Source organism: Oryctolagus cuniculus, chromosome 6 (genome assembly GCF_051225735.1).
Source record: "Oryctolagus cuniculus isolate XC-2025 breed Fujian yellow rabbit chromosome 6, ASM5122573v1, whole genome shotgun sequence".
NCBI classification, from domain to species: Eukaryota; Metazoa; Chordata; class Mammalia; order Lagomorpha; family Leporidae; genus Oryctolagus; species Oryctolagus cuniculus.
In genome coordinates, this window is record NC_142872.1 from 79,641,654 (window position 1) to 79,785,832 (window position 144,179).

A 144,179-nucleotide genomic window follows, 5' to 3' on the forward strand; every position below is an offset into this window, starting at 1 on the left:
TCTCACTCGCAAAGATCTTTCATTTAGGTCTTCTTTTTTTTTTTTTTTTTTCAGAGTGTCTTGGCTTTCCATGCCTAAAATACTCTTATGGGCTCTTCAGCCATATCCAAATGCCTTAAGGGCTGATTCTGAGGCCAGAGTGCTATTTAGGACATCTGCCATTCTATGAGTCTGCTGTGTATCCCGCTTCCCATGATGGATTGGAGAAACATTTCTTTCATACAATTAGTTGAACTCCAGGGCTGGTGCTGTGGTGCAGCAGGTTAACGCCTTGGCCTGAAGCGCCGGCATTCCCATATGGGCGCCAGTACAAGTCTTGGCTGCTCCACTTCAAATCTAGCTCTCTGCTATGGCTTGGGAAAGCAGTAGAAGATGGCCTAAGTGTTTGGACCCCAGCACCCACATGGGAGACCCAGAAGAAGCTTCTGGCTCCTGGTTTCAGATTGGAGCAGCTCCAGGACCTTGGTCAAAGAACTCTGGTGCTCACTCTCATGCTGAAGTTTCCCCTGGCACCACAGCAGGTCCTAGCTCTGCTAGAAGTGCTAGAATTGTCTCTGGAGACAGCATTTGGAAGGACTGAGACTCTGCAAATAGAGGAGGAGGTAGGAGAAGAGTAAGGGTCAGCAGCAGTAATCACATTCCAATGACCTCTCCAAACCCAGGAGGGATCTTACTGCCTTGAAGGGGAGTCCAGCCCCCAGAAACCACCCCACAAAAGCCTCCCAACTGCAGTGCTCCTCACTTTCTGCTTCTGCCTCAGTGGGCGTTTGGTGGCACAGGTTGACATACTCAAAATGCACATAGCTCTTCAGATCACCTCTGCGCAGGTGAGCCTGCTGATAACACACCATTATTTTCAGCAATAGGAGGTCTGAGCCACCATAGAGCTGCAACATGAACTGGGCTTGTCAGATTTCCATAAACGAAGACATGGTGCAGGAGAAAGAGAGAGGGAAGCACAGTCAGTCCCTCCACACTGCCTGCCCAGGACGCTATGTGTATGTCTGGATCTCTGCGGCTCCCACCTCCTGTTTTGAGGATGACCACACATTCCCAAGCTCACCTTGCCTGCCCTGGCAGAGGCTGACCTGGTTCAGCAGGGCAGGTCCAGATACTGTGGGCTGCATCTCCTGCTGGAAATCTTTCCTGAGGGGAAGCACGCCTGGGTACTTAGCACTGAGGCTGCACATAGATTTAGGAGCAGTTGTTCCTGATAACTCTAGTCCTGGGTCTCCTGGTGGGGACACTGATGGGTGAGTGGGAATGTGGGCAGAGTTGGTACCCAGCTGTGCTGGGCATGGATCCCTGAGGGCTGTTGCTAAGCTGCAGTCACCCCTCTCCTTCTTAGGATGTCTCCAATCCCATCCCCAGCTCTATTCTACTCTGTTCCTCTAGGGCTTGGGAGTCCCCAGTACTCAGTGCTCTCAGAGGAGTCACAGAAAGTGTAAGACCCATGTCTTGTTTTCCCCCCAGCCACAGTGCATAGCTCTGAGAGCTGTCAAGACACAGATATTGACTGGGAGATTCTCCTGTGTGCCCTGGAAGGGTCAGATGCTCACCTGTTATATCTTCTCCCAAAAATATGGTGTGTGTGAAAAGCCATTGTAATTGCACAGGAAGGTAGAGAAGTATGCTATGGGTCTGCCTGGGGAGGCAGGGTCCAGGGCATCCCCCAGCTTCTCCCTTTTGCCTGGCTGCAGAGTCTGTATGGTGCAGACCTCTGTTCTGTACAGCATGGATGCAGATCCATACTAGGGAGGGCCAGGAGGAACATGAGTCAGTGGCAGCACAGGGATCACAGAGGATCCTTGACCCAGGCTGGGACAAAACCCCTTCATGTTCACGAGCCTGAGCAAAGGCTTAGGGGTGAGGGAGTCCTACAGGTAACTGAAACCAAGACTTAGGGATTTCCTATTTCCAGGATTTGGTCTGGGGCCACCCTGGTCCTCTTGAATCCCCACTTGTTGATACCCCTATGTATACCTCTAGTACCCTCCATCACTTCAGACCAGCATTAGCCGTGTTGGCAAGATGCACTTGTCCATCGACTAAGTATCTGGTTTCATCATATTAATCATCAGTGGTCCCCTGTGTGGAGTTCTGCAAAGAAAGTGCCAGGCAGCCGGGTAAAGGCATCATTGTCATCCATGGCTATCCCACACAGAACACCCCCTTGTGAGGCAAATAAATCTGTATACACCTCCAAGCAGGAAAGACGCCACAAGAAGAGGTCTTAGGAATAACATTACAGTAGACAAAATGGCCCCCAAAGCCATTTTCCCAACCAGCCATTCATGAAAGGGGTGTGAACATGATAGAATGATAGACACAGCTGACTTAAACCACCTAAAGTTGCTGTGCATGAAGAGCCTCTCCTCTTATACTCTGCTCATGGTGAAAGGAAGGTGTGAAGGAAAGGCCAGATGGGTTCCCCAGTGATGCCAGGCCTGGATGGGACTTTCCTGGACTGTTAAGTTGCCTGTGGGTGCCTCCCAGTAAATGGCCGCAGAAATCCAGAAGAACCGAGCCAACATGTGAAGTGCTGGAGGAGACACTCACTCTGGGTACTCCCAAGGTAAGAACCGGTAACAATGGACAGCAACAGGAGAACATACTGTTCCCTTGAGCTTCTGCCATCAAGTGAGCTGATAACAGCGGTCACTAGAATATGGATACCTGGTTACCAGAATTCTAGGTTCTGCTGTGTTCTGTCACAGAGGAGGTGAGTTCACTTTTTCAGTGTTCCATGACATGGACCCCTTCCTTCAAGGTGATCTACCAAGGCCCTTCGGGGCTGCTGTCTGCTTTTCTCTGACTCAGTGACATCTTCTTAACTGTACACAATTATGCAGCCACAGCCCAATCCCTCAGAGCCCTGGAGAGACTTGAATGTGGATAGGGTTCCTTTTGAGAACACACACATAGCTGGGTTCAAAATGTACCTTTCCTAACATTTAAAAAATACTACAGCATGTTCTTTTGTGAAAAACCCTAAAATAGAAGCAAAGTATGAAAAAAAAGGCCACAGGAGGCTAGTGCTGTGGTTCAGTGGGTTATGCTGCCACCATCAATGCCAGCATCCCCATAGGAGTGCCAGTTCAAGTTCTACCGACTCCACTTCCAATCCAGCTTCCTGCTATGTGCCTGGAAATCCAGCAGAGTGAATAAAGTACTTGGGTCTGTACCTACGGGGAAGACCCGGAAGAATATCCTGGCTCTTGACTTCAGCCTGGTCCAATCCCTGGTCCAAGTGAGAGAATTAAGAACTCTCTCTCTCTTTCTCTCTCTTTTCACCCTCTCTCTCCCTTTCTCCTTCCCTCTCTCCCTCCCCCTGTCATCCTGCCTTTAAAAATACATATAAACTAAAACTATTTCTCTTTTAAAGACACTTAAGAAAATGACATGTCCAGCCACCAGTAAGGAGAAATTTTTTTCCAAAATTTGTATCTACAAATGTACTGGGACCTAGAATACTTACAGAGTTCTTCTAACTCCATAAGAAGACAATCCAATTAAACATTCGAAAAAATTTGATCAGATATATATGGTAATGATTTTGAAGAATATTTGGGCTGGTCTTTAAAAAGTTAAGATTTCATACTAACTGATAGAATAAAAAAGGGAGAGAATGATCCAACATGGAAAGCAGGATACACAGCAGACTCATAGAATGGCAAATGTCCTAAACAGCACTCTGGCCTCAAAATCAGCTCTTAAGGCATTCGGATATGGATGAAAAGCCCATGAGAGTATTTCAGGCATGGAAAGCCATGCCTGAAAGACATTGTGGCAAAAAAAATGACCTAAATGAAAGATCTCTGTGAGTGAGATCCCAGTGGAAAGATCAGGTCATCGAAGGAGGTACCTTTCTCTGAAGGGAGGAGAGAACTTCTACTTTGACTATGACCTTGTCTAAATAGGATTGGAGTTGGCAAACTCAAAAGGCTTCCATAGCCTTGGCAACTCACAATAAGAGCCTAGGGTGATTACTGACGCCATAAACAAGGGTGTCAATTTGTTAAGTCAACAACAGGAGTCACTGTGCACTTACTCCTCATGTAGGATCTCTGTCCTTAATGTGCTGTACATTGTGATTTAATGCTATAACTAGTACTCAAACAGTATTTTACACTGTGTTTCTGTGTGGGTGCAAACTGTTGAAAGCTTTACTTAATATATGCTAAATTGACCTGTATATAAAGATAATTGAAAAAGAATCTTGATGTGAATTGAGGGGCAGAGGGAGCGGGAGAGGGGAGGGTTGTGGGTGGGAGGGGAAAAAGCCATTGTAATCCTTAAGCTGTAATTTGGAAATTTATATTAATTAAATAAAAGTTAAAAAAAGAAAATTAGTAATTTTGATATATTTTATAGCTTGCTACTTTACTAAGTACTGGCAATAAAATAATTATATGCAAATACTTAAAAAAAGTTAAGATTTCAAATTCCAAATGACACAGCAGTCTCATTCATAGAGAAATGGAAGCACATATCCACCTGAAAATTTGTATGGGATTGTTGACAGCAGCTGTATTTGTAATAGTCCCAAACTATAAAAAAATCAATATTCTGCTAATTGGGTGAATAAACAAATTGTGATAAACCTATATGGGAAGAATATTACTTGCAATAAAAAGAAATGAACAACTGATCGAAGAACATGATTGACTCACAAAACAATGATGCCAAATGGAAGAACTGCTGGAAATGCCAACAAATTTATTGTGACAAAATAATCAGTGGTTCTCTGGAGGTGTGGCCAAGCTGGGAATAAAGAGACTAGATTACAAAAGAACTCAAGGAATTGTTGTGTGTGATAGATGGTCAGCCTTTGGAGTCACATACCATAGAAGAAAACCATAAAATTTTATACTTTCAATATGTATAGTTCATTGTGCATTAGTTGTATGCCATAAAATTACTGAAAGAAACAAAATGTATTTTATGAGTTTCTAAAACACTTATTAAAATAGTTTTTATAGTTTGCTTTTAATGCTATAACTAGTACTCAAACAGTATATTTCACTTTGTGTTTCTATGGGGGTGCAAACTGTTGAAATCTTTACTTAATGTATACTAAACTGATCTTCTGTTAAAAAAAAAAGAAGAAGAAATTATCAATTCCCAACTTGACTCTCGCTGGGATTAAACATGACAATAGGTCTAATCTGATTTCATCATCATTTAAAAAATCATCTATTATTTTTCACTTTATGTTTCTGTGTGGGAGCAAACTGTTGAAATCTTTACTTAATGTATGCTAAACTGATCTTCTGTATATAAAGAGAATTGAAAATGAAAAAAAAAACAATTTGGAAGTTTTTCTTTTTTGATCCAAAACAGTTTTGTACCATCTAAGTATTAGGTCTTTGGGAATTTAGAAGAATTTCCTTGTGAAACCATTTGGGCCTGCGTCCTTTTTGTGTGAATGGCTATTTATTTTTTCTGAAAAAAAATTTTTTTTCTAGGCTTTCTATCTCTGCTGGGATTAATTTTGTCATATTGCAATTTCTGCTAAGTCTAGGCTCCCACAGGTACTTTTTAAATGCTATGTAATTTTCTGTTTAAAAACTATATCCCTCTTTTATTTCTTATTTCCAACATTTACCCTTTCTCCCTTGTTTTCTGGGTTAGGTTAATTAGTGGTCTGTCAATTTTTCCCAAATAATTGGCATACTGCCTTATTTATGGGTACTCTGAGTTGGACACCTTTGATTTCTGCTTCAGCCTTATTTTCTGCCTTCTGCTTTTCTTTGGTTTAGATTTTTGAGTTAGAAATCTAAGTCATTGGCTGGCACCGTGGCTCACTTGGCTAATCCTCTGCCTGCGGCACCGGCACTCCGGGTTCTAGTTATGGTTGGGGTGCCGGATTCTGTCCTGGTTGCTCCTCTTCCAGTCCAACTCTCTGCTGTGGCCCAGGAGGGCAGCAGAGGATGGCCCAAGTGCTTGGGTCCCTGTACCCGCATGGGAGACCAGGAAGAAGCACCCAGCTCCTGGCTTCAGATTGGCGCAGCGTCGGCCGTACTGGCCATTAGGGGAGTGAACCAATGGAAGGAAGACCTCTGTCTCTGTGTCTCTCTCTCACTGTCTATAACTCTCTCTCTCTCTCTGTCCCTCTCTCTCACTAACTCTGCCTGGCAAAATAAATAAATAAATAAATAAAAATAAAAAAAGAAAAAATATTCAACAGAAGTTTTGAAATTTGTTGATTATTTATACATCATTTAAACTTTTGGATAGTATCTCATTCTATGACTATAAAACAGTGTATTTATCCATTGTCCTGTTGATAAGCATCCAATTGTTTATTTTTCAAAGAGCACTGCTATTAATATTCTGGTATGGGGCCTTCACTGTGGCACAGTGGGTTAAGCTGCCACTTGAGACAAGCAGCCCTTATTGGAGTGCTGGTTCAGTCCCAGCTGCTCCACTTCCCATCCAGCCCCTTGCTACTGTGTCTGGGAAGATGACTGAAGTAATTGGACTCCCAGCTCCTTGTTTCATTTTTTTGTACTTGGCCTTAAATAAAGAGCTAACTAAAAATCTTTTTAAAATATTCCTGTATATCTCATCGTGCACCTATATGTGAAGCAATATTAGTGTTCTATAGAGAAACACAAAATAAGATACATACAGGAAGAGATTTGTTACAAGGAATTGACAAAAACAATGGAGATCACGACGTACCTCAATCTGCCTGCAGAAGCTGGAGACTGAAGACAGGTGATGATGTAATTCCAACCTGAACCCAAAGCCCTGAGAACCAGAGCACAGTAGTGCCAATCCCAGCCCAGAGGCAGGAGGAAACTAAGTCTCAGCTCAGACAAGCAGGCAGGAAGCAAAAGGGGAGAATTCCTCATTCCTCTGCTTTTTGTTCTATTCAGAACCTCCGTGGATTGAATGATGCCCAGCCACTTGGAGGATACAATGTGCTTTGAATTCTGCTGATGCAAAGTCTAATCTCATTCAAAAACAGCCTCACAATGTTTTACATGGATGCTCTGTGATCCACGAAGTAGACATGTATGATTTCACCCAACGGTAGAGTTGTTGGCTCTTAGGTGAGCACATCAGCAACATTATTAGATATTCCCAAGTTGTTCACTGGGGTTTATAAGCTTTAAACTCTCATCTGCACTATATACAATTTCACCATGTTCCAAACTTTCTAATATCATGAATCAAAATTGCTAACATTTTAATGTTCATTTCCTTAATTATTACAAATTCCAGGTACTTCCTTATGTTAGTTATATAGATTTTCCCTTTGGGAAATTGCCTAAAATTTGGTGGGAGGAATCCTGGAGGAACCAGCCTAATTTTTTCTCAAACATAACCAGTTAATATCTTTTATGGAAAAAATGATTGTTAACTGATATGAAACATCATGTTACTCTTTGTATATATTTGTTTTTCTTTTGTAGGTGTGGGGATTTTTTTTCTCCACTATAGTGTAATTATGTTCCAGAAATAAATCCAATAACTAAGGGTGTTTATTACTCCACTTTTCATTACTTTAACTACAATACCACAGAGGATCTCCTTTGGGAAACCAAAGTTATGTTTCAGCTCACAGTTGCAGGTAACAGTATCCGTTGGCCCCATAAATGGAGGTTGCTCAAGGGTGTGGAAGCATGATCATGCGGTGTTCTAGGAAGTGGAGACAAACAGGCAGAATCTGAACTCAAATGATCAAACCTCCAGTGATCCAAAGGGCTCCCACTGGCCCCATCTCCCAATGACCAAAATTTGATCAATCTCCACTTTTTTGGTCATCTTTTTTATATTAAGACATCACTGCAAATAGCTAGATGAGTTTTCAGAAAATAATTCTGCTGTACCCATAAGAGGATATTCAGAAAATGATTTGATTTGCCTGTCCTTTCCTAGACTGGCAATTAATCGTTACAACTATGTCAAACTACCTACTGTCATATATTTAGTAGAGGTGGTTATGATTCAGTACTCAGTTTAACTTTTAAAAGTCACTAATACATATGCATGTTTATTCTACTTGGTTCAAGAATTTCATGATTTCAAATTTTTTTCACTTATTTTTTTAAGAAATACAAATTTCATAATTACAACTTTATGATAGGAATGTATTTAGGAATATAGTTACTCTTCCCACCACACTCATCTTTGTATAAACACTATCACCCCTATTCCTCCTCCCTCTCCCCTTCCCAGATCCATTCTCCATTAAGATTCATTTTCAATTAATGTTATACACAGAAGACCAACTCTATATTAGTAAAGAGTTCAACAATTTGCACACACACACACACACACACAAACTGTTTGAGAATGAGTTTTACAGTTAACTCTCATAATACAACTCACTGGGGACAGAGGCCCTGCATGGGGGTTAGTGCACAGTGACGCCTGTTAATTTAGCAGTTAACATGCTTATGTATGGTGTCAGTGACTAGCCAAAGCTCTTGACATGAGCTGCCTAGGCTATGAGCCTTTCGAGGCCACAAACTCCATCAGTATTTAGACAAGGCCATAAGCAAAGTAAAAGTTCTCACCTCCCTTTAGAGAAAAGTATGTCCTTCTTTGATGGCCACTTCTTTCCATTGGGGTCTCACTCACAGAGATCCTTCATGTAGAACAATTTTTGCCACAGTGTCTTGGTTTTACATGCCTGAAATGCTCTCACGATCTCATGTTTTAAAATTTTAAAGTATTATTAGGATATTTAAACATTTTTAATAAAGTAAAATTTATTGGGATTTAAAATCAGGACCACATTCCATTAATAAACTAATTCTGGGAAAATTGATAATCTTACAATTTTTGGTACACCTGTCCAATTATTTGTCCTTCCTCCACCTTGGTGGTTTTATATTTTCCTGATACAGCTCATGTAACTTTTCCATATGTAAAGTAAAATTGGCACTGTGTAGCTGATATCAGAAATTCCTAAGGACTCTATGAAAAATATATTAGAACATATAAACAATTTCAGTAAAGTTGCAGGATATCAAAATCAACACCCCAAAATCATTTGTATTATTATACACTAATAACAAACTAAAATGTACATTAAGAAAATAATCCCATTTACAATGGAATAAAAAGAAATAAAATAGGGGTCAATCCTGTGGCACAGCAGGTAAAGCCACCAATTGCAATGCCATCATCACATTAAGAAATTCCTGGATGGAGTTCTAGCTGCTCTGCTTCTGTTTTTTTTTTTTTTTTTTTTTTTTTTTTAATTTATTTTTTAAAAGGCAGAATTACAGAGAGAAAAAGAGAGAGACAGACAGAGATGTTCCATCTGCTGGTTCACTCCCCAAATAACTGCAATAATGAAGCCTGCTCCAGACTGAAGAAAGAACCCAGGAGTTTCTTCTGGGTCTCCCACATGGGTGTAGGGGCCCACGAACTTAGGCCATCTTCCACTGCTTTCCCAGGCCCATCAACAGGGAGCTAGACTGGAAGTGGAGTAACCACGACTCAAACCTGCGTTCTTATGGGATGCCAACATTGCAGGCTGTGGCTTAACCCGTGGTGCCACAATGCTCTGCCTCTGATCCAGCCTCCTGCTAATATGACTGGAAGGCAGCCAAGGCGATAACATATTTCCATAAAAGTAGATACAATGGAGCACTGGAACAGAATAAGAGTCTCAGAAATAAATTGATGTATTTACAGTCAACTGATTTTAGACAAGAGCACCAGGATAACACAATGGAGAGATGATAATCTATTACATAAATGGTATTGGAAAAACATGTATTCAATTTAAAAAGAAAGAAAATGAACTTTTGCCTTCCATCACACACAAAAATAAACTTAAAATGGATCCAAGAGTTAATCAAGAGTCCCAAAACCACGGCAACAATAGAAAAATAAAGCAAGTGGCATTACATCAAACCAAAATGCATCTGAGCAGCAAAGGATTCAATCAACTAAATGAAAACAAAACTTACAGAATTAGAGAAAATATTTGTAATTATGTATCTGATAAGAGATTAATATCCAAGCAAAACAAATAACTCTTACTATTTATGATCTACAAAATAGCACAGTGCCTATGATTGAAATACTGTCATAATCATACTTCCATTACTGTAACAAAATACCTGTTACAAGCTACTTATGAAGCTAGGAGGTTTTTTGGACTCATGGTTTCAGATATTCACAGTCCAAGTTTGGACAGGCCCCATTTGTTCAGCCATCTCAGGATGCTAGAGGATGGTGCAGTGTACAAGAAGTATCAAGTGGTAAGCCAGGATGCAGTGAAAAAATGGCTAGGTCAGATTCAGGTTTTATACCAACCCTCTTGTGAGAACTACCCTTTCAGAGCATGCCTCCAAAGATCTATCTACTTCCCATTTAGGCCCACTTGCTAAATACCATGATAGGCACTTTCTAAACACCATAACAGGATCAAGTTTTTAATGATAAAACACAAACCATGAATATTAACTCATCAGCCATTAACATAAGGGCTTAGGGACCAAGCCTTTATTTTTATTTATTTTTTTGAGAGGCAGAGTGGACAGTGAGAGAGAGAGACAGAGAGAAAGGTCTTCCTTTGCCGTTGGTTCACCCTCCAATGGCCGCCATGGCTGGCACGCTGCGGCCGGCACACCGCGCTGATCCGAAGGCAGGAGCCAGGTGCTTCTCCTGGTCTCCCATGGGGTGCAGGGCCCAAGCACTTGGGCCATCCTCCACTGCACTCCTGGGCCACAGCAGAGAGCTGGCTTGGAAGAGGGGCAACAGGGACAGAATCTGGTGCCCCGACTGGGACTAGAACCTGGTGTGCCGGCACAGCAAGGTGGAGGATTAGCCTAGTGAGCCGCGGCGCCGGCCCAGACCAAGTCTTTAACACATGGCTCTTTAGGAGACACACAAATCAACATGCAAAACATTGCAAATCATGTATAAACTAAAGCTGAGTCAAGTTTATATATTCTTACAAAAAAAAAAAACAAGCAACAAAACAATTATAAACATGTAGAGAATGGGAGGAAACTCTGAGAGATGATGGATATGATTATGGCCTTGAGAGGAGTAACAATGTCACAGGTGCATACTTATCAAAATACAGCAAAATATGTATATGAATTATACACACCTATTTTTAACATATAATTTATATACACTATATAATTTAAATTATGTTAATCTACATTAAATTTTATATTTCTATATTTTTATATCATACATCAATAAATTGTTTTTTCAAGCGTTTTGTGTAAGTAAATATATATATATAGTATCAAAAGTTTTATTTATTTATTTGAAAAGTGGAAAGAAAGAAAGAAGACAGAGAAAGAGAGATTTTATATGAACTGATTTACTCACCAAATGGCCTCACTGGCCAGGTCTTATCTAGGCCAAAGCCAAGGGCCTGCAATGCCGTTTGAGTCTCACACAGGAGTGGCAGGGGCCCAAGCATCTGGGCCATCTTCTGACACATTCCCAGGTGCATCCTCAGCAAGCTGGATTGGAAGTGTACCAGACTGCGCCTTAACTGTCTCTCTGATATACAATGCCAGTGTTGCAAGTGGCAGTTAGACCTGCTATTTCATAATGTATGTATGTTTTAAATTTCTGTTATGGATCAGAGTTGCAGTGTAGCAACGACAGCATCCCATGCCAAAAGTGCTGTTTGAGTCCTGTTTGCCAACTTCTGACCATATTCCCTGCTAATGCACCTAGAAAGGTAGTGGATGATAGTGCAATTAGTTGGGTTCCTGCCACTCACATCAGAAACCAGGATGGAGTGCCTGGCTCCTGACTTTAGCATGGCCCAGCCAGTTGTGGGTGTATATGGGGAAGTGAGCCAGTGGACAAAGGATCTCAGTGTCTCTCCTTCTGTCACTCTGCCTTCAAGTAAATAAGTAAATGAATACACTTTTTAAAAACACTCCCTTAAATAATTTCTATTGAATTTTTCATCAGATATTCATTGTTTTTGTATACTGTTTTACTAATTGACAAGATTGCAAAATTTTTTATTTTTTCTTTCTTTCTTTTTTTTTTTTTTTTTTTTGACAGGCAGAGTGGATAGTGAGAGAGAGAGACAGAGAGAAAGGTCTTCCTTTTGCCATTGGTTCACCCTCCAATGGCCGCCACAGCTGGCACGCTGCGGCCAGCACACCGCGCTGATCCGAAGGCAGGAGCCAGGTGCTTCTCCTGGTCTCCCATGGGGTGCAGGGCCCCAGGACTTGGGTCATCCTCCACTGCTTTCCGAGGCCACAGCAGAGAGCTGGCCTGGAAGAGGGGCAACCCGGAAAGAATCCGGCGCCCCAACCGGGACTAGAACCCAGTGTGCCGGCGCTGCAAGGTGGAGGATTAGCCTAGTGAGCCGCGGCGCCGGCCAGGAGAATTTTTTTATTAGTACTTTGTTTACTTATTATTTAACTGGTAGATGGACAGAGAGTAAGTTCCCATCATTTCACGTACTCCCCATGTGCCTGCAATGACCAGGGCAGCTTTCAGGAGCTGGGAAATCAATCCAGATCTCTCATGTGAATGGAAGGTATTCAATTACTTTCTACCTCACAAGGTGCACATTTGCAGGAAGATGAAATGAGTATCTGAGCTGGGAGCTAAGATGGAACTTGAACATGTCACAGAATAAATTCTGGTTGCTTTTTGGTTTGCATCTCTTAAATCACTGTGGCACTGAGAAATAAACAAGTGACATCTACATACATTCAGAGACGCCACAAAACACATATATCCAATTCAACCAAATCTACCAATACAATCATGCACAAACACCAATGCTTAAACATACCACCCTTTTGCTTAATGGATTTATAGACAATAGTAACCTAGTTCCAAGCACTTATGTAACCAGTTTTGAAGGCAGTAGGCAGAGCATGTGGGCCTGTTGGTTACCAGGATAATGGCTGCCATGGAGAAATGAAGGCAAGGGCATAAAAGCATGGGAACTGGATACCTTCATCTTCCCAAATTCATCTTCTCAACACTCTGCCAATTCAGTATCCTTGCTGTACAACTTATGTGTGCTTCCTCTTCTGGAGAGATCTGAGGCTGGGGTGAGGAGTACACATGGGGTGTGGAACATTACAGCCAAAGGCCATAACAACAATGCAAGTTACAATGAGAAAGTATAAGACACAACACAGAATACCCCAACCCACAGTGACTTTCATTATATTGCTCCTGGACTAAAGTCTCTAGATGAGTCCAAGTGAAGTTTGCTAACCAAGTGCAGTGTGGTTTAGTCAGTGGCTGTGGCCACCTTCCAAGATAGCTGAGCTGCAGAGTTGGCAAGCAACTTGCTGCAAATCCAGTTGGTCATGATTGCTAAGCTCTTCAGTCCATCACGGTATTTGGCACCATCAGATTGTGTGCCATAAGTTTTTTTTTTTTTTAAAGATTTATTTATTTGAAAGTCAGAGTTACTCAGAGAGAGAAGCAGCAGAGATAGGTCTTCTTCTTTTATTTATTTATTTATTTTTTGACAGGCAGAGTGGACAGTGAGAGAGAGAGACAGAGAGAAAGGTCTTCCTTTGCCGTTGGTTCACCCTCCAATGGCTGCTCCGGCTGGTGCGCACGGTGCTGATCCGAAGCCAGGCGCCAGGTGCTTATCCTGGTCTCCCATGGGGTGCAGGGCCCAAGCACTTGAGCCATCCTCCACTGCACTCCTGGGCCACAGCAGAGAGCTGGCCTGGAAGAGGGGCAACCGGGACAGAATCCGGCACCCCGACCGGGACTAGAACCCGGTGTGCCGGTGCTGCAAGGCGGAGGATTAGCCTATTGAGCCACGGCGCCGGCCCGGCACCATCAGATTGTAAACATCTTAATTGTGCAAAAGTCCAGCAGTCTATCTTCCATCTCCCATGGCAAGTCACAGGCTATCATCCCATTGTTTACAGAATGGAGCTAATATATTGTTAGAAATATTGGATATCACATTAAACCACGTATTTCCAAATCAAAACATAATCAGGGCCCCAAGCCGAGTGCACACTTAGAAACTTTCATTATTTTGGATTTAGCCCTACGAACAGGACCCCATCCAAATCTAAACTCAATAATCAGGTGTAATCAGACCTCAAATAACACTGAAGGATTTGAATTTTCCCAACAACTAGAAAACACAACCATTACACTTCTTGGGTGATCTTTTGGTACTCTGTGTAACCTGGAGTGTGATGACATGGATGGCATTTTCTTTGTCCCCAGCTGCCACTGGCTGAGCTGTCTTCTCTGACTCTTGTCAGAAGTGGCTGCATTGCTGTTTCTCCATGTCCTGAGATCCTTTCTGAGACTCTAGCAGCTACAACATCCACGTCTGCTTCAGCTGTACATCTCCTGAGCACTGCATCTTGGCTCTCAAGGGGTCCCAGCCACCTGACACTACTCATAGTGGAGGTGAAAAATATACACCAAGAACTGCCACTAGACCCAGACAACACTGGAGGTATCTGCATTTGTGTCCATGTCAGCAGGTGGCCACACACAAATATTCAGACACACACAGACAACCACACACAGCTACACAGCCACATATGGCCACATCCACAAACAGGTACACCTAGCCATGCTGAGTTGTTTATATGTGTTTATAGACAGTAATAGCCCAGAGCAACACAACTGCATTAATCGGTTTTCAGCAGTGAGCCAAGAAGGTGGGCCAGGTAGAGGCGCACAGATAGAGGGGTAGGACACAAAAAAATGGCAACATGAAATGGTCCTGAGTTGTGCATGTCCACACCCTCCCTGTAGGTCCACAATGTCCTCTAATTTGCATGGTGTTCCCTCTCCCTAACGCTTCCGTGAGATTTTACTCTCTGCCCCCCCCCCCTTTTTAAACAATATTTCCCTAGACTAGAGCAGTAAGCCCCCTCCCAATTCTACCATCTTGAAAAACCAATCCCAAGCTGCATTTAAACTATCAAACTTACCTGTTATCCTTGCCAAAGAAAACAGTATAGCCAAGTTATAAAATATTTCCCATGGGTACTGTTAACATTTTATGTATGCTGTGTCAGTTTCTTTTTCTATATCTAAGTTAATCATTTGTGTATTCTGTATTTTAATAATTGTGTTAATGACTTCAGGGACAATTAAAGAAGCTGTATACATCAGGGTTTTTTTTAATTAGCAACTTGTAGCTTGGGAATGCATAGTTACTAAAAGCCATGTTTGCTGGTGCTGCAGCTCACTTGGCTAATCCTCCTCCTATGGCGACCGGCACCCCGGGTTCTAGTCCCAGTTGGGGCGCCGGATTCTGTCCTGGTTGCTCCTCTTCCAGTCCAGTTCTCTGCTGTGGCTGGGGAAGGCAGTGGAGGATGGCCCAAGTGCTTGGGCCCTGCATCTGCTTGGGAGACCAGGAGGGTGCACCTGGCTCCTGGCTTCCGATCAGCACAGTGCGCCGGCCCCAGTGCGCTGGCCCCAGTGCGCTGGCCATAGTGCGCCAGCCATATGGTGGCCATTTTGGGGGTGAACCAATGGAAAAGGAAGACCTTTCTCTCTGTCTCTCTCTCTCTCTCACTAACTCTGCCTGTCAAAAAACAAAAAAAGAAGCCATGTTTACAAAATCATCTTCCATCTACCTACTAGAGCCCTGAATGGAATACAGGTTCAACAATTTTAATCAGAATATTACTGCATCTAAAAAATCTTGAATTAACATGGCTGGCATACATGAATGAAAACGTTATTCCCGTACACTTTACATAGTAAAATCATTATATAAGTTCATTGAGAAGGAAAGTCTTACACTTCTGTTAACTAGAGAAACAGAATAAAATTTAATGTTATCTTATAATTGTCCTTAAAGTATAAAACCTTGGCTATTTTCTCCTCTCATAGCTCTTTTATATATATTTGGATAAAGATATGAAAGCTGAAACTCACTGTGAAAAAGTACCAGGCCTTTAGGATATAGATGCTTGGTAGTTCAAAGGCTTTTCCAGTTACTCACGTAGGGGGCGAGAGGCTGTTAAAGTGTTGCCTTTCAAATAGTCAATCCAATTATATAGGCAATGCATAGTATTTTATGCTAAATCTCTACTTTTCATAAGTTATCTTTATTTGTGCCCCAAAGTATTTTTCCAAAGTTATTATTATTCATTTCTTTTTGTTTTTTTTTCCCACGATATTCTGCTACTCTTAATTTTATTTTACAATCACATAAACCAGTGTTAGCCTTAAATATACAGCTGTAACCCAATGCAGCAGCCACTCTAAATGCTTAAAAAAAAAAAAACAGCTATTTTTAAGGCAACAGAAGTAACACGTTAGGAAAATTGGAATGCAAGTTCTTAAAACCCAAGACACCATTACAGAACCTTTCTTGGGATGATTCAGTTAATCTTTGCAGTATTTTCTTTTTTTACGATTTTAATTTATGACAGTCTTTATTTACAACTTTATTGGCAAAAAAGAAAAGGGAGAAGTTTTAACAGTTTAATGCAGGACACTATTCTGATCTTGTCAGATGAAAGAAGTCCCATTTTAAATTTGCATCTACTTGTCAAAGATATACAATACTGAATCTGCATATGCAGGTTCCTTCAGGAAGTACTAAATAGCACAAGTAAGAATGAACTTCTCCCCCTTCAGTGCCTGGGAGAGTGCAAGTGAGGTTTCAGCACTCACAGGTCGCCGGTCAGCATTCTCAGCAGCAGATTACCACGTCCTAAGAGAAGTGGTCTGTCTCAACCAGACCATCAAAGCCTCACATACACTGAAATTTTTTCCATCAGAAATAGGAGCTTCCGGGGGCAGAAAATAAATTTGAGATTCTCATACACAGCTTTCCTGAAAGGAAACAAAACAAAACAAAACAACACAACCAAAACCCTAGCAGCTTTGATGCGATGAAGACCCAACATGGTCAAACTTCTTTCATTTAGGACAAGAGTGGAAGGCGAGACAATAAATCGATTTCCTCGTGTATTTACGCTTCTCTCATCCCCAAACCCGGCAGAACCAGGCGGTTTAGGCACAGAAGCATGGCCCCTTCGAGGGGCGCTGAGGGTCCTGGGTCGCACCCCCTTCGCAACGCTGAGGGACGCGCAGGGCGCAGGCCCGGCCGCTCCGACCACTGGCACCTCACCATGGCCTGCGACTTCCAGCTAGTAAGGGGCGGTTACCGGTGGCGGGCCAAACGGTTGTGGTGGGCGGCGGGAACGATGGCGGGCAGCGGAGCGGACACTGTATTACCGCGCATGCACCGACTCGGCCGACAGCGCACCTGAAGCGGAAGGGAGAAGAGCGCCAGACTCGCGCTGAAAGGCCAGCAAGACCCCATCTCAGCCGGCCTTCCACGCCTCCCTCTCTGCGCGTGCCGCTCACCTCCCGGCGTAACGCCCCGCCCCCGTCTCCGGACGTCACAATACAGGAGTTTCTCCCTCCTCGGGATTGGCTGCGGCCCCAGCGCACCACCCCTTCCCCCCACACCTCTCCTTGGCACAGGGAGACGTTGCATCCCGCTGGCCATCGCGGCCGACCGGGGTGACAGCGCTCTCCATCCCGGCCTGGCAGCTGCTGCCTGAAGCCCGGCTCCGTCTCAGCTCCGCAGGCTCTGCAGTGAGAGGAGCGCTCCCAAGGCCAGTGCCAGGTGCTCCTCTTGTGCGAGTCCTGAGCGCTGGACTCGGGGAGGCGGGTGGGGCTGGGGCTGTGTCCGCCTTTGGGTCCACACCAGGGTGCAGGTTTGGGGTCAGCTCCCCGCCTCCTGTAGACAGTTGGAAAGGGGAACACGGACTCCTGCCCAAAGTCCCCACTTTCCCCGCCTGAGCGATGTCAATGGCACTGATTTCAGTATTGGGCTCGGTGAACCCTCTGTTGCCCAAGTGGCTAAAACGATTAAAATTTATTCCGCAGATCCATTGCCGGTCTAATACGTGGTACAGTGCCAGAGCAGACAGGAGACAGAAACACAGCCCTAATGCCTGACCTTGAGAATGTAGGACTCAGTGCAGGCACCTAAAGGAGTTGATCTTGGGGAAGACCTGTGTCAGATGGGGAGGGGCTGGGGAGCGGAAATCGCTGTTTTCATTCAGGGTGCATAGGGGATCTGGGGACCCGTGCTGAGCTGTTTGGGGTCTTATTTGTAGTTTTTTTTTTTTTTTAATCATTGTTTGGGTTTAAATGGTGAGAATTTTAAGGACTCAAAACTGTTACATTGATTTATTGAAAGTGATCATGGTATGACCCACGTGCCAGCTTCTCTTATACATTTATGTCAGCATTTTTAATAATTTCGTTTTGATATTAATGGAGAAAACTATTTTTAGTTCTTACTATGAATAACAATTGTGAATTTTCCTGTGGTATACTATAGGTAATTCCAGGGATAAGCAGTTATTCCATCAGTTTACTTCAGTAGTGGCAAGTAAGTGCAATTGATAGTGCTGAATAATAATAATAATAATAATAATAGTAATGTCATAGAAAGCATGTCTCTTTAGGGTGTCAGCTAAAGGCTCTGAAATTCAGGTGTTATTTTTGTTGCGTGAAAAAATATTCACCTCCTTTTCTGGGATTATAGTTATGACATAAAGTATGAAACTACCTTTTCCCCTGCTGTTTCTAGCTGTTATGAATGTGATAATTTTAAACTGCTTATCATGTTTTTGACTAAAAATAGTGTTTAATTAAAGTATCTAAGAGTAAGAGATAATTCTAATTGATTAATGTTAATAAAAGACGAAAGGAAAAGTTTTTTTTTTTAAAGCTCTTCCAGGGGGGCTGGCACTTTGGTGTAGAGGGGAAATAGCCACTGAATTTCAGAGCCTTTAATTGGTGCTCTAAGAGAAACACTTTCTATGGCATTATTCTTATGATTATTCTTATTACTCCCCACTGTCAATTGCACCAGGGACTTCTGTGGCAACTTCCAACTGGCTTTATGAGAACAAGGGAGGGTCTGGTGCTGTGGCATGGCAGGCTAAGCCTCTATGTGAGATGTCAGCATCTCTTATAGGGGCAGGTTCCTGTCCCTGCTGTTCCTTGTCCAATCCAGCTCTCTGCTATGGCCTGGGAAAGCAGCGGAAGATGGCGCTTGGGCCCCTGCACCTGTGTGGGAGACCTGAAAGAAGCTCCTGGCTCCTGGCTTAGAACTGGCCCAGCTGTGACCATCGCAGCCATTTGGGGAGTGTACCAGCAGATGGAAGCCTTCTCTCTTCATCTACCTCTCTGTAACTCTGCATTTCAAATAATTGAAAAAGCTGTTATAGAGCCTCTTGTGTTTTTTTCTTGTGATATATGTTCTAAATGTGTTAATAAGCCATCTACTTTTAGTTCATGGGACTTCTATAAATCCTTGATAAATAGTTAAAGTTTGTTGGTGAAATAAAGATGTCTTTATGTTTGTTAACATATGTTTGTGCCTGGGTTTACTGGCCAATCTGGATCATATTTGTTTATGTTAGATGTTTAAGATCATGAAAATAGAAATCCAAACTAAGCTCATGTCAGAGTACAATATAGTGTTCTTCTGTGTTTCAGGATAACAGTTTAACTTCACCATGCTTGCCTGATATTTCAGTTTTCATAGCTAATGTAACTATACTTGTTAAATTTAAATTAGATGAATATAAATGTGATAAATATTTTATATCAATTTAAAACTCTTGGTTTCTTAAATTCTATAAAAACAGCATATTTGGTTCTTTTAATAAGCATGCTTGTATAAATTGTTGATATACAGAATATAAAGAAATCATCTGTAGCCCTTGTTTACAACAGCTTATTTCACAATAGCCGAGATATGTACTCAACCCCAATATCCATCAATGTAGGACTGCAGAAGGAAATTGTGGTATAGATACCTGATGAAACACTACTCAGCCATTAAAAAGAATGAAATCCTGATTTCAAAACCAAATGGATGCAATTGGAGACCATTATGCTTTGTGAAATAAGCCAACTATCATTTTCCCCCTGATTTATGGTAACTAAATAGAGCATACAAAAAATGTGTGTGAATGAAACTTACCTTTTGAGTTTTGATGATTGTTTATAGTCCTTATGTATACTCCTGAGGAGCAGTGGCTTTTTTACTTATAACTTGTCCAATTCTTTATTTATTATAGGGTTAAGCTTGTGATTGTAAAATAAATTTAAAATATGTCATTGCAAAAACAAAAGGCAAATAATGAAGGAGGAGGGATGGTGTGAGTGCGGGAGGTTAGGAGGGAAGGTTTGGAAGTATTATTTTCTTAAAACTGTATACATTAACAAGAGCTTTGTGTGATCACTGCCATCATAAATAACAATGTTAATTGTTAAAGGAATAATAGAAGTCACTGTGCACTTACTCTCCATGTAGAACCTCCATCCTTAATGAGTTGTACTATGAGAATTAACTGCACAGCTTGTTCTCAAACTGTACTCTCTATGTTGTGTGTGTGTGTGTGGGGAACTTCTTGAAATGTGTACTTAACTAGAGTTGGTCCTCTTATATGAAATTAAACTAAAAATGAACCATAATGAAATAGGGGATGGGAGAGGGAGTAGGATGTGACTGGGGGTGGGAGTGTGAGTATGGAGGAAAGAACCACTATATTCCTAAAGTTGTACTTATGAAAAATGCATTCATTAAATAAAAGCTTTAAAAAACTGTATATATTAAATACTTGAAATTGATTTCCTTTCTATACATTTTTAAATTTAATTAAAAATTATTCCTATATAACAAACAATTCAAGACTACTTCAGATTCACTATGGACAAAAATTCTATATGTAAAGATAATCAGGGAAAAGCAATGCAAAAACAAATAACAAATAAATTTAAACAGAAAAAAGAACTGTTTCAAATTTAAATGTGAAAATATAAAATATATGTATAAATAAAAACTAGGTAGGTAGTTTTAAAAATATATTAAAATATAAGCATAACACATGTTTTTGATAAAGCTATGGGATACAAGGAATATGTTTTGATTAATATAATATCCTACAAGTAAGAATAATATATTAAAAGTTGGTAAAAAATCTTCTGTGAGATTAGGTTAATAAATTTAAATGAATATTATTTATATGTTTCTAAACCTTAAGCTGTTGTCAAAAGGACGGTGACATAACACTAAAATTTGGTTCCCTGTGCTAAAGCAACAAGGTTTTCTTAAAATAGTGTTAGTAATGGGGTTGACATTGAGTAAAGCCACTGCCTGCAATTTAGCATCCCATATGGATACCAGTTCAAGTCTGCTCTACTTCTGATCCAGCTTTCTGCTAATGACCTGGGAAAGCAGTGGAAGATGACGCTAGTGCCTGGGCTCTGCCACCAGTGTGGGACACCTGAATGAAGCTCCTGGTTCCTGGCTTCAGCCTGGCTTGATCCTGGCCATTGTGGCCATCTGGAGAGTGAACCATCTGCTGATGGAAGATCTCTCTATCTCTCCCTCTATCTATAAATCTGCCTTTCAAATAAGTAAATAAATCTTTAAAACAATGTTATTAGTAAGTGTTTCTATAAAGTGTTGATCTTTAGAATATTTGTTAATACATTTTCAACCATTTTGTAAACTACAGCTTCTCCTTTGTTAGTTTCCATTTCATTGATAACTCTTCCCTCAATTTTTAAAGATTTATTTATTTCTTTAAAGGCAGAGTAACAGAGAAAGAAAGGGAGGGAGAGACAGACAGAGCAGTCTTCCATTTGCTGGCTCACTCTCCAAATATCTGCAAAGGACAGAGCTGCTCCTGTCCAATACTAGGAGCCAGGAGCTTCATTCTGGTCTCACACATCGCTGAGGGGGCCCAAGCACTTGGGCTATTTTCTGCTGCTTTCCCAGATGCATTAATAGGGAGATGGATCAGAAGTTTAGCAGTTGGGAGAGGTACCTGCACACTTATGCGATGCTGGTGTCATAGATGGTGGCTTTATTCTCTATGTCACAAAATTGGTCCCAACTTTTTTTTTTTTATTTTAAAGAGAAATTTCTTTATTTGAAAAGCAAAATAACAGAAAGATAAAGGAGAGGCATAATGAGGCAGATCTTCCATCTGCTTGTTCATTCCCCAAATGGCCTTAAAGCCAGGTGTGGGCCAGGCTGAAAGTAGAAGCCAGAAACTTCATCTGGGTCTCCCATGTGGGCAGCAGTGGCCCAACTACTTAGGCAATCTTCTGCCTTCCCAAGCACATAGCAGGGATGTGGACTGGAAGAGGAGCAGCCAGGTCTGGAACCAGCAATCTAATATGTCTAGTAAATCTCCACAACTCTATACCCCTCTCCCTCAACTTTCTAGGCAGCTCCTGTAAGCAGTTTTCTCCTCCTGGTTCTGACTCTGACAGGACACTAAAAATGCTTCTCTTAAAAGCCTCAGATAGTGGCCGGTGCTGTGATACAGGGGGTTAAGCTGAGGCTTGCCAAGCTACATTAGCTTCCTGCTAGTGCATGTGAGTTTCAAGAGTTAAGATTATTGGTATCTGTTTTTAAAAATAGGTATGCTTCAAATTAAGTCCTTTGACAATGAAATTTCCAACTGGAATCCCAGAGCTCCTCCAACAATGTAGCTGTCACCTAGTAGAATTGACTGCTAATTAGATTATATGTAAGGAGTATTGCCTACTTGTAAACTCATATTAAATATAACATGTTTATATAGGTATGTTATGGATATAACTGTATTACAGGTGTATGACACTTATAAATGTCTGCTGGTCCTGAATGATGTCATCGGTCATGACTTATCTTAATAATATAAAAGACCTGGTGACTGTAAAAGGTCCTTGGAGTTGTCTTTCCCTTCAAAAATCCAGAGGCCTCAAAACTTTTGAAAACACTATGGTGTTTTTAAAATATGAATACATAAAATGGAAAATTAAAAATCTTCTAAATCTGACATTTAAAAATCAAAATCAAATTTTCTTACTGTACTCATACAGACTGCAATAGTATGCCTACTATTACATTGTTTGTTGTGTTTAAGATACAACTTGGTTTATTGTACTATTGTTAGTTTGTTGTGTATTTTTCCTTTTAAACTTTTTCCATTCCCCTGTCAGAATTCTACAGAACAATTCCCAGCCAGATTATGTTGGCCAAAAAACATAAAAGAGTTTGTAAAACGGTTCTGTCTTACATACAATAAACATGACTAATCACCTCATAAATCAATCAACTATTACTGAAGTTTTATTCATGGTGATTTAGTCTTTTGTCATCCTCAGTTCTGGTTCTTCTCTAAAAACATTTATAACCAAAAAGAATCTAACAAATACAGGTTTATGACAAAGTGAACTAACTGAATAATTTAAAAATTCTGATTAAAAATGTGACAGATTCATAAACCTGCTACAGTAATTGCACAAGCCAAAGGAATAAGTTCATAGAGACTGAATTGATCAAGTTGTAGGCTTCTGTGTCTTTTTTTAAAACATTGTTGGTTCTCTGCTTAGCTGTTTTGTCTGAAGGCTTAAAGATTTTTCTGCAACTGCTGGATTTTATAATACTTTAGTAGACTGTTTTATAAACAAAAGTTTATAAACATTAACAAAAGTTTATAAACATTTACCTTTCCTTCCTATTAAATTCCTCTAAATTCAAAAATTACTTAATGAGAATGATTTTCATGACAATGTAATTATTATCAAAAATTCATTAAAATGTGTTCTCATAGTAAAATACAACTTAAAAACTGATAAATCTAAAAGTAAACAAAAATAACTGACTTCATGGACCCAGCCTTTCAGTGAGTAAATAAAATTATCCCTTAGTAATAGATCATGGAGCTGGGATGGTGGTATAATAAGTAAAGGTGCTGTCTGTGATGCTGGCATCCCACATGGGTGCTGTTTTGAGTTTAACTGTACTACTTCTGATCCAGCTCCCCGGTAAGGTGCCTGGGAAAGCAGTGGAGGATGGCCCAAGTGCTTGGTCTCTTGCACTCATGTGGAAGACCCAGAAGAAGCTACAGCTCCTGGCTTCCACCCAGGACAGCTCTGACCATTGTGGCCGTATGGGGAGTGAAAGAGTGGATGGAAGATTCTCTCCCTCTCCCTCCTCTTTCTCTCTGTCCCTTCTTTCATGCATCCCTCCCGCTCCCTCTTTCTGTCCCCCTCCCTCTCTCTCTCTCAGTCTCTGCCATTCAAGTAAATAAATAAATCTTATTAAAAAACAAAAAATAAAAAATAGATCTTAAAACATAAATGATTAGGTAGTATAACATACAAAATAAGACTTCCGTGGTTAGGCTTGCTACCTTAAAACATTTTCTAAATCTTATTTAAAATTTGAAGAATCAACTATTTACTATACTTGTACAAACTCAATTATAAAGTGTCTACAGTTAGATTTTTAAGATGTATTTATTTATTTGATTTACATATTTGAAAGGCAAAGTCACAGAGAGGCAGAAGCAGATATATATATATATATATATATAGAGAGAGAGAGAGAGAGAGAGAGAGAGAGAGAGTTAGGTCTTCCAACTACAGGTTCACTCCCTAAATGGCCACAATGGCCAGAGCTGGGCTGATCTGAAGCCAGGAGCCTGGAGCTTCTTCTGGGTCTCCCAGGTGGGTGCAGATGCCCAATATTTGGCCCATCCTCTACTTATTTCCCAGGCCACAGCAGAGAGCTGGATCAGAATTAGACCGGAAGGGAACTTGAACCAGCATCCATATGAGAAGTGGGAAGTGCAGTCCACAGCCTCACCTGCTTTACCACAGCACTGGTCTGTTTATGGTTTTTAGGAAACAAACTTGATTTTCTGTTGGACTGCTGTGATTTCTTTCTTTGGAGCTTCATACCTGTCATCAGTCAGCATTCTACAGAAATCCTTTTTCCAGCCAGATAATTCTGCCTGATTCTGACATGATGATGATAAGTTCTTGCTTACAGAAATGATTAAATTCAATTTAGCAATATACTGTAAATAAATTTTGTCTAAAAACCCCTTCTTCTAAAATCTCAATGTTACTCAAATAAGTAGCTAAAGGGTTTATAATACTGACTCTGGGTTGTCAACCTTTTCCACCCCAATGTGGACCAAATCAGAACAAATAGCAAGAGCAAGTCTACCTGGAGCAGAAGAGCAAATAGAATCTGAAAACAGCATGACAGGTCAGCAGTGTTTTCATTAAATTAAAAAAAATTGAAAAAGGAAAGAGAATATTAACATCAAGATATTTTTACTGATGCCAACATTAAACTATATTAGACCAAAAGGATATAGAAATAGTCTCATTATACATGAGTATCCAATAGCAAATTAGCCAAACAAGAACAACAAAAACTGCCCAGGACTACAACCTCTACAGAGGGCTACCTGTTGCAGAGATGATCTTGTGAAGGTGAAATTTTTGCATTCTCATGCTTTTATGTCCTGCCCACCTGTGTGCTTTTATGGCCACCAATGTTCTGGTAACCAACAGGCCAGGCCCACTTGCTTGGCCCACAATCCAGTTATGCTCATGCTTGGTTCTGAGCCACTTTTGTCTGTAAGCCCACATAAGCAACTGGAGGGCACAGCCTGGACATGGCTGTTGGTGGATGCAGCTGAATGTGGGTTTGTGGCTATGTGTGGGTATATGCAGATTTATCTCTGTGTGATTCCGATGCTGCCATGAATACAATGTGGATATCTTCCGTGGCCTCATTGCCATCAGGGTCTAGTTTCTGCTCCTTACGCACTTCTCCTCAACACTGTGAGTAAAGAAAGTTGGGCAAGACTCCCTGAGACCCAACATCCAGAGGATAAGGGACCAAGAGCTGAATCAGAGGCAGATGCTGCAGTTTCCTGAGCCCAAGCACAGCCAACAGGATGTGGAGAGACAGATACATGGACACATCTAAAGGAAGTCAGAGAGAAGACAGCTCAGCCATTGGCAACTTGGGACAAAAGAATATTCAATCCATGCCCTAGAAGAGAGGGATTTTCACTTTCATGTAACACCCAATGTCAAAAAACCATGAAGCACCTGTTATGGTTGAGTGGACAATTCAGTGATATTTCAGGTTTCTGAGTCCTTCCAGGTTATGTGGTTTAGGGGTGGTAGGGTTCCTGTTGTTGGGGCTGGACACAAAACAATGAATGTTTCTAAGTTTTGCACTCAGCCTTGCAGCCCTGATCCTGATGTTTCTAATAATATATGTGCTCCATTCTGTAAGCATTGGATAATAACCTTTGATGTCCCTGGGGAGGTGGCATATAGAATACTAGACTTTTGCCCTCATCAGATTAATACAACCTGATGGCTACAAATACCGTGGTTGTCTGAACAGCTTTGCAGCCATGACCAACAGATTGGCTTTTTCCATGTGCAACAAGTTGTCTTGCAGCTTTGCAACTCAGCTACTGAACCAAAGGCACTGACCATACTGAACTTGGTTATGAAAGTACAGTTGGACTCATCTAGAGACTTTAGCCCAGGAGCAGTATAATGAATTCCAATGATGGTTGGGGGTATTCTGTGTTATGTCTTATACTTTTGCATTGTCGCTTGCACTATTATTAGAGCCTATGGATTCAATGTTCCACTCCCCATTGTACTCCTTGCCTTGTATTTGGATCTATCCATAAGATGATTGTACAGATTGTACAGTGAGGATACCTGAAGGGGCAGAGAGTTGAGAAGATGAACTTGAGAGGTTGAAGGTACCAAGTTCCCACGCCCTCATGCTCTCCTTGCTTCCTTATCTGTGTGCCTCTTTGACCAATAATGTCCTGGTAACCAAGAGGTCATCTGCTTGGCCTGCTGCCCAGAACTCTGTTATGTAATTGCCTGACTCTGAGCCACTATTGTCTGTATACACACGTAGCAACTGGGGACATGGTTAGGCATGGACTTGTTGGATGCGGCCCTATGTGGATGTGTGGCCATGTGTGGATGTATGCAAATCTGTGTGTGTGTGTGTGTGTGTGTGTGTATCTGACTGCCACCACAAACACAAATGTGGATATCTACTGTGGCCAGAGTGCCATTGGGTCTAGTGTCTGTTCTTTGTGTATTTCTCAGAGCCAATATGAGTAAAAGCAGTGGGTCAGGATCCCCTGAGAACCAAGATGCAGAGCCCAGGAGACACATTTGAAGAAGAGGGAGATAGTGCTGTTTCTGGAGCCCATGAATAGCCAAAAGAACATGGAGGGAGTTCAACACATATACATCTAAAGGAGGCAAAGTGAAGACAGTACAGCCAGTGGCAGCTGGGGATAAAAGGAAATGCCATACATACCTTAGAAAGGAAGGATCATCAGACTCCGTGTTCACTAGGTGCCAAAAGACTGCGTATCAAGTGTAATAATTGAGTCTTCTGGTGGTGAGGGCAATTTGAAGCTTTCAGTTTTATTCTGATTCCACCCAATTTTGGGATTTAAAGTTGGATGGGGTCCTGTTCTTGGGGTAAACCCAAAAAATGAATGTTTGTAACTGTGCACTCAGCCTTGTGGCCCCGACCTGGCACCACCTTATGTTTTGATTTGTTAATAAGTTGTTTAATGTAATGGCCAATGTTTGTAACAATATATGTGCTCCATTCTGTAAATGATGTGAGGTTAAACTGTGGTTCACCTTGGAAAATGGCAGATAGACTTCTGGACTTTTGCCCCTCACCCCCTTAAGATAGATACAACCTGATTGCTACAAATACCCTGGTGGACTGAACAGCCTTGCAACAGTGACCAGCAGATTGTTTGTTGGATGTGCAGTCATTTGCCTGCCAGCTCTGAAGCTCATCTACCTCAGAAAGTAACGACAGTCACTGAGAGCACTGGACTTGTTTATGAAATTACACTTAGACTCACCTAGAGACTTTAGCCCAGGAGCAATATAATGGAACCCAGTGAGGGTTGGGGGTATTCCATGTTATGTCTCATACCTTCTTGTTGTAATTTGTGTTTTTAATATGGCCTTTGGAAGTAATGTTCCACATCTCATGTGTACTCTCTCCCTTTCGCTCAGATCTCTCCAATAGTGCAGGCACCTGTATATTGTACAACCACGATACTTAAAGGGCAGGGTGTGGAGAAGATGAACTTGGGAAGAAGAAGGTATTAAGTTCCCATACCTTATGCCCTTGTGCCCTTTCTTTGGGCCTTAATGAAAATCCATGTCTTGGTAACCAACAGGCCTACCTATTAACTGCCACAGCCCTCTTAGGTAGGGGCTTGGCTGCAGGTCACTATTTTCTATTAACTCCCATAAGCAGGCAGGGGTAGGTGAAGCAAATATCAAACACTACTGTGCTTTCTACAGCACTAAAATACAGCAGACCTATCTAAACCTCCATACTAGGAATCCGGTTTCTCTGCCATATTTTGGGCTTCCTGCCAGCTGGACCTCTTTTAGGTCATTTGTTCCAGTTCTGGTTGGTGTGAGACAAGATTCCAAGTCTCCAATCCCAGTCTCTCAGCAAAGAGGATTTGCTTTGAGAGATTTACACTGAGTGAGAATTAATCTTTGGTAAAATATGGGCAATGCAAATTCTCTCCATGAGCCCTCTGAGCCCTATCCCAACTGATATGTCAGCCTATATTTATGGGTCTATGTCAGAACAAAATTGAAAATACTGCTTGGCTTTATATATGCATCAGATTTCAAAGAATGAGGTCCAGGTACACCCCTGTCCTCTTTAAACCAGTTAGAATTTCCCACAGAAGCCCCTGCTAGAGTTGACAGTGGGGAACAAGAATCATAATTCTAATGCCATGGAAAGCATCTCTCTATTAGAGTGTCAATTAAAGGCTCTGAAATTCAGATGTAGTTTTCATTGCATGGAAAGTGTTCAACTGCTTTTTTAGGATTAGAGTTGTTTTGCCACATAAATGTTCAAGTTACCTTTTTTCTCCTGCAGGTTCCCTCTGAGTGTTGATAAATGATAGTTTAAAATTGCTTTTTTCTGCTTTTCACTAAAAACAAGTGTTTAAGAGAAGTAACAAAGAGCAAGAAAGAGTTCTATCCAATTAATATTAATAAAAGAAGAAAGAAAAAAAATTTTTAAAAGCTGTTACTGAACTTCTAGATTTTTCTCTTGTGATATACAATACATATAAATGTGGTATATTGTCCATGTTGTGTGTTGTGTCCACATAGAAAAATTCCCCTTAACCGCTATATTTTTATTGACTTAAAGATATTATGAACTCACATAAATTAAAACTTTTAAATTAAGACTTATGCCATTAAGTCATGGGACTTACATAAATCTCTGATAAATAACTAAAATTTGTTGGTAAAATAAAATGTCTTTAAGTTTGCCAACTTATGTTTGTGTTCAGGTTTACTGGCCAGGCAGGATCACATTTATGTCTGTTGATGTCTAAGTCCATAAAAGCATAAATCCAAGATCATGTCAAAATATAATAGTGTTCTGTGTTTCAAAGATAATATCTTGAATTGACTATTCTGCCTGGTATGTCAGTTTTTATAACTACTGTAAATATACTTGTTAAAAATAAATTGGATAAATATAAATGAGAAATAGTTCTAAATATAATTTAATTACTGTTGGCTTCTTCAGTTCTATAAACACAGTACATTTGGGTCTGTTAAATATGCTTTTATACATTGTTGATTAAAAGCATATAAAAGAGTTTGTTTCAGTATCTTTGTTTGTAGCAGCTCAATTTACAGTAGCTAAGATATGGAACAAACCCAGATATCCATCAACTGATGACTAGATAAAAAAATTGTGTTATATAATATGTTATATATACCACAGCCCTAAAAAAGAATGAACTCCTGTCTTTCACAGTAGAATGGATCCAATTGGAGACAATTATTGTTAATGATATCAGCCAGTACCAAAAGACAAATATCATATGTTTTCTCTGATTTGTGGTAACTAATATATCAAGTATAAAAAATAATATATATAAGTTAAATTCACATATTGAGATTTGATTATGTTCACAGCCCTTGTGTATACTCCTGAGGAACAGTGGTTTTTCTACTTACTACTTGTTGAATTCTATTTAATGGAGGGTTAAGCTTGTGATTACAAAGTAAATTGAAAGTATGTCATTGCAAATATTAAAAGAAAAATGAGTGGAAGGAGGAGGGAGTGTGGGACCAACGGAAGAAGGTTGGGAAGTATTAAACGTTTTTAAAACTGCATGTATGAAGTACATGAAATTTGTTCTCTTTTTATAAATTTTAAAAGTTTAAAAATGTTGATACATGACAAACCACTCAAGACTACTTCAAATAACTAAGGGTAACAATTATATATGTAAAACCAAATTAAATAAGGAAAAAAATCAAAATAAAAAATACTCCAAAATTTAATAACAAAAAGGAAAAATATTTTAAAATGAAAAATCTATGTGTAATTTTCTTAAGGAAATGTTTTGCTCTTAAAGATTTTAAAGGATTTCTTCATATTGAAGGGTAAAATAACAAAATATAAATATATAAATGTATTGCTGGCATGGTGGCAAGGTGGGTAAAGCCGCTGCCTGCAGTGCAGGCATCCTTTATGGGCACTGGTTCGAGTCCTGGCTGTTCCACTTCCATTGCAGCTCTCTGCTATGGCCTGGGAAAGCAGTAGAAGATGGCCCAAGTCCTTGGGCTCCTGCACCCACGTGGGAGACCCAGAAGAAGCTCCTGGCTCCTGGCTTTGGATTGGCGCAGCTCCGGCCATTGCAGCAAGTTCAGGAGTGAGCCAGTGGATAGAAGACCTCTTTCTCTATCTTTGCCTCTCGTTCTCTAGCTATGTAGCTCTTTCAAGTAAATGAATAAATCATAAAAAAGTATAAATATAAAAATGAATCTATATTTATATATAATGTATAAATAAAAAGCAGGTATGAAAAATGTTAAAAATATAAACAAAAATATGTGTTTATTAAGTAAAGCTATGGAACATAAGGGATATGTTTTGATTAGTCATAATAGTTATCGTACAAGAAAGTAAAAATATATTAAATGTTTCCAGGTAGCAGCTATAAGCATTTTTCTCCTCCCTTGTTCTGACTCTGTTATGACCAGACACTAAAAATGCTTATCTTAAAGTCTCAGAAAGGGGCCTGTGCTGTGATTCAGAGAGTTAAGCTTCAGCTTCCAATGCCTATGGTAGCTTCCTGCCAATGCACCCAAGTCTCAAGAATTAAGATTATTTATAATTATTTTTAAAAGTAGTTAAGTTTCTGACTCTCACTGGGATTAAACATGACAATAGGTCTGATCTGATTTCATCATCATTTAAAAAAAATCATCTATTATTTTTCACTTTATGTTTCTGTGTGGGAACAAACTGTTGAAATCCTTACTTAAGGTATACTAAGCTGATCTTCTGTATATTAAGATAATCGAAAATGAATCTTGATGTGAATGGAAGGGGAGAGGGAGTGGGAAAGGGGAGGGTTGTGGGTGGGAGGGACGGTATGGGGGGGAAAGCCATTGTAACCCATGAGTCGTACTTTGGAAATTTATATTCATTAAATAAAAGATAAAAAAAAATAGTTAAGTTTCTTTTTTTTTTTTTGATCTATTTGTTTACTTGAAAGTCAGAGTTACACAGAGAGAGAAGGAGAGGCAGAGAGAGAGGTCTTCCATCCACAGTTGGCTGCAAGGGCCAGAGCTGCACTGATCTGAAGCCTAGAGTCATTAGGTTCCTCCAGTCTCCCATGTGGGTGCAGGGGCCCAAAGACTTGAGCTATCTTCCAGTGCTTTCCCAGGCCATAGCAGAGAGCTGCATCAGAAGTGGAGCAGCTGGGACTCACACCGGCGCCCATATAGGATGGTGGCACTGCAGGTGGACGCTTTACTGGGTACACCACAGCGCAGGCCCTGTTAAGTTTCAAATGAAGTCCATTGACATTTGCATTTCCAGCTGGAATCCCAGAGCTCCTCAAACACGTAGCTGTCACCTTGTAGAGATGATTGCTAATTAGAAACTTAATTTATATATAAGGAGTATTGCCTGGTTGTTAACTCAGGTTAACTTTAATGTTACATTTCTCTAGGTACATCATGGATATAAGTATTCTACAGGTTGTGACACTCATAAATGTCTGGTGCACCTGATGTGCTGCACCATGATCTGTCATGACTGTTATCTTAATAATGAAAAAGACCTGGGGACTGTATAAGATCCTTGGAGTTGCCCCTCCCTTCACAAGTCCAGGTGCCTCAAAAATTAAAAAGTTTTGTGAGAGGGAAGGGGAGAAGGTTTGGTGCAGTGTGGGTGGGACATTATGGGGAGAAATGTCACTATGTACCTAAATCTGTATATATGAAATATATGAAACTTGTGTTACTTAAATAAAATAGAGAATAATAAAACCATGAATAAAACATTAAAAAACATAGGATAAAACAGTTAAATAGTTTTGAAAACACTAGTGTGCTTTTTAAAATACTAAGTACAATAAATTTAAATGCATAAAATTAAAAAATTTCTAAATCTGAGTTTAATCTGTTATAAATCAACTTTTTATTGTAGTTATATACACAGCATTAATGTCTACAATTGCATTGTGTCTTGTATTGAAGATGCAACTTGATTTGTTGACTATGTTAGTCTGTTAAGTATTCTTTTTGAATTTTTCCCTATCACCTCTCAGAATTCTGCAAAGGAATAATTAATAAACCAGATTTCTGGCCCAAAAAAACATAAAAGTTTTTACAGCCGTTCTGTCTATATCATGATACTATATGTAATAATATAGCTAAGTCACCTTGTTAAGCAATCAACTGTTACTCAAGATTTAATCTTGGTGATTTTAAGTCTCTTGTCATCCACAGTTCTGATTCTTCTCCAAACATTTACAATCCAAAAAGAATCTAACAATTATTTAGAAATAGAGGTTTCCCATAATATGAACTAACTAAATAGTTCAAAAATTCTGCTTAAATAAATCTGATTCATAATGTTACTACTAGGTATCACACAAGATAAAACAAGTTCATAGTGACTCAACCTGGCATAGTTGAAAATTTCCTTATCTTCTACTTAAAACATTGTTGGTTCTCTACTTAAATGTTTTTCTCAATTCTTAAAGATCTGCTGCTTTACAAAGATATCTAGACTTTATAACACTCTGGTGGACTATGTTTTTTTTTTGTTTGTTTGTTTGTTTTTTTTTTTTGACAGAGTTAGTGAGAGAGAGAGACTGAGAGAAAGGTCTTCCTTCCGTTGGTTCACTCCCCAAATGGCTGCTACAGCCGGCGCTGTGCTGATCTGAAGCCAGGAGCCAGGAGCTTCTTCCTGGTCTCCCATGTGGGTGCAGAGCCCAAGCACTTGGGCCATCCTCCACTGCCCTTCTGGGCCACAGCAGAGAGCTGGGCTGGAAAAGGAGCAACCGGGACTAGAACCCAATGCCCAAAGGGGATGCCGGCACCACAGGCGGGGGATTAGCCAAATGAGCCGGCACCACAGGCGGGGGATTAGCCAAGTGAGCCACGGCACTGGCCTGGACTATTTTTATAAACAAAAATAAAAACATTTACATTTGTTTCTACTAAATTCCCCCAAAATTCAAAAACAAGTTCATGAAAAAATTGACATATTCTTGCAACTGCTACCGTAGATCAAATAGGAATAAAAAGTAAGCACATAGAAGCTTTTTTTAAAAAAACAAGATTTATTTATTTGAAAGTAAGAGTTACACAGAGAGAGGAGAGGCAGATGGTTCACTCCCCCGTTGGCTGCAACTGCCGAAGCTGCGCCAATCCAAAGCTAGGACACAGGAGCTTCTTCTGGGTCTCCCACTTGGGTGCAGGGGCCATCTTTTACTACTTTCCCAGGCCATAGCAGAAAGCTGGATGGGAAGTGGAGCAGTCGGGTCTTGAACTGGCACCCGTATGGGATGCCAGTGCTGCAGGCCATGGCGTTAACCTACTGTACCACAGCACCAGCCCCACATAGAAGCTCAAACTGGTCAAACTATAATTCTGTGTCTGTTTTTGACAGTGTTGTTGGTTCTTTCTACTGCAAAGTTTTGCCTTGGGCTTAAAGAATTTCCTGTGATTTCTAGCCTTTGCAACACTCTGGTGGACCATGTTTTTATGAACAAAAGCCAAAACATTTACCTTTCCTTCCTACTAAATTCCATCAAACTTTAGAACTGCTTATGGGAATTTTTGGTTTTAATGAAAATGCAATTATTTTTACAACTTTGTTAAAGAACCAGTTCTGTGCATAACTGAATGTAACTTTAAATATTTGATATGTCTAAAACTATACACAGAACACTTGACAACCAGGACTCCCAGCCTTTCAGTTAGTAACTAAAATGATTAATTTTTAATTGCTCTTAAACTTCAAAAGGTTTGGTATTATAGCACTAAACGAATCTAAGACATCCTTGGTTAGACTTCCTAAGTTAAAACAATATAAATCTGAGATTAAAATGAAATAAGGGCCGGCGCCACGGCTCACTAGGCTAATCCTCTGCCTTGCAGTGCCCGCACACCGGGTTCTAGTCCCGGTCAGGGCACCGGATTCTGTCCCAGTTGCCCCTCTTCCAGGCCAGCTCTCTGCTGTGGCCAGGGAGTGCAGTGGAGGATGGCCCAAGTGCTTGGGCCCTGCACCCCATGGGAGACCAGGAGAAGTACCTGGCTCCTGCCATCAGATCAGTGTGCCATCGGATCAGCAGCAGCTGCGGCGGCCATTGGAGGGTGAACCAAAGGCAAAGGAAGACCTTTCTCTCTGTCTCTCTCTCTCACTGTCCACTCTGCCTGTCAAAAAAAAAAAAAAAAAAAAAAAAAAAAAAAAAAAAAGAAAGAAAGAAAGAAATCAACATTCTTAATGACCTTGTAGAATCAACTGTAATATGACTGCAGTTAGATTGCTTATTGTACAAATTTGATGTATTGTTGATTTGTTATGTGTTCTTTCTTTGGACCTTCATGCCCATAGCCTGTCTGCTTTGTTCAAGAGTCCATTCCCAGCCAGATAATGCTGGCCTAATATTTTGAAATGATGGCTCTTGAGTACAGTACTTATGATGTTAATTTTAGGAAAAGACTGCAAGTAATGTTAACTTGAGGACCCTGTTCGTAAAACTCTAGGTTACTCATATATGTGGCTGAAGCAGTTTATAATAATAACTCTTGGTTGTCAACCATGTCCTCCCCAACCTGGTACCAAATCAGAACAATAACAGGAAGAGTCTGCTCATCCTGACCAGAGACACGAAAAGAACATGGCTTCAGAATGACAGATCAGCAGTCTCTGTATTTGTTTTGTTGTATGTTTTTTGTTTTTGTAAAAAGCTCAAGAGAAAAACCAAAAACCCTATGACAAGCTGGGGGATGTTTGAAAGTTGAGAGTCTCTGGTGCCAGCTTTTTAAGATATACAATTCCAGGACGTTCTTTAAAAAGTGCTCTCTATATGAATGTCTGATTAGTACCTATGACAAAGGACTCTGCCAGGACTAGAGTGGCTACATAGCCATCTTTTCAGAAGATGACCTTGGGAAGGTCTAGTTTTCATGTTTCCACAGCAGAATGTCATTGCCTCCTTATCTGTGTGCCTCTATGGCCACCAATGTCTTAGTAACCAACTGGCCCACCTGCTTGGCCTGCTGCCCACAACACTGTTATGTAATGGCTTGGCTCTAGGTCACTGTTGTCTGTAAACACATAAGCAACTGGAGGACACAGCTAGCTGTGTATGTTGGGGGATGCACCCTTACGTGGATGTGTGGTTATGTGTGCATGCATGAAAATGTCTTTGTGTGTATGTGTGTCTGCCTTCAGGGACACAAATGCAGATACCTCTTGTAGCCTCAGTCTATAGGGGTCTAGTGTCTGTTCCTTGTGTATTTATCACTGCAACTGTAAGTAAAAGCAGGAGGCCAGTACTCCTGGAGAGCCAAGATGCAGAGTTCAGGAGACGCGCAGCTGAAGCTGAGAGGCAGCCTGAGAACAGCCCACAGGACATGAAGAGACAACAATGCAGCCACACCTGAAAGGAGCCAAAGAGAAGACAGCTCAGACAGAGGCAGCTGGGGGAAAAAGAAGATGCCATCCATTCCCTGCAAAGGAGGGATCCTCACCCTGCTGGTTTTTCCCAGTGCCAAATGACAACCCAACAAATGTAATGATAGAGTCCTCCAGTGGTGGGGACAAATCGAAGAGTTCAGTGTTATTCAAGTTTGCTGATTCCACTTCTGGGGTAGATGGAGACCTCTTCTTGGGGCTAAACATCAAACAATGAATGTCTCTTAACTTGCACCTAGCCTTATGTCCCTGAACTGACAGCAACTCATGCTTGGATTTGTTAAGTGTTTTAATGTACTGGTCAATATTTTAACCATATATGTGCTGCATTCTGTAAACTATGGGATGATAAGCTGTGATCCCCTGCGATGGCAGGTAGGCTACTGCACTTTTGCCCTCATCAGATGAATGCAACCTGATGGCTACTGATACCCTGGTGGACTCAACAGACTTGCAGCAGTGACCAAATGATTGGCTTCTTGGATGTGCAGTAGTTGCCAGGTCTGCAGCTCACCTACCTTGGAAGCAAGCCATAGCCATTGACGACACTGGACTTGGTTATCAAACTGCACTTGGAATATATAGAGATTTTACCCCAGGAGCAATATAATGGAATTCAGTGAGAGTTGTGGTGTATTTCATGTCATGTCTTATATTTTCTTGTTGTAACTTGCATTGTTTTAATAGCCTTTGAATGCACTGTTCCATACCCCACGTGTATTCCTTACCTTGCACTTGGATTCTCTCTGGAAGAGGAGGCACCTCTAGATTGTATGCCAGTGATACTTGAAGTGGCAGAGTGTTGAGATGAACTTGGAAAAAAAATTCCCATACCTTTATGCCCTTGTGCCCTTATCTGTGTTCCTTAATGGCAACCCATGTCCTGGTAACCAACAGGCCCACCTGCTTGACTAGCTGTCCAGAACTCTGTTACATAAGGGCTTCACTTCAGGTCATAATATTCTGTTAACCCCCATAAGCACCTGGTGGACAGGGGTAGGCAAAGCTGTTATCAAACACTACTGTGCCTTCTACAGCACTACGTACAATAGATATCAATAAACCTACTTGTTAATCACTAACCTGTGTTTCAAATTTTCATTAGTGTAATTTTAAATCTTTTGTCACCTTCAGCTCTGGTTTCTCACTACATTTACAATCCAAAAAGACTTTTACAAATATTTGTAAACACAAATTTCTGACAAAGGAAACTAACCAAAAATATGATGAAAAAAACTGACAGATTCATGAAGCTTAGAAGATCAAACATGAAAGAAAAGTAACCACATAGAGACTGAAACTTGCAAGTTGTAGGTTTCTGTGTCTGTTAACGCCAACATTGTTGGTTCTCTCCTTTGATGATTTGTCTCCTTTGATGATTTTCCTGTGAGCTGTAGAGTTTATAACATTCTGGTGGACTATGTTTTTTAAAATAAACAAAGCCAAAACATTTACCTTTACTTCCTAGTAATTTCCTCAAAAATTCAGAAGCTGCTTGTGGGAATTTTTGGATTCATTCTAATATAATTTGTTTCAAACTTCTTTAAATGTATCTGTTCTATTCATAATAAAATAGAGGTTAAAGTATGATTACACCTGATTTCAAGGGCTCTAGCCTTTCAGTGAATACATAAAATGATTGCTTGTTAATAGCTGTTAAACTTCAAAAAGTTTTATACTACAGCTTTAACAAAAATCTAAGGCTTCCTTGTTTAGTGCTCCTAAGTTAAAACATTTTCTAAATCTGAGATTAAAATGATAGAATAAACTTTTCTTACTGACCTTTGATAGTCAAGTATAATATGACTACAGTTAGATTGCTTATGTGGTTTTTCAGGTACATACATGATTTGCTATAATGTTGATGATTGGTTAGGTGTTCTTCATTTGGAGCTTCATGTCTGTCACATGTCACCTTTGTACAAAAAGTCCAATTACCAGATAATGCTGGCTTGATATTTTGACATGATGGCTCTTGCTTACACAACTGATGATGTTATTTTAGGAATAGGCTACAAACAAACTTAGTCTGGGGACTCCCTTCATAAACATCTATGCTACTGTATATGTGGCTGAAGCAATTTATAACACTGATTCTTGGTTTTCAACCACGTCTACCCCATCATGGGACCACATCAGAGCAATGACCAGGAATAAGTCCATTGTGACCAGAAGAGTAAAAAGAACATGGCTAAGGATGACAGATCAGCAGTGTTTATTTCTTTGGTTTTTGTGGGTATTTTTGGTTTGAAAAAAACAAATGATAAACCAACAAAAACAATAACAGATGACAAGGGCATGAGCATATGAAAGTTTAAGATTTTCTGATACAACCTTAAATTAAGATATACAAATCCAAAATGTTCTTGATAAAGTGTTCTTATGTATGATTATCTGATAGTAACTATGACAAAGATTGTGCCAGGACTATAACCTCTAGTGGGAGATGAACTTGGGAAGGTGAAGTTTTCATGTTTCCATTTCTTTGTGTCCTTTCCCCTTTATCTGTGTGCCTCTATGGCCACTAATGTTCTGGTAACTAACTGGCCCACCTTCTTGGCTCACTGCTCAAAACTGAGTAATACAGTTTTGTGGCTATTGGGCCATTATTGTCAATAAACCCAGGTAAAAAAAAACTCAGGGGCATTACTACCTATGCTTGTTTTTGGATGTGGCCATATGTGGATGTGTAGCTGTGTGGGTGTCTCTGTGTGTGTCTGTGTGTGTGGCCACTTGCCACTATGGATAAAAATGCAGATATCTCCAGTATTGTCTAGGTCTAGTATCTGTTCTTCGTTTATATTTCTCAACTCCACTGTGAGTAGTGGCAGGTGGCTGGGACTGCTTGAGAGCCAATATACAGTGTCTTGGAGAAGCACAGCTGAATAAAAGTGGATGTTGTAGCTGCTAGAGCCTGAGAAATACCCCAGGACATGAAGAGACAGCAATGCAGCCACTCCTGACAAGAGTCAGAGAAGACAGTTCAGCCAGTGGCAGCTAGGGAGAAAGAAAATGCCATCCATGCTCTGGAATGGAAGTGTCATCACACTCCAGGTTACAGAGTGCCAAAAGATCACCCAAGAAGTGTAATGCTTGTGTTTTCTGATTGTTGGGATAATGCTAACCTTCAGTGTTATTTGAGTTCTGAACACCTGATTATAGGGTTTTGAAATGGAAGGATCCTGTCTTGGTGCTAAACCTAAAATAGAATGTTTCTAAGTGTGCACTCTGGCCTGGGGCCCTGATTGATATAACAGTGGTTATGTTTTTTTTTTTTTTTTTTTTTTGGACAGGCAGAGTGGACAGTGAGAGAGAGAGAGAGACAGAGAGAAAGGTCTTCCTTTACCGTTGGTTCACCCTCCAATGGCCGCTGCGGCCGGCGCGCGGCAGCCTGCGCACTGCGCTGATCTGAAGCCAGGAGCCAGGTGCTTCTCCTGGTCTCCCATGTGGGTGCAGGGCCCAAGGACCTGGGCCATCCTTCACTGCACTCCCGGGCCACAACAGAGAGATGGACTGGAAGAGGGGCAACCTGGACAGAATCTGGTGCCCCGACCGGGACTAGAACCCGGTGTGCCAGCACCACAGGTGGATGATTAGCCAATTGAGCTGCAGTACCGGCCCAGAGATTATGTTTTGATTTGGTATAAGTGGTTTAATGTAATGTCTAATATTTGTAACAATACATTGGCCCCATTCTGTGAACAATAGGATGATAGTCTGTGATTTGTCATGGGAGATGGAAGATAGACTACTGGACTTTTGCCCACAGATATTTACAGTCTGAAGGCCCCCAATACAATGATGCACTGAACAGCTTTGTAACCATGACCAACTAATAGGCTTGGATGTGCAGCAAGTTGCTTGCCAGCTCTGCAGCTCAGCTACCTCGGAATGTGGCCACAGCCACTGTCACACTACAATGCACTTGATTATCAAACTTCTCTTGGACTCATCTAGAGACTTTAGTCCAGGAGCAATACAATGAAAATCAATTGTGGGTTGGGGTATTCTGTGTTGTGTCTTATACTTTCTCATTGTAACTTGCATTGTTGTTATGGCCTTTGGATGTAATGTCCCACACCCCATGTGTACTCCTCACCTCAGCCTCAGATCTCTCCAGAAGAGGAAGCACACATAAGTTGTACAGCAAGGATACTGAATTGGCAGAGTGTTGAGAAGATGAATTTGGGAAGATGAAGGTATCCAGTTCCCATGCTTTTATGCGCTTGCCTGCTTATCTCCATGGCAGCCAATATCCTGGTAACCAACAGGCCCACATGCTCTGCCTGCTACCTTCAAAACTGTTACATGAGTGCTTGGCTCCAGTTACTATCGTTAGTGTGTCCATTAAGCAAAAGGGTGGTATGTTTAAGCATTGGTGTTTGTGCATGATTGTATTGGTAGATGTGGTTGTGTACGGACGTATGGTTTGTGGCTGTCTCTGAATGTATGTAGATGTTGCTTGATTATTTCTCAGTGCCACTGTGATTTAAGAGATACAAACCAAAAAGCAACCAGAATTTATTCTGTGACATGTTCAAGTTCCATCTCTGCTCCCAGCTCAGATACTGATTTCATCTTCCTGCAAATGTGCACCTTGTGAGGTAGAAAGTAATTGAATACCTTCCATTCATGTGAGAGATCTGGATTGATTTCCCAGCTCCTGGAAGGTGCCCTGGTCATTGCAGGCATTTTGAGAGTACATGAAATGATGGGAACTCACTCTCTGTCCATCTACAGGTTAAATAGTAAGTAAGTAAAGTACTAATAAGAAAATTCTGCAATATTTTCAATTAATAGATCAGTACACAAAAACAATAGATAACTGATGAAAAATTCAATAGAAATTATTGAAGGCAGTATTTTTTAAAGGTGTATTTATTTGCTTATTTACTTGAAGGCAGAGTAACAGAAGGAGAGACACAAAAATCCTGTCCACTGGCTCACTTTCCTTATACACCCACAACTGGCTGGGCCACACTGAAGTCAGGAGCTAGGAACCTTATTGCCTTGGTTGCCTTCCAGGCATATTAGCAGGAGGCTGGATCAGAGGCAGAGCATCAGCTGGCATTGTGGTACTATGGGTTAAGCCACAGCCTGCGATACTGGCATCCCATAAGAATGCAGGTTCGAGTCCTAGCTACTCCACTTCCAATCTAGCTCCCTGCTGATGCACCTGGGAAAGCAGTGGAAGATGGCCTAAGTTCTTGGACTGGCGTACACCCATGTGGGAGACCCAGAGGAAGCTCCTGGGTCCTTTCTTCAGTCTGGAGCAGGCTTCATTGTTGCAGTTACTTGGGGAGGGAACCAGCAGATGGAACATCTCTGTCTTTCTCTGTCTCTCTTTCTCTTCCTCTTTTTCTCTCTGTAACTCTGCCTTAAAAAAAAAATAAATTAAAAAAAAAAAAAAAGAAGCACAGCAGTTAGAACTCTGTCCAGGCATTTCTATAAGTGATGACAGCATTGCAATTGGTGGCTTTACCTGCTGTGCCACAGGATTGACCCCTGTTTTATTCTTTTTTATGCCATTGTAAATGGAGTTATTTTCTTAATTTACTTTTTAGTTTGTTATTAATGTATAGAAATACAAGCGATCCTGAGTTGTAGATTTTGATATCCTGCAACTTTATTGAACTAGTTTATAAGTTCTAATATATTTTCCTAGAGTCCTTAGGATTTTCTACACATGTGATTGTGATATCAGCATACAGAAGCAAATTTACTTTACATATGGAAAAGTTATATGAGCTGTATCAGGAAAATATAAAACCACCAAGGTGGAGGAAGGACAAATAATTGGACAGGCATACCCAAAATTGTAAGATTATCAATTTTCTCAGAATGAGTTTATTAATGGAATGTGGTTCCAATTTTAAATTCCAATAATATACACTTTATTCAAAATGTTTAAATATCCTAATAATACATTAAAATTTTAAAATATGAGATCATGAGAGCATTTCAAGCATAAAAAGCCAAGACACTGGAAAAAATTGTTCTACATGAAGGACTCCAATGGAAAAAAAAGGCCATCAACAAAGGACATTGGGTGGTGAACCTATGGAAAAGGAAGACCTTTCTCTCTCTCTCTCTCTCTCTCTCGCTCTCTCACTGTCCACTCTGCTTATCAAAAAAAAAAAATAGAAAAAAAAAGACTGTGAATTACTAAATTAACAGGTGTCACTGTGTACTGACCTCCATGCAGGAGCTCTGTGCTCAATGAGTTGTATTATGAGTGTTAACTGTAAAATTAGTTCTCAAACTTTGTGTGTGTATGTGTGTGTGTTTGCAAACTGTTTAACTCTTTACTTATATAGAGTTGGTCTTCTATGTATAAAGTTAATTGAAAATGAATCTTAATGAAACATGGATCTGGGAAGGGTGGAGGTTGGAGGAACAGGGGTGGAAGTGTTTATGGGAAGGAAGTATGGTGGAAGAGTAACTATATTCCTAAAGTTATAATTATGAAATTTGTAATTCTTAAAAAATAAGTTAAAAAATTTGAAAACATGAAAGTCTTGAACCAAGTAGAATAAACAAGCAGATGTATTAGGGACTTTTAAACACACAACTGAATACAGAATCATAACCACCCTACCAAATACATGACATTATGTAGTCTGACATAGTTGCAATGATTAATTGCCAGCCCATGAAAGGACAGGCAAATCAAATCATTTTCTGAATTACCTGTTATGGGTACAGCAGAAATTTTTTCTGAAAACTCGTGCAACTGTTTACTCAGTGATGTTTTAATGTTAAAGATGATAGATTAATCGTGGAGATTGATCAAATTGTGTTAGGTGGGAGATGGGGCCAGTGGGAGCTCTTTGGGTACTGGAGGTTTGATCATTTGAGGGTTTCTGTCAAGAAAGGTTTCATCATTGGAGTTCAGGTTCTGCCTAACTGTTGTGTCTTCCCTTCCTGGGACACCGCATGGTCATGCTTCCACACCCGTGAGCAACCTCCATTTATGATGGACTATGGGGCCAACAGATCCTGTTACCTTCAAATGTGAGTTAAACATGATTTTAGTTTCCCAAAGAAGAATCTCTCAGGTATTGTAACTAAAGTAATGAAAAGTGGAGTAATATATACCCTTAGTTATTTGGATTTAGTTCTGGGACAGAAACTATAGGGGAGAAAAAAAAATCCCCACACCTACATAAGAAAAACAGATATATACAAAGAGTAGCATGATGTTTCATATCAGTTAACAATCATTTTTTTCCATAAAAGATAGAGTAATTGGTTATGTTTGAGAAAAATTTTGGCAGGTTCCTCCAGGATTCCAACAACCCAAGTTTCGGCATTTTCCAAAGGGAAAATCCAAATGACCAACATAAAGAAGTGCCTGGTTGCCAGCACCATGGCTCACTAGGCTAATCCTCTGCCTTGCGGTGCTGGCACACCAGATTCTGTCCCGGTAGCCCCTCTTCCAGGCCAGCTCTCTGCTGTGGCCCGGGAGTGCAGTGGAGGATGGCCCTGCACTTGGGCCCTGCACCCCATGGGAGACCAGGAGAAGTACCTGGCTCCTTCCATCGGATCATCGCCATGTGCCGGCCGCAGCACGCCGGCCGTGGTGGCCATTGGAGGGTGAACCAATGGCAAAAAAGGAAGACCTTTCTCTCTGTCTCTCTCTCACTGTCCACTCTGCCTGTCAAAAAAAAAAAAAAAAAGAAAAAAAAAAAAAAAAGAAGTGCCTGGCATTTGTAATAATTAAGGAAATGAACATTAAAATGTTAGCAATTTCGATTCATGATATTAGAAAGTTTGGAACATGATTAAATTGTATTAGTGCAGATAAGAGTTTAAAGCTTATAAACCCCAGCGAACAACTTGGGAATATCTAATAATGTTGCAGTTGTGCATACCTAAGAGCCAACAACTCTACCATAGGACAGGTTTTAGAAAGCTGCTTGGGTGAAATCATATGTGTCAATGTCATTGATCACAGAGCATCCACATAAAACATTGTGAGACAGTTTTTGAATGAGATTAGACTTTGCATCAGCAGAATTGAAAGTACATTGCTGTCCTCCAAGTGGCTGGGCATCATTCAATCCACGGAGGTTCTGAATAGAACAAAAAGCAGAGGAATGAGGAATTCTCCCCTTTTGCTTCCTGTCTGCTTGTCTGAGCTAAGACTTAGTTTCCTCCTGCCTCTGGGCTGGGATTGGCACTACTGTGCTCTGGTTCTCAGGGCTTTGGGTTCAGGTTGGAATTACATCATCACCTGTCTTCAGTCTCCAGCTTCTGCTGGCAGATTGAGTTACATTATGATCTCCATAATTTTTTGTCAATTCCTTGTAACAAATCTCTTCCTGTATGTATCCTATTCATTGTGTTTCTCTATGGAACACTAATATTGCTTCACATATACGTGCACTATGAGACATACAGGAATATTTTAAAAAATTTTTAGTTAGCTCTTTATTTAAGGCCAAGTGACAAAAAACAAACAAACAAACAAACAAACAAAACCAAAAACAAAACAAACAAAAAAAACAACCAGGGAGCCAGGAGTCTAATTACTTCAGTCATCTTCCCAAACACAGTAGCAAGGGGCCGGATGGGAAGTGGAGCAGCTAGGACTGAACTAGCACTCCAATATTGCAGTATTCTTTAAAAAATAAACAATTGGATGCTCATCAATAGGACAATGGATAAATTCACTGTGTTATATTCATAGAATGAGATACTACCCAAGGGTATGAATGATGTATAATCAACAAGATTTCAAAACTTCTGTTGAATTTTTAAAAGCAAATTAAAAAAACTAAATACTTTGAGAAACATTTTAGAAACTCACAAAATACATTTTGTTTCATCAGTTTTATGGCATACAACTAAAGCACAATGAACTGTACATATTGCAAGTATAAAATTTATGGTTTTGTTCTATGGCGTGCCACTCTTATTACCACAGTCCAAAGGATGGGCCATCTATCACACACAACAATTCCTTGAGTTCTTTTGTAATCTATTCTCTTTATTCCCAGCTCTGCCACACCCCCAGGGAACCACTGATTATTTTGTCACAATAAATTTGTTTGCATTTCCAGTTCTTCCACTCAGCATCATTGTTTTGAGACTCATTCATGTCTTGGATCAGTTATTCATTTCTTTTTATTGCAAGTAGTATTCCTCCCATACAGGTTTATCACAATTTGTTTATTCACCCAATTAACAGAATATTGGCCAGTGACATGGCTTAAAAGGCTAATCCTCTGCATGCGGCACCGGCACACCGGGTTCTAGTCCTGGTCGGGTGCTGGATCCTGTCCTGGTCACTCCTTTTCCAGTGCAGCTCTCTCACTGTCCACTCTGCCTGTAAAAAAAAAAAAAACAGAATATTGATTTGTTTATACTTTGGGGCTATTACAAAAAAAGCTGCTGTCAACAGTCCTATAAAATTTTCACGTGGATATGTGCTTCCATTTCTCTAGGAATGAGACTGCTGTGTCATGTGGAAGATGAAATCCTAACTTCTTTAAAGACCAGCCCAAATGCTCCCCAAAATTATTACCTTATATTATCTGATCAAATTTTTTTCGATGCTTTATTGGATTGACTTCTTATGTGGTTGGAAGTACTCTGTAGATATTCTGGATCCCAGTGCATTGGTAGGTACATGTTTTGGAAACATTTTATACTAACCTGTGGCTGGACATGTTTTTTTCTTAAGTGTCTTTCAAAGAGGAAAAGTTTTAGTTTCTATGTATTTTTAAAAGCAGGATTACAGGGGGAAGGAGATAGGGAGGGAAGGAGAGAAAGTGAGGGGAGGGAGAGAGAGAGAGAGAGAGAGAGAGAGAGAAAAGAGAAGAGAGAAGAAGAGAGAAAGAAGAGAGATGAGATCTTCATTCTGCTCTTTCACTTCTCAAATGGCTGCAACAGCTGGGGCTGGACCAGCATGAAACCAAGAGCCAGGATATTCTTCTGGATCTTCGTTATGCGTACAGAGAACCAAGTACTAGAGTCATATTCTGCTGGTTTTCCAGGCACATTAGCAGGGAGCTGGATTGGAATTGGAGGAGGTGGGACTTGAATTGGGCATATATTAGGATGCTGGGACTGCAGATGGCAGCTTAACCCACTGCAACACAGCACTAGCCTCCTGTGCCTTTTTTTTCCATACAAGGCTTATGTTTTAAGGTTTTTCAATGAGGAACATGCTGGAGTATTTTGAAAATGTTACGAAAGATACGTTTTGAACCGGTTATGTGTTCTCAAACCTGGGACCTTGTCCATATTCAGGTATCTCCAGGGCTCTGAGGGATTGGCCTGTGTATGTATAACTGTGTACAGTTAAAAGGATGACATTGAGTCAGGGGAAGAGCAGCCAGCAGCCCCAATGAGCCTTAGTAGATCACCTTGAAGGAAGAGGTCCATGTCATGGAACACTGAAGAAGTGACCTCACCTCCTTTGTGACAGAACACAGCAGAACCTAGAATCCAGGTAACCAGGTAACCATATTCTAGCGACTGCTGTTAGCAGCTCACTTGATGGCAGAAGCTCAAGGGAACAGTATGTTCTGGTGCTGCACATTGTTGCCAGGTTCTCACCCTGAGAGTGCCCACAGTGAGGGTCTCCTCCAGCACTTCACACGTTGACTCTGTTCTTCCGGATTTCTGTTCAGGTATCTGGAAGGCACCCACAGATACCTGAACAGTCCTGGGGAGTTCCATCCAGGCCTGGCATCACTGGGGAATCCATCTGGCCTTTCCTTCACCCCTTCCTTTCACCATGAGTGGGGTATAAGAGGAGAGGCCCTTCATGCACAGCAACTTTAGGTGGTGGAAGTCAGCTGTGTCTATAATTCTATCATGTTTAATCCCATTTCATGGATGGCTGGTTGGGGAAATGGCTGGTGGGGGCCATTTTGTCTACTGTAATGTTATTCCTAAGACCTCTTCTTGTGGTGTCCTTCCTACTTGGAGGTGTATACAGATTTATTTGCCCCACTTGGAGGGGAGAATTTCTCAAGGGGGTGTTCTGTTTGAACAGCCATGGATGACACTTCTGGCCCAGCTGCTGGGCACTCTCTTTGCAGAACTCCACACAGGAGACCACTGATGATTTATATGATGAAGCCATATATGTAGTCAATGGACAGATGAATCATGCCAACAAGGCTAATGCTGGTCTAAGGTGACAGAGGCTCCTAGGGGTATCCATAGGGGTATCAATAGGTGGGGATTCAAGAGGACCAGGGTGGGCCCAGGACCAAATCCTGGAAATAGGAAATCCCTAAGTCTTGATTTCAGTTACCTTTAGGACTTCCTCTTCTGAAAGGCCCTGCTCAGGCTCCTGAACATAGGAGGGGAATTGTCCCAGCCTGGATCAAGGATCCTCTGTGCTCCTTGGGCTGCACTGACTCATGTTCCTCCTGGCCCTCCCTAGTATGGATCTGCATCCATGCTGTACAGAACAGAGGTCTGCACCATTCAGATTCTGTAGCCAGGCAAAAGGGAGAAGCTGGGGGATGCCCTGGACCCTGCCTCCCCAGGCAGACCCATAGCCTACTTCTCCACCTTCCTGTGCAATTACAGTGGCTTTTCATACGCACCGTATTTTGTGGAGAAGATATAATACATGAGCATCTGACTCTTCCAGGGCACACAGGAGAATCTCCCAGCCAATATCTGTATCTTGACAGCTCTAAGAGCTGTGGACTGTGGCTGGATTGCAGACAGGATGTGGGTCTCACATTTTCTGTGTTTCCTAAGAGAACACTGAGGCCTAGGGACTCCCAATCCCGAGAGGTTCAGAGTAGAATAGAATTGAGGATGAGATTTGAGACATCCTGAAAAGAAGAAGGGAAACTGAAGCTCAGCGACAGACCCAAGGATCCATGCCCAGCACAGGTTTGTACCAGCTCTGCCCACATTCCCACTCACCCATCAGTGTCCCCACCAGGAGACCCAAGACTGGAGTTATCAGGAAAAACTGCTCCTAAATCTATGTGCAGCCTCAGAGCTCAGCACCCAGGTGTGCTTCCCCTCAGGAAAGATTGTCAGTGGGTGGTACAGCCCACAGTATCTGGACCTGCCCTGCTGAACCAGGGAAGCCAAGGTGGGCTGAGGAAGATGCAGTCATCCTCTAGACAGGAGGAGACACCTGCAGAGATCCAGACCTACACAGAGGTCCCTGGGCAGGCAGTGCGGAGGGACTGACTGTGCTGCCCACTCTCTTTCTCCAGCACCATGTATTCCTTCATGGAAATCTGCCATGCCCAGTTCATGTCACAGCTCTATGGCCGCACAGACTTCCTATTGTGGAAAATTGTGTGCTATAAGCATGTCCACAGCCTGGAGGTGATCTGAAGAGCTATGTGCACTTTGAGTATGTCAACCTGTGTCACCAAAGGCCCACTGAGGCAGAAGTAGAAGGTGAGGAGCACTTCAGTCTGGGAGGCTCTCGTGGGGTGGTGTCTGGGGGCTGGACCCCCCTTCAAAGCAGTGAGATCTCTCCTGGGTTTGGAGAGGTCATTGGAATGTGATTACTGCTGCTGACCCTTACTCTTCTCCTACCTCCTCCTCTATTTGCAGAGCCTCAGTCCTTCCAAATACTGTCTCCAGAGGAAGTTCCAGCTCTGCTGGTCAAGCTAGGACCTGCTGTGGTGTCAGGGGCAACTTCAGTACCAGAGCAAGCACCAGAGTCCTTCGACCAAGGTCCTGGAACTGTAAAGGACCCACCTTTGTAGGAGATGCTGGACATCGCTGAGTTCCCAGGCAAGCTGCTGGCAGAACAGCTGATGCTCATAGATGTGGTGAGTAGCTGGCTCTGCTGGGCAGGGCCAGGACAAGGCATGCCTGTAGTAATAGCTGTCTCACAGCAGCACTGACCAGAGACCAGTGACTGGGTCTACTGCAGGCTTCTTGTCTCACCAACTATGTAGCCTAGACCAGTTTATTTTTTTTTTTATTTTAACCTTTTATTGAAGTTGCACAAACTTTATTCATTTTATAAATATAAATTTAGGAACATGGTGATTCTTTTCCCTTCCTACCCACCCTCCTACTTGCAGTCCCACCCTTTTTCCTCCTCCCTCTCCATTTCCAATTCTTATTTTTTTACTAAGAATCCTTTTTTATTAATCTGATACACATGATATCAATTCTATACTAAATAAGGAGTTCAACAAATTTTATGAGAGAAATGTTTATCAATAGTCAAGACAGGGGCTGTTCAAAGTCATCACATCCCAAAGTGTCAATTTCACTACTATAGACTACCTTTAGGTGTTCTATTAGTTACCAAATATTGGGAATAACATATGGTATTTGTTCTTCTGGGACTGGCTTATTTCACTAAGTATAATGTTTTCCAGTTGTTTCCATTTTGTTGCAAATGAAAGGGTCTCATTTTTTATGACTATATAGTATTCCATTGTGTACATATTTTTATCCAGTCTTCAGTTGATGGACATTTGGGTTGATTCCATATCTTAGCTATTGTGAATTGAGCTACAAGGACTAGTTTCTTAACTCACAGGTCTTCCTGTCTCCTGTGCACAGCAGAGACTTGGCAGACACAGTGTCAGCTGCAGGGTGACTGTGCACATGAACTGAGATGAGCCAGCAAAAAGCACAGCTGGGTCAGACCCATGTGATGGTGGAGGAGACTCAGTGAGGTACAACCAGGTCCACCTGTCACCCGCCCTTTACCCAGGATGCCTCAACTGCCTTGGTACTGATTAACCACCAGAGTTGTACTGGGTCCTAGAGCAGAAACCCAAACACAGTCCCTTATTGTAGCTTCCACAGGGAGGAGCACTTTGACAAGGACAAGGACCACTTGGTGGATGGGGATGTGCAGAGTGATGAGAGGTTGGTGAGGATGCCTGGGCAAAAATGCCTGTCTTCCTTCCACAGCTGGGTTCAAAGCCATGAGGTTCTGGGCAACCTCAGTGGGCAGAGAACGTAACCAAGCAGTTCTCATAGGCAGGAGCCCCATGTGAATCTTCCTGAGCTGCAGTTCAGAGCACTGCCTGCTGCCTAGGATGGTGGAGCTGGGGTGGAGCAGATCTCATAGGCCAGGCTTTGGGTGGCACCTGAGAGCAGGTGCTCATCACCACCACATTAAGGCACAGGGAGCCATCCCATTCCTTGGCACCTTCAAGTACCTGGATATGCTGGACATTGTAATGAAGAACTTTGTGGATATGAGTGAGTAAGCTTGGGGTTGGTGAGGCTGGCAGCAGGACCCTGAAGCTCTGGGGGAAGAACCTGGACTGAGCCTTAGAACACAGCATCTGGTCACCCCTCACCCCTGCCGTTTCACAGCTAAACCTCAGGCGGGGATCACCTGAATCTCACTATGAAGGATGGAGCTCCAATCAGGCTTCTTTCTCTATTCACTGAGTATTGAAGCCACAGAGCCCCTGACCACAAAGCTGCACAAGTTCCTGGCTGAGCTGCCTCAGCCTCTGCTTTGGATGGGCCCCACAGCAATGAAAACTATTGGAACCCCTCAAGGTCAGCCAGCAGCCCTCAGCTGAACACTCCCATCCATTCCCAGGCCTCAGTTCCCCCATCTGTCACCAGACAGGGTTGAAACTGCAGGTCTCTAACCTTGGCTGCCTTGTTCCAATCTGTGGAGCCCAGAGCCTGACCAAGATCCAAGACTTTTCCTGAATATTCTTGGAGGGCCCTGGAACTAGGATCCCATGAGAAGGGGAGGAAGGGGGCTCATCAATGACCGAGGGCTGCTCTGCTGGACTTTGCTTGAATTCCAGGAGGGTGAGATCAACATACCAAAAATGAGGAACATAAGCAGCTGTTCCCTCTCCTCAGAGCAGGGAAGGGATGTGGGGATCACAGATGCCCCTGGGCAGGACTCCAGGTCTCACTCCCTGCATCTTTGCCCTATCTGGAGGCTTGGTTCACACAGGATGAGGAGGCCCATCCCCAAGGGAAGGAGTGGTTAGGGGCCTGGAAAAAAGGCAAAATCTCTGGAGGAAGGGCTGCTGTTGAACTCAAGTCTGCAGACAGTGTGGGGCCTGGATGGGATTGAGAGTGTTGGCCTCTTAAGAGAAAGTACCAAAAGGCCAGTCCTCATCTTCTCCCCCCACCAGGCCCCTACAGCATTCCCATGCAGGCCTCTCAGTAGCCAGTCTGTCCCTCTGGTCCCAGGAGATAAATGTTCTTCAGATAATCCAGCTGCTCCAGATGGCACCCAGCAAATACAACTTTCAGGCTGATGTATGATTTGGATTTTAGTTCCAGGCTATGGAGGGGCTCTACATGAAAGAGAGGTGAGGGCTGGGCAGGGAATATGGGAAGCCCAGGGAGGGGGTGGAAGAGGCTCTCTCCGTTGTATACCTGCAGAGAATAGCATCCACGTTTGTCTGTCTGCAGCAGGCCAATTCCCATGGGTACTGTTGTGCTCCAGGACTGCTGCTGCTGGGCAGGGCCTGGGAGCCAGCCTGAGGTGAGGGTTGGTGACTCACAGCTGCCACTCTCTGCAGCTATAAGATGTCTTTCTTGGTGGAGCCCTGTACTAGAGGGACAGCAACAGCCTGAAGGCCAAGAAGATCAGGCCACTGTGAATGTCATCTTGACTGAGTTCCCAGAACAGCAGGGGCAGATGGCCTCAGAACTCACTGGGTGCTCAGGTAGTGGACGATGGCACTCAGTTCCCAGCCCCACCTAGGACCAAAAGGGGCCTCTGGGAGTAGGCTCCCTGCTCTGAATTGTGAGGCCCCATTCTCATCAATTTATTGTGCCCCTGCCATATATTTTTCTCATTTCCCTATATTTATCTATACTCACAGTTGATATCAACTTGTTAGCATTTTATTAAAGTTCATATAAATAAGTTGTAGCATGAGTTTCATTCTTTTTTCCCTAAGAATGCTTCTATTTATGGAATTAAACTTCATGCATTTCATAAAGACAATTTTAGGAATATAGTGATTTTTTTCCACCAGTCCCACCCTCCCATCCACAATCCCACCTCTCTTCCTCCTCCTCCATTCTTATTTTTTTCTAAGATCTATTTTCAATTAACTTTATACACATAATATTAATGCTATGCTAAGAAAAGTGTTCAACAAATTGTATGAAAACATGGCTCTTCAACAGTTGTGACAAGGGCTGTTCAAAGTCATTGCAATTTGAAGTGTCAATTTTACTTCTATAGATTACCTTTTAGGTACTCTATTATCACAGATTAGAGACAACATACGGTATTTGTTCTTTAGGGACTGGCTTATTTCACTAAGTATGATGTTTTCTAGTTTATCCATTTTGTTGTAAATTATGAGATTTCATTTTTTATGACTCTGTAGTATTCCATGGTGTACATATCCTATAATATCTTTATCCAGTCTTCAGGTGTCAGGCACTTGGGTTGATTCAATATTGTAGCTATTGTGAATTGAGCTGTAATAAACATGAGGGTACAGAACACTGTTTCATATACTATATCACTTCCCTTGGGTTAATTCCCAGGAATGGGATTCTTGGGTCATACAGTAGGTCTATATTCAGATTTATTTTTTTATTTTTTTAACTTTTATTTAATGAATATAAATTTCCAAGGTACAGCTTATGGATTACAATGGCTTCCCCCCATAACATCCCTCCCACCCGCAACCCTCCCCTTTCTTCTCCCTCCCCCCTTCCATTCACATCAAGATTCATTTTCAATTCTCTTTATATACAGAAGATCAGTTTAGCATACATTAAGTAAAGATTTCAACAGTTTGCACCCACATAGAAACACAAAGTGAAATATACTGTTTGAGTACTAGTTATAGCATTAAGTCACAATGTATGGCACATTAAGGACAGAGATCCTACATGAGGAGTAAGTGCACAGTGACTCTTGTTGCTGACTTAACAAATTGACACTCTTGTTTATGGCATCAGTAATCACCCTAGGCTCTTGTCATGAGTCGCCAAGGCTATGGAAGCCTTTTGAGTTCACCGACTCTGATCATATTTAGACAAGGTCATAGTCAAAGTGGAAGTTCTCTCCTCCCTTCAGAGAAAGGTACCTCCTTCTTTGATTATATTCAGATTTCTGAGGTATCTATCTCCACACTGTCTTCCTCAGTGGCTGTACCAGATTACATAACCCCCAACAGTGGATTAGGGTACCTTTTTCCCCACATCCTTGCCAGCATTTGTTGTTCGTTGATTTCTGTATGACAGCTATAATAATGGGAATGAGGGGAAACCTCATTATGGTTTTCTTTTTTTTTTTTTTTTTTTGACAGAGTGGACAGTGAGAGAGAGAGACAGAGAGAAAGGTCTTCCTTTTTCCGTTGGTTCATTCCTCAGTGGCTGCTGCGGCTGGTGTGTTGTGGCCAGCGCACTGCGTTGATCCGAAGCCAGGAGCCAGGTGCCTCTCCTGGTCTCCCATGCGGGTGCAGGGCCCAAGGGCTTGGGCCATCCTCCACTGCACTCCCGGGCCACAGCAGAGAGCTGGACTGGAAGAGGGGCAACCGGGACAGAACCTGGTGCCCCAACCGGGACTAGAAACTGTGTGCAGGCGCCACAGGTGGAGGATTAGCATATTGAGCTGCGGTGCTGGCCACTCATTATGGTTTTGATTTGCATTTCCATGATGGCTAGTGATCCTGAACATTTTGTCATGGATCTGTTAACACTTGGATTTCCTCTTTTGACATATGCCTGTTTAAGTCCTTTGCCTATTTCTTAAGTGGGTTGTTTGTTTTGTTTTTGTTGAGTTTCTTGATGTTTTTATATAGTCTGCTTATTAATCCTTTATCGGTTGCATAGTTTGCAAATAAATTCTCCCATTCCATCTGTTGCCTCTTCACTTTGTTGTGTTTCTTTTGCAGCGGATCCATTTTGAGTGGATCTTTGTTTAAGGTGTAAGGTAGGCCTCTTCTTTTCATTATACTGCATGTGGGGATACTGTTTTCCCAGCACCATCTGCTGAAGAGACTTCCTTGTTCCAGGGATTGATTTTAGTTCCTTTGTGAAAGATAAGTTGGTTGTAGATGCTGGTTGACTTCTGGCATTTCTACTCTGTTCCATTGGTGTATCCATCTGTTTCTGTACCAGTACCAGGCTGTTCTGATTATAATTGCCCTGTAGTATGTCTTTTTAAAATTTTTTTATTTTTATTTTTATTTTTGACAGGCAGAGTTAAACAGTGAGAGAGAGAGAGAGAGACAGAGAGAAAGGTCTTCCTTTTTCCGTTGGCTCATCCCCCAAGTGGCCACCATGGCTGGCGCATTCCAGCCAGTGTGCTGCGCCAATCTGAAGCCAGGAGCCAGGTGCTTTCTCCTGGTCTCCCATGCGGGTGCAGAGCCCAAGCACTTGGGCCATCCTCCACTGCACTCCTGGGCCACGGCAGAGAGCTGGCATGGAAGAGGGGCAACCAGGACAGAATCCGGCGCCCCGACCGGGACTAGAACCTGGGGTGCCGGCGCCACAGGTGGAGGATTAGCCTAGCGAGCCGTGGCACCGGCCTTTGTAGTATGTCTTGAAATATAGTATTATGTTGGCTCCAACTTTGTTTTTATTTTATAGTCTTGCTTTAGCTATCTGGAGTCTCCTCTGTTTCCATATGAATTTCAGCATTATTTTTTCTATATCTGAGAATCATGTCATTGGTATTTTGATTGGTATCACATTGAATCTGTAAATTGCTTTCAGTAGTATGGACATTTTGATGATGCTGATTCTTCTAATCCATGAAGAAGGAAGATTTTTCAATTTTGTGTGTGTGTGTTGTTCTTTCTTTAATGTTTTGTAATTCTCATTGTAGAGATCTTTGACATACATGTTAAATTTATTACAAAGCATTTGATTTCTTTCGTAGGTATTTAAATGGGGTTGATCTTAGTATTTCTTTCTCTGCCATGGCACTGTCTGTGTATACAAAGGCAATTGATTTGTATGGGTTTTGTTTATATATCCTGCACTTTACCAAACTCTTCTCTGAGTTCTAATAGTCTCTTAGATGGCTCTTTTGGATCCTCTGTATATGGAATCTTATCATCTGCAAATATGGATAGTTGGAATTCCTATTTCTCGGTTTGTATCCCTTTGATTTCATTTTCTTTTCTAATGGCTCTAAAACTTCCAGGAATAACTTGAATAGAAACAGTGAGAGTGGTATCCTTGTCTCGTTCTGGATCTCAGTGGGAATGCTTTCAAATTTTCCCCATTCAATACAAGAATGGCCATGGATTTGTCATAAATTGTCTTGATTGTGTTAAGGAATGTTACTTCTATACCCAGTTGGTCTATATTGTCAATTCACTGTATTGTTTCATTGCTGATTTTCTGTCTGGTTGATCTATTCACTGCTGAAAGTTCAGTATTGAAGTTCCCCATTTACTACTATATTGGAGTCTATGCCTCTATTTAGATCCATTATCATTTCTTTTTAAATAACCAGGTGCCCTGTAATTAGGAGCATATATGTTTATAATAGTCACTTATAATCTTCCTGTTGAATTGATTAATCTGTTCATTTTCACATTCTATTATTGAAATGTGTGTTCTTTTGGGAGCATCATGTTGTCTTCTTTATTGTTTCTTGAATTGCTGCATTTATTATTAGGCATTTTTGGAAATACTTGATGGGATTTTTCTCCTGTGATGGCTTTTATTTTTGGAATAATCCTCTGTGGCTTAGTGGAGTGTCTGTTCCTTTAGTGTATACACATAAGTTTGTGCTGGTGCAGTCAGGGAGTTCTGTTTAGTGCTCCAGGTTGAGGGGAGGGTCCAAGGTGACACAAAAGTAGGGCATAATAATATCTTTCTCTCTCTCTCTTTATCTCTCTCTCTCTCTTTCTTATCAGAGGGGATGTTTTATCTGCTCTGGGTATATTCTCATGCTCGCCTCCTCTCCTTAATGAGACCAAAGCCTGGGTGCTAGCCCCAGTTCGTACAGTTTTCATCTGTACTGCCACAACAATCATACAAAGGATCTCATCATTCTTCAGTGTGAACACAGATCACATATCAATGACCCTCACAAGGGAATCAGGGAGCCCCAAGCATGTGGAGTCACCTACAATGACTTCTCAATATCCCAGCCATAAACTGTGCCCTCCCATGCAGCCACAATGTTTTCACAGTCCCGTCATATAAGGCTCGCACAGTTATGAGTACCCAGCCCCCGGTCAATTCTCCTAGTCAGACTTGGGTGTCTCCTCCTGGCTGTGTCCTAGACACATGAGCATTAACTGGCACAGCTGTTACATATGTCCAAAATTGCACCTTCTCTCTCTCAGCTAGTTACAGGATGCTGGTGCCAGGTGGTCAGGGAAAGGGAAATGTGCCCCTCCCTCCTATTTTCCTTCTAGTTTGGCAGGTACACTGCCTCTTCTACAGGGCTACAAGACAGATTCACACTAGGCTCTTCCCATAGCTTTATCAGCAGTGGCTTGGGCTGCTGTAGACTGGTCTCATTCACTCTCCAAAGCTGGTGCTGAGGCTCTTGGTTGCTAGGGTCCTGAATTGTGCATGTGCTCACCCTCCATGTAGGTCCACAGTGTGCCCCTAATTTGTGTGGAGTTCCCTCTCCCTAACTCTTCCCTGAGATTTTGCTCTCTCCACTTTTTTTTTTTTTAAACTATCATTCCCTAGGCTAGAACAGTAAGCCCCCTCCCAGATCTCCCGTCTTGAAAAACCAATCCCAAGCAGCATTTAAACTAACAAACTTATGTGTTACCCTTGCCAAAGAAAACAGTATAGAATATTTAGGTATAGAATATATCCCATGGGTACTGTCTATGTTTTATGTAAATTGTTTAACTTTCTATCTATTTTAATATCTAAGTGTATCATTAGTGTATTCTGTATTTTAGTAATTGTGATAATGACTTCAGGGATAATTAAAGAAGCTGTACACATCAGCTTTTTTTTTTAGCAATTTATAGCTTGGGGAATGCATAGTTACTAAAAGCCCTGTTTACAAAATAATTTTCCATCTACCTACTAGAGCCCAGAATGGAATACAGGTTCAACAATGTTAATCAGAATATTATTGCTTTGCCTTAACATGGCTGGCTTGGATGAATGAAAACCTTATTCCCATACACACTTTACATAGTAAAATCATTGTATAAATTTCATTGAGAAAGAAAGCTTTACACTTCTGATAACTAGAGAAACAGAATAAAATTTAATGTTATCTTATAATTGTCCTTAAAGTATAAAACTTTAGCTATTTTCTCCTCTCATAGCTCTTATATGTACATTTGGCTAAAGATGCTGAAACTCACTGTGAAAAATTACCAGCCCTTTAGGATATAGCTTCTTGGTAGTTCAAAGGCTTTTCCAGTTACTCACTGTAGGGGGCGAGAGGCTGTTACAGTGTTGTCTCTCAATCATTCAATCCAATTATATAGGCAATGCATAGCATTTTATGCTAAATCACTACTTTTCATAAGTTATCCTTATTTGTGCCCCAAAGTATTATTTCCAAAGTTATTAATATGCATTACTACCCTGTGTTTTTCCCAAGATATGCTGCTACTCTTAATTAATTTTATTTTACAATCACATAAACCAGTATTACCCCCAATTTATACAGTCTTTGCCCAAAATATGCAACCCAATGGAGCAGCCCCCCTAAATGCTTTAAAAAACACCAGAAGCTATTTTTAAGGCAACAAAAATAACAAATGAGAGAAAATAAAAAAAAGCTTATGTCTTCTGACATCACAAAGCTGTAGATACACACTGTGTCCACTCCGTGTGTCTATCATGTAGTAAACAGGCTATAAATGCACTACCATACAAATCAAATCACTGTTAGAAAGTTATGAAGAAAGTCAAAATATAGAAGAACAGAAAATTAATTTTAACTATGGCAAGAAAGGATCTATGGCAGAGGAATCAGGATATACAGGTCATGTTTTCTGCATAAAACAGATAAGACACACACTATTCTGGGTTTTTAGAAAAGTATCTGATGGGCAGAGAGACAGGGACAGAGATGCCACCCAATGGTTCACACCCCAAATGCCTGGAACAGTTGAGGCTGAAGTTAGGATCTCAATCTTGCTCTCCTTCCTGCGTGGCGGGAACCCAATCACTTGAGCCATGTATGTTGCCTCAGCAGGTCTAGATTGGTGGGAACCTGGAGTAAGAATCAGGAATCAGGAGCTGAATCCAGGAATCAAACCCAGGCACTCTGATGCAGGACGTGGGCCTCTTAATCACTAGTCTAAAGGCCTGCTCCATATAGTGGGTTTTATTGACTGCAGTTAGAGAGAAAAGGACAAAAGAAAATGAAAACCGCACCAAATGGCACAAGCAAGAACCATGCATTTCAAAAAGGAAATACAACCACTGACATCTTAGTAACATGCTTCTATTAGGGAGTCAGAGTTGTGGCATAGGTGGTTTAGGGACCTCTTGAGACACCTGCATTCCTCCCCAGAGCACTGTTTCCAATCAGCTCTCTGCTAGGGCACCTGGGAATGCAGCAGAAGTGGACCCAACCACTTGGGCCTCTATCATCCACACTGGACATCAGGTGGAAGTTCCTGGCTATAGGATTTGGCTTTGACTGGATCCAGCTTCTGTGGGCATTTGGGGAGTCCATCAGCATATGGAAGATCTCTCTCTCTCTCTCTCCAGTACTTTCTCTCGGCCACTCTGCCTTTCAAATGAATCTAAACAAGATTTTTTTTTTTTTTGCCCAATGCCTCATTTTAAAAATGACTTGTTATTTTTCAGTTATTCACTTAACATTTATTGTTTTGCTCCAATTCTCCACTTTTAAACATTCATATTTTACTTGTTTCAAACAGAGAATCAGCTCTTTAAATACAAAACAAAAATCTATCATATGGAAAAAACTGAGTATATAGTGTGTATGTCAAGTTAGTACAGATTTGTTTGATAAGGCTCCAGATAAATCATCATGTTGCTTCCCCTGCCCTCCTACTGATTTTTCTATTTCAAGGAAACACTGAATGCCTCATTTTAGAGCACTGCATGCCTCAGGTTGCTCCCTTTCCTCTTAACAAAAATCAACCAGTTATTCTAAACCTGCTGTGAAATTTAAGTCTTTTGAAAGCTTTGGGTTGCACAGCGTCTGTAAAGATTCATCACTTCTGGCCTCCAATAACCCAAAGCAACCTAGGAAGACTTAGTAACTTTTAGGGTGTTATAGAAATAACAGAAAACAATGATAAATTCAAGATGACAGGCGGTAATCTTGAGAGCTTTTAAGAAAGAAAGGACAAATCTCATCACTGGACTGTAAGAAAGATTGCCAGCAGTCCTTTTTTATACAACTTTGAATAGTGTTCTTAATCAGAACCTTTGACCTTGCAGGCAGAATAGCATGATCCCATTTCATAACTGTTACTAGGAATGGTACCTAAGCAGTATCTCCCAATCCATAAAGGAAAATTACCTAGAAGAAAAGAGGGGGAATTAATGAACAAAGCCTAAATAAACCTACATAGGCGAATACACACATTAGGAAAATGTGAATGCAAGTTCTTAAAACCCAAGAAACAATTACAGAACCCTTCTCGGGATGATTCAGTTAATATTTGCAGTATTTTTTTCTTTTTCTTGTTTTTTAAGATTTTAATGTATGACGGTCTTTATTTACAACTTTATTGGCAAACAAGAAGAGGGAGTACTTTGAAGCAGTTTAATACATGGCATGATAGCTGATCCTGTCAGATTAAAGAAGTCCCATTTTAAATCTGCATCAAAGCCTCACAAATACTGAAATTTTTTCCATCAGAAATAGGAGCTTCTGGGGGTAAAAAAAAAATCAGTTTGAAATTTTCATACACAACTTTCCTAAGAGAACAAAAAAGAAAGAACTAGCACCTCTGATGCGATGAAGACCCAAATGGTCTAACTTCTTTCATTTAGGACCAAAGTGGAAGACGAAACATTAAAGCGATTTCCTCAGGGGTTTAAGCTTTGCTCATCCACAAACCTGACAGAACCAGGAAGTTTAGGCACAGACCCAGGGCCACTTCAGAGAAGCACAGGGATTGCAGGAACGCACCCCGCCCCCCCAGGGACCCGCATGGCGCAGGCCCGGGTACACTGTCCACTCGCACCCCACCCCGGCATAGGACCCCCACCGAGAAAGGTGCGGTTGCTGGTGGCGGGCCCAGTGGACCTCTCGGAGCCCGAGCCGCCGCCACTCACCGTTGCGGTGGGCGGCGGGCACGAGGGCGGGCAGCCGAGCAGACACTATTACCACACAGACACCAACTCCGCTGACAGCGCATCAGAAGCTGAAGGGAGAAGAGCGCCAGACACGAGCCCAAAGGCCAGCAAGACGCCACCTCAGCCGTCCTTCCGGGGGCCACGCCTCCCACTCTGCGTGCAGCTCACCTCCCGGCGTGACGCCCCGCCCCCGTTTCCGGACGTCACAATACTGGAGTTTCTCTCTCCTCGGGATTGGCTGCGGCCCGAGCGCACCCGCCCTTTCCCCAACACCTCTCAAGGAAAAAGGGAGACGTTGCATCCCGCTGGCCATTCCCGCGGAGCCGGGTGACAGCGCTCTCCATCCCGGCCTGGCAGCTGCTGCCTGAAGCCCGGCTCCGTCTCAGCTCCGCAGGCTCTGCAGTGAGAGGAGCGCTCCCAAGGCCAGTGCCAGTGCCAGGTGCCAGGGCCAAGTGCTCTTCTTGTGCGAGTTCTGAGCGCTGGACTCGGGGAGGCGGGTGGGGCTGGGGCTGTGTCCACCTTTGGGTCCACACCAGGGTGCAGATTTGGGGTCAGCTCCCCGCCTCCTGTAGACAGTTGGAAGGGGAACACGGACTTCTACCCTAAAGTCCCAACTTTCCCAACTGAGCAATGTCGATGGCACTGATTTCAGCACCGGGCTCGGTGAACCCTTTGTTGCCCAAGTGGTTCGAACGTTTAAAATTGAGTTTATTCCGCAGATCCATTGCCGGTCTAATTAATACGTGGTACACTTCCAGAGTGGACAGGAGACAGAAACACATCCCGAATGCCCGACCTTGAGAATGTAGGACTCAGTGCAGGCACCTAAAGGAGTTGATCTTGGGGGTGATCTGTGTCAGATGGGGAGGGGCTGGGGAGCAGAAATTGCTGTTTTCATTCAGGGTGCATAGGGGATCTGGGGACCCGTGCTGAGATGTTTGGGGTCTTATTCCTAGTTTTTTTTTTTTTTTTTTTTTTTTTTTTTTTTTTTTTTTACATTGTTTGGATTTAAATGGTGAGAATTTTAAGGGCTCAAAACTGTTACATTGATTTATTGAAAGTGATCATGGTACGACTCATGTGCCAGCTTCTCCTAAACATTTATTTTTTTAAAGATATGTTTTTATTGATTTGAAAGAGTTACAGAGAGGTAGAGACAGAGAGAAGTCTTCCATCCGCTGGGTCACTCCCCAGCTTTCTTAAAAGAAGTCTCTGGTGCAATTGACAGTGGAGAAGAAGAAGAAGAAGAATCCTAAGAGTAATGCCACAGAAAGCATCTCTCTTTAGAGTGTCAATTAAAGGCTCCGAAATTCAGGTGTCATTTTTGTTGCATGAGAAAATGTTCAACTCCTTTTCTGGGATTATAGTTATGACATAAACGATCAAATTACCTTTTCCTCCTGCTGGTTCTAGCTGAGATGTTGATGTGATAGCTTTAAATTGCTTATCATGTTTTTGACTAAAAATGGTGTTTAATTAAAGTAACTAAGAGCATGAGATAATTCTAATTGATTAATGTTTTTAAAAGAAGAGGGAAAAGTTTTTTTTTTTTTTTTTTTTAAAGCTGTTCCGGTGGGCTGGCACTATGGTGTAGAGGGGAAATAGCCACTGAATTTCAGAGCCTTTAATTGATACTCTAATAGAGAAACTCTTTCTATGGCATTATGGCTAAGCCTCTGCCTGAGGTGTCGGCATCCCTTACAGGTGCAGGTTCCTGTCCCTGCTGCTCTTTGTCCAATCCAGTTCTCTGCTATGGCCTGGGTAAAGCAGTGGAAGATGGCACAGGTTCTTGGGCCCCTGCACCTGTGTGAGACCCATTAGCAGCTCCAGGCTTAGAATTGGCCCAGCTCTGATCTTCTGTATATTAAGATAATCGAAAATGAATCTTGATGTGAATGGAAGGTGAGAGGGAGTGGGAAAGGGGAGGGTTGTGGGTGGGAGGGACGGTATGGGGGGGAAGCCATTGTAATCCATAAGTCGTACTTTGGAAATTTATATGCATTAAATAAAAGTTTAAAAAAAAAAAAAAGAATTGGCCCAGCTCTGACCACCGCAGCCATTAGAGACATGAACCAGCAGATGGAAGACTTCTCTCTTCATCTGCCTCTCTGTAACTCAGCATTTCAAATAATTGAAAAAGCTGTTACAGAACTGCTTGGTTTTTTTCATGTGATATATGTTATATGTGTGTTAATAAGCCATAAATCTTAAATTCATGGGACTTCTATAAATCTTTGATCAATAGCTAAAATTCGTTGGTGAAATAAAGATGTCTTTATGTTTGTTAACATATGTTTGTGCCTGGGTTTACTGCCCAATCTGGAACCTATTTATATATGTTAGATGTTTAAAATCATGAAAATAGAAATCTAACCTAAGCTCATGTCAGAGTACAATATAGTGTTCTGTGTTTCAGGATAACAGTTTAACTTCATCATGTTTGCCTGATATTTCAATGTTCATAGCTGATGTAAATATTCTTGTTAAATATAAATTAGATGAATATTAATGTGATAAATACTCTGACATCAATTTAATACTCTAGGTAGGTAGTTTAAAATATATTAAAATATAAGCATAACACATGTTTTTGATAAAGCTATGGGGCACAAGGAATATGTTTTGATGAATATCCTACAACTAACAATATATTAAAATTTTTTAAAATAATCTTTTGTGAGAATAGGTTGACCAAGATTAAATGAATATTCTTTATATTTTTCTAAACTTTAAGCTGTTGTCGAAAGTGCACTGAGATAACACTAAAAATTGGTCCCCTGTGTTAAAGCAACAAGGTTTTCTTAAAATAGTGTTAGTGATGGGGTTGACGTTGTGGCATAGTGGGTAAAGCCACTGCCTGCAAGGTTGGCATCCCATATGGATACCAGTTCCAGTCTGCTCCACTTCTGATGCAGCTCTCTGCTAATGACCTGGGAAAGCAGTGGAAGATGACGCTAGTGCCTGGGCTCTGCCACCAGTGTGGGACACCTGAATGAAGCTCCTGGTTCCTGGCTTCAGGGATGATTCAGTTAATCTCCGCAGCTTTTGTTGTTGTTGTTGTTTTAGATTTTATTGTATGACAGTCTGTATTTACAACTTTATTGGCCAAAAAGAAAAGGGAGAAGTTTTAACAGTTTAATGCAGGACACTATTCTGATCTTGTCAGATTAAAGAAGTCCCATTTTAAATTTGCATCTGCTTGTCAAAGATATACAATACTGAATCTGCATATGCAGGTTCCTTCAAGAAGTACTAAATAGCACAAGTAAGAATGAACTTCTCCCCCTTCAGTGCCTGGGAGAGTGCAAGTGAGGTTTCAGCACTCACAGGTCCTGGTCAACATTCTCAACAGCAGATATCCACGTCCTAAGAGAAGTGGTCTGTCTCAACCAGATCATCAAAGCCTCACATACACTGAAATTTTTTCCATCAGAAATAGGTGCTTCGGGGGCAGAAAATAAGTTTGAGATTTTCATACACAACTTAACTAGGAGGGGAAAAAAACAAAACAAAACAAAAAACCAGTAAAACTAGCAGCTCTGATGCGATGAAGACCCAACATGGTCAAACTTCTTTCATTAGGACAGGAGTGGAAGGCGAGATTTCCTCATGGGTTTACACTTCTCTCATCCCCAAACCAGGCAGAATCGGGCGGTTCAGGAACAGACCCACGGCCCCTCCTGGGGTGCCGAGGGTCTGGGGTCCCACTCCCTGAGCACACTGAAGGACCCACATGGAGCAGGGCCTAGGGACACTGTCCACTCGCACCCCACCACGGCATGCGACGCCCACCGAGGAAGGGGCACGACGGCGGGCAGCGGAGCAGACACTGTATTACCACGCATAGCCCAACTCGGCCGACAGCGCAACGGAAGCTGCAGGGAGAAGAGCGCCAGACCTGCGCCCAAAGGCCAGCCAGACGCCATCTCAGCCGGCCTCTAGAGGGCGCACGTCGAGGCGCGGCCTGGGGCCACGCCTCCCCCTCTGTGCGCGCAGCTCACCTCCCTCCCGCGTGACGCCCCGCCCCCTGTCTCCGGACGTCACAATACTGGAGTTGCTCCCTCGGAGCGCACCCGCCCTTCACCCAACGCTTCGCTTCTCGAGGGCACAGGGAGACGTTGCATCCCGCTGGGCGTCTTGGCAGAGCGGGGTGACAGCGCTCTCCATCCCGGCCTGGCAGCTGCTGCCTGAAGCCCGGCTCCGTCTCAGCTCCGCAGGCTCTGCAGTGAGAGGAGCGCTCCCAAGGCCAGTGCCAGGTGCTCCTCTTGTGCGAGTCCTGAGCGCTGGACTCGGGGAGGCGGGTGGGGCTGGGGCTGTGTCCGCCTTTGGGTCCACACCAGGGTGCAGATTTGGGGTCAGCTCCCCGCCTCCTGTAGACAGTTGGAAAGGGGAACACGGACTCCTGCCCAAAAGTCTCCACTTTCCCCGCCTGAGCGATGTCGATGGCACTGATTTCAGCACTGGGCTCGGTGAACCCTTTGTTGCCCAAGTGGTTCAAACGTTTAAAATTGAGTTTATTCCGCAGACCCATTGCTGGTCTAATTAAAACGTGTACACTTCCAGAGTGGACAGGAGACAGAAACACAGCCCGAATGCCCGACCTTGAGAATGTAGGACTCAGTGCAGGCACCTAAAGGAGTTGATCTTGGGGGTGATCTGTGTCAGATGGGGAGGGGCTGGGGAGCAGAAATTGCTGTTTTCATTCAGGGTGCATAGGGGATCTGGGGACTCCTGCTGAGATGTTTGGGGTCTTATTCCTAGTTGTTTTTTTTTTTTTTTTACATTGTTTGGATTTAAATGGTGAGAATTTTAAGGGCTCAAAACTTACATTGATTTATTGAAGGTGATCATGGTACGACTCATGTGCCAGCCTCTCCTATACATTTATGTCAGCCTTTTTAGTAATTTCGTTGTGATATTAATAGAGAAAATTGTTTTTAGTTCTTAGTTTGAAAACTATTGTGAATTTTCCTGTGGTATAATATCCGTAATTCCAGGGACAAGTGGTCATTCCATCTTTTTACTTCACTAAGTTGCGGGTGGGGGGGGGGGTGGTCAGCTCAAGTTCAGAAGTCTTAGCAGCCTACCTGTGCTTCCGAAACCAAATGCTCCAGTTCCCATATGATTCAGTGAAGTCCCACATCCCCAAGACACCTTTTTTTTGTTTGTTCTTAGTTTGAAGTAAATGGTCTTTCTCTTCCCAGGTAAGGGAATGAAATATGTGTGTATATACACATACATACATATATATGTATATTTAAACATATGTATATATAATGATTAAGAAATATAGGTTATATGATAGTACAAATGTATAACAGGAAAGCCTGTTTAAAACTAACAAGAGGAGTGGATACATGGTGCGGCTGTTAAGTGACTGGTTGGAATGTTCATGTTTCAAATTAGAATGCCAGAGTGTCTGTTTAGGGGTCAAAATCAGGTCCAGGCTGCTCAGCACTAGATGCAATTCACCAGAGATGGGAGTCAACAAAAGGCAACAGGTTTTTCCTTTTTTATTTTTTTAAAGATTTATTTATTTGAAAGTCAAAGTTACACAGAGAGGAGAGGCAGAGAAGAGAGAGGTCTTCAATCCGATCGTTTACTCTTCAACTGGCCTCAATGGCCGGAGCTTCACTGATCTGAAGCCAGGGGCCAGGAGCATCCTTTGGGTCTCCCATGCGGGTGCATGGGCCCAAGGAGTTGGGCCACCTTCTGCTTTCCCTGACCATAGCAGAAAACTGGATGGGAAGTGGAGTAGCTGGTCTCAAACTGGCGCCCCTATGGGATGCTCTGCACTTCAGGCCGGGGCGTTAACTCACTGTGCCACAGTGCCGGCCCCATGGCAACAGGTTCCTTTAAGAAGCTATCATTCTTGGAGAAGAGCATATTTGGGATGAAAGAGGTCTGCATTTTCTCTAAGAATGCTGGCTTCTTAAATAATGCTGTCTCCTTGCATCATTTCTCATTTCTGGTGAATTGGCTCTTCAGTGGGGAGCAGCCTGGGCCTAATTTTGAATGCAACAAATGGGGAGCCAGCCAGGAATGGGGACTGGTCCTCACATTGTAGGACCCCAAAAGCGGTGTCCTCTTGTGACGACCCCAGAAACACAGACTCCAGACCAGACGATGCAATAGAACAGGAGGTAATTTTATTTCATTTGCGCAAATGGGCCCTCTACTGCTGCAAGCAGCAAGCAAGCGAGAGGAGCCCCGAGCAGCTATCTTACACAGCTTTTAAAAGGCAAAACCACAAAATTAACATACTATAGACTGGCGTAAGTTCATTGGATAATTTTCAGTAGCGGGCCCTGTATGGCAGTCTAAAAGTGGTAATGTCGGTGGAAAAGTACTAGGTCAAAGGGATACATTAGGGGAGGGGGTTTCTAGGAGAGAGGAATAGGTTGCTACGTGCCTTGCAGCTTTCTTAGTTAACCTTGAGCAAGCGTAGGGAAGGGGCTTATCTACAAGGCAGGTGTTCTGTGTATCTCTGGTTAGTAGCTGACTGCTTTCTCTGTGAACCGGTTTACTCCCCATTTTCCAAGGCCGTCTCTGGAACGGTTTGTCTCAGGAGTTTTATTTATTTTTTTTTTAAAGGCTATTTTTATGGTGGCTCACAGCCGCTTCTTTCAACATGTTACTGGGGAAAGGTGAGCACTGCTAGTGTCCACCAGCCTTTTTTTTTCTGGTAAACATGTCTGATATTATTCACAGCCACATATGCATTTAAATGGCAGGGCAAAGGGGTGTAACTAACTCAGGGGAACACTAACTATAGGACAGAACTGACACTGGCACCAATATGCCTCTCCAGTCAGCTTGAAAGTAGCTTTCCAGGTGGATCTGGGCCACACCTGGGAGCAGTTTACCTGCTTGGCAGAAGGTGGCAGTAGGGAGAAATGTGCCTGGGCTCAGGCTAACTCCTGGGATCATCCACATCTTCGCCCTTTGTTTTAGGGCAAGCATGACCCTACTTAGCATGGCATGACAACAAACCACAACTCACAATAAGTATTGGGTTAAATTGAAGGGCACCTAGCAAGGGGGTTAAGGGCAGGGAGAAAAAGGAAGAGCAAAGGGAAAAAATGCTGGGCCCATCATCTTTCAGGCCTTTCGGATTGGCAGGTGGGTGAACAGGTGTGGTCAGACAGGGGCATGAGATCACACAGGGGGTGTGGTGAAGGCGTGGTCTTCCTGCTCACACACCTGATCCTATATACCTGCCTACATCATTCCTCTTTCAGAGACTCCATTTCCTTAATCCTAAGGGATGTTGAAGGGCACAGAATCATCAAGTCTTCTATAGTTGTTTCCTGCTTGTGAAGGGTGTAGTGCAGGCCCTGCCTGTCTTTGGTCTGAAAGTCTCTGCCTATCTCATCTAACAAATTTGCCTTGTGAGCTGGAGCAGTCTCGGTCACTGCCAAAATCTGTGTCTGTTGCATGGTCAGTTACTCCTGATGTTGAGCTCTGAAACATAGAAATTTGTTAATTAGTATGAGCAAAACTTGAACGAGACCTATTGTAACTGGAATGCCATCTTAACACAAAAAGGACACACCTTATAGGCTTCCAGATATGATAGTACAAATGGATGGTGGTGGGTGGTGATAGACCATAAGCCCATTTAGTTTGAGTATAGAGAATTATAATAGAAGAACCCTTAGGAGTTTTAAGGTTGATAAGGTTCTCAGAATCAAGAGAGGCAGGTGTAGCAGCTCTGCCTTAAGGTGGAGCAGTTTTGGTGTGATGAAGGCAAAGGCTTCCCTTATCTTTTTGCTTAAGGTCTCTGACAAGATGAATGGCGTGTCTTTCAAATTCAGCTGTGAAGTCTTCAGAGGTAGAAGTTTGATCCTAATTTCAATGAGGTGGTCATGCTCAACAGAACCTGGTAAGGTCCCTTCCATTTAAGCTGTAACCTATCTGAAGGGACTCCTTCTATGAATGACTGGTTCAGGGAAAGACTCTGAGTTGGCTTGTCAGAGGGTTGGCTTTTGGAGACTGGGGTCCAGGGTTTGACATTTTGGGCCAGTATCCTTATAGGCTGCAGAGCGATCTTTGGAAAGACAGAAGCCAAACCTCTCCCCATCGTTATGAGGGGATCAGGCCCCTTCCATAGTTGTGTGGTTGAGTCCCTCAATGAACCAGAAGCAACTGGGTTGGACCTGTGAGAGGTCTCCAGTGTGTCACTGCTGGTGGCTCTCCAGGGGGTGAGACTTGTAAGAGATTTAAGTTGAAAGCATTGTTAGGGTGCTCATGGTGGGGGTGCCATACTCCCTCCTCTGTTTTTTAAGCATAGTGTTAAGGTCGTGCATGGGAAGTTAGTGCACAATGACTCCTGTGTTAATTTTACAATGGTCACTTTTATTTTGTAGCAATTAATACTTTTATGTGTGACATCAGTGATCACCTGAGGAACTAGACATGAGCTGCCTAGGCTATGGAAGCCTTCTGAATCCTTAAAGTCCATCAGTATTTAGACAAGGCCATAAGCAAGAAGTTCTCTACTCCATTGGGAGGAAAGTACCTCCTTTAATGACCACTTCTTTCCACTGGGGTCTCACCCAGGGAGGTTTTCCATGCAGGGGCACCTTTTCCCAAGAGGAGACAAGATTCTAAGGCACTTATCCCTGTCCCTTAGCAAGAAGGATTTGGGTGGGTGAGTACAATTTGTGAGAATTGATCTTTGGTAAAATATGGGCAACTCAAATTCCTTCCAAAAGCCCATGGAGTCCTATTCCAGCTGATTAGGACAACCTATAATTATTGACCTCTGAGAACAAAATTGGAAATACTGCATGGCCTTATGAATGCATCAGATTCCAAAGAATGATACCTAGGGACTCCCCTTTCATCTTTCTCTGTCTCTTCTAAGATTTTATTTATTTATTTGAGAGGCAGAGCTACAGAGAGAGGAAGAGACAAAATTCTTCCATTCACCACTCCCCAGATGGCTGCAATGGCCAGAGCTGGGCCAATCTGAAGCTAGGAGCCAGGAGCTTCTTCAGGGTCTTCCATGTGGGTGCAGGGGCCCAAAACTTGGGCCATCTTCCTCTTCTTTCCCAGGCCTTAAGAGAGAGCTGGATCTGAAGAGGAGCAGCTGGGACAGGAACCAGTGCCCACATGGGATGCCCGCACTACAGGGGGAGGCTTAGCCACTATGCCACAGTGCTGGCCCCTCCCCTTGTTCTCTTAGAGCCAGTTGGAGCTTCCCACAGAAGCCCCTGGTGAAATGGACTGTGGGGAGCTAGAATCATTAGAATAATGCCATAGAAAGCATCTCTCTATTAGATGTGAATTAAAGGCTCTGACATTCAGATATAGTTTTCATTGCATGAGAAAATGTTGAACTCCTTTGCTGGGATTAGGGTTGTTTTATGAGATAAATATTCAAGTTCCATTTTTTCCCGTGCTGGTTGCAGCTGAGTTGTTGAGGTGATAGTTTAAAACTGCTCATTATATTTTTCCCTAAAAATTGTGTTTAAAGTAACCAAGATCAAGAAATAATTCTAATTAATATTAAGAGAAGAAGGTAAAATTTGTTTAACAGTTTATTTCACTGTGCTTGCCTGGTATTTCAGTCTTTATAACTCATGTACATGCACTTGTTAAATGTAAACTAGATGAATCTAAATGTGATAAATATTTTGATATAAATTTAATGAGTGGACATCTTAAATTCTATAGAAACAATACATATGGGAATATTAATTATGATTGTATAAGTTGTTGATATACAGCATATGAAGAAATTATCTTCAGCCCCATTTTTACAGCAGTTCAATTCACAGTAGCTAAGATATGGAATCAATCCACATATCCATCAGCTGTTGACTGAATAAAGAAATTGTGGGATAGATACATGATGGAATATTATGCATCCATAAAAAAGAATGAAATCCTAATTTTTAGTTAGTGAAATGAGCCAAATACCATGTTTTCTCTGATTTGTGGTAACTAATATACAGCATACAAAATGTAATATACATGTGTGAAATTTATATTTTGAGATTTGATGATTGTTCATAATCCTTGTGTATACTCCTGAGGCACAGTGGTTTTTCTACTTACTACTTTTTAATTCTTTATTTAGTGGAGGGTTCAGCTTGTGATTTTATAATTAGAAGTATGTCATTGCAAGACCTGAAAGAAAAATAAGGAAGGAAAGAGGGGGGAGGGTGTAAGTGAGGGAGGTTAGGAGGGTGGGTGGGAAGTATTATTATTATTATTATTATTTTAAATTTCTTTATCACTGTCAAGATAAAACATCCCATAGCATCCTGTTCACCTGTCTGTCAAGTTGCCACTTCACTCCCTGCCCCCTTCCCTATGTGGAATGTGGTTGCTCTTCCTGTCAAACCAACGAAGCTTCTCATACTGCTAGGTTAACCACCACCACCTCACTAGTCAGGTATTTCCTTGCCTTCTTGCTCACTGTAGCTTTGCCCAAACATTTACTTGTTAGGAAACCTATCAGGTGAGTCCAACTGAGGAACCCAACATGAGGAACTCATCTCCCCACCTCCACATCCAGGTGGAAGGTGAGCTGCTGCCCCTAGGTTTTAAGCTTATCTTCCAGTTGACGGCTTTTCAAGGAGTGTGATTAAGACATTACCTCCCCAAGGCCTCAGAGGCTTCATGTTCTTTTCTAATCTCTGAGAGACTATTTCTTTGAGAGTCTAGAGTTCATGTGATCTACCATTTCTTTCCCTGACTTTCATCCAAGCGTATCCAACGTTTTAGTCTCTAGGAGAGCAGCTATCTTCTTAGGCTGTTTTCTCCCATAACTCTCGACAGCTGTTCCAGTTTAAGGTTTTAGGGTTCTGATTAAAGGACAGAAGTTAACTAAAAACTGTTCCCGAAGGTCAAGCTTGAAAGAGAAAACCTCTAGGTTTACATACTTTAGGGAATGATTCTTATGAATGTAGTAAGTTTCCTAAAAGGAGAGTTCTGCCTAAATATCTAATTTTAAAGATTAAGAAGCAAGTGAGTCCCCAGGAAGACTTGGAGGAAAATCTCTATGCAAGATCCAGGTTAAGCCTTTCTTTAAGAACTCTTTAGAAACCTCTGGAGCTACCATGGTCTCTGTTTTATGCTTTGAGGAAGAGAGAATACTAGATTGAACGACTTCAAAAGGCTGGTCTGAATTCCTAGGAAAAGGTGTTCTGTCTGCACATGCACACTAGTTCCCCTGTGTCCGAGTTCCTCAATTTGTTTGCATACATTCCTAGCCTCATTCTGTTTGTATTCCACTTCTACAATAAACTAACCAAAGTTTTCCTCAAAATCTTCCAGAAGTGTGTTGGTATTCCACCCCCCCCCCCCCCAGCCATCTTCTTACCCATCTTCTTGGCCATTGACCTGTACGCAGCATGCCTGCAGCCCTGGACACTGCACTCATGCGGACCACACAACACCCACCCACAAAGTGTCAGGAAGTATTATTTTCTTAAAACTGTACATATGAAAAACGTGAATATATTTCCTTTATGTAGATTTTAAAAATTTAATTAAAAAATTATTCATGTGTAACAAACAATTCAAGACTAGTTCAGAATAATGAAGAGCAAAAATTCTGTATGTAAGAACAATCATGGAAAAGGCAAAAACAAAAAAATTGAAAAAGTAACATATATGAAAAAGAACAAAATTATGTACTTTTTTAAAAGATTATTTATTTGAAAGTCAGAGTTTCACAGAGAGGAGAGGCAGAAGAGAGAGAGAGAGAGAGAGAGAGAGAGAGAGAGAGAGAATGAGAATGAGGTTTTGCATCCGCTGGCTCACTTCCCAACTGTGTGCAATGGCCAGAGCTGAGTGGATCTGAAGCCTGGAGCCAGGAGCTTCTTCTGGGTCTCCTACATGGGTGCAGGAGCCCAAGCACTTGGGCCATCTTCTGCTGCTTTTCCAGGCCATAGCAGAGAGTTGGATACGAAGTGGAGCAGCCAGGACTTGAACCAGCACCCAGATGGAATGCCTGCACTGGAGCAGCGGCTTTACTGTTACACCACAGCGCTGGCCACTGTACTTTTGTTAAAAAAATGTATTAGAGATTTTTAGAGCAATGTCTCAAATGTAAAAATATAAATTATCTGTATAAAAAAGAAACTAGGTAGGTAGTTTTGAAAATATTTTAAAATATAAGCATGTGTTTTTGAAAAACTATGGGATACAAGAAATAGATTTTGATTAATAATAATTATCCTACAAGTAAGTAAACATATTAAAAGTTTGTAAAAAATGAAATCTTTTGGGAGATTAGTTTGACAGATTAAAATGATTTCTGTGTTTCTAAATCTTAAGCTGTTCAATCAAAAGTACATAACACTAAAATTTGGTTCCCTATGTTAAAGCAAAAACATTTTCTTAAAACATTGTTAGTATTGAGGTTGATGTGTCGTAGTGGGTAAAGCCGCTGCCTGCAGTACTGGCATCCCAGTGGGCAGCAGTTCATTTCTGACTGCTCCACTTCGGATCCAGCTCTCTGCTAATGGCCTGGGAAAGCAGCAGCAGATGACCCAAGTGCTTGGGCTCTCCCACAAATTTGGGAAACCTGAATGAAGCTCCTGGTTCCTGGCTTCAGTCTGGCCTGATCCAGACCATTGCGGCCATCTGGAGAGTGAACCATCTGCTGATGGAGATCCCCCTCACCTGTTTGTCTGTTAAGTCTGCCTTTCAAATAAATATATACTTTTTTTTTTTTAAAAGATGTGTGTATTTATTTGAAAGGCAGAGTTACAGAGATGCAGAGGCAGAGAGAGAGGGGTGGGAGGGGAGAGGTCTTCCATCTGCTGTTTCACTCCCCAGATGGCCACAACAGCCGATACTGTTTTGATCTGAAGGCAGAAGCCAGGAGCTTCTTCCAGGTTTCCCACATGGGTGCAGGAGCCCAAGCACTTGAGCCATCTTCTGCTGCTTTCCCAGGCCATGGCAGAGAGCTGGATTGGAAGTGGAGCAACCAGGACTCGAACTAGCACACATATGGGATGTTGGCACTGCAGACGGCGGCTTTACCTGCAATGCCACAGTGCTGATACATAATTCTTTTAAAAATATATTGCTAGTAAATGTTTTAAAAATTCTTGATCTTTAAGATATCTAATACATTTTCAACTATTTTGTAAACTACAGCTTCTACTTTTAGTTTTCATTTCATTGGTAACTCTTCCCTCATTTTTTAAAAGATTTATTTATTTATTTGAAAGGCAGAGTTAGAGAAAGAAAGGGAGAGATACAGCAAACTTCATCTGCTGGTTCACTTCACAAATGGCCACAATGGATACAGTTGGTCTGATCCAATGCCAGGAGTTTCATCCTGGTCTTGCACGTTGGTGCAGGGGACCAAATACTTGCACCATCTTCTGCTGCTTTCCCAGGTGCATTAATGGAACTGGATAGAAGTTTAGCAGCTTGGACTGGAACTAGCACTTTTATGGGATGCTGATGTCACAGATGATGACTTTTCTCACTATGCCACAGCTCTGGCCTCAACTTTTTTTTTTTTTTTTTGTAAGAGGAATTTATTTATTTGAAAAGCAGAGTGAAAGAGAGGGAGAGACAGAGACAGATCTTCCATTTGCTGGTTCATTTCCAAATGGCCTTAAAGCCAGGTGTGGGCCAGGCTGAAAGTAGAAGCCAGAAACTTCATCTGGGTCTCCCATGTGGGCAGCAGTGGCCCAACTACATAGGCAATCTTCTGCCTTCCCAAGCACATAGCAGGGAGGTGGACTGGAAGAGGAGCAGCCAGGTCTGGAACCAGCAGTCTAATATGTCTAGTAAGTCTCCACCACTTTAGCCCCTCTCCCTCAACTTTGTAGGCAGCTCCTGTTAGCAGTTTTCTCCTGGTTCTGACTCTGTTATGACAGGACACTAAAAATGCTTCTCTTAAAAGCCTCAGATAGGGGCCCATGCTGTGATACAGGGGGTTAAGCTGAGGCTTGCCAAGGTACATTAGCTTCCTGTTAGTGAAGGTGAGTTTCAAGATTTAAGATTATTCGTATTTGTTTTTAAAAAATAGTTATGTTTCAAATTAAGTCCTTTGACAATGGGATTTCCAGCTGGAATCCCAGAGCTCCTCAAACAATGTAGCTGTCACCTAGTAGATTTGATTGGTAATTAGACACTTAGATTATATATATATAAAATATATCCTTATATATAATATATTTACATATATATCCTTATATATAATTATATATAATATTAATATTTATATAAAATGCAACCCATAAATTAATATTTGTATAAAATTATATAATATTTATATATAAATTGATATTTATATAATACATAATATATACTTAATATATAATTAATTATATATTATGTGATATATAATTAATAATTAACACACATGTATTATATATTATATAGTTAATATAAATCATTAATATATGTCGCTCCCCCTCTTCGTGGAGGAACGACACTAAACCCTGCCTAGGCTTCATATCCGAGTCACGGCACCATTATGTCGCTCCCCGTCTTCGTGGAGGAGCAACACAGGACCCTGCGCTGTTCTTTCGTCTGCTCGGCCCTCCCCGGGTTTGCTGCTGGTTCTTCCCGGGTTGGCTACTATCCCTTCCACCTCCGTGGAAGGGCAGTTCCCCCTGGCCACATTCCCCACTTCCGCAGGGGAGCGGCACACCGCCGGCCGGCTCTCTGGGGGCTGCACGGGTTCCCCTAGATGTTCCCCATAGATGTTCCTGGTGCATGCCGTCTCTCTCCTCCTTTATAGTCCTCCTCCGCCAATCCCAACTCGGCTGAGTACGCTGCTCTCCAATCAGGAGCAAGTCCTACAGTTAATTGGTTGAACTGGAGGCAGCTGTGCGGAAGCTGTTTACTTCTCTCCCAGCGCCATATTGTGGGAGAGCAGATGCATAGAATAAGTCTTAATTCGAGTAACTTAGTCTAGTCCGGATTGCTCCCCACAGATCCCCCTTTCTTTTTATTTTTTGGCGTTGATACGCGCCTGTCTTCGGTGTCCCGCGGCACACACTCTGCTCTACTTGCTAGCGTTGCCACAGGCTCTTACAAGTCCTATCAATCAGGAAAACCGAATCCGGGTCCTCTCTTCGCCATTGTGAGGAGGTTTTTAGGCGCTGATGCGTGCCTGTGTTCGGTGCCCTGCAGCGCATGCTCTGCTCTGCCTGCAGGGGACTTACAAGACCTATCAGGCAAACCGAATCCAAGCCTTCTCATTGCCTTATTGTGGGGGAGACTTATTAGTGTTGGTTCGTGCCTATCTTCGGTGACCTGCAGCTCATACTCTGGTCGAGCTGCTTGCTGGCGCTTACCGCCTTAATTAGGCAGACCGAATCCAAGCTTTCTCATTGTTGTATTGTGGGGAAGCCTTACTGATGTTAATTCGTGCCTGTCTTCGGTGACCTGCGGCTAGCCGCCCAGGTGCTCATAGCCTCACTAATCGGGCAGACCGAATTCAAGCCTTCTAATTGGCATGTTGAGGGGAGGCCTTATTTTTCTCTATTTCTCTATCTCCGGGCATTTCTATTTCTCCCATTTTACTTCTGTCTGCCAGCATTCCCATTTCTCTTTTACTTCACTTCCAAACTTCTGTTTCTCTTATCCCCGCAGCTTCCCGGCACCTCGCCCCGCCGGCGGGTTCCCGGCTCTGCGCCGCTTCAGCCCGCGCGCCTCTCTCATCTGCGCAGCTTCCCGACTTTGCGCGGCTCGGGTTCGCGCGCTCCGCGGTCTCCATGCTTAACCCTTTCGCGTCTGAACCACGGCCTACGCCAGCGTTCCCTATCTATTCACGCCCCGTGCTCTCTCTGCACGCGGCGGCTTCCGCGAGTAACACAGCGTAGCTTGCGTCTCCGCCACTAGGATTCAATCTAAGTTCCCCGGGCTAGCCTGGCGAATTCAACCCAGCGTACGTCTCCGCCCCACGATTTGGCTTCCCGTCCTTTGCTCCCCGGGCTAATCAGACGGATCCCAATCTGGCTTACGTCTCAGCTTCTGGTTTCAACTTTTCGCCCCCTATTCCCGGGCTAACTTGAGAACCCCAAAGTGGCTTTCGTCTCCGCCTCGGCCTGCCCCCCGCGGCTTCAATTTCCCTAACATTTTTCTCTACCCGGTATGTTTCCCCAAGCTTTCCTCCAACAATACTCCTCCCTCATTTCTCCTGGCCTCTCCCCACAGTCCGCGTCCGAGTCTGTTTGTTCTAGCTTTCACTTTCGCTTTCGACCTTAGAGATTTCTCCCAGCTTCCCCCCGTAGTCCGTATCCGAGTCTATGCCTAGGCTTTCAATAGCTTCTTCCGGCACCCTTTTCGTCCGGCTTTTCCCTAGGCTGTTTGCTAGTCTCTCTCTCCGGTAATTTCCCTAGGCTGTTTGCTAGTTTCTCTCTCCGATATTTTCCCTAGTTCTTCCCGTTTCTTCCCTCCTAAGTTTGCTATCTGTCCTAGGTTTCCTATCCAAGCTAGGTTTCCTATCCGAGTCAGGTTTCCTATCCGTCCTAGGTTTTCTATCCAAGTCAGGTTTCCTATCCGAGTCACGGCACCATTATGTCGCTCCCCCTCTTCGTGGAGGAACGACACTAAACCCTGCCTAGGCTTCATATCCGAGTCACGGCACCATTATGTCGCTCCCCGTCTTCGTGGAGGAGCAACACAGGACCCTGCGCTGTTCTTTCGTCTGCTCGGCCCTCCCCGGGTTTGCTGCTGGTTCTTCCCGGGTTGGCTACTATCCCTTCCACCTCCGTGGAAGGGCAGTTCCCCCTGGCCACATTCCCCACTTCCGCAGGGGAGCGGCACACCGCCGGCCGGCTCTCTGGGGGCTGCACGGGTTCCCCTAGATGTTCCCCATAGATGTTCCTGGTGCATGCCGTCTCTCTCCTCCTTTATAGTCCTCCTCCGCCAATCCCAACTCGGCTGAGTACGCTGCTCTCCAATCAGGAGCAAGTCCTACAGTTAATTGGTTGAACTGGAGGCAGCTGTGCGGAAGCTGTTTACTTCTCTCCCAGCGCCATATTGTGGGAGAGCAGATGCATAGAATAAGTCTTAATTCGAGTAACTTAGTCTAGTCCGGATTGCTCCCCACAAATATATATCAATTATATAAATTAATATATATTAACATATTACTATATATTTATATTGTTTATAATATATAATGTATATTTATAATATATAATATAATGTGTTATTTATATTATATATACTATATAATATATTAATATGTAATAATATATATTAATATATAACTAATATATATTAACTTATTAATAGCTCTTGGGTTTGGTATTGTATAACAAGCAAACACACACACACTATATGTAGTTAATATATATTAGTAATATTATTATAATAGTAATAATAATTAATAATATTAATATATATTATATATATCCATATATATAGAGAGAGAGCATTGCCTGGTTGTAAGTACATGTTAAATTTAACGTTACATTTATGTAGGTATATCATGGATATAGGTATTCTACAGGTTGTATGACACTTACAAATGTCTGCTGTTCCTGGTGTGATGTCATCTGTTGTGACATCTTAATAATGAAAAAGACCTGGGTTGGTGCTGTGGTGTAGTGGGTAAGGCCGCTGCCTGAAGTGCTAGCATCCCATATGGACACTGGTTCAAGTCCCAGCTGATCCACTTTCAATCCAGCTCTCTGCTATGGCCTGGGAAAGCAATAGAAGATGGTCCAGATTCTTGGGCCCCTACACCTGCTTGGGAGACCTGGAAGAAGATCCTGCCTGCTGGCGTCGGATCTGCACAGCTCTGGCCATTGTGGCCATCTGGGAAATGAACCAGTGGATAGAAGACCTGTCTTTATCTGCCCAGATTCTCTGTAACTCTGAATTTCAAATAAATAAATCTTAAAAAAAAAAAAAAAAAAAAGACGGGACTGGCATTGTGGTGCTGCAGGTTAACACTGTGGCCTGAAGCACTGGCATCCACTTCCAATGCAGCTCTCTGCTTTGGCCTGGGAAAGCAGTGGAGGATGGCCCAATACTTGGGACCCTGCACCCATGTCGGAGACCCAGAAGAAGCTCCTGGCTCCTGGCCTCGGATTGGCACAGCTCTGGACATTGTGGCCAATTGGGGAGTGAACCATCGGATGGAAGACCTCTCTCTGTCTCTCTGCCTCTCCTCTCTGTGTAACTCTGACTTTCAAATAAATAATAAGTTAATTAAAAAATAAAAAGACCTGGCCACTGTGAAAGATCCTTGAGGTTGTCCTGTCCTTGTCAAAATACTATATACAATCAATAAAACTAAGTACCACATAAACCAATCAACTGTCATTCAAGTTTTATTCCTGGTGATTTTATGTGCTTTGTCATCCACATTTCTGGTTCTTACTAAAAACATTTACAACCAAAAAGAATCTAAGAGATGTAGATTTCTGATGAAGTGAACTAAATAATTAAAAAATTCTGATTAAAGAAATCTGACAGATTCATAAACCTGCTACTATAGATCACACAAAAGAATAAGTTCATAGGGACTGAAATCGATCAAGTTGTAGGTTCCTGTGTCTTTAAACATTGTTGGTTCTCTATTAAGATGTTTTGCTTGAAGGCTTAAAGATTTTCCTGTGATTGCTAGAGTTTATAATTCTTTGGTGGACTATGTTTTTATAAACAAAAGTAAAAACATTTAACTTTCTGCTTACTAAATTCATCCAAATTCAAAAACTACTTAATAAGAATGGCTTTCATGGCAATGTAATTATTTTGAAAAGTCCATGAAAATATGTTCTCTTAATAAAATGCAATTTAAACAATGATAAATGTAAAAATAAACAAAAATGCCTAACTTCATAATCCAAGCATTTCATGGAGTAAATAAAATGATCCCTTATTAATAGATCTTGGGTTTGGTATTGTGTAACAAGCAAACCCGCTGTCTGTGGTGCTGTCATTCCACATGGGTACTGTTTTGAGTCCTGGCTGCAACACTTATGATCCAGCTCATTGGCAGCTCATTGGTAAGGCTCCAGGGAAAGCAGTGGAGGATGGCTCAAGTGCTTGGTCTCTTGTACCCACATGGGAGACCCAGAAGAAGCTATAGCTCCTGGCTTCCACCCAGGGCAGCTCTGACCACTAGGGCCATATGGTGAGTGAACCAGTATATGGAAAATTCTCTCCTACCTCTCTCTTTCTCTCTCCCTTTCTCTCCCTTCCTCCTTCCCTCTCCTTCACTCTCTCTCTTCCATTTGAGTAAATAAATAAATCTTACTAAAAAAATAAATCTTAACACTTAAATGATTAGGTAATGTAACTTAAAAAATAAGACTTCCTTGGTTAGGAAGTCTTCCTACCTTAAAACATTTCTTAAATCTTATATTAAAATGTGAAGAATCAACTGTTTACTATTCTTATATAAACTCAATTATCATATGCCTGCTGTTAGATGGTTTACTTTTTTAAAGATTTATTTATTTATTTGAAAGGCAGAGTTACAGAGAGGAAGAGGCAGAAATTGGGAAAGAGAGAGAGAGAGTGAAAGAGAGAGAGAGACAGGGACAGACAGACAGGTCTTCAATCCACTGATTCACTCCCCATTGTCCGCTATTGCTGGAGCTGGGCTGATCTGAAGCCAGGAGCTTCTTCCAGGTCTCCCACCCATGTGGCAGAAAACCCAAGTACTTGAGCCATCCTCTGCTGCTTTCCCAGGCCATAGCAGAGCTGGATTGGAAGTGGAGCAGCCAGGACACCAACCGGTGCCCATATGGGATGATGGAAGTGTGGGCTGCAGCCTTACCTGCTTCAACACAGCACTATCTGTTTATGGTTTTTAAGACACAAACTTGATTTCTTGTTGGACTGCTGTGATTTCTTTCTTTGGAGCTGCATGTTTGTCATCAGTCAGCAGCCTGTCACCAGTAATAATACATGTCAGAATCAGGCCAGATAATGCTGTCCTGATGGTTCTCTCCTACAGAAATGATTAAGTTCATTTTAGGTATAGACTGCAAGTAAATTTGGTCTAAAAACCCCTTCTTCTAAAACCTTTATGTTACTAACATATGTGGCCATAGGGTTTATGACATTGACTGGGTTGTCAACTTTTTCCACCCCAACATGGGACCAAATCAGAACAAACACCAGGAACAAGTTCATATGGAGCAGAAGAGCAAATAGAGTCTGGTTACTACTATGACAGATAAGCAGTGTTCTTAAAAAATGAAAAGGGGAGGGGAGATATTAACATTAATATATTGTTGCTGATGCCAACATTAAACTATATAGACCAAAAGATTATATAAAAAAGTTTCATTATATATGAATGTCAAATAACAAATTTGCCAAAAAAAAAAAAAAAAGATCTGCCAGGACTACAACCTCTAAAGAGGGCTACTGTTGCAAAGATGAAATTGGGGAGGTCAAGTTTTTACATTTCCATGCTTTTATGTCATTCTGTTGATCTGTGTGTGTCTATGGCCACCAATGTTCTGGTAACTAACAGGCCCACTTGCTTTGCCTGTTACCCACAATCCAGTTATGCTCATGCTTGCCTCTGAGACACTTTTGTCTGTAAACCCACATAAGCAACTGGAGGGTACAACTAGGCATGGCTGTTGGTGGATGCAGCTGTATGTGGGTGTGCGGCTATGTGTGGATATATGCAGATATCTCTCTGTGTGATTCTGATGCTGCCATGGACACAACGTGGATATCTTCTGTGGCCCCATTACTATGAGTGTCTAGTTTCTGCTCCTTACACACTTCTCACCACTGTGAGTAAAGAAAGTTGGGCAAGACTCCCTGAGACCCAACATCCAGAGGATAAAGGACCAACAGATGAGGAAGAGGCAGATGCTGCAGTTTCTGGATCCCAAGCACAGCCAACAGGATGTGGAGACACAGCTACGTAGACACCTCCAAAGGAAGTCAGAGAGAAGACAGCTCAGCCAGTGGTAATCCATGCTCTGGAAGAGAGGGGTTATCACCTTCCAAATAGCACCCAATGTCAAAAGACCATGAAGAAACTGTTATGACTGAGTTGAAATGCAGTGTTATTACAGGTTTTTGAGTCCTTCCAGGTTATGTGGTTTAGGGGTGAACACAAAGCAATGAATGTTTCTAACTTTGCATTCAGCCTCGATGCCCAGACCTGACATCACTGTATGTTTTGATTTGGTAATAAGTGGTTGAATGTAATGGCCAATGTTTGTAATAATATATGTGCTCCATTCTGCTAACATTGGATAATAACCTGTGATTCACCTGGGAGATGGCATATAGACTACTGGACTTTTGCCATCATCAGATGAATACATCCTGATGGCTACAGATACCATAGTGGACTGAACAGTTTTGTAGCCATGACCAACAGATTGGCTTGTTCCATGTGCAACAAGTTGCCTTGCAGCTTTGCAACTCAGCTACTGTGGAAGGTAGCCAAAGCCACTGACTCCACTGGACTTGGTTATGAAAATACACTTGGCCTCATCTAGAGACTTTAGCCCAGGAGCATGTAATGAATCCCAAAGATGGTTGGAGGTATTCTATGTTATGTGTTATACTTTTGTGTTGTAACTTGCTCTATTGTTTTGGTCTTTGGATTCAATGTTCCACTCCCTGTTGTACTCCTTGCCTTGTATTTGGATCTATCTGGAAGATGAGGCAAACACAGATTGTACAGTGAGGATACTTGAAGTGGCAAAGAGTTGAGAGATTGAACTTGAGAAGATGAAGGTACCAAGTTCCCACACCGCCATGCCCTCCTTGCCTCCTTATCTGTGTGTCTTGTTGACCAATAATGTCCTGGTAACCAAGAGGCCACCTGCTTGACCTGCTGCCCAGAACTCTGTTATGTAATTACCTGGCTCTGAGCCACTATTGTCTGTAAACACACATAGCAACTGGGGGCGTGATTAGGCATGGAGTTGTTGGACACGGCTATATGTGGAAGTATGGCTATTTGTGAATGTATGCAATTATCTGTGTGTGTGTATGACTGCCACCACAAACACAAATGTGGATATCTACTGTGGCCAGAGTGCCACTGGGTCTAGTGTCTGTTCTTTGTGTATTTCTCAGTGCCACTGTGAGTTCAAGCACTGGGCCATGACCCCTGAGTACCAAGATGCAGAGCCCAGGAATCAAGTTTGAAGCAAAGGGAGATGGTGCAGCTGCTGGAGCCCAAGAACAGCCCAAAGGACATGGAGAGAGTTCAACACATCCACAAGTGACTTAGGCAAAGAGAAGACAGTGCAGCCAGTGGTAGCTGGGGACAAAAGAGAATGGCATCCATGCCCTAGAAGGGAGGGGTCATCAGACTCCAGGTTCACCCAGTGCTAAAAGACTGCCCATCAAGTAATAATTGAGTCCTCTGGTGATGAGGACAATTTGAAGCCTTCAGTGTTATTTAAGTTTCCTGATTCCACTGGATTTTGGGGTTTAGGGGTGGACAGGCTCCTGTTCTTGGGGTAAACCTGAAACAATGAATGTTTGTAACTGCACTCAGTCTCAGGGCCCAGAACTGACACCTCTTTATGTTTTGATTTGTTAATAAGTGGTTTAATGTGATGGCCAATGTTTGTAACAATATATGTTCTCCATTCTGTAAACTACAGGATATTAAACTGTGATTCACCTTGAGATAACAGACTTCTGGACTATTGCACCTCCCCCCTCCTGCCCCCCAGATAGATACAACCTGATTGCTACAAATACCCTTGTGGACTGAACAGCTTTGCAACAGTGACCAGCAGATTGGTTTGTTGGATGTGCAGTCATTTGCCTGCCAGCTCTGAAGCTCATCTACCTCAGAAGGCAACCATAACCACTGCCAACACTGGACTTGGTTATGAAACTACACTTAGACTCATCTAGAGACTTTAGCCCAGGAGCAATATAATGGAACCCAGTGAGTGTTGGGGGTATTCCATGTTATGTCTTATACCTTCTTGTTGAAACTGTGTTTTTAATATGGCCGTTGGATGTAACGTTCTACATCTCATGTGTACTGCTGCCCTTTCACTCAGATCGCTCCAGTAGAGCAGGGACCTGTATATTGTACAACCACGATACTTGAAGTGGCAGGGTGTGGAGAAGATGAATTTGGGAAGAAGAAGGTATCAAGTTCCCACACTTTTATTTCCTTGTGCCTTTATCGGCCTTAGTGGCAATCAATGTCTTGGTTAATAACAAGCCCAACTATTGTCTAATTGTTAGGTAAGGGCTTGGCTGCAGGTCTCCATTTTCTGTTAACCTCCATAAGCACCTGGCAGCAGGGGTAGGTGATGCTATTATCAAACACTACTGTGCTTTCTACAGCACTACATACACTAGACCTAACTAAACTTCCCTTTATCCAGTAAACTGATAGTCCAATTTTCACCAGGGCGATTTTAAGTTTTTGTCATCCACAGCTCTGTTTCACACTAAATACTTTTAGAATCTGGAATGGCTCTATCAAATATTTATAAACATAGGCTCCCAACAAGGTGAACTAAAAATTTCAGAAATTCTGATGAAAAAACTGACAGATTCTTGAAACTGCTACTGTAGGTCATACATGAGAAAAAAGGAAGCACATAGAGAATCAAACTGGACAGATTGTACCTTTCTGCCATTTCTGTGTCTGTTACTGACAACATTGTTGGATCTCTCCTTGTTTTATCTCAAGGCTTAAAGATTTCCATGCCATTTATAGAGTTTATAACACTCTGGTGGACTATGTTTTTATAGAGAAAAGCCAAAACCTGTATTTACCATTCCTTACTACTAAATTCCTCCAAAATTAGAAACTGCTTATGGAAATTTTTGGTTTCCATGATAATGCAATTATTCTCAAATTCCATTAAAATAATCTGTCCTGTTCATAATAAGGTAGAACTTAAAACATTGATGGGTTTAAAAAGATACACACAACACTTGACTTCAATGGGTCCCAGCCTTTTAGTGAGTAAACTGATCAATTCTTAATAGCTCTTAAACATCAAAAGGCTTGATGCTGTAGCTTTAAAAAACAGCTGTGGTGCAGTAGTTTATGCATACAACTGTTTCGCCAGTGTCCCACATGGGTACGTGTTTGAGTCCTGGCTGCTCCACTTCTGATCCAGCTCTCTGCTGATGGCCTGGGAAAGTAGCAGAAGACGACCTAAGTGTTTGGTCCTCTGCAAGGCATGTGTGACCTGGAAGAAGCTCCTGGCTCCTGGATTGGGATCAACACAGCTCCAGCTGCTGCAGCCATTTTTGGAGGGAACTTCAGATGGAAAACCTCTCTCTCTGTAATTCTGACTTTCAAGTAAATAAATCATTTTTTTTAAAGATTTATTTACTTGAGAGTCAGAGTTACACAGAGAGAGAAGGAGAGGCAGAGAGAGAGAGAGAGAGAGAGAGAGAGAGAGAGGTCTTCCATCCACTGGTTCACTCCCCAGATGGCTGCAATGGCCAGAACTGTGCTGATCCAAAGGCAGGAGCAGGAGCTTCCTCTAGGTTTCCCACGTGGGTGCAGGGGCCCAAGGACTTGGGTCATCTTCCACTGTTTTTCCAGGCCACAGTAAAGAGCTGGATCAGAAGGTTTTGAACCTGTGCCTATATTAGATTCTGGCACTGAAGGTTGCAGCTTTACCCGCTGTACCGCAGTGCTGGCCTCTCGAGTAAATAAATCTCTAAAAAAATGAACAATTTTAAGAATTCCTTGTTTAGTCTTTCTAAGTTAAAACATTTTTATAAATCTGATATTAAAATAAGAGGAATCAACTTGTCTTACTGACATTGCATGGTCTATTATAATGACTACCATTAGATTGCATATAGTTTTTCAGATACAAACTTGATTTGCTGTTCTGTTGTTGATTTGTTATGTGTTCCTTCAGAGCTTCATGTCCATCACCTGTCAGCTTTTTTCAAAAGTCCAATCCCCTGCCAGATGATGTTGGTCTGATATTTTGACATGATGGTTCTTGCCTACAGAACTGATAATAATTTTAGGAATAGACTGCCAGTAAACTTTAGCTGCAAACCCCTTTTCTAAACCTCTAGGCTGCTCATTTATGTGGCTGAAGGGGTTTATAACACTGACTCTTGGTTGGTTGTCAACCATGTCCATACCAATATGGGTCCAAATCAGAACAATGTCCAGGAATAAATCCATCTTGACCAGAAGAGCAAAAAAAATATGGTTACAGGATGACAAGTCAGACAATAAAAACTATTTCAAACCTACTAACAAATAGGGTAGGTTTCTAAGTGACTGGTTGGGATGCCCCATTCCATATCAGCAAAATTAATTCCATACTGCTCACCACTAGACAAGCAGTTCACCAGTGATAAGAGTCAGTGAAAGGAAATAGGTTTCTTTATTTAAGATTTACTTATTTGAGATGCAGAGTTATAGACACTAGGGAGATACTAGAGAAAGATCTTCCATCTGTTTGTTCGCTCACCAAATGGCAGCATTGGCTAGAGCTGGGCTGACAAGGAGCCAGAAGTTTCTTCTGTGTCTCCTGCAGGGTTGAAGGGGCGCAAGCATTTGGGCCACCTTCCATTATTTTCCCAGGCCATGCAGCAGTGAGCTGAATCAGAAGTGAAGCATCTGGAACTTGAACTGGCACCCATATGGGAAGCTGGTGCCACAGACAGAAGCTTAATCTACTGTGCCTCAGCTCCAGCCTCAGGTACACAGGTTTTTTCCATTCTTCTTCTTTCTTCTTTCTTCTTCTTCAGAAGCCAACATTCATTGAAAAGAGCATATTTGGAATCAAAGGATTCTGCCTTTTCTAAGGATTCTGGCTTCTTTAATGAAACTGTCTCCACATCCACTCTCATGAGTTGGTTGTTTAGTAGCTAGCAGCCTGGGCCTAATTTTGAGTGTAGCAAATGATGAGCCAACCACGAGTAGGAGTCTGGGCTTCACATGTGGCTCAGGAAAAGCGAGCACTGCCTGTGTGCACCAGGCTGCTCTTGGTGAGCTGACCCCATGCCTGGGATTTCAGGGATATCCCAGTAGCCGCTGAGCCCATTTTCTTGGATGCCTTCCCTTCTGTCCTCATTGTGATGTAGCTGCCTACTATCATTTTATTGGTACAAGTAAATGGTACTTTTGGGAGTCAGGGGGCTCCAAGATTGGGTCAGTTGAAATGGGTGCATACTGGGAATCTTTTTTGTCTGCCATTTGTTTGGGCTTCCTGGCAGTTGGACCTCTTTTAGTTCATTTGTTCATAAAAGCATAAATCTAAGATCATGTGAAAATACAATAGTGTTTTGTATTTCAAGGATAATAATTTGACTATTCTGCCTGACATTTCAGCTTTGTAACTACTGTAAATATTCTTGTTTAAATTAAAAAAATGTAAATCGAGAGGCCAGCACTGTGGCTTAGCGGGTAAAGCTTGCAGTGCCAGCGCCCCATATGGGTGCTGCTTCAAGACCTGGCTCCTCTACTTCCCATACAGCTTTCTGCTATGGCCTGGGAAAGCAGTACAAGATGGCCCAAGTGCTTGGTCCCCTACACCTGCATGGGAGACTGGAGGAACTCCTGGCTCCTGGCTTCAGATCGATGCAGCTCCAACTGTTGAGGCCACTGGGGAGTAGACCAGCAGATGGAAGACTTCTCTCTGCCTCTGCCTCTGCCTCTCTGCAACTCTTCCTTTCAAATAAATAAATAATTTTTTCAAAAAGGTAAATCAGATGAATATAAATGAGAAATATTTCTAAATATAAGTTTAATGAATTGCCTTCTTAAATTCTGTAAAAACAGTATATTTGGGTCTGTTAACAAATATGCTTTTATACATTGTTGATATACAGCATATAAAATAGTTATCTGTACATCTTTCTGTAGCAGCTCAATTCACAGTAGCTAAGATATGGAGTAAGCCCAGATATCCATTGATAACTAGATAAAGAAATTGTGTTTCACAACAAAATGGATACTGTTGGAGACCATTATCATTAGTGCAATCAGCCAGTACCAAAAGACAAATATGTTTTCTCTGATTTGTGGAAATTAATGTTTCGAGTAAAAAAAGTAATGTATTTGAGTTAAATTCACATATTGAGATTTGATTTTTGTTCATAGTCCTTTTATTTACTTCTGAGGAACAGTGGTTTTTCTACTTACTACTTTGAATTCTATTTAATGGAGGGTTAAGCTTGTGATTACAAAGTAAATTGAAAGTAAGTCATTGCAAACATTAAAAGAAAAATGAGAGGAAGGAGGAGGGAGTGTGAGACCCAGGGAAGGACGATGGGAAGTATCTATGTGTTTTTAAAACTGCATATAGGAAATACATGAAAGTGTTCTCTTTACATACATTTTAAAAGTTTAAAAAAATGATATATGACAAACCATTGAAGATTACTTCCAATAACTAAGGGTAAAAATTCTATATGTAAAAGCAATTAAACAGGAAAAAGAAAAAAATGAAATAAAAATACTCCAAAATTTAATAACAAAAAGGAAAAATATTTGAAAAATTAAAAATCTATATGTACTTTTGTTAAGGAAATGTCTTGCTTTTAGAGATTTTAAAGGATTGCTTCATATTGAAATTAAAACTATGACAATATGTAAATAAAAAGCAGGTAGGAAAAAATTTAAAAATATAAACAAAAATTTGTGGTTTGTAAGTAAAGCTATGGGATATAAGAGATATGTTTTGATTAGTAAGAATAGTTATCCTAGAAGTCAGTAAATATTTATTTATTTATTTATTTTTTAACTTTTATTTAATGAATATAAATTTCCAAAGTACAGAATATTGATTACAATGGCTTCCCCCCCATAACGTCCCTCCAACCCGCAATCCTCCCCTTATCCACTCCCTTTCCCCTTCCATTCATATCAAGATTCATTTTCGATTCTCTTTATATACAGAAGATAAGTTTAGCATACATTAAGTAAAGATTTCAACAGTTTGCTCCCACACAGAAACATAAAGTGAAAAATACTGTTTGAGTACTAGTTATAGCATTAAATCTCAATGTACAGCACACTAAGGACAAAGATCCTACATGAGGAGTAAGTGCACAGTGACTCCTGTTGTTGACTTAACAAATTGACACTCTTGTTTATGGCATGAGTAATCACCCTAGGCTCTTGTCATGAGCTGCCAAGGCTATGGAAGCCCCCTGAGTTCACTGACTCTGATCATTTTTAGACAAGGCCATGGTCAAAGTGGAAGTTCTCTCCTCCCTTCAGAGAAAGGTACCTCCTTCTTTGATGACCCATTCTTTCCACTGGGATCTCACTCATGGAGATCTTTCATTTAGGTTTTTTTTTCCCCCAGAGTGTCTTGGCTTTCCATGCCTGAAATAGTCTCATGGGCTTTTCAGCCGGATCCGCATGCCTTAAGGGCTGATTATGAGGCCAGAGTGCTGTTAGGACATTTGCCATTCTATGGGTCTGCTGAGTATCTCACTTCCCATGTTGGATCATTCTCTCCCTTTTTTATTCTATCAGCTAGTATTTGCAGACACTAGTCTTGTTTATGTGATCCCTTTGGTTCTTAGTCCTATCATTATGATCAATTGTGAACAGAATTTGATCACTGGGACTAGTGAGATGGCATTGGTACATGCCACCTTGATGGGATTGAATTGGAATCCCCTGGTATGTTTCTAACTCTACTGTTTGAGGTAAGTCAGCTTGAGCATGCCCCGAATTGCACATCTCTTCCTTCTCTTATTCCCACTCTTATATTTAACAGGGATCACTTTTCAGTTAAGTTTCAGCACTTAAGAAGAATTGTGTATTGATTACAGTATTCAACCAAAAGTATTAAGTAGAACAAACAAAAAAAATACTAAGAGGGATATCATATTAAGGTGCTCATCAATAGTCAGGGTGAGGGCTGATCAAGTCACCATTTCTCCTAGTGTTCATTTCACTTTAACAGGTTTCCTTTTTTTTGCTCAGTTAGTTGTCACCTATCAAGGAGAACAAGTGGTATTTGTCCCTTTGGGATTGGCTTATTTCACTCAACATAATGTTTTCCAAATTCCTAACAGGGATCACTTTTCAGTTAAAATTTAAACACCTAAGAATAATTGTGTGTTAATTACAGAGTTCAACCAATGGTACTAGAACAAAAAAAATACTAAAATGGATAAAGTATTACATTGTACATCAACCGTCAGGACAAGAGTTGATCAAGTCACTGTTTCTCATAGTGTCCATTTCACTTCAACAGGTTTCCCCTTTGGTGCTCAGTTAGTTGTCGCCAATCAGGGAGAACATATGATATTTGTCCCTTTGGGACTGGCTTAATTCACTCAGCATGATGTTTTCCAAATTCCTCCATCTTGTTGCAAATGACTGGATTTCGTTGTTTTTGACTGCTGTATAGTATTCTATAGAGTACATGTCCCATAATTTCTTTATCTAGTCTACTGTTGATGGGCATTTGGGTTGGTTCCAGGTCTTAGCTATTGTGAATTGAGCTGAAATAAACATTAATGTGCAGACTGCTTTTTTGTTTGCCAATTTAATTTCCTTTGGGTAAATTCCAAGGAGTGGGATGGCTGGGTTGAATGGTAGGGCTATATTCAGGTTTCTGAGGAATCTCCAGACTGACTTCCATAGTGGCTTAACCAGTTTGCATTCCCACCAACAGTGGGTTAGTGTCCCTTTTTCCCCACATCCTCGCCAGCATCTATTGTTGGTAGATTTCTGAATGTGAGCCATTCTAACTGGGGTGAGGTGGAACCTCATTGTGGTTTTGATTTGCATTTACCTGATTGCTAGTGATCTTGAACATTTTTTCATGTGTCTGTTGGCCATTTAGATTTCCTTCCTTGAAAAATGTCTATTGAGGTTTGGTGAACTCAAGAGGCTTCCAGCCGGCGCCGCGGCTCACTAGGCTAATCCTCCACCTTGCGGCGCTGGGACACTGGGTTCTAGTCCCGGTCGGGGCGCCGGATTCTGTCCCGGTTGCCCCTCTTCCAGGGCAGCTCTCTGCTGTGGCCTGGGAGTGCAGTGGAGGATAGCCCAAGTGCTTGGGTCCTGCACCCCATGGGAGACCAGGAGGAAGCACCTGGCTCCTGGCTTCGGATCAGCGCAGTGCGCCAGCCGCGGCAGCCATTGGAGGGTGAACCAACAGCAAAAGGAAGACCTTTCTCTCTCTCACTGTCCACTCTGCCTGTCCAAAAAAAAATATATCTAGTAAAAATTTATTAAAAGTTTGTAGAAGTAAGAAATCTTTTGTGATATTAGGTTGAGATTAAAAGAAAATTACATATTTCTAAAATGTAAGGTTTAATATCAAAAGTACACTGACATAAAACTAAAACCTGTCCTTCTAAGTTAAATCAGCAAACTTTTCTTAAAATATCATCCATAAGTGCTTTTAAAAAGTCTAGATCTTTAATTTTTTTAAAATTTATTTGACAGGTAGAGTTATAGACAGTGAGAGAGAGACAGACAGAAAGGTCTTCCTTCCATTGGTTCACTCCCCAAATGGCTGCTATGGCCAGCACTTTGCTGATCCGAAGCCAGGAGCCAGGTGCTTCTTCCTGGTTTCCCACATGGGTGCAGGGGCCTAAGCACTTGGGCCATCCTCCACTGCACTCCCGGGCCACAACAGAGAGCTGGACTGGAAGAGGAGCAACCGAGAATGGAACCCAACACGCATAATGGGATGCTGGCACCGCAGGCAGAGGATTAACCAAGTGAGCCATGGTGCCAGCCCTAGATCTTTAATTTTAAAATGTTTGCTAACACATTATCAACTATTTTGTAAAACATAGCTTCTCCTTCAGCAGTTTCCAGTTCATTGTGAACGCTTTCCTTCAAATTATTTTTTAAAAAAAAAGATTATTTTATTTGAAAGACAAAGCGACAGAGAGAGAAATAGAGCTCTTACATCTGCTATTTTATTCGCCAAATGGCTTTAACAGTCCGATGTGTTGTAGGCTGAAGGCAGGCGCTTCATCTGGATCTCTCATATGGATGGTAGGGGCCCAAATATTCTGGCCATCTTCTGCTTCCTTCCCATGCAAATAGCAGGAACATGGATTGAAAGAAGAGCAGCCAGGACTGGAACCAGCATTCTGATATTGGGTGCTGGCATTCCAGGTGGCATAAACTGCTGCTCCACAACTCTAGCCTCCTTCCCTCAACTTTCTAGGTGGCACCTGTAAGCATTTTTCTCCTCTTCCCTGGTTCTGACTCTATTACCACCAGGCACTAAAAATGCTTATCTTAAAGCCTCAGAAAGGGACCTGTGCTGTGATACAATGAGTTAAGCTGCGAGTTCTGAAACCTATGGTAGCTTCCTGCTAATATACCCAAGTTTCAGGAGTTAACATTATTGATACATGTGTTTAAAAGCACTGAAGTTTCAAATTAAGTGCTTTGACATTGGGATTTCCAGCTGGAAGCATAGAGCTCCTCAAACAATGTAGTTGTTTCCTTGTAGAGATGATTGCTAATTAGAAACTTAATTTATATATAAGGAGTATTGCCTGGTTGTAAACTCAAGTTAACTTTAATATTACAATTCTATTGGTACACCATGGATATAAATATTCTACAGGTTGTATGACACTTGTAAATGTCTGCTGCAGCTGAGTTGGTTTCATCTGTCATGACTGTTATCTTAATAATGAAAAAGACCTGGGGACTGTATAAGATCCTTTGAGTTGCCCCTCCCTTCACAAGTCCAGACTCCTCAAAAATTAGAAAGTTCTGTGAAAGGGAAGGGGCAAAGGTTTGGAGCAGGGTGGGTGGGACAGTATAGGGAGAAATATCACTATGCCTAAATCTGTATATATGAAATACATGAAACTTGGGTAACTTAAATAAAATAAAAATCAAATAATAAAATCATGAATAAAACATTTAAAAACACAGGATAAAACAATTAAATAGTTTTGAAAATGCTAGTGTGCTTTTTAAAATACTAAGTACAATAAACTTTAAATGCATCAAAATGGAAAAATTAAAAAATTTCTAAATCTGAGTTTAATCTGTTATAAATCAACTTTTCTTGTTGTAGTTATATAGGAATAATAATTGTCTACAATTGCATTGTTTGTTGTATTGAAGATACAACTTGATTTGTTGTACTGTTGTTAGTCAGTTAAGTATTCTTTTTCAATTTTTCCCTATCACCTATCAGAATTCTGCAAAGGAATAATTCCCAACCAGAATATGCTGGCCCAAAAAAACATAGAAGTTTTTACAGCCATTCTGTCTGTATCAAGATACTGTATATAATAAATATAACTAAGTTACCTTGTTAGCCAACCAACTGTTATTCAAGATTTAATCATGGTGATTTTACGTCTCTTGTCATCCACAGTTCTGATTCTTCTCTAAAAACAATTACAATCCAAAAAGAATCTAACAATTATTTACAAATAGAGGTTTCCCATAATATGAACTAACTAAATAATTCAAAAATTCTGATTAAATAAAACTGACTGCTTCATAAAATTGCTACTAGAGATCACACAAGATACAACAAGTTCGTAGTGACTCAAACTGGTATTGTTGAAAGTTTCCTTGTCTTCTACTTAAAACATTGTGGGTTCCCAAACATTGTTTTTTCTCAAGTTTTAAAGATCTACAATATCTAGACTTTATAACACTCTGACTATTTTTATAAACAAAAGTAAAAACATTTACCTTTCCTTCTACTAAATTCCCCCAATATTCAAAAACATTTTCATGAAAAAATTGACATATTCTTGCAACTGCTACTGTAGATCAAATAGGAATAAAAACTAAGCACATAGACACTCAAACTGGTCAAATTGTTGGATTCTGTGTTTTTGACAATGTTTTTGGTTATTTCTACTGAAAAGTTTGTCTCAAGGCTTAAAGATTTTCCTGTGATTTCTAGTCTTTGTAACACTCTGGTGGACCATGATTTTACCTTTCCTTCCTCCTAAATTCCATCAAACTTTAGAAACTGCTTATGGGAATTTTTGGTTTCCATGACAATGTAATTATTTTTAAAACTTTAAAAACAATTTCTATACTTAACTGAATATAACTTAAAAAATTTGATATGTAAAACTATACACAGAACACTTGACTTCCAGGAATCCCCACCTTTCAGTTAGTAACTAAAATGATTACTTCTTAATAGCTCTTAAACTTCAAAAGGTTTGGTAAGATAGCATTAAAAATATAAATATTCTTGGTTAGGCTTCCTAATTTAAAACCTTGTATAAATCTGAGATTAAAATGAGAGAAATCAACTTTCTTTACGACCTTGGACAATCAACTGTAATATGACTGCAGTTAGATTGGTTATGGGTTTTAGGTACAAACTTGATCTGTACTGTTGATGATTTGTTATGTGTTCTTCCTTTGGACCTTCATGCCCATAACCTGTGTGCTTTGTTCAAGAGTCCAGTTGACCACACTGGACGTGATAATCAAACAGCACTTGGATCATTTAGACATTTTACCCAGAAATAATATAATGAAATTCAGTGAGAGTTGGGATGTGTTATATATCATATCTTACACTTTCTTGTTGTAACTTGCATTGTTTTAATAGCCTTGAATGTACTGCTCCATACCTCATGTGTATTCCCAGCTTGCACTTGAATCTCTCTGGAAGAGGAGGCACCTGTAGATTGAATGGCAATGATCCTTGAATTGGCAGAGTGTTGAGATGAACTTGGGAAGAAATTCCCATACTTTTATGCCCTTGTGCCCTTATCTGTGGGCCTTAATGGCAACCCATGTCCTGGTAACCAACAGGCCCACCTGCTTGACTAGCTGCCCAGAACTCTGTTACATAAGGGCTTCACTTCAGGTCACTATTTTCTGTTAACCCACATAAGCACCTGGTGGACAGGGGTAGGCGAAGCTGTTATCAAACTCTACTGGGCCTTAGACAGAATTACATACAATAGAAATAAATAAACCTACTTGTTAACCATGAACCTGTGTTGCAAATTCTCATTAGTATGATTTAAAATCTTTTGTCACCCTCAGCCCTGATTTCTCACTACATTTACAATCCAAAAAGACTTTAACAAATATTTGTAAACACAAATTCCTGACAAAGGAAACTAACTAAAAATTTAAAAAATCTGATGGAAAAAACTGTCAGATTCATGAAGCTTCTACTATAGATCAAACATGAAAGAAAAGTAACCACATAGAGACTGAATCTTGTCAGTTGTAGTTTTCTGTGTCTGTTAACTGAAAACGTTGGTTCTCTCCTTGATGATTTGTCTCAAGTCTTAAGGATTTTCCTGTGAGCTGTAGAGTTTATAACACTCTGGTGGACTGTTTTTTTTTTTTTAAATAAACAAAGCCAAAACATTTACCTTTACTTCCTAGTAATTTCCTCAAAAATTCAGAAGCTGCTTGTGGGAATTTTTGGATTCATTCCAATGTAATCAGTTTCAAACATCTTTAAAAGAATCTGTTCTGTTCATAAGAAAATAGAAGTTAAAGTATGGATATGTGAAAATATTCACAGAACAACTGACTTCAAGGGCTCTCAGCCTTTCAGTGAATCTATAAAATGATTGCTTGTTAATAGCTGTTAAACTTCAAAAGGTTTGGTACTGTAGCTTTAACAAAAATCTAAGGCTTCCTTGTTTAGTGCTCCTAAGTTAAAACATTTTCTAAATCTGAGATTAAAATGATAGAATAAACTTTTCTTACTGACCTTTGATAGTCAAGTATAATATGACCACAGGTAGATTGCTTATGTGGTTTCTCAGGTACAAAGTTGATTTGCTATAATGTTGATGAATTGTTATGTGTTCTTCCTTTCAAGCTTCATGTCTGTCACATGTCACTTTTGTACAAAAAGTCCAGTTCCCAGATAATGCTGGCTTGATATTTTGACATGATGGCTCTTGCTTAAAGAACTGATGATGTTAATTTTAGGAATAGGCTACAAACATAGTCTGGGGACCCCCTTCATAAACATCTATGCTACTGTATATGTGGCTGAAGCAATTTATAACACTGATTCTTGGTTTTTAACCACGTCTACCCCATCATGGGACCACATCAGAGCAATGACCAGGAATAAGTCCATTGTGACCAAAAGAGTAAGAAGAACATGGCTAAGGATGACAGATCAGCAGTGTTTATTTCTTTGGTTTTTGTGGGTATTTTTGGTTTGAAAAAACAAATGATAAACCAACAAAAACAATAACAGATGACAAGGGCATGAGTATATGAAAGTTTAAGATTTTCTAAAACAGCCTTAAATTAAGATATACAAATCCAGAATGTTCTTGATAAAGTGTTCTTATGTATGATTATCTGATAGTAACTATGACAAAGACTCTGCCAGGACTACAACCTCTAGGTAGGACTCCTTTTTGAGAAGATGAACTTGGGAAGGTGAAGTTTTCATGTTTCCATTTCTTTGTGTCCTTTCCCCTTTATCTGTGTGCCTCTATGGCCACTAATGTTCTGGTAACTAACTGGCCCACCTTCTTGGCTCACTGCTCAAAACCAAGTTACGCAGTTGCATGGCTCTGGGCCACTATTGTCAATAAACCTATATAAATAACTTGGGGGCATGGCTAGGTGTGCCTATTTGTGGATGTGGACATATGTGGATGTGTAGCTGTGTGTGGATTTCTGTGTGTGTGTCTGAATGTTTGTGTGTGGCCACCTGCTGCCATGGACACAAATGCAGATACCTCCAGTATTGTGTAGATCTAGTTTTTGTTCTTTGTGTATTTCTCATTTCCACTGTGAGTAAGCGACAAGTGGTTGGGACCTCCTGAGCCCTGTGTTCAAGAGATGCACAGCTGAAGCAAAATAAATGTTGTAGCTGCTAGAGCTTGATAAAGGACCTCAGGACTTGGAGAGACAGCAATGCAGCCACAATCGACAAGAGTCAGAGAAGACAGCTCAGCCAGTGGCAGTTTGGGAAAAAGAAAATGCCATCCATGCCCTCGAACGGAAGTGTCATCACACTCCAGGTTACACAGAGTGCCAAAAGATCACCCAAGAAGTGTAATAGTTGTGTCATCTAGTTGTTGGGACGATTCAAACCCTTCAGTGTTATTTGAGGTTTGATTACACCTGATTATGAGGTTGAGATTTGAATGGATCCTGTTCTTGAGGCTAAACCCAAAACAAAGAATGTTTCTAAGTGTGCACTCGGGCTTTGGGCCCTGATTGCTCTAACACTAATTATGTTTTGATTTGGTAATAAGTGGTTTAATATAATTTCCAATATTTGTAACAATACATTGGCTCCATTCTGTAAACAATGGGATGATAGCCTGTGATTTGCCATGGGAGATGGAAGATAGACTACTGGACTTTTGCCCACATCAGATATTTACAATCTGATGGCTCCAGATACCATGAAGGACTGAACAGCTTTGCAACCATTCCAGCTGATCGGCTTAGAGGTGGAGCAAGTTGCTTGCCAGCTCTGCAGCTCAGCTACCTCAGAAAGTGGCCACAGCCACTGTCACACTACAATGCACTTGATTATCAAACTTCTCTTGGACTCTAGATCTAGAGACTTTAGTCCAGGAGCAATACAATGAAAATCAATGTGGGTTGGGGGTATTCTGTGTTGTGTCTTATACTTTCTCATTGTAACTTGCATTGTTGTTATGGCCTTTGGATGTAATGTCCCACACCCCATGTGTACTCCTCACCTCAGCCTCAGATCTCTCCAAAAGAGGAAGCACACATAAGTTGTACAGCAAGGATACTGAATTGGCAGTGTTGAGAAGATGAATTTGGGAAGATGAAGGTATCCAGTTCCCATGCTTTTATGCGCTTGCCTTCTTATCTCCATGGCAGCCAATATCCTGGGAACCAAAAGGCCCACATGCTTGGCCTGCTGCCTTCAAAACTGTTACATGAGTGCTTGGCTCCGGTTACTATCGTCAGTATGTCCATTAAGCAAAAGGGTGGTATGTTTAAGCATTGGTGTTTATGCATGATTGTATTGGTAGATGTGGTTGTGTATGGACGTATGGTTTGTGGCTATCTCTGAATGTATGTAGATGTTGCTTGTTTATTTCTCAGTGCCACTGTGATTTAAGAGATACAAACCAAGAACAACCAGAATTTATTCTGTGACATGTTCAAGTTCCATCTCTGCTCCCAGCTCAGATACTGATTTCATCTTCCTGTAAATGTGCACCCTGTGAGGTAGCAAGTAATTGAGTACCTGCTGCTCACATGAGATTTGGGTTGATTTCCCAGCTCCTGGAAGCTGCCCTGGTCATTGCAGGTCTTGGGGCAGTGCATGAAATGATGGGAACTTACCCTCCCTTCAGTTAAATAGTAAGTAAACAAAATACTTATAAGAAATTCTACAATGTTGTCAATTAATAGATCAGTATTCAAAAATAAAGGATATCTGATGAAAAATTCAATAGAAATTATTTAAAGCAGTGTTTTTTTTTTCAAGTGTATTTATTTACTTTACTTGAAGGCAGAGTGACAGAAGGAGAGACACAGAGATCCTTTGTCCACTGGCTCACTTTTCCATATGCAACCATAACTAGCTGGGCTATGCTGAAATCAGGAGCCAGGCACTCCATCCTGATTTCTGATGTGGGTGGCAAAACCCAACTAATTGCACTATCATCCACTACCTTTCTAGGTGCATTAGCAGGGAATATGGTCAGAAGTTGGCAAACAGGACTCAAACGGCACTTTTGGTATGGGATGCTGGCATTGCTCACTGCAACTCTGATTCCACAATAGAAATTTCAAAAATACATACATTATGAAATAGAAGGCTAGCTGCCACTTGCAACACTGGCATTGTATATCAGAGAGACAGTTAAGGTGCAGTCTGGTACACTTCCAATGTAGCTTGCTGCTAATGCACCTGGGAATGTATCAGAAGATGGCCCAAATGCCTGGGCCCCTGCTGCCACTGTGTAAGACTCAAATGGAATTCCAGATTCCCAGCTTTGGCCTAGATAAGACCTGGCCAGTGGGCCATTTGGTGAGTAAATCAGTTCATATAAGAGCTCTCTTTCTCTGTCTTTTTCTTTCTTTTTTTCTGCTTTTCAAATAAATAAAATTTTGATACAATATGTAGATATACGTACATACACAAAACTTTTGAAAAACCACTTTATGGATGTGATATAAAAATAGTTATACAAATATAAAATATTTAATATATGTGAATATTATATATAATGTATATAAATAACATTTATATTATACATAAAATACATGTGAACATTTCATATACATGCCTTGCTTTGTTTTGTAAGAAATATGCACCTGTGATATTGTTACTGTTCTCAAGGCCATAGTCTTATCCATCATCTCTCACAGACTCTCCCAACTCTACACAATGTTTACAATTGCATTATTTTTTTGTAATAATATATAAGCTTGACTCAGGTTTAGTTTATACATTATTTGCTATGATTTGCATGTTGGTTTGTGTGTCTCCTAAAGAGCCATGTGTTAAAGGCTTGGCCCCTAAGCCCTTATGTTAATGCTTGATGAGTTAATATTCATGGTTTGTGGTTTATCATTAAAGACTTGATCCTGTTATGGTAATTGAAAGGTAAGTCTCATGGTACTTAGCTAGTGGACCTAATGGAAGTACTTAGATCTTTGAAGGCATGCTCTAAAAGGGTAGTTCTCATGAGAGGGTTGGTATAAAAAACCGAGTCTGAACTAGCCTCTCTTTCACTGCAAGCTGGCTTGCCACTTGTGCCATCCTCCAGCATCCCGAGTTGGCTGAACCAATGGGGCCTGTCCAAACTTGGACTGTGAATCTCGGAAACCATGAGCCCAACGAAATCTCCTGGCTTCATAAGTAGCTTGTAAGAGGTATTTTGCTACAGTAATGGAAGTATGATTATCACAGTATTTCAGTCATAGGCACTGTGCTATGTTGTAGATCATAAATAGTAAGAGTTACTTGTTTTGCTTGGATATTAATCTCTTATCAGATACACAATTACATATATTTTCTCTCATTCTGTGAGTTTTCTTTTCATTTAGGTGTTTGCTTCCTTTGCTTCTCAGATGCATTTTGGTTTGATGTAATGCCACTTGCTTTATTTTTCTATTGTTGCCATGGTTTTGGGACTCTTGATTAACTCTTGGATCCATTTTAAGTATATTTCTGTGTGTGATAGAAGGCAAAAGTGCATTTTCTTTCTTTTTCAAATGAATGCCCATTTTTCCAATACCATTTATGGAATTGATTATCATTTATCCATTATCATTATCCATTTATCCTGGTGCCCATGTCTAAAATCAGTTGGCTGTAAATACATCAGTTTATTTCTGACGTTCTTATTCTATTCCAGTGCTCCATTGTATCTACTTTTATGGAAGTACCTTACTGTTTTGGCTGCCTCCCAGGCATATTAGCAGGAGGCTGCATCAGAGGCAGAGCATTAGCTGGCATTGTGGCACTATGGGTTAAACCACAGCCTGTAATGTTGGCATCCCATAAGATCGCAGGTTTGAGTCCTGGCTATTCCACTTCCAGTCTAGCTCCCTGCTGATGAGCCTGGGAAAGCAGTGGAAAGTGGCCCAAGTTCATGGGCCCCTACACCCATGTGGGAGACCCAGAAGAAGCTCCTGGGTCCTTTCTTCAGTCAGGTGCAGGCTTCACTGTTGCAGCTATTTTGGTAGTAAGCAAGCAGATGGAAGGTCTCTGTCTCTTTCTTTCTCTCCCTCTTCTTCTCTCTGTGACTTTGCCTTTGGAGGGGGGCAGGGAAAGGTAGAGTTATAGACAGAGATACAGAGAGAAAGGTCTTCCTTCTGTTGATTCACTCCCCAAATGGCTGCCACAGCCAGCACTGTGCTGATCCGAAGCCAGGAGCCAGGTGCTTCTCCCTGGTCTCCCATGTGGGAACAGGGCCCAAGCACTTGAGCTATCCTCCTCTGCCCTCCCAGGCCACAGCAGAGAGCTGGACTGGAAGAGGAGAAACCAGGACTAGAACCAGCACCCATATGGGATGCCAGCACCGCAGGAGGAGGATTAACCAAATGAGCCATGGCGTCGGCCCATCTGCTTCTTAAAAAATAATTTTTTTAAAAAAGAGGTGCAGCAGCTAGGACTCCGTCCAGGAATTTCTATATGTGATGATGGCATTGCAATTGGTGGCTTTACCTGCTGTGCCATAGCATCGACCCCTATTTTATTCTTTTTTATGCCATTGTAAATGGGAATATTTTCTTAATTTAATTTTTAGTTTGTTATTAATGTATAACAATACAAATGATTTTGGGGTATTGATTTTGATATCCTGCAACTTTTTTGAACTTGTTTATAAGTTCTAATACATTTTCCATAGAGTCCTTAGGAATTTCTATACACGTGATTGTGATATAAGCACACAGTGGCAATTTTAGTTTACATATGGAAAAGTTATATGAGGTATATCAGGAAAATATAAAACTACCAAGGTGGAGGAAGGACAAATAATTGGACAGGTGTACCAAAAATTGTAAGATTATCAAGTTTCTCTGAATTAGTTTGTTAATGGAATGTGGTCCTGATTTTAAATCCCAATAAATTCTACATTATTCAAAATGTTTAAATATCCTAATAATACTTTAAAATTTTAAAACGTGAGATCATGAGAGCATTTCAGGCATGGAAAGCCAAGACACTGTGGCAAAAATTGTTCTATGTGAAGGATCTCTGTGAGTGAAACCTCAATGGAAAGAAATGGCCATAAAAGAAGGACTTACTTTTCTCTAAAGTGAGGTGAGAACTTCTACTTTGCTTATGGCCTTGTCTAAATACTGATGGAGTTTGTGGACTCAAAAGGCTTTCAGAGCCTAGGCAGCTCATGTCAAGAGCCTTGGGTGGTCACTGACATCATACATAAGACTGTTAATTGCTAAATTAACAGGCATCACTTTGCACCAATCCCCATGCAGGGCCTCTGTCCCCAGTGAGTTGTATTATGAGCGTTAACTATAAAACTTATTCTTAAATAGTTTGTGTGTGTGTGTGTGCAAATTTTTGAACTCTTTACTTATATAGAGTTGCTCTTCTGTGTATAAAGTTAATTGAAAATGGATCTTAATGGAGAATGGATCTGGGAAGGGGAGAGGGAGGAGGAACGGGGTGGGAGTATTTGTGGGAAGGTGAGTATGGTGAAAGGAGTAATTATATTCCTAAAGTTGTACTTATGAAATTTGTATTTCTTAAAAAATTAAATAATTTTAAAAAATGAAATTCTTGAACCTGGTAGAATAAACATGCTGACATATTAGGGAGTTTTAAAAGTGAAACCTAGTACTGAATCACAACAGCTCCTACCAAATACACGACATTATGTAGTTTGACATAGTTGCAATGATTAATTGCCAGCCCATGAAAAGACAGGCAAATCAAATCATTTCTGAATTACCTGTTATGGGTATAGCAGAAATTTTTTCTGAAAACTCATGTAGCTATTTACACAGTGATGTCTTAATGTTAAAGATGATGGATTAAAGGTGGAGACTGATCAAATTGTGGTGTGTGTGAGAAGGAGCAAGTGGGAGCTCTTTGGGTCACTGGAGGAATGCCCTTTGAGGGTTTCTGTCAAGAAAGGTTTCATCATTGGAGTTCAGGTTCTGCCTAACTGTTGTGTCTCCCCTTCCTGGCACACCACATGGTCATGCTTCCACACCCGTGAGCAACCTCTATTTATGATGACTATGAGGCCCATGGATCCTGTTACCTTCAAATGTGAGTTAGACATGACTTCAGTTTCCCAAAGAAGAATCTCTCAGGTATTGTAGCTAAAGTAATGAAAAGTGGAGTAATATACACCCCTAGTTATTTGGATTTATTTCTGGAACAGAATTACACTATAGGGGAGGAAAAATAATCCTACACCTACATAAGAAAAAAAATAGTAACATGATGTTTCATATCAGTTAACAATCTTTTTTTCCAAAAAAGATATGGAGTAAAAATTATATTTGAGAAAAAATTTGGCTAGTTCCTCCAGGATTGCTCCCACCAAATTTTAGACAATTTCCCAAAGTGAAAATCCAAATGACCAACATAAAGAAGTGCCTGACATTTGTAATAATTGTGGAAATGAACATTAAAATGTTAGCAATTTTGATTCATGATATTAGAAAGATTGGAACATGATTAAATTGTATTAGTGCAGATGAGAGTTCAGAGCTTATAAACTCCAATGAACAACTTGGGAATATCCAATAATGTTGCTGACATGCATACCTAAGAGCCAACAACTTTACCGTGGGACAGGTTTTAGAAAGCTCTTTCGGTGAAATCATAGGTGTATACATCATGGATCACAGTAAAACATTGTGAGGCTGTTTTTGAATGAGATTAGACTTTGCACCTGTAGAATTCAAAGCACATTGCTGTCCTCGAAGTGGCTGGGTATCATTCAATCCATGGAGGTTCTGAATAGAACAAAAAGCAGAGGAACGAGGAATTCTCCCCTTTTGCTTCCTGCCTGCTTGTCTGAGCTGAGACTTAGTTTCCTCCTGCCTCTGGGCTGGGATTGGCACTACTGTGCTCTGGTTCTCAGGGCTTTGGGTTCAGGTTGGAATTACATCATCACCTGTCTTCAGTCTCCAGCTTCTGCAGGCAGATTGAGTTACATTATGATCTCCATAATTTTTTGTCAATTCCTTGTAACAAATCTCTTCCTGTATGTATCCTATTTATTGTGTTTCTCTATGGAACACTAATACTGCTTCACATATACGTGCACTATGAGACATACAAGAATATTTTAAAAAGATTTTTATTTAGCTATTTAAGGCCGAGTGACAAACTAAACAAAACAAAACAAAATGAAACAAGGAGCTGGGAGTCCAATTACTTCAGTCATCTTCCCAGACACTGTAGCAAGGGGCTGGATGGGAAGTGGAGCAGCTGGGACTGAACCAGCACTCTAATATGGGCTGCTTGTCTCAAGTGGCAGCTTAACCCACTATGCCACAGTGAAGGCCCCATACCAGAATATTAATAGCAGTGCTCTTTAAAAATAAAAAAGCTGGATGCTCATCAGCAGGACAATGTTTAAATACACTGTGTTGGGCCAGCCGCCACGGCTCACTAGGCTAATCCTCCGCCAGCAGCGCTGGTACTCCGGATTCTAGTTCCGGTTGGGGCACCGGTTCTGTCCCGGTTGCCCCTCGTCCAGGCCAGCTCTCTGCTGTGGCCCCGGAAGGCAGTGGAGGATGGCCCAAGTGCTTGGGCCCTGCACCCACATGGGAGACAGGGAGGAAGCACCTGGTTCCTGGCTTCGGATTGGCGCGCTGGCCGTAACAGCCATTTGAGGGGTGAACCATCAGAAGGAAGACCTTTCTCTCTGTCTCTCTTACTGTCTGACTCTGCCTGTCAGAAAAAAAAAGAAAAATATACCTTTGTTGATGTTTGAGATTTCTTGAGATCTTAAAAAAAAAAAAAAGATTTATTTCTCTGCTGTGGCCTGGGAGGGCAGTGGAGGATGGCCCAAGTGCTTGGGCTCCTGTAGCCACATGGGAGACCAGGAAGAAGCACCTGGATCCTGGCTTCGGATCAGCGCAGTGCCAGCCATTGTGGCCATTTGGGGGGGTGAACCAATGGTAGGAAGACCTTTACTCTGTCTCTCTCTCTCTCTCTCACTGTTTAACTGCCTGTCAAAAAAAAAAAAAAAAAAAAAAAGAGAGAGAGAGAAGAAAATGAGAGAGAGAGGGAAAAATCTTCAGTCTGCTGTTTTACTTGCCAAATGGCTGCAACAGCTGGGTCTGGACCAGCTGGACTAGCAAATGGGCCAGGATTTTCTTCTTGGTCTTTCTCGTGAATGCAAACACCGAAGTACTTGACTCATTCTGCTAGTTTTCTGGGCACATTAGCAGGGAGCTGGATTGGAAGTGGAGGAGGTGGGACTTGAATTGGTGCCAATATTAGGATGCTAGCATTGCAAGTGGCAGATTAACCCACTGCACCAAAGCACTAGTCTCCTGTGGCTTTTTTTGTACTTTGCTTCTGTTTTAGGGTTTTTCAAAAAAGATGCTGTAGTGTTTTGAAAATATTAGGAAAGATACATTTTGAACTGGCTATGTGTTCTCAAACCTGGGACCTTGTCCATATTCAGGTATCTCCAGGGCTCTGAGGGATTGGGCTGTGTATGTATAACTGTGTACAGTTAAAGGGATGACATTGAGTCAGGGGAAGAGCAGCCAGCAGCCCCAATGAGCTTGGTAGATCACCTTGAAGGAAGAGGTCCATGTCATGGAACACTGAAGAAGTGACCTCACCTCCTTTGTGACAGAACACAGCAGAACCTAGAATCCTGGTAACCAGGTGACCATATTCTAGCGACTGCTGTGATCAGCTCACTGGATGGCAGAAGCTCAAGGGAACAGTATGTTCTCCTGGTGCTGCCCATTGTTGCCAGGTTCTCACCCTGAGAGTGCCCACAGTGAGGGTCTCCTCCAGCACTTCACACGTTGACTCTGTTCTTCCGGATTTCTGTGACTGTTTGCTGGGAGGCACCCACAGATACCTGAACAGTCCAGGGGAGTCATATTCAGGCATGGCATCACTGGGGACCCTTTCTTGGTCTTTCCTTCACCCCTTCCTTTCACCGTGAGCAGTAATAAGAGGAGAGGCCCTTCATGCACAGCAACTTTAGGTGGTGGAAGTCAGCTGTGTCTATCATTCTATCATGTTCACACCCCAATTCATGGATGCCTAGTTATGGAAATGGCTGGTGGGGGCCATTTTGTCTACTGTGATGTAATCCTAAGACCTCTTCCTTTGGTAAATTCCTGCTTGGAGGTGTATACAGATTTATTTGCCCCACTTGGAGTGCAGAAGTTCTCAAGGGGTTGTTCTGTTTGGACAGCCATGGATGACACTGATGCCTTCTGCCTGGCTGCTGGGCACTCTCTGCAGAACTCCAGACAGGAGACCACTGATGATTTATATGATGAAGCCATATACTTAATTTATGGACAGATACGCATGCCAACTTGGCTCACGCTAGTCTGAGGTGATGGAGGGTACTAGGAGTATCCATAGGGGTATCAACAAGTGGGGATTCAAGAGGACCAGGGTGGGCCCAGGACCAAATCTTGGAAATAGGAAATCCCTAAGTCTTGACTTCAGTTACCTGTAGGATTCCCTCACCCCTAAGCCTTTGTTCAGGCTTGTGAACATGAAGGGGTTTTGTCCCAGCCTGGGTCAAGGATCCTCTGTGCTCCCTGGGCTACCACTGACTCATGTCCCTCTTGGCCCTCCCTAGTATGGATCTGCATCCATGCTGTACAGAACAGAGGTCTGCACCATACAGACACTGCAGCCAGGCAAAAGGGAGAAGCTGGTGGTTGCCCTGGACCCTGCCTCCCCAGGCAGACCCATAGCGTACCTCTCTACCTTCCTGTGCAACTACAGTGGCTTTTCATACCGTATTTTTGGGAGAAGATAATAGGTGAGCTTCTGCTATTTCAGGGCACACAGGAGAATCTCCCAGCCAATATCTGTGTCTTGACAGCTCTCAGAGCTGTGCACTGTGGCTGGGGGCAGACGGGACATGGGTCTCACATTTTCTGTGACTCCTGGGAGAGCACTGAGGCCTGGAGACCTCCAAGCCCTAGAGGAACAGAGTAGAATAGAGCTGGGGATGGGATTTGAGATATCTTGAGAAGGAGAGGGGTGACTGCAGCTCAGCAACAGCCCCCAGGGATCCATGCCCAGCACAGCTGGGCACCAGCTCTGCCCATATTCCCACTCACCCATCAGTGTCCTCACCAGGAGACCCAAGACTGGAGTTATCAGGAACAACTGCTTCTAAATCTATGTGCAGCCTCAGTGCTCAGCACCCAGGCGTGCTTCCCCTCAGGAAAGATTGTTAGCAGGAGATGCAGCCCACAGTATCTGGACCTGCCCTGCTGAAACAGGTCAGCCTCTGCCAGGGCAGGCAAGGTGAGCTTGGGAATGTGTGATCATCCTCAAAACAGGAGGTGGGAGCCACAGAGATCCAGACATACACAGAGCGTCCTGGGCAGGCAGATTTAGGGACTGACTATGCTGCCCATTCTGCTTTCCCAGCAACATGTCTTCCTTTATAAAAATATGCCAATCCCAGTTCATGCTGCAGCTCTGTGACTATGCAGACTTCCTCTTGCTGAAGATGAAGGTCCAACTGCCCAGCGGTGATCTGAAGAGCTCTGTGCACTTTGAGTATGTCAACCTGTGCCACCAAAGGCCCACTAACACAGAAGCAGAAGGTGAGGAGCACTGCAGTCTGGGAGGCTCTCATGGGGTGGTGTCTGGGGGCTGTCACTCCTTCAAGGCAGTGAGATCTCTCCTGGGTTTGGAGAGGCCATTGGAATGTCATTACTGCTGCTGGCCCTTACTCTTCTCCCACCTCCTGCTCTATATACAGAGCCTCAGTCCTTCCAAATACCAGCTCCAGAGTCAGTTCAGCACTGCTGGCAGAGTTAGGACCTGCTGTGGTGGCAGGCGCAACTTCAGCACCAGAGTGAGCACCATAGTCCTTCGACCAACGTCCTGGGACTAGATAGGACTCACACTGAGAGGAGATTCTGGACATTGCTGTTTCCAGCCAAGTTGCTGGCAGAGCAGCTGATGCTCATAGATGCAGTAAGTAGCTGGCTCCGCTAGGCAGGGCCAGGAGAAGACATGCCTTTAGCACTAGATGTCCCACAGCAGCCCTGACCAGAGATCAGTGACCTGACTCAACTGCAGGATTCATGTCTCACCAACTATGTGACCTGGATCAGTTTCTTTTTTTTTAACCTTTTATTGAAGTTATACAATCTTCATTCTTTTTATAAATACAAATTTAGGAACATGGTGATTCTTTCCAACCTACCCACCCTCCTACCTGCAGTACCAGCATTTTACCTCCTCCCTCTCCTATTCTCATTCCTATTTTTTACTAAGATCCATTTTCAATTAATTAATTTTATACACATGAGATCAATTCTATACTAAATAAGGAGTTCAACAAATTTTATGAGAGAAATGTTTCTCAATAGTCGAGATAGGGGCTGTTCAAAGTCATCACATCTCAAAGTATCAATTTCACTACTATAGACTACCTTTTAGGTGCTCTATTAGTTAACAAATATCGGGAATAACATATGGTATTTGTCCTTCTGGGACTGGCTTATTTCACTATGCTTAATGTTTTTCAGTTGTATGCATTTTGTTGCACATGAAAGGATCTCTTTTTTTCACCACTGAATAGTATGGGATGGTATACATATTCTTTATCCGGTCTTCAATTGATGTACCTTTGGGTTGATTCTCTATCTTAGCTATTGTGAATTGAACTGCAAGAACTAGTTTCTTAACTCACAGGTCTTCCTGTCCCCTATGCACATCAGAGACTTGGCATAGTGTCAGCTGCAGAGTGACTGTGCACATGAACTGAGATGAGCCAGCAAAAAGCACAGCTGGGTCTGACCCATGTGATGATGGAGGAGACACACAGTGATATACAACCAGGTCCACGTGTCACCAGCCTTGGCACTGATTAACCACCAGGGTTGTACTGGGTCCTAGAGCAGAAACAAAACACAGCCCCTTATTTCAACTTCCACAGGGAGAAGCACTTTGACAAAGACAAGGACCAATGGGTAGTTGGGGATGGGCAGAAGGATGAGGAGTTGGTGAGTATGTCTGGCAGAAAAATGCCTGTCTTCCTTCCAGAGCTGGGTTCTGAGCCATCAGGTTCTGGGCACCCTCAGTGGGCAGAGAACCCAACCCAGCAGTTCTCATAGGCAGGAGCCCCATGTGAATCTTCCTGAGCTGCAGTCAGATCACCACCTGCTGCCTAGGATCTTGGGCATCTGTACACTGTAAATGAGGGTTGCTGTGCCCATGGGACATTTTCCTCTTCCCAGGAGCTGTTTCAGAGGGTGGTGCCCTTTGATTGCTTGGGGACCACTTGGGACCCTGATAACAAGCTCACAGAGCACCGACCCCCACCATCCATGCTGTCATCACCCAGTACAACATGACCAACTATTTCCTCCTTTCAGGAGCTGTTTCAGAAAGTGGTTCCCTATGATTGCCTATGCTCCACCTGGAACCCTGATAAAAAGAAGCTCACAGAGCACATGGGCCCCACCGTCCACGCTGTCATCACTTAGTACTACAATGTGACCAAGTGTGTTCTGTTTACATGCTTGGGGTACTACAGCCTGAAAGCCATAGACAGGGCCCATGTGGTGGAGCTCTGGATCAAGGCGGCCAAGGTAAACTGTGGGTGGCCCAGGGGTCTGTCTCTGCACAATGGGAATGTGCAAAGTTTTTCTGAACTCTCAGGAGTGCAGTCTGTGTTTGCAGATTTGCCCGATCCCTGGGCCCTTACTGAGAGCAAGAGGTGCAGACTGGAATCACTCATCTTGGGGGTTCATGCTCACCTCCTATGTGTGTTCCTGCCAAGTATTAAATGCAATCCTGCCTGTGAGGGGTTGGGTCATGGGGTCTCATTGCTGTCCTTGTGCTGCTCCATGGACATCTGTCTTTGGCAAGAGGAGGATGTGAGCTAAGGGGGCTGACCTGGCTCAGACAAAGTTCCAGGCCACCACACACTCACCCTTTCCCTCCTTAGAAATGTCTGGACCTCAGGAACTTCTCTTCATTCCATGCCATCCTCTCCATTTGCAGAGCCACATGATTCACCATCTGAAGAAAACGTGGAGCAAAGTCTCCAGATGGGAGTCATTTCCCATAGAAGCACCATGGTGGACCTGGCACCTGCCTCAGGCCTACAGGACTGGGAGCAGCCTGATTGGGGAAAGGGTGGAGGAGAGTCACCTCTCAGCCTCCTTGGGACCTAAGGCCAGGATTTCTGGTGAGGATGACATGTTCTTTAGTGTCAGGACAGGTTGTTGCCAAATTGCATGCTTGCACCTGCTCTCCACACAGCACGGGAACTGTTTGTGCAGGATTCCTTGCAATGGTCTTAACAGAGCTGCTCAGTATAGGGCAATGGATCCACGCAAACCTCACCCAGTTCCTGGGTCCTGAGGTCTCAGAAAGCCCAAGGGGAAAGTCACCTGTGCAGTGTGGGTCCTCTGGGTTCTGGAATAAAAGAGATTTGAATTTATGACTTCCCCTTTCTCACATCAGAAAAAGCTCCTGCAAATTTCAAAGTCTCTGTCTGAAGGAGAGCGCTCTGAGCAGGGATCAGCTCATGAAGGTAACGTGGAGGCTGGGATGCAGGGGGCAAGGGGTTGGAGAGGGGTGGGGGTGAGGCTGGAAGGGCACCAGGGCAGAAGTAATTATTTGGTTGCCTGAATGTGAACCTCAACAATCCCTGTGGTGTGCTGTCTTAGGACAACAGGAAGTAAGAAGGTTTGATCACTGGGGTAGGTTGTTTTGGTCACAAGGCAATGGTAATGGGCTGCAGTGCATGCAGCTGGGCTCTCACTGGGGGCTGACAGCATCTGTGGGCCTCTGGCTTCCATGCTGGTCCCGCTTCTCCAGGCTGTGGGGTGGATGCAGCAAGCACAGCTTCCTTCCTTCCTCCATGTTGCCCCACAGTTTCTCAGGAAGGCAGGCCCTGCTATGGTTCCACCTGTTCAGGACCTCCATGGGAAGGGCTGCCCAGCCTGCACCATCAGTGACACGGTACAGGATTCCCAGGGCCCACGTGGTCAAATGGGCGCCCAGCATTGGGTCTCACTAAGTACACTGGGGACTGCTTTATGTTTGCTGTGATGCCTAGTCTCCCCTCCCTACAATTACTAGCAAGCACACACACAGAATCAATGACATTGGCAGGATTCTCATCTTTGCCCAGGGACAATGGTGAATCTGGAGAATTATCTGAGACTCCATGCATTCCCAGTGGCTCTATAAATACCAGGTCTCAGAGGCTTCTACCTAAGGCACGAAGCAAAGTGTCACACCCAGTACCTGGGAGGGCCCTACTCTGTCACAGATATGGTCCCTCAGAGGCCAGGGAGGGCATCTGAGATGCAGGGTCTGGCACTCCTCCTAGGCACCTGGTGAGAGGAGGGGGACAGTCAAGATCCTGAGACCTGTGAGGTGGGGGAAGCCCAGCACCCTTTTCTCAATATGGATGACATCTAATGAGGCCAGGCCACTCATCTGAGGCCACCCCCAGTGAAAGTGTGAGCTTCTGGGTAGGGATCATTATACCAACTGATAGGAACCAGACATCCAGGACACAACCTGAGGAACACAAGGTGTGCACATGAAGGGAGGACAATTTCTCAGACCCTGACCCTGACCCTGGCAGATGGTGATCTCCAAGTAGGTTGCCCAGGAGCAGAATCCCCAGTGAGCCAAGATGAGGCAGCGGCAGCAGTAGAAGATGAGTGTGCCCGTGGCATGAGGGGCTCCTACCTCCTACAGTGGCAAAAGTTAAGGGAGCAGGGCCTTCTTCCTGCAGCCCCTCTACCTTCTCACACAGTACCTGAGAGACCTGCATTGAGAGCCATGGCCATGGCCAAGAGCAGCTGGGCTAACCATGGACTTGGGTTGAATAGGCTGGGGCCACATGACCTCTGTGACTGGACATCCCCACAGGGGTTCCTGTCCTTAGAGTTTTCTGCTGACCTTAGAGTCACTGAGGTTGATGGAGGGGGAATGGGAGAAGCAGTTTAGGTTCCTGGATGGCTCCCAGTTGGAGACCTGTGCAAGAGTCCAGAGCTGGGGTGGACCAGATCTCAGAGTCCAGGCCTTGGATGGCACTGACAGCAGGTGCTCAACACCACCATCTGATTGCGCAGGGTTCTTTCCCCTTCCTTGGCACCTTCCTCCAGTACCTGGACATACTGGGCACAGCAATGAAGAACTTTGTGGATGTGAGTGAGCTTGGGGTTGGTGAGGCTGGCAGCAGGACCCTGAAGCTTGGAGGGAAGAACCTGGACTGAGCCTTAGACATAGCACCTGGTCACTGCTTGCCCCTGTTTCACAGCTGCACCTAAGGTGGAGATCACCTGAATCTCACCTATCAGGGATGGAGCCTCCAATCAGGCGTCTTTCCCTGTTCATTGAGTGTTGAAGCCACACAGTGCCTTACTGCAAAGCTGCACAAGTTCCTGCCTGAGCTGCCTCAGCCTCTGCTTTGGGGGGGGGGCACAGCAGTGAAAACTATTGGAACCCCTCAAGATCAGCCAGCAGCCCTCAGCTGAACACTCCCATCCATTCCCACCTGTCACCAGACAGGGTTGAAGCTGCAGGTCTCTAACCTTGGCTGCCATGTCCTAATCTGAGGATCCCAGAGCCTGACCAAGATCCAAGTCCTTTTCCTGAATATTCTTGGAGGGCCCTGGAACTAGGGTCCCATGAGAAGGGGAGGAAAGGGGCTAATCAATGACTGAGGGCTGCTCTGCTGGACTTTGCTTGAATTCCAGGAGGGTGAGATCAACAAACCAAAAATGAGGAACATAAGCAGCTGTTCCCTCTCCTCAGAGCAGGGAAGGGATGTGGGGATCACAGATGCCCCTGGGCAGGACTCCAGGTCTCACTCCCTGCATCTTTGCCCTATCTGCAGGCTTGGTTCACACAGGATGAGGAGGCCCATCCCCAGGGAAGGAGTGGTTAGGGGCCTGGAAAAAAGGCAAAATCTCTGGAGGAAGGGCTGCTGTTGAATTCAATTCTATGACAGGATGGGGCCTGGATGGGATTGAGAGTGTTGGCCTTAAGAGAAAGGACCCAAAAGCCAGCCCTTAGCCTCTCCCCTCAGCAGGCCTGTACAGTATTCCCATGCAGGCCTCTCAGTATCCAGTCTGTCCCTGTGACCCCAGGAAATAAATGCTCTTCGAAACATCCAGCCGCTCTAGGTGGCAGCCATCAAATACAACTTTCAGGCTGATGCATGATTTGGACTCTGGTTCCAGGCTATGGAGAGGCTCTACAAGAAGAGAGTTGAGGGCTGGGCAGGGGATGTGGGAAGCCCAGGGAGGGGGTGGAAGAGGCTCTCCCTGTTGTGCAGGTGCAGAGAGCGGCATCCATGGTTCTCTGTCAGCAGCAGGCCAATTCCCATGGGGACTCTTGGGCTCCAGGACTGCTGCTGCTGGGCAGGGCCTGGGAGCCAGCCTGAGGTGAGGTTTGGTGACTCACAGCTGCCATTCACTCTGTAGCTACAAGATGTCCTTCTTGGTGGGGGCCCTGTACTAGAGCGACAGCAACAGCCTGAAGGCCAAGAAGATCAGGCCGCTGTGAATGTCATCTTGACTGAGTCCCCAGAACAGCAGGGACAGATGGTCTCAGAACTCACTGGGTGCTCAGGTAGTGGACAATGGCACTCAGTTCCCAGCCCCACCTAGGACCAAAAAGGGCCTCTGGGAATAGTCTCCCTGCTCTGAATTGTGAGGCCCCATTCTCATCAATTTATTGTGCCCCTGCAATATATGTTTCTCATTTCCCTATATTTAACTATAATCACAGTTGATATCAACTTGTTAGCATTTTTATTAAAGTTCATATAAATAAGTTACAGCATGAGTTTCATTCCTTTTTCCCTCAGAAATCTTTTATTTAAGGAATACAAACTTCATACATTTCATAAATATAACTTTAGGAATATAGTGATTCTTCCACCAGACTCACTTTCCCATCCATACTCCCACCCCTCTTCCACCTCCCTCTCATATTTTCATTCTTAATTTTTTACTATCTATTTTACATTAACTTTATATACAAAAGATTAGTCCTATGCTAAGTGAAGAGTTCAACAAATTGTATGAAAAAAAATTGACTCCTCAACAGTTGTGACAAGCGCTGTTCAAAGTCATTCCATTTTGAAGTGTCAATTTTACTTCTATAGATTACCTTTAGGCACTCTCTTACCACAGATTAGGGAAAACATATGGAATTTGTCCTTTGTGGACTGGCTTATTTCCCTAAGTATGTTTCCAGTTTCATTCATTTTGTTATAAATGACCAGATTTCATTTTTTATCACTCTGTAGTATTCCATGGTGTACATATCCTATAATTTCTTTATCCAGTCTTCAGGTGTCAGGAACTTGGGTTGATTCAATATTGTAGCTATTGTGAATTGAGCTGTCATAAACATGGGAGTACAGAACACATTTTCATGTGTTGATTTCATTTCCCTAGGGTAAATCCCCAGGAATGGGATGCTTGGGCCATACGGTAGGTCTATATTCAGATTTCTGAGGTATCTCCACACTATCTTCCACAGTGACTGTACCAGGTTACATAATAACCAACAGTGGATTAAGATGCCTTTTTCCCCATATCCTTGCCAGCATTTGTTGTTGACTTATGTATGACAGCTATAATGATGGGAATGAGGGGAAACCTCATTATGGTTTTGATTTGCATTTCCATTATGGCTAGTGATCATGAACATTTTGTCATGTGTCTGTTGACCATTTGGATTTCCTCTTCTGAAATATGCCTGTTTATGTCCTTTGCCTATTTCTTAACTGGGTTGTTTGTTTTGATTTTGTTGAGTTTCTTGATCTCTTTTTATAGTCTGCTTATTAATCCTTTATAAGTTACATAGTTTGCAAATCAATTATCTGATTCAGTCTGTTGCCTCTTCACTTTGCTCAGTGTTTCTTTTGCAGTGCAGTAGCTTCTCAGCTTGATGTAATCCCATTTGTCAATTTTGGCTTTGATTGTTTGTGCCTCTGGAGTCTTTTCCAAGAACTCTTTGCCTATGGCAAAGTCTTGCAGAGTTTCCCCAGTGTTCTCTAATAATTTGGTCATATTGAGTCATAGATTTAGATATTTGATCCATTTTGAGTGGGTTTTTGTGTAAGCTGTAAGTAGGCATCTTGCTTCATAGTACTGCATGTGGAAATACAGTTTTCCAGCACCATCTTAAGAAGAGCATGTCCTTGCTCCATGGATTGATTTTAGTTCCTTTGTCAAAGAAAAGTTGGTTGTAGATGCATGAGTTGACTTCTGGCATTTCTACTCTGTTTCATTCGTCTATTCATCTGTTTTTGTACCAGTACCAGGCTGTTCTAACTGCCCTGTAGTATGTCTTGAAATATATTATGTTGGCTCCAGCTTCGTTTTTATTTTATAATCTTGCTTTAGGTATTTGGAGTCTCCTCTGTTTCCATATGAATTTCAGCATCATTTTTTCCGTAGCTGAGAAGAATGTCATTGGTATTTTGATTGGTATCACATTGAATCTGTAAATTGCTTTCAGTAATATGGACATTTTGATGACACTGATTCTTCCAATCCATGGAAAAGGAAGAATTTCCAATTTCTGTGTGTATGTGTCTTGTTTGTTGTTTCTTTCTTTAATGTTTTGTAATTCTCATTGTAGAGATTTTGTCATATTTGGCTAAATTTATTACAAGGCATTTGATTTTTTTGTAGCTATTGTAAATGGGATTGATCTTAGAAGTTCTTTCTCAGCCATGACATTGTCTGTGTATAGAAAGGCAATTGATTTGTGTGTGCTGATTTTATATCCTGCACTTTAGAAAACTCTTCTCTAAGTTCTAATAGTCTCTTATTTGGCTCTTCTATTATGGAATCATGTCACCTGCATATAGGGATAGTTGGACTTCCTCCTTCCCAATTTGTATCCCTTTGACTTCTTTTTCTTTTCTAATGGCTCTAAAACTTCCAGGACTAAGTTGAATAGAAATGGTGAGAGTAGCATCCTTGTCTTGTTCTGGATTTCAGTGGGAATGCTTTCAAATTTTCTCCATTCAATATGATACTTGCCGTGGTTTTGTCATAAACTGTCTTGATTGTTTTAAGGAATGTTACTTCTATACCCAATTGGTTTAATGTTTTCATCATGAAAAGGTGTTGTCAAATGCGTCCTCTGCATCTATTCTGAGAATCATATGGTTTTTGTTCTGCAACTTGTTAATGTGAAGCATCCCATTGATTGATTTATGAGTGGTGAAACATCCCTACATATCCGGGATAAATCCCACTTGGTCCTTGTGAATGATCTTTCTGATGTATGGTTAGATTCCATTGGCTAGTATTTTGTGAGGCTTTTTACACCTATGTTCATCAGGGAAATTGGTCTGTAAATCTCTTACTCTGTTTTATCTTTTTCATGTTTAGGAGTTAAGCTGATGTTGGCTTCATAGAAGGAGTTTGGGAGGATTACTTCCCTTTCAATTGTTTTGAATAGCTTGAGAAGTGTTGTAGTTACTTCTTTAAATGTTTGGTAGGATTCAGGAGTGAAGCCATTCATTCATAGGGTGTTTTTTTTTTTTTTTTTTTTTTTTTTTTTTGCTGGGAGTGTCTTTATTACATTCAGTTTCTGTCTTGGGTATTGATCTGTTTAAATTTTCTATGTATTCATGGCTCAATTTAGGTAGGTTATATGTGTTCAGAATCTATCCATTTCTTCTAGGTTTCCTGGTTTATTGGTATACAGGACTTTGTAGTAATTTCTGATGATTCTTTTATTTCTGTGGTGTCTGTTACATTTTCTTTTTCATTTTTAATTTTATTAATTTGGGTCTCCCCTCTCCTTTTTTTGGTTAGTTGGGCCAATGATGTGTCATTTTGTTTATTTTTTTCAAAAAGCCAGCTCTTCATTTTGCTGATCTTTTGTATAGATTTTCTGGTCTCAATTTTTTTTAATTCTACTCTTTTTAAATTATTTTCTCCTACTAGTTCTGGGATTGGTTTGCTGTTGTTTTTCTAGGTTTGCAAAATGCATTGAAAGCTCATTTGTTTGGTGCCTGTCCAATTTTTGAGGTAGGCACCAATTACTATAAACATTCCTCTTAACATTGCTTTTGTTGTTTCTCATAAGTTTTTATATGTTGTATTGTTGTCTTCATTTGTTTCCAGAAAATGTTTTATTTCTCTTTGGATTTCAGTCTTCATGGATTTTCATATGTTCTAGACATTCTTGAGTTGTTGATTTCTAGTGTCGTTCCATTGTGGTCAGAAAAGGTGCATGGTATGATTTCAATTTTTTTGAATTTGCACTGATGTGTTTTATGGCCTAGCATGTGGTCTATTTTAGAAAGTTCCATGTGCTGGTGAGAAGAATGTGTATTCTGCATCTGTAGGTTGTAAAATTTGGTAGATATCCATTAGGTCCAGTTGGTCTACAGTGACAATTAACTCTATGATTTCATTGCTGATTTTCTGTCTGGTTGATCCGTTTGTTGCTGAAAGTTGAGTATTAAAGTTCCCCATTACTACTGTATTGGAGTCTAGGCCTCTCTTTAGATCCATTATCATTTTTTTTTAAACAACCCAGTGCCCTGTAATTAGGTTCGTATATGTTTACCTTAGTCACATCTTTCTGTTGAATTGATCCCTTAATCATTAGCTAGTGACCTTCTTTGTCTCTTTTAACATTTTTTGTTAAAGTGTGTTAAAGGATGGTTGTACCAGCTCTTTTTTGGTTTCTGTTAGCATGGAATATCTTTTTCCATCCTTTCACTTTCAGTCTGTGTGTATCCTTGTTGGTGAGATGTATTTCTTGTAGGCAGCAAGTCTATCAGTCAGCCAGTCTGTAGTGTTTAACAGGAGGGCTGAGGCCATTTACATATAAGGCGACTATTGCTAGGTAACAACTTTGCCCTGCCATTTTTCCATAAATATTCCTATTGTTTAGCTTTGATTTCTTTTGTACTTTTACTGGGAGAGTTTCTGCCTTCACCTTCTTTCATCTTTGCAGGGGTCCTGAGTTGTGCATGTCCACACACTCCATGTAGGTCCACATAGTGATGACCATGTTTCTGTGTTTCTGTGTGTAGCACATCCTTAAACATCTTTTGTAAGGCTGGACAAGAGGTGACAAATTCTTTCACTTTCTTTTTGTTATGGAAGGTCTTTATTTTACCTTCATTCATAAATGAGAGCTTTGCTGGGTACATCATTCTGGGTTGGAAGTTTTTTCTCTTAAGATTTGGAATATATCTTACCATTGTCTTCTAGCCTGTGTGGTTTCTAATGAGAAGTCAGCTGTGATTCTAATTGGAGACCCTCTGAAAGTAACCCAGATTTCTTCTAGTGCACATTTTAGAATTTTATGTTTTACTGTGGAGAGTTTCACTACCATATGTTGTGGTCAAGAGATTTTCTGTCCCTCTCTATTAGGAGCTCTGTGTTCTTCCTGTTCTTGGACATCCCTTTCTTTCTCCAAATTATGGAAGTTTTCTGTAATTATTCCATTAAAAAGACCTTCTAAGCCATTCTCTAACAAATTCTAAACCATTTGTTTGTTGGTTTGATGGTACCTCATAAACCTCCAACACTTTTTTTTTAGTATTCTAATTTTCCTTCTCCTTCTTCTTTTTGGTCTGATTGTAAAAACTTACAGAGATTTGTCTTCTAACTCAGATATTCTTTCTTCTACCTCACTGAGTCTGTTCTTAAGGCTTTCCATTGTATATTCATTCATCTTATTAAATTGTTCATTTCCAATATTTCTTTTTGATTTCTCTTTAAAATCTCAATTTCATGAGAAAAAATTTCATTCATGTCAGGTACAGATTTCTTTAGGTCATGTGTGGGGAGCAACTCAGACTAGACTGTTACTCGAATTAAGACTTATTCTATGCATCTGCTCTCCCACAATATGGCGCTGAGAAGGGAGTAACAACTTCTATGCAGCTGCCTCTCGCCAACTTGAGTGATGACCTGCAGGAGCTGATCCTGCTCCTGATTGGAGGAGAGCAGCGTACTCGGCGTGTGGGTAGCAGAGTTGGGATTGGTGGAAGAGGACTATAAAGGAGGAGAGAGACAACATGCACCAGGAACATCTATCTGAAGGAACACCTGTGCAGCCCCCGAGAGAGCCGGCCGGCGGTGTGCCGCTCCCCCGCGGAAGTGGGGAAAGTGGCAGGGGTAACCGCCCTTCCACGGAGTGTGGAAGGGACGGTAGCCAACCCGGGAAGAACCAGCAGCAAACCCGGGGAGGGCCGAGCAGACAAAAGAACAGCACAGGGTCCTGTGTCGTTCCTCTACTAAGAGGGGGAGTGACAGTCATGGATTTGCTTCTCATTATTTCTAAGTAATCGTATGATCAACTTTTTGAATTCTATTTCTGGCATTCCTTCAATCTTCAGCTTCACATTCTAGTACTGAAATGTTGTGCTCTTTTGGGAGCATCATGTTGTCTTCCTTATTGTTTCTTGAATTGCTGCATTTATTATGAGGCATTTTTGGAAATACTTGTTGTTTTTTTCCCCCATGAGATGGTTTTTATCTTTGGACTATGCCTCTGTCACTTAGTGGACTGTCCCCTTCTTCAATGTGTACACATAGGCTTGAGCTGGTGCCATCAGGGAGTTCTGTTCAGTGCTCCAGGGTGAGGGAAGTGCCCAAGGTGACACCCAAGTTGGACATGGTAAATCTCTCTCTCTTTTTTTTTCCCCAGAGGGGAATTTATCTGTTCTGTATGTATTCTCATGCTTAACTCCTCTCCTTAAATGAGACCAATGGATGACTGCTAGCCCTAGTTTGTACAGTTTTCATCTGCACTGCAACAAGAATCATACAAAGGATCTGTGCATTCCTCGGTGTGAACACAGATCCCACAGCAATGAACCATCACAAGGGAATCAGGGAGCCCCAAGCATGTGGAGCCACTCACAGTGGCTGCCCAAAGTCCCAGCTATAACTTGTGCCTTCCCATGCAGTCACAATGTTTTCACAGTCCCGTCACATAAGGCTCACATAGTCATGAGCACCCAGCCCCCTGTCAATAGTCCTAGCCATACTTGGTTGGGTGTCTCCTCCTGTCTTATTTCTAGATGTGTGCTCATTAGCTGGTACAGCTGTCATATATGTCCAAAATTGCACTTGCTCTCTCTCAGCTAGTTACAGGATGCTGGTGCCAGGTGGTCAGGGAGAGAGAAATGTGCCCTCCCATCTATTTTCTGTCTAGTTTGGCAGGTACACTGTCTCTTCTACAGGGCTCCAAGCCAGACTCACACTAGGCTCTTTCCACAGCTTTATCAGCAGTGGCTTGGGCTGCTGTAGACTGGTCTCATTCATTCTCCAAAGCTGGTGCTGAGGCTCTTGGTTGCTAGGGTCCTGAATTGTGCACATCCCTACTCTCCCTGTAGGTCCACAGTGTGCCTCTAATTTGTGTGGAGTTCCCTCTCCCTAACTCTTCCCTGAGATTTTACTCTCTCCACTTTTTTTTTTTAAAACTATCATTCCCTAGACTAGAGAAGTAATCTCCCCCCCAAATCTCCCATCTTGAAAAACCAATCCCAAGCAGCATTTAAACTATCAAACGTATCTGTTATCCTTGCTAAAGAAAACAGTATAGCCAAGGTATAAAATATTTCCCATGGGTACTGTCATTGTTTTAGGTATGTTGTTTCTGTTTCTATCTTTTTTGATATCTAATTGAATCTTTAGTGTATTCTGTATTTTAATAATTGTGCTAATGACTTCAGAGATAATTAAAGAAGCTGTACACATCAGGTTTTTTTTTATTAGCAACTTGTAGCGTGTGGAATGCATAGTTACTAAAATCCCTGTTTAAAAAATCATCTTCCAATCTACTTACTAGATCCCAGGTTCAACAATGTTAATCAGAATATTACTGCATATAATAAAACTTGACTTTAACATGGCTGGGTTAGATGAATGAAAACCTTATCCCTGTACACTTTATATAGTAAAATCATTATGTAAGTTCATTGAGAAGGAAAGCCTTACACTTCTGATAACTAGAGAAATAGAATAAAATTAATATCTTATAATTGTCCTTAAAGTATAAAACTTTGGGTATTTTCTCCTCTCATAGCTCTTATATATACATTTGGCTAAAGATATGAAAGCTGAAACTCACTGAAAAGTAGCAGCCCTTTAGCATATAGATACTTGGTAGTTCAAAAGGTTTTCCAAGGACTCACTGTAGGTGTTGAGAAGCAGTTACAGGGTTGCCTTTCAAATAGTCAATCCAATTATATAGGCAATGCATAGTATTTTATGCTAAATCTCTACTTTTCATAAGTTATCCTTATTTGTGCCCCAAAGTATTTTTCCAAAGTTATTATTCATTTCTACTTTGTGTTTTTTCCCAAGACATGCTGGATATGCTGCTTTTCATAATTATTTTTATTTTACAATCACATAAACCAGTCATACCCCCCAATATATACAGTCTTTGCCCAGAAGCTGTAACCCAACAGGGCAGCCACCGTAAATGCTTTATAAAAAAAAGAGGGTATTTTAGGCAACAAAAACAACAAATGAGAGAATAATAAAAAAAGTCCTCTGACATCTGTAGATACAGACTGCGTCTTTTTAGTGTGTCTATCATGTATTAAAAAAGATATAAATGCACTACCATACAAATCAAATTACTGTTAAAAAGTTATGAAGAAAGTCAAAATACAGAAGAACGGAAGATTAATTTCAACTATGGTAAGAAAGGATCTATGGCAGAGGAATCAGGATGTACAGGTCATGTTTTCTGCATAAAACAGCTAAGACACACATTATTCTGGCTTTTTAGAAAAGTATCTGAGGGACAGAGAGACAGAGAGAGATGCCACCCACTGGTTCACTCCCCAAATGCCTGGAAAAGCTGAGGCTGAAGCCAGGATCTCAATCTAGCTCTCCTTCCTGCATGGCAGGAACCCAATCACTTAGGCCATCTATGTTGCCTCACAGAGTCTAGCATTGGTGGGAACCTGGAGTAAGAATCAGGAATCAGGAACTGTATCCAGGAATCAAACTCTGGCACTCTGATGCAGGATGTGGGCCTCTTAATCAGTAAGATGAAGGCCTGCTCCATATAGTGGGTTTTATTGACTACAGTTAGAAAAACGACAAAAGAATATGAAAAGCATGTCAAGTGGCACAAGCAAGAACCAAGCATTTCAAAAAGGAAACACAACCACTGACATCTTAGTACCATGCTTCTATTAGGGGTCAGAGTTGTGGCATAGTTGGTTAAGGGGCCACTTGGGACACCTGCATTCCTCACCAGAGCACTGTTTCCAATCAGCTCTCTGCTAGTGCACTTGGGAAGGCAGCAGAAGTGGACCCAACCACCTTGGCCCCTATCACCCACATGGGAGTTCAGGTGGAAGTTCCTGCTACAGGATTCGGCCTTGACTAGACCCAGCTGCTGTGGGCACTTGAGAAGTCAGTGAGCACATGGAGGATCTCTCACTCTTTCCAGCCCTTTCTCTTAGCCACTGTGCCTTTCAAATAAAGCTAATTTTTTTTTTTTTGCCCAATGCCTCATTTTAACAATTATTTGTGATTTGTCAGTTATTCTCTCCAAAATTTATTGTGTTTTGCTCCAATTCTCCACTTTCAAACATTCATATTTTACTTCTTTCTAGGGAGAATCAGCTCATCAAATACAAAACAAAAATTTCTAAATATGGAAAATAGACCGAGTATAAACTGTGTATGTCAAGTTAGTACAGCTGGGTTTGATAAGGTTTCAGATAATTTTCATGTTGCTTCCCTCGCACTGCTACCTATTTTTTCTCTTTCAAGGAAACACTGAATGCCTCATTTTAGGGCACTGTCTCACCAGACCATCAAAGCCTCACATATACTGAAATTTTTTTCCATCAGAAATAGGAGCTTCGGGGGTAAATTAGTTTGAGATTCTCATACACAAAAATTCCTAAGGAGGAAAAAAAACCAAAACACTAGCACCTCTGATGGGATGAAGACCCAACAGGGGCAAACTTCTTTCATTCAGGACTGCAATGGAAGGCGAGACAATAGAACATTTTCCTCCTGGATTCAGACTTTTCTCATCCCCAAACCTGGCAGAACCATGCGGAAAAGGCACAGATGGGCAGCCCCTCAGAGGGACGCTGAGGGTCCAGGGGTCGCACCCCCTTCGCAACGCTGAGGGATCTGAAGGGCACAGGCCCGGGTACACTGTCCACTCGCACCCCATCCCGGCCTGCGAAGCCCATCCAGTAAGGTGCGGTTGCTGGTGGGGGGGCACTGGGCCTCTCAGAGCCTGAGCCGCCGCCACTCACGGTTGCAGTGGGCGGCGGGCACGAGGGCGGGCAGCTGAGCAGAGCAGATACTGTATTACCGCACAGACACCGATTACGCCGACAGCTCATCTGAAGCTGAAGGGAGAAAAGCGCTAGACCCGGGCCCAAAGGACAGCAAGATACCATCTCAGCCGGCCTTCCTGGTGCCGCCTCCCACTCTGTGCATGCCGCTCACCTCCTGGCGTGACGCCCCGCCCCCGTCTCCAGACGTCACAATACTGGGGTTTCTCCCTCCCTCGGGGTTGGCTGTGGCCCCAGTGCACCAGCCTTTCCCCCCACACCTCTCGATGGCACAGCATCCCGCTGGCCATCGCGGCGGACCAAAGTGACAGCGCTCTCCATCCCAGCCTGGCAGCTGCTGCCTGAAGCCCGACTGAAGCAGGCTCTGCAGTGAGAGGAGCGCTCCCAAGGCCAGGGCCAGGTGCTCCTCTTGTGCGAGTCCTGAGCGCTGGACTCGGGGAGGCGGGTGGGGCTGGGGCTGTGTCCGCCTTTGGGTCCACACCAGGGTGCAGATTTGGGGTCAGCTCCCCGCCTCCTGTAGACAGTTGGAAAGGAGAACACGGACTCCTTTCCAAAAGTCCCCACTTTCCCCGCCTGAGCGATGTCCATGGCACTGATTTCAGCACTGGGCTCGGTGAACCCTTTGTTGCCCAAGTGGTTCGAACGTTTAAAATTGAGTTTATTCCGCAGATCCATTGCTGGTCTAATTAAAACGTGGTACAATTCCAGAAGGGACAGGAAACAGAAACACAGCCCGAATGCCCGACCTTGAGAATGTAGGATTCAGTGCAGGCACTTAAAGGAGTTGATCTTGGGGGTGATCTGTGTCAGATGGGGAGGGGCTGGGGAGCAGAAATCGCTGTTTTCATTTAAGGCGCATAGGGGATCTGGGGACCTGTGCTGAGATGTTTGGGGTCTTATTCCTAGTTGTTTTTTTTTTTTTTTTTTTTTTTTTTTTTTTTTTATCATTGTTTGGATTTAAATGGTGAGAATATTAAGGACTCAAAAATGTTACATTGATTTATGGAAAGTGATCATGGTACGATCACGTGCCAGCTTCTCCTATACATTTATGTCAGCATTTTTAGTAATTTCGTTGTGATATTAATAGAGAAAACTGTTTTTAGTTCTTAATATGAAAACTCTCTATTGTGAATTCTCCTGTGGTATACTATGTATTTCCAGGGACAAGCGGTTATTCCATCAGTTTACTTCAGTAAGTGGCGGGGGGGGTGGGGGGGTCAGCTCAAGTTCAGAAGTCTTAGCTGCCTTCCTGTGCTTCCCACACCAAATGCTCCAGTTCCCATATGATTCAGTGTAGTCCTACATCCCCTAGATGCCGTTTTTAGTTTTTATTTTTGGTTTTACTGTTTGAATTAAATGTTCTTTCTCTTCCCAGGTAAGGGAATGAAATATATATATATATATATACACGCACACACACATATATATTCATACATATGTGTGTGCACATAAAATAATTGAAAAATATTTCAGATCATACGATAGTACAGAAGGATAGCAATATGGCCTGTTTAAAACTTAATAACAAGAGGAGTGGATAAATAGTTAGCAGTAAGCGACTGGTTGGAATGCCCATGTTCCATATCAGAGTGCCAGAGTGTCTTTTTTTTGGCCAAAATTAGGTCCAGGCTGCTCACCACTAGACATGCAGTTCACCAGAGATGGAGTCAGTGAAAGGCAACAGGTTCCTTTAAGGAGCTAGCACTCTTGGGAAAGAGCATATTTGGGATCAAAGAGGTCTGCTTTTTCTCTAAGCTGTCTCCTTGCACCAGTTCTCATTTCTGGTGAATCGACTGTTCAGTGGGGAGCAGCCTGGGCCTAATTTTGAATGTAACAGATGGCGAGCCAGCCAGGAATGGGGTCTGGTCCTCACATATTACTGGGAAAGGTGAGCTCTGCTGTGTCCACCAGGCTGTTGTTGGTGAGCTGACCCATGGCAGGGATTCAGGGAGATCCCAGATGCTGCTGAGTCCATTTTCCTGGATGTCTTCCCTTCTGTCCTTGCTGTGACATCAGCTGCCTGTTATCACTTTTTTTTTTTGGTACAAGGAAATGGTCCTTTTGGGAGTCCTGGGATTCCATGACATGGAAGTTCAACTGGGTACACACTGGGAATCCTCTTCCACTGCCATTTATTTGGACTTCCTGCCAGCACAAGTTCCTTCTAAAAGCCTACTGAGCCCCATTCCAGCTCATTAGGGCAGCTTATAATTAACCTTCTATGACTGAGAACAAAATTGGCATTCTATGACTGAGAACAAAATTGGCATTCGATTCCAAAGATTGAGGCCCAGGGATTTTCATTATTGTCTTTTTCTTTTAAAGAAAAAAAAGATTTTTTAAAATTTATGTGAGAGAGGGAGAGACAGATAGAGAGAAGTCTTCCATCCTCTGGTTCACCCTCCAAATGGCTTCAATGGCTGGTGCTGAGCCAGTCTGAGGCAAGAGCCAGAGCCAAAATCTTCTTCTGGGTCTCCCATATGCGTGTGAGGGCCCAATTCCTGGACCTTATTCTACTACTTATCCAGGCCATAGCAGAGAGCTGGATCCAAAGAGGAGCAGCCGGGACAGGACCTGGCACCCATATGGGATGCTGACACCACAGGTGGAATCAGCCTATTTTGCCACAGCACCAGTCCCTCCCTTGTTCTCATAAAGTGAGTTTGAAGTTGCCACAGAAGTCTCTGATGCAATTTCTGAGGTATCTCTGAACTGTCTTCAATAGTGGCTTTACCAGTTTGGAGATACCTCAGAAATCTGAATATAGCCCTACCATACAACCCAGCCTTCCCACTCCTCGGACTTTACCCAAGGTAAATTAAATCGGTAAATCAAAGAGCTATCTGCACCTCCATGTTTATTGCAGCTCAATTCACAATAGCTAAGACATGGAATCAATCTAAATGCCCATCAACGGAAGACTGGATAAAGAAATTATGGGATATGTACCCCATGGAATACTACACAGTGGTAAAAAAAAATGAAATCAAGTCATTTGCAACTAAATGGAGGAATCTAGAAAACATCATGCTAAGTGAAATAAGCCAGTCCCAAAGGGACAAATATCACATGTTCTCCCTGATCTGTGACAATTAACTGAGCACCTAACTGGAAACCTGTGGAAGCAAAACTGACACTATGAGAAGCAATGACTTGATCAGCCATTGTCCTGACTGTCAACGAATATCTTACTATTTTATTCTTTTTAGTATTTTCTTTTTATACTTAATACCATGGTTGAAATCTTAACAAAGAATTATTCTTAAGTGTTTAATCCCAATTGAAAAATGATCCCTGTAAAAAAAAATAAGAGTGGGAATAAGAGAGGGAGGAGATGTACAGTTCCACACATATTCCCACAGACTTTACCTAAGGGTAAAGCTAACAACTTGCCCTGGGACTCCAAATCCCATGAAGTTGGCAGGTGCTAATGTCATTGTGCTAGTTAAAGTGAACATTTTAATGGAATGGGAGAGGGATCAGGAGATGGGAGGGTTGCGGGTAGGAGGGAAGTTATGGGGGGAAAAGCCACTGTAATCCAAAAGCTGTACTTTGGAAATTTATATTTATTAAATAAAAGTTGAAAAAAGTGATCATTTTAAGTGCATAATGGATCATAAAGTTATGAATATGTTTCAAAGCGATCACATAAGTAAGACCAAGTGTCTGCTAATAACAATAGATAGAATTAAAAAGGAGAGAATGATCCAACGTGGGAAGCAGGCCACATAGAAGACTGATAGAATGACAAATGCCCAAAACAGCACTCTGCCACCAGAATCAGCCCTTAAGGCATTTGGATCTGGCTAAAGAGCCCATGAGAACATTTCAGGCATGGGAACATTTCAGGCATGGAAGGCCAAGACACTCTGGCAAAAAATGGCCTACCTTAAAATCTCTGTGAGTGAGATCCCAGGGGAAAGAAAGGACCATCAAAGAAGGAGGTACCTTTCACAGAAGGGAGGAGAGAACTTCCACTTTGATTATGGCCCTGTCTAAATAATGTCAGAGTTTGTGGACTTAGAAGACTTCCATAGCCTTGGCAGCTCATGACAAAAGCGAGCCTCAGGGGATCACTGATGTCATAAATACAAGTGCCAATTGTTAAGTCAACAACAGGAGTCACTGTGCCCTTCTACCTATGTAGGACCTCTGTCCTTAATGTGTTGTACTATGAGAAGTAATGATAAAACTAGTCTTCAAACAGTACTTTATACTTTGTCTGTATGGGTGCAAACTCTTGAAACCTTTACTTAGTATAGAGTTGATCTTCCCTATAAAAAGATAATTTAAAATGAATCTTAATTAAGAATGGGCTGGGAGAGGGAGTAGCATATGGGAAGGAAGTTGGAGTGGGAAGCTGGTAAGGGGGGAAGAACCACTATATTCCAAAAGCTGTACCTATGAAATTTATATTTATTAAATAAAAGCTTTCTTAAAAAAAGATGTCTCTGGTGTAATTGACAGTGGAGAATAATAATAATCATAATTCTAATGCCATAGAAAGCATCTCTCTTTAGAGTCTCAATTAAAGAGTCTGAAATTCAGGTCTTATTTTTGTTGCATGAGAAAATATTCAACTGCTTCCCTGGGATTATAATTATGACAAAAATGATAAAATTACCTTTTTTCCCTTGCTGGTTCTAGCTGATATTTATGTGATAGTTTTAAACTGCTTACCATTTTTTTTACTAAAAATAGTATTTAATTAAAACAATAAGAGCAAGAAAATATTCTAATTGATTAATATTATAAAAGAAAGGAAAACTTTTTTAACTTTTATTTTATGAATATAAATTTCCAAATTACAGCTTATAGATTACAATGGCTCCCCCCTCATAACTTCCCTCCCACCCACAACCCTCCCCTTTCCCTGTCCCTCTCCCCTTCCATTTACGTCAAGATTCATTTTCAATTCTCTTTATATACAGAAGATCAGTTTAGCATATATTAAGTAAAGATTTCAACAGTTTGCACCCACATAGAAAAACAAAGTGAAAAATACTGTTTGAGTACTCATTATAGCATTAAATCACAATGTACAGCACCTTAAGGACAGAGATCCTACATGAGGAGTAAGTGCACAGTGACTCCTGTTGTTGACTTAACAAATTGACGCTCTTGTTTATGACATCAGTAATCACCCCAGGATCTTGTCATGAGTTGCCAAGGCTATGGAAGCCTTTTGAGTTCACCGACTCTGATCATATTTAGACAAGGTCGTAGTCAAAGTGGAAGTTCTCTCCTCCCTTCAGAGAAAGGTACCTCCTTCTTTGATGACCCATTCTTTCCACTGGGATCTCACTCGCAGAGATCTTTCATTTAGGTCATTTCTTTTTTTTGCCAGAGTGTCTTGGCTTTCCATGCCTGTAATACTCTCATGAGCTTTTCAGCAAGATCTGCATGCCTTACGGGCTGATTCTGAGACCAGAGTGCTTTTTAGGACATCTGCCATTCTATGGGTCTGCTGTGTATCTTGCTTCCCATGTTGGATCATTCTCTCCCTTTTTTATTATATGAGCTAGTATTTGCAGACACTAATCTTGTTTATGTGATCCTTTTGGCTCTTAGTCCTATCATTATGATCAATTGTGAACAGAAATTGATCACTGGGACTAGTGAGATGGCATTGGTACATGCCACCTTGATGGGAAATAATTGGAATCCCCTGGTATGTTTCTAACTCTACCGTTTGGGGCAAGTCAGCTTGAGCATGTCCCGAATTGCACATCTCTTCCTTCTCTTATTCCCACTCTTATATTTAACAGGGATCACTTTTCAGTTAAGTTTCAACACTTAAGAATAACTGTGTATTGATAACAGTATTCAAGCAAAAGTATTCAGTAGAACAAACAAAAATACTAAGAGGGATAATGTATTAAGTTGTTCATCAACAGTCAGGGCAAGGGCTGATCAAGTCACTGTTTCTCATAGTGTTCATTTCACTTTAACAGGTTTCCTTTTTGGTGCTCAGTTAGTTGTCACTGATCAGGGAGAACATATGGTATTTGTCCCTTTGGGACTGGCTTATTTCACTCCAAATTCCTAACAGGGATCACTTTTCAGTTAAAATTTAAACACCTAAGAATAATTGTGTGTTAATTACAGAGTTCAACCAATAGTAGTAGAACAAAAAAATACTAAAATGGATAAAGTATTACATTGTACATCAACAGTCAGGACAAGAGCTGATCAAGTCACTGTTTCTCATAGTGTCCATTTCACTTCAACAAGTTTCCCCTTTGGTGCTCAGTTAGTTGTCGCCAATCAGGGAGAACATATGATATTTGTCCCTTTGGGACTGGCTTAATTCACTCAGCATGATGTTTTCCAAATTCCTCCATCTTGTTGCCAATGACTGGATTTCGTTGTTTTTGACTGCTGTATAGTATTCGATAGAGTACATGTCCCATAATTTCTTTGTCCAGTCTACTGTTGATGGGCATTTGGGTTGGTTCCAGGTCTTAGCTATTGTGAATTGAGCTGCAATAAACATTAATGTGCAGACAGCTTGTTTGTTTGCCAATTTCATTTCCTTTGGGTATTCCAAGGAGTGGGATGGCTGGGTTGTATGGTAGGGCTATATTCAGGTTTCTGAGGAATCTCCAGATTCCATAGTGGCTTAACCAGTTTGCATTCCCACCAACAGTGGGTTAGTGTCCCTTTTTCCCCACATCCTCTCCAGCATCTATTGTTGGTAGATTTCTGAATGTGAGCCATTCTAACCGGGGTGAGGTGAAACCTCATTGTGGTTTTGATTTGCATTTCCCTGATTGCTAGTGATCCTGAACATTTTTTCATGTGCCTGTTGGCCATTTGGATTTCCTCCCTTGAAAAATGTCTATTGAGGTTTGGCCCATCTCTTAAGTGGGTTATTTATTTTGCTGTTGTGGAGTTTCTTGATTTCTTTGTAGATTCTGGTTATCAACCCTTTATCTGTTGCATAGTTTGCAAATATTTTTTCCCATTCTGTCGGTTGCCTCTTCACTTTCCTGTTTCTTTTGCAGTACAGAAACTTCTCAATTTGATGCAATCCCAAATGTTAATTTGGCTTTGACTGCCTGTGAATCTGGGGGGTTTTCCAGGAAGTCTTTGCAGGTACCTATATCTTTCAGGGTTTTTTCCAATGCTCTCTAGTAATTTGATGGTGTCGGGTCATAGATTTAAGTCTTTAATCCATGTTGAGTGAATTTTTTGTTTAAGGTGAAAGGTAGGGGTCTTGCTTCATGATTCTGCACATGGAAATCCAATTTTCCCAGCACCATTTATTGAATAGACTGTCCTTACTCCAGGGATTGGTTTTGGATCCTTGATCAAATATAAGTTGGTTGTAGATGTTTGGATTGATTTCTGGTGTTTCTATTCTGTTCCATTGGTCTATCCATCTGTTTCTGTACCAGTACCATGCTGTTTTGATAACAACTGCCCTGTAGTATGTCCTTGAATCTGGTATTGTGATGCCTCTGGCTTTGTTTTTGTTGTACAAGACTGCTTTAGCTATTCAAGGTCTCCTGTGTCTCCATATGAATTTCAGCATCATTTTTTCCAGATCTGAGAAGAAGGTCTTCGGTATCTTGATTGGTATTGCATTGAATCTATAAATTGCTTTTGGGAGAATGGACATTTTGATGATATTGATTCTTCCAATCCATGAGCATGGAAGATTTTTCTATTTCTTGGTATCCTCTTCTATTTCTTTCTTTAAGGTTTTGTAATTTTCATCATAGAGATCCTTAATGTCCTTGGTTAAGTTTATTCCAAGGTATTTTATTGTTTTTGTAGCTATTGTGAATGGGATTGATCTTAGAAGTTCTTCCTCAGCCGTGGCATTGCCTGTGTATACAAAGGCTGTTGATTTTTGTGCATTGATTTTATATCCTGCTACTTTGCCAAACTCTTCTATGAGTTCCAATAGTCTCTTAGTAGAGTTCTTTGGGTCCCCTAAGTAAAGAATCATATCGTCTGCAAAGAGGGATAGTTTGAGTTCTTCCTTCCCAATTTGTATCCCTTTAATTTCTTTTTCTTGACTAATACCTCTGGCTAAAACTTCCAGAACTATATTGAATAGCAGTGGTGAGAGTGGGCATCCCTTTCTGGTACCAGATCTCAGTGGAAATGCTTCCAACTTTGCCCCATTTAATAGGATTTTGGCCATGGGTTTTCCATAAATTGCTTTGATTGTATTAAGGAATGTTCCTTCCATACCCAGTTTGCTTAGAGTTTTCTCATGAAAGGGTGTTGTATTTTATCAAATGCTTTCTCTGTGTCTATTGAGATCATCATATGGTTTTTCTTCTGCAGTCTATTAATGTGGTGTATCACATTGATTGTTTTGCGCACATTAAACCATCCCTGCATACCAGGGATAAATCCCACTTGGTCTGGGTGGATGATCTTTCTGATGTGTTGTTGCATTCTATTGGCCAGAATTTTATTGAGTATTTTTGCATATATGTTCTCAGGGATATTTGTCTGTAATTCTCTTTCAATGCTGCATCTTTTTCTGGCTTAGGAATTAAGGTGATGCTGGCTTCATAGGAAGAATTTGGGAGAATTCCCTCTTCTTTGATTGTTCTGAATAGTTTGAGAAGAATTGGAGTTAGTTCTTCTTTAAATGTCTGGTAGAATTCAGCAGTGAATCCATCTGGTCCTGGGCTTTTCTTTGTTGGGAGGGCCTTTATTACTGTTTCAATTTCTGTTTCAGTTATGGGTCTATTTAGGTTTTCTATGTCTTCCTGGTTCAATGTAGGTAGGTTGCATGTGTCCAGGAATCTATCCATTTCTGATAGGTTTCCCTGTTTGCTGGCATACAAGTCCTTGTAGTAATTTCTGATGATTCTTTTTATTTCTGTGGTGTCTGTTGTTATGTTTCCTTTTTCATCTCTGATTTTATTGATTTGGGTCTTTTCTCTTCTTTTTTTAGTTAGTTGGGCCAATGGGGCGTCAATTTTGTTTATTTTTTCAAAAAACCAACTCTTCGCTTGGCTGATTTTTTGTAATTTTTTTTGGATTCAATCCTGTTGATTTCTTCTCTGATTTTAATTATTTCTCTTCTCCTACTAGATTTGGGTCTGGTTTGCTGCAGATTTTTTAGATCCTTGAGATGCATTGAAAGCTCATCTATTTGGTGCCTTTCCAATTTCTTGATGTAGGCACCTATTGATATAAAGTTTCTTCTTAACACTGCTTTTGCTGTATCCCATAAGTTTTGGTATGTTGTGCTGTTATCCTCATTTACTTCCAGAATGTTTTTGATTTCTCTTTTGATTTCTTCTATGACCCATTGTTCATTCAGGAGCATGTTATTCAATCTCCATGTGTTTGCATATGCTCTAGGGATTCCTGAGTTGCTAATTTCCAACTTCATCCCTTTATGGTTTGAGAAGCTGCATGGTATGATTCTAATTCTTTTGAATTTGCTGAGACTTGCTTTATGGCCTAGTATGTGGTCAATCCTAGAGAAGGTTCCATATATTGCTGAGAAGAATGTAAATGCTTTATGTGTAGGATGAAAAGTTCTGTAGATATCTGTTAGATCCATTTGGGCTATAGTGTCATTTAAATCTACTCTCTCCTTATTGATCTTCTATCCTGTTGATCTGTTGATTTCTGAGAGTGGATTATTGAAGTCCCCCAGTATTATTGTATTGGTGTCTCAGTCTCCCTTTAAGTCCCTTAACAAATCTTTTAAATAAACCTGTGCCCTGTAATTAGGTGCATATACATTGATAATCGTTATATCTTCCTGTTGAATTGATCCCTTAATCATTATATAGTGTCCCTCTTTGTCTTCCCTAACAGTTTTGTGGTAAAGTTCATGTTGTCCGATACTAAGATGGCTACGCCTGCTCTTTTTTCATTTCTGTTGGCATGGTATATCTTTTCCAGCCTTTCACTTTCAGTCTGTATGCATCTTCATTGGAAAGATGTGTTTCTTGTAAGCAGCAAATAGATGGGTTTTGTTCCTTAACCCAATCAGCCAATCTGTGTCTTTTAACTGGACAGTTCAGGCCATTAACGTTCAATGTGACTATTGATAAGTAGTAGCTTTACCCTGCCATTTGCCAAAGATATTTTCTAGTATATGCTTTGAATTCTCTGTGATCTTTTGCTGTGAGGTTTCCTTCATTTAACTTCTTTCATATCGATGATCATGTTTCTGTGTTTCTGTGTGTAACACATCTTTAAGCATCTTTTGCAGGGCTGGACGAGTGGCAACAAATTCTTTCAATTTCTGCTTGCTGTGAAAGGTCTTTATTTCACCTTCATTCACAAATGAGAGCTTTGCAGGATATAATATTCTGGGCTGGCAGTTTTTTTCTCTTAGTACCTGGGCTATATCTCGCCATTCCCTCCTAGCTTGTAGGGTTTCTGATGAGAAGTCAGCTGTGAGTCTGATTGGAGATCCTCTGAGAGTAATCTGTCGTTTCTCTCTTGCACATTTTAGGATATTTTCTTTATGTTTCACTGCAGTGAGTTTAATTACCACGTGTCGTTGTGAGGATCTCTTTTGGTCATGTTTATTAGGGGTTCTATGAGCTTCCTGTACTAGGATGTCTCTGTCCTTCTCCAAACCTGGGAAATTTTCTGCTAGTATCTCACTAAAAAGGCCTTCTAATTCTTTCTCCCTCTCCATGCCTTCAGGAATTCCTAGAACCCGAATGTTGGTTTTTTTAATAGTATCCTGAAGATTCCCGACAATATTTTTTAGATTTCTAATTTCCTCTTCTTTTCTTTGGTTTGACTGTATATTTTCCTGTGCTCTGTCTTCTAAGTCCAATATTCTCTCTTCTGCTTCCCCCATTCTGTTTTTAAGGCTCTCTAATGTGTTTGTCATTTGATCTATTGAATTCTTCATTTCATTATGATTTCTCATCACTATCACAGTTTCATGTTCTACTAGTTGTTTCATTTCATTTTGATTCCTCCTTAATATTTCATTTTCAGGAGAGAGATTTTCTATCTTGTCCATTAAGGATTTCTGTAGTTTGAGAATTTGTTTTTGAAAACTTCTTAATGTTCTTATCAATTTTTTGAGATCTGCTTCTTGCATTTCTTCTATCTCATCATCTGCATAATCTTGAATTGGGGTGTCTATTTCATTTGGGGGTGTCATAGTGTCTTCCTTGTTCTTGCTACCTTGGTTTTTGCATTTGTTGTTTGGCATATTGGAGATATACTTTGGTTTCTTAGATGTGGTGTTTTTTCTTGTTATACTGTGGCTCTAGATTAAGTGGACTGTCTGCTTTTGATGGATCCTTAGAGGCTGTGATGGGTGTGGCCAGAGAGCTCTGTTTGGTTCTTCAGGGTTAAGGGTGTGCCAAAGGTGATTCACCAGATTGTTCTCTCACTCGCTTGCTCTCTCTCTCTCTCTCTCTCTTTTTTTTTTTTTTGACTCAGTTGGGAAGTAATTCCACATAGCTGAGTGGAATTGAGAGTAGTTGATGTATGAAATCTGGCCCCTGTGGGTATTCGTCTGCTTACCCCTGGGACCACACAAAGAGTTTATGCAGCCCTCAGTGTGGTCTCAAATTTCTCCGCAGTCTCTCCCCAGGTTGCCCAGGTTACCGAGTTTGTGTACTCAGTGAGTTCTCTCGCCCCCCCACCTTCAGATTTTCACAGTCTCAGTTCGTTAGCTCCCCACTTTCATTAGGTGTCAACCTCCTGTTAATTCTCCCCACCAGAGTCAGGTTTTTCTGCTTGGCTAATGAGGGGCGCCGCTTTACATACGCAAAATGGCGCCTGCCCTTTGTCTTGCTCGGCTTTATAAGGTGAATGGAGAGAGAGGCTAATGTCTGTGCCAGTTCCCCTTATTTTTTCGTTTTTTTCTCTCCTCCAGTCAGCCTGGTGAACTTTCCCCAGTGGGGTTTCAGGCCTCCTTCTTTGTAGGCTCTTTCTGCCTTTCCCTGCCAAGGTCTCGGGTTACCGAGTTCTTTGTCTCACCTCCCCTTCCAGCGCTGGCATGTAGACTCTGCAGCTCGGCTCCCGTGGCTCAGCTTCCATGCCCTGGGCGACCTTGCTCTCCCCGTAGGTCCTCCATGTCACAGCCACTAGATCCGGAAGAGTTTCCTCTGCAGTTTTTTCCTGATCCTTTTCCTGAGTCTACCGTAACTTCATTTTTATTAAACTATCTTTTCCCGGACTATCGGTGTGCGCCCTCACTATTCTGCCATCTTGGCTCCGCTCCCCTCTCTTATTATTTTTTAAATATTTATTTATTTATTTGAGAAGCAGAGTTACAGAGAAAGGGAGGGAGAGAGATATCTTCCATCCACTGGTTAATTCCCTAAATGCCTGGAGCTGGGCCAATCAGAAGCCAGGAGTTTCTTCTGCATCTCCCACATGGGGGTACAAGGGCATAAGCACTTGGGCCATCTTCTGCTGCTTTCCCAGGTCATTATCAGGAAACTGGATCAGAAGTGGAGAAGCTGGGACTTGAATCAGCACCCATATGGGATGCTGTTGGTGCAGGCAGAGGCTTAGCCTATTATGCCACAACACCAGCCCCCCCTCTCATATTGTTTAAATATTTATTTATTGGAAAGGCAGAGTTACAGAGAAAGAGAGAAAGAAGTTTCCATCTGTGGATTCACTCCCCAAATGGTCACAACAGCTAGGGTTGGGCCAGACCTTAGCCATGAGCCAGAAGCTTCTTCAGGGTCTTCCATATTGGTGGAGGGACCCACGCACTTCAACCATCTTCCACTGTTTGACATTAGCAGGGAACTGGATTGGAAGTAGTGTAGCGGGGCTTGAGCCAGCATACACATGGGATATTGGTTTCACAGGCAGAGGGTTTACCTGCTATGCCATTACACTGGCCCCTCTTCCTATTTTTGCTCTTTAAAAATTAGATTGTTTGTTATTGTTGACTTCTCAGTGTTTTATGTATACAGTATACTAGTCCTTTATTTTATATGCATTTTGCAACTATTCTCTGCTTCTATTCTCATTTTCTTAACACTATTTTTTCCCAAAGAAACCTTTTATTTAAGGAATACGAATTTCATAAGTACAACTTTAGAAATATAGTGATTCTTCCTACCATACCCGCCCTCCCACCCACACTCCCACCCCTCCTCCTCCTCCCTCTCCCATTCCCAGTCCCATTCTCCATTAAAATTCATTTTCAATTAACTTAATACACAGAAGACCAACTCTATACTAAGTGAAGATTTCAATAATTTGCACACACACACAAGTGTTTGAGAACAAGTTTTACAGTTAATTCTCAATACAACTCATTGAGGACTGAGGTCTTGCATGGGAAGTTAGTGCAAAAGTGACTCCTCTGGTTCATTAACACTTTTATGTATGATGTCAGTGACCACAAGAGGCTCTTGACATGAGCTGCCTAGGTTATGGAAGCCTTTTGAATCCACAAATTCCATCAGTATTTAGACAAGGTCATAAACAAAGTTCTCTCTCCCCTTCAGAGAAAAGTGCATCCTTTGATGGCCACTTCTTTCCACTGGGGTCTCACTCACAGAGATCCTTAATATAGAACATTTTTTGCCACCATGTTTTGGCTTTCCATGCCTGAAATGCTCTCCTGGGCTTTTTAGCCAGACCAGAATGCTTTAAGGGCTGATCCTGAGGTCACAGTGTTTCTTAAAGCGATTGTCATTCTATGAGTCTGCTGTTAACACTATTTTTTGTAAGATACACTTTTTTTTTAAAGATTTATTTGAAAGACAGAGTTACAGAGAGAGGTACAGACAGGAAAAGAAGTCTTCCATCTTCTGGTTCACTCCCCAGATGGCTGCAATGGGTAGAGTTGCGCTGATCCAATGCCAGGAGCCAGGAGCCTCTTCCAGGTCTCCCACGTGGGTGCGGGGGCCCAAGATCTCGGGCCATCTTCCACTGCTATCCCAGGCCATAGCAGAGAACTGGATCAGGAGAGAAGCAGCTGGGTCTAGAACCAGCATCCATATGGGATGCTGGAACTTCAGGCCATGGCTTTAACCTGCTGTGCCAACCACACTGGACCCTTGATACACTTTTGGTTATGAAACAGACTTGCTCATCATTATTATTGTTTTTGGTGCTACATCTAAAATATCTTAGTCTAATCCCAGACTCACAAAGATTTTTCTCCCATTTTTCTTCCAGAAGAGTTCTTCGTCTTATGTTTTATGTTTAGGGCTATGACACTTTGGGTTTAGGTTGTGAAAATGGGTAAAAGTGTCTTAGGGTATTTTCTTTTTCTTTTTTGCAAATGGATGACAATTTTTACAGCATGATTGGTTTAAAATACAATTTTTTGTACATTTGGCAAAGATTAATTGATCACATGTTTGTGAGTCTGCTCTGTTTCTGACTCTTCTACTGATCTATATGTGTGTTCCTCTGTCCATATTACACCATCTTGATTACTGGAGCTTTATAGTAAGTATTTAAATAGGATATTAGTTCTCCAACATAAATATTTTCAAAATTGTTTTGGGTATTCCAATTTCTTTGTTTTTTTTTTCTTATAAATTTTAGAATTAACGTTTCAGTTTCCACGCTTTAATGAATGAATAAATGCTCTACAAAATGAGATGTTATTGGTCTTCAACAGACTAGGATTTTGCTTTGATTTTGTTGAATTCCATGGATAAGTTTGGGGGGAGAATTGATAGCTTCACAGTCTTCAGTCTTCCATCCATTTATGTAGGACAGCTCTCCTTTTATTTAGGTCTTACTGATTTCTTTCATGGGTCTTCTATATTTTTTAGTACATGTTTTGTTAGGCTTATATCCAGTATATGCTTTTTTGTTGCTAATATATATGGCACTGTTTTTAAATTCTATTTTTGTGTGTTCATTGCTAAATGTATTTATGAAATCAATTTTATAAAATATTGACCTTTTTTCCTGCAACCATGCAAAATGCAATTAGTCCTAGTAACATTTTTGTGAATTTTGTTTGCACTTTCAATGTAGACAATCATGTCATCTGCACATAGTGACATCATTCTTTTCCAGTTCTTATGCTTTTTGTTTCTTTTCTTGTCTTAATGCCCTAGCTAAAACATCCACTATGATAATTAATATAAAAGTAGTAATGGCACACTTTTGCATTGTCCCAGACTTTAGGGGAAAGTACTCTACATTGTTAAATATGATATTCACCATTGATTATTTTTACCTACCCTTGGTGAATTTTAACAAGTTCCTCCTATTCATTAGTTGTTGAGAGTTTTTGTCATGGATGTTAGTTGATTTTGTTAGATGCATTTTCTACACTTATTGAGATGATTACATATTTTTCCTTTAGTTTCTTGATATAAAGTACATTGATTTTCTAATGTTGAAGTATGTTGTATTTCTCAAGATTTGCTAATATGTTGTTAAGAATTTCTTGCCATCTATGCCCACGTGAAATATCATTTTATAATTTTTTCTTGTAATATTTTTTAAAAAGATTTTATTTATTTATTTGTTTGTTTACTTGTTTATGTGAAAGCAGAATGACAGGAAGACAGAGCGAGACTACCATCTGCTGGTTCATTCTCCAAATGCCCACAACAGCCAGGGAATTCCATCTGGAAGGTGGCAGGGTATCAGGAACCCAGGGCTGGACTATCATCCATTGCCTCCCAAACACATTATCTGGAAGCTGGATCAGAAGCACAGAATAACCAACACTTGAACCAGCAGTCTCACATGGGGTGTGGGTGTCCCAAGTGGTGGCTTAATTTTCTGCACCATAATGCCTGTCCCTGTAGTTATTTTTGTGATATTTTTAAAATGTGTATTCAATGTCTTTAATAGACACAGGGCTATTCACATTATTTCATTCTTCTTAAATAAGCTTTGGTAATTTGTATATTTAGAATAATTTGACAAATTTATGGATATGAAGTTATTAGTATTTATTATTATTTTTGTTATGTAGGATCTATGGAGACGTTCCTATCCAACTCTCAATAGTAATTTGCATTTTCTCTTTCTTTGTTTATCAGATAAACTAGAAGTTTATCACTTTCACTGATCATATCAAAGAATCAGTTTTCATTTTATTGATTTTTATCTATTTTTCTGTTTCCAAATTCATCAGTTCCTGCTCTTATTATTATTTCCTTTCTTTTGCTTACATTGTGTTCAATCTGCTTTTTTCTACAACATCTTTACTTTTTAAAAGTTGTTTTATTGAGAGGATTTACATATCATAACATTCACTGTTTCTCAGTGAGAATTTAATGGTTCTTGGTGTTTTTAGAGTTATGCAGCCATAAGCACAATGTGATTCTAAAACACTTCCATCACCACAAAGGTAACTTCATACCTATTAGTGGTCACAGCCTCTTCTACCCTTTCTCCATCTAAAGGTGACCATTAACCTAATTTCTATCTCTGCTGATTTACCCTTTAACAATAAAACAAAAAAACTCTGAGGTTTGAGAACCAACTTATTTTTTAATTTAAATTTATTTTCATTTTATGCAGAAGGCAGAGATTGAGAGAGGTCTTCTATCTATTGGTCCACCTCCATATGCCTGCAACAGCCAGACTGGGCCAGGCCAGAACCAGGAGCCAGGAATTCCATTTGAGTATCCTACATGGGTAGCAGGGAACCAAATACTTGAGTCATCACCTGCTGCCTCCCAACGTATGTATTAGGAAGAAGTTGGATCCCAAGAGGAGTAGCCAGAATTCAGGGCCGGCGCCGCGGCTCACTAGGCTAATCCTCCGCCTAGCGGCGCCGGCACACCGGGTTCTAGTCCCGGTAGGGGCTCCGGATTCTGTCCCGGTTGCCCCTCTTCCAGGCCAGCCCTCTGCTGTGGCCAGGGAGTGCAGTGGAGGATGGCCCAGGTGCTTGGGCCCTGCACCCCATGGGAGACCAGGAAAAGCACCTGGCTCCTGGCTCCTGCCATCGGATCAGCGCGGTGCGCCGGCCGCAGCGCGCCAACCGCGGCGGCCATTGGAGGGTGAACCAACGGCAAAGGAAGACCTTTCTCTCTGTCTCTCTCTCTCTCACTGTCCACTCTGCCTGTCAAAAAAAAAAAAAAAAGAAAAAAAAAGGAGTAGCCAGAATTCAAATCAATACTTTGATAGGGGATAAGGTTGTTCCAGATGATGGATTAGTTATATAATCTGTCAATATTTTAGTGTCTTTCTCCTTTCACTTAGCATAGTGATTTTGAGATTCACCATGCTGTAGTATGTATCATTATTTCGTTCATTTTTTATTACTGAATACCACTGAATATATATAACAAATTTCATTTATCTGTTTATTAGTTTGTGAACATTGGGTTGTTTCACTTTTTGGCTGTTGTGAATGATGTTGTTATATACATGAATGCATATGTTTTTGTGTGCACATATGTTTTCATTTTTCTTAGGTGTATTCTAGAATTGTAGAGTCATAGAGTAGCTCTATGGTGAACTAGTTTCCAAAATGGCTGTGCCACTTAACATTCCTACAGTGTGTGAATATGCAAATCCAGGTTGACTGACTCCAGGAACAATATTTGTAGACACTACACAAATACTAACTATATTCACATACTATATTGAAATGATTTAGAAAATTTTATTATGGTAAAATAAGCATAACACAAAAATTACCATTTTAACCAGTTCTAAGTGTATGTAAAATGGCATGAAGTACATATACATTGCAACAATTACCATTATCCATTTCCAGAAATTTTTCATCACCTAAAACTGAAATTCTATACCCATTAAACAGCAATGCCCCAAGCCTTTGGTAACCATAATTCTACTTCCTATTAATTTACCTATTCTAGATACCTCATATAATTGGGTAATACCATATTTGTCCTTTTATGTCTGGCTTATTGCACTTAGTATATTGGTTTCAAGGTTTACACATGTTGTAGCTTATGTCAAAATTCGATTCTCTAAAAAATTTCTTGGGATGGGCATTTGGTGAAGTGCTTAAGCCACCACGAGGGAATCAGAGTGCCTGGATTCAAGTCTCAGCTCTGCTTCTGATTCCAGTTTCCTGCTATTGTGCACCCTGGGAGACAACAGATGATGGCTCAAGTACCTGGATCCCTGCCATCCACGTGGGTCACCTGGATTGAGTTCCGTGCTCTTGAATCCATCCAGTTCAAAAACATTGTCATCATTCTAACAGGAATCATATCCCACCCTCGTGACCTCATCAAATGAACTCATCATGACCTAATCAAATGACCTCCCAAGAAACCCTCCTCCCAATACCATTGACATTTGAGTTTTGGGGTCAAGTTTCCAACACATAAAATTTTATAGGTCGTATGCAAACCAAAGCAGTTTCCATGGACTTCCTATATACAGGATGGTGCCACATGGGGAGAGACTTCTCCCTTTCCAATCCCGATGTCTTATTACTTCTTATTGCCCAATTGTTCTTTCTGTTACTTTGCATACAATGTTAATAGAAGTGTTGAGTTCAGGCATCCTTTTCTTCTTTTATCTTAGAGGAAAATCTCTCAGTCTTTCACCATTAAGTGTTAGCAGTGGGTTTTTCATAGATAGCCTTTTATCATGCTGAGTTTCCTTCTATTTTGTCAAAAATTTTTTGTATGTACAAGTATATTTGTCTGTAGTTTTCATGTGATGTCTTTGGAATCCATGAAACAGCAGACAAGCGGAATGATTTGGAAGTGTTCCAAAGGAAATGTCTGGTGGTCCACAAAGGCAGTCTTCTGTATACAGCTGCAGAGAGAGAGAAAATACTCACTGAATGCGACAGTGAGGTCTAGGGACTGGTGCTTCGGGCTGACTCAGCACCTGAGCTCTGTGACATACAGACTGGGGGCCTCTGTAAACAATGTCAAGATTATTCAAGGAACAAAGGTCAACTGACTTCTCATGGTTATGTATTTAATGCAGAGAAGGAGAAATGAGAGGATGTCCCTCTTTTGTGTTCCTACAAGGTAGCTGGGAATTCCATTCATTAATTCATTTATTTATTTATTTTTCATTTAACGAATGCATTTTTACATAGATACAACTTTAGGAATACAGTGGTTCTTTCCCTCATGTCCCCGACACCGCCCCCTTCCCACCTCCCATTCCCTCTCCCATCTCCTTCTTCATTGTGGATCATTTTTAGTATGACTTTATATATAGAGGACCATCTCCATGCTAATCATAGACTTCCACAATTTGCACCCACGCCCACACACAATATATAGAGAGTACAGTTTGGGGAGCAAATTTACAGCCGATTCTCATATTGCAATTCAATAGGGACAGAGGTCCTACCTGGTGAGCAAGTGCACATTGACTATTTTTGTTCATTTAATAATTAACTCTTTTTTGTGACATCAGTGATCACCTGAGGCTCTTGTTGTGAGTTTCCAGGGCTATGGAGGCCTTTTGTGACCATAGATTCGTTATTTAGAAACAGCCATAAGCAAAGAGGATGCTCTCCTCTCCCTTCAGAGAAGAGCGTCTCCTTCCTTGATGACCCTTCCTTTCTTCTGAGGTCTTGCAGAGATTCTCTGTGTAGGGTTTTTTTCCACAGAATCGTGTCTTTCCACGTCTGAGATGCTCTTGCATGCCTTTCAGCCTGACCAGGAAGCCTTATGGGTTGATTCTGAGGTCAGAGTGTTATTTACTGCGGAAGTTATTCTAGGAGTCTACTGTGTGGACTGCTTGGGAATCACATTTAGACTAGTTGTTAAAGCTGTAATGACTGAATATATCCCTTCTCCCCCCACATCTTACCTAGCACTTGATATTAATTATCAAAACTTCAGCTTCCAAGTTTGGAAATTTATTTGAAAGGCAGAACAAAAGAAAGGGATACACACACACACACACACTTCCACCTGCTGGTTCTCTTTTCTACTGGCTACAACAGCCAGCCCTGAGCCAGGCCAAAGCCAGAACTCAGAACTCCATCTGAGATCCTGACATGGGTGACAGGACCCAAGAACTTGGACCATCTTTTGCTGCTTTCACAGTCACATTAGCAGGGAGCTGGATTGGAAGTAGAATAGCCAGGACTCTAACTGGCACTCAGATATGAGATGCCAGTGTCTCAAGCAGTAGCTTAACCTGCTGTGCCATAACACTCTCTCCAAGTTTGGATGATTTTCAAAGCTGTCAGGTTTTGAATGATAAATGCCTTATATCAGTGATTTTACTGAAAGCAGTAATATGCTCCCAGTACTTTACAGTGGCAACATTTTTTAACTCTCTGGGTCTCATCTATACATAAAGGAATTTCCAGAATCTTTACTGTTCCAAATTTATTTCCCTGGGATTCTAATTCTTTCTATGTCCCTACCTAAGAAAGAACAGGCACCTGTCACATTGACTGGGTGTGGGATCTGAACCATGTGTCTCCAGGGCACACTCAGAACTTGTGGACATCATGGTACAAGTGTCCTAGTCTGGGAATATTCATGGCTCTCACTTTGTAGTATGAGAATTGGAATGACTCACTTGAGTCAGTGCCCTGACTAGGAGTCTCTGTTGACCAAACTTCTGGCAGAATCTTCGGTACCCTCTTGGCAACAGCACCTTGACCACTGGACTTCCTTGTCTATCTGTGCATTACCCTGTTTTAGAAAGAATCCCATAAAGTTGGTTTAGCCAGAATCCCCACCCTCAATATCCACCCACCTGCCTGCCATACCCCATCCACCATTTCCCAGGGGCTTCCTGGTCACCCTGGCCAGCCTTCATTGAAAATCCAGTCATCTCCACTTAGCCAGAATCCCCGACCTCTGTTGCTTCCTCTCAGTCATTTGATATCCATTGACCCCCAATTTGCTCCTTGGCCATAAATCTCACCTTTCCTCATGCCAGAGTTGAGCCCAGGACTCATTTTGCCTGTTATTTCCAGAGTTAAAACAGTTCCAGAGCAAAGTCCGTTTTTTACCACTTTAAACAACTGTCCAGCTCTGGTTCTCTCTGAACTGCCCTGAAGGTGAAGGCCTCATTTGATGTCTTAGAGCCTGCTGCAGTAGAATTGGCCTGAAGAATACTCCAGTGCCCCATTCTTCCCTCTGTAGCAAGATGGCAGGCCCAGAAGTGCTATAAATTCACAATGATGGGGCTGGGATGGAGTGACTGAGTGGTCTTTGTGGCCTGATGTTGGCAGCCTACATATTCTATCCACATAAGTGGCGGCTGCCACACACCTCCCACCAGCCACAATTCATGGAAATTAATAAATGCATACATTGAGAGAGGTCATGGGTAAAACAGGAAAATCAGTCACCCAATCTTCCTCAACAGATGCTCCTGGATGAGTTTCAGTAGGAACCAAAAGGCCCCTCATAGCTCAGAGAATTTACAGCAAACAAAAGTGGTTCAAGTTCTCAGACAGTTTGGCAAGATTAAATGCAGTTCTTGTGCTTGTTAAAAAATGATTTGGGAGGAAGTTTGCCTCACATAATTAACAAGTCCCAGACATACTGGAGTGTGAGAACACAGTAAATGAGCCTGGTTACTCTCCTCTCAGAATACGATCACAGATAAAATCACTTAAAAAAAGACTTATTTATTTGAAAGGCAGAGATAGAGAAAAGGCAGAGAGAGGGAGGGAGGGAGGGAGAGAGAGCTCTTCCATTCACTGGTTCACTCCCCAAATGGCCATAAGGGCCAGAGCTGGGACAGGCTGAAGCCAGGAGCTTTTTTTCCAGGTCTCTGACATGGGTACAGGGGCACAAGTATTTCTGCCATCCTCTGCTGCTTTCCCAGGTACATTAGCAGGAAGCTGGATTGGACGTGGAGCAGCCCAGTTTCAAACCAGCACCCATATGGGATGCCAGCAGTGCAGATGGAGGTTTAACCTTCTATCCCACAGCACCAGCCCCATCATCTTTTCTTAAAAATGACATGCATGGGCTGGGCAAGTGGGTAAGATGTCTGCATCCCACACTGGAGTACCTGGATTTGATCCCTGGCTCTTGCTCCTCACTTCAGCTTCCTGCTAATGTAGACCCTGAGGAGCTGCAGTGATGCTTAAATATTTGGGTTCCTGCCACTCATGTGAGAGATCTGGATTGAATTCCCTCCCAGATCCCAGCTTCTGCCCAGGCTATTCCAGCTGTTGAAGGCATTTGTGGAACAAATTGGTAGCTGAACTGTCTGTCTGTATTTGTCTGCCTCTCAGATAAGGAAATAAATTTTTAAAACAATATGCAATTCAAAGGGGGTTTGTAAGAAATTTTAAACAAATGGTGCTGGAAGAAATGTCTACCCATATGTAGAAGAGTGACACTGAATCTCTTCCTGTTGTTATCCACAAAATTTACTCAAAATTTAAGACCTAAATTTAACATTAAAAAACTTGGGGCTGGCACTGTGGAATAGTGGGTAAAGCTGCTGCCTGCAGTGCTGACATCCCATATGGGTGATGGTTCAAGTCCTGGCTGCTCCACTTCTGATCCAGCTCTCTGCTATGGCCTGGAAAATCAGTAGA

The 144,179-nt window shown here is 41.8% G+C and overlaps 1 long non-coding RNA gene across 6 annotated transcripts; it reads left to right on the forward strand.

Moving 5' to 3' along the window:
* Positions 1 to 63,680: 63,680 nt before the first annotated feature.
* On the forward strand, positions 63,681 to 108,070 carry LOC103348022 (uncharacterized). 6 transcript variants are annotated; one of them, XR_016235641.1, is made up of 4 exons: positions 63,681 to 64,248; positions 67,772 to 67,877; positions 105,895 to 106,073; positions 107,856 to 108,070. It is a non-coding gene; the product is annotated as an uncharacterized LOC103348022 (long non-coding RNA). The 6 variants fall into 6 exon arrangements; XR_016235646.1 differs by lacking the exon at positions 105,895 to 106,073 and having other exon boundaries at positions 63,685 to 64,248; XR_016235645.1 differs by lacking the exons at positions 105,895 to 106,073; positions 107,856 to 108,070 and adding an exon at positions 82,004 to 82,491 and having other exon boundaries at positions 63,685 to 64,248.
* Positions 108,071 to 144,179: the final 36,109 nt, after the last annotated feature.